At 42.0% G+C, this 144,179-nt stretch overlaps 1 protein-coding gene and 1 long non-coding RNA gene across 3 annotated transcripts; both read right to left on the bottom strand.

Moving 5' to 3' along the window:
* Positions 1 to 55,059: 55,059 nt before the first annotated feature.
* FOXO1 (forkhead box O1) lies at positions 55,060 to 119,968 on the bottom strand. Its single transcript, XM_027723161.2, has 3 exons — positions 119,095 to 119,968; positions 59,063 to 60,416; positions 55,060 to 58,675 (listed from the first exon to the last, which is right to left on the bottom strand). Exons 1-2 carry the CDS (start codon positions 119,692 to 119,694, stop codon positions 59,076 to 59,078), a joined length of 1,941 nt encoding a protein of 646 aa, XP_027578962.1. The 5' UTR covers positions 119,695 to 119,968; the 3' UTR covers positions 55,060 to 58,675; positions 59,063 to 59,075.
* Positions 119,969 to 125,320: 5,352 nt separating this feature from the next.
* Positions 125,321 to 131,346, bottom strand: LOC120324829. 2 transcript variants are annotated; one of them, XR_005566480.1, is made up of 3 exons: positions 129,859 to 131,346; positions 126,936 to 127,015; positions 125,321 to 125,367 (listed from the first exon to the last, which is right to left on the bottom strand). It is a non-coding gene; the product is annotated as an uncharacterized LOC120324829 (long non-coding RNA). The 2 variants fall into 2 exon arrangements; XR_005566479.1 differs by lacking the exon at positions 125,321 to 125,367 and adding an exon at positions 126,148 to 126,382.
* Positions 131,347 to 144,179: the final 12,833 nt, after the last annotated feature.

The following is a 144,179-nucleotide window of genomic DNA, read 5'->3' as shown; positions in this document are numbered from 1 at the left end:
TCTGCTTTCTAAAGCAAACAGTGGCTCACCTGGACTTCTATCAGACTCCTGAGAAACATCTTAACTCAGGCTGTGACTACAAATGAGCACTGTACCCAACATATCATCCGGTCAGAATGAGAGAGAAACCTTTTGCATGGCAAAAAATATTTTGCAACTGAACAGAAATATACCGGTATCATGACCATCTTTCATTAACCATGCAGATCCCCTCGATGAGCATGTGAAGACGTTTGAAAGAAGTTGGATTTTGCCTTTCTCTCCTCATGAAGTTTTGCCATCTTACTTCCCCAACCACAGACACAGAACTTCATCCCTATTCTGGTTTGCTTGGGTGCAGCCATCCTGACACCCAAACATCTCTTCAGCATCCTACTGCTGTGGCCTTCACACAAAACAAGCAACAGCAGCAGCTACTTAAAATAAAAAATGAACAAAATCTCCTCCTGAATGATGAAGACCATGTATTACACACACACCACAAACTGGTGTTTAGCAAATGACTGTCCTTCACTTTGTCTTCTCTTTACATCATTTACACCCATATGTTTCACCCTGCTGCTGGATCAGCCTGGGAAGACATACACAAATGAGGAGTCCCAGGGACAAAAGTATGGAGGCCTTGCTCAGGAATGGGAAGGCTGTCCTGAGAGTGTGCAACCTATTTCTAGCATCCTCGTCACATATGGATTTGTGCTTTGCATGGGGCAGAAGTCCTCCTGAGGTGAGTCAGGAAAAGAAGAGATGAGTGAGAAGAAGCAGGACAAAAACATTCTAGTCACAGCTAACAATTTTAGTCAGGCAAGAAACATAACCCTTTTTAACATGAGTTTTAAGTTTGGAAACCTTTTATTTAGAGGTTATAAAACATCCATTTACAGATGATGGAATGTAGCAAAAGTGAAAAATCCCTAAGCCAGGAAATGCTTTCTGCTTGTTCATGACGGAAAAGATCTGCACCTTCAAATTGCCTCAGTCTATTTTGGAGGTGCAACCTGCTCTGCAGGAGAGAAAGTGATGGGGATGGGCATACACCTGTGCCTTCTCCACCTTTGTACTGCCATACACTCACTCACGAGCACCCATACCATGCTGCCCCACTGGCAGGAGTTTGCGTGGCTCTGAGCTGGGTCAATTCTTGGGTTGCTCGGGACCCCCTTCCATTCAGGTGCTGCAGTTTCCATTGGGCACTGTTCAAAAGGCAGATGGCCACACTTAGGACCAAGTGCCCTAAGTGTTCCATGGCCCTCTGCTTGGGTGTCCTGCAGGAGTGTGGTGAGTTGACCATGGCCAGCTGTCAAATATCCCCAGCCACTCTGTCACTCCACTTCCACAATAGGATCAGAGGAGAAAATAAGATGAAAAGCTTGTGAGTCAAGTGATCAAGACAGGGAGATTACTTATCAATTACCATCATGCACAAAACAGACTTGACTTGAGGAAAATTAATTCAATTTATTGCCATGTTAAAATAGTCTTGGGTGAGGAGAAACAAAGGCAAACATGGGAAAAAGAAAAAAAGAAAGATAGAAAGAGATGGAAAGGGGAAAGGAAGGAAAGATGAAAGGGAAAGGGGAAAGAGAGAAACAAAAGAAAATGGAAAATAGAGACAAAAGGAAAAGAGAAAAAATAAAAGAAGGAGGGTAAGGGAAGAACAAGAGAAGAAGAAGAAAATTGTGAATCGGGACTAGCTATTGTTACCAAATACACTGCAGGTGGAGATAGGTCAGTCCAGGGAAGGACCAGGAGCTTAAGCTCATTTGGAGGTCTATTCCTCAGATAAGAGAAGAAAGCTAATTCACTCTAAAGATTGCCATGCATTTTTTCTATCATAAATGCATTAATCTGTGAAGATCTTCACCAATTAAACAACCAATATCAATTCTGGCTGTAGGATTAGTCCAGTGGTTGATGTTTATTACAAAAAACACTTTATGAATATAGCATCCTGGAAACATGTTCACCATATTCCTGAACAAGACTTTAAGCACACTGTCAAATACCTTAGACATGCATGTGGGACATACACACGGTCAGTCTGCACTCAAAGCTCTGCTGCAATGGGGCAAAGTTAAGAACCATCCCATGCCCTGGGACCTGGTGAGGAACATAGTCTATCACAAGGCCCCTGGTTTTCTGCGCAAGGTGAATTTTACCTCAACTGCCACATAAACAATCTCAGTTCTATATTTTAATATCACACTTTGGTGCCCTTGGGTTGTTAGAGCACCTTGGGATGCATTATAATGCTTTATTTCATTCACATTTTGAATAAAAGGCTCCTATAAAGGAAGCTGTGAAATAAATTTCTGTCTCCATCATGTTCTATCTTAAACCATGGGTCTAAGGCTCTGGAACATTTAGCCCTCTATGTCTGGAAGGTCTGGGTAAGAGGTGAAGGGCAGATATCCTTGTGTAGCCTAAATATACTTCAACAGACCATCTCAAAATACATTCTCCAAGTGCATATTTCTCCCTTAAGCCCTATAAATGAAATCCCTTAGCAGTAATTAGGCTTTCTCCAGTTGGTTTTCTGGCTTTTTTTTTTTCTGGAATGAGGATTCTCCACATTTGCACCTAACTTCCTAGGTCTGTATCTTTGTAGACATCTCTCAAATGATTCTTTTTTTTTCAAACAAAGTGTCATATACAAAGTGTGCTTTTTATTCTATTTTTACTTTTAATTCTTACACAAACAAAATATTTGTTCCGATTCCCTTGTAATTTCTTGTTGATTGGTTCATTGTTCAGCTATAAGCTCACAGATCAAAATATTCAGAGGAGAGGGCTTTCAGGAGGTCATCTAGTGGTGCCCAAAGGCAGAGTTGACTATACATCAGCTGTTCTTGGCAGCTGCTTGTCTAACCGGTTCTTAAAAACCTCTAGTGATGAAGATTTCATCATTTCCCTAGGCAACCTATGCCAGAGCATAACCATCCTTATCATTAGAAAGCTTTTCTTCCCAGAAAGTAGGATCATCTACTGGAAGACATATCGATCACTGAGAAATGCTTTGAGATAACGCTGCGGCTGTCATCCAAATCCACCAGGCACTTACTTAGGCTTAACGTTTGGTAAGGAGTATGCCATCCTTGAAAGATACAGAAATGTTTTTGAGCCACTCCCAAGACAACAACTGATAGCAACTGATTCAGATTCAATTAGCTATTGGATCCTTAGTGGCAATAAATATCTCACTGTCTGCTCCTGGATGACCTCCACACAATGAATGAGTGAACTGGGAACAACACTTCTCCAAAAAACTTAATTCTTAAAGAATAGCCATTAAGGGAAAAAAACATTGCCTGGATCAAATACGGAGAGCATCCAGCCCATGATGAGATCCAGATGGCATTGTAAAACAGATCAGATTAGGCTGGATTAAGCCAAATATATATTCCAAGTTGTTTTGCCAACGAGCAAAAAGAAGAAGCTTCCAAGGCCTACTGAGTTTGCAATTTAAACTGGCACTCCATGCAACATAATCAAACCACTTTAGTGAGAGGCAGCCTTGTGAATGTGTGGCTTATTTCATGTGTGGCTGTTCTAAAGAAAAAATAGAGCAGTTGTTTAAGGGCATTTTCAGTGGTGTTCTGGCTAGCAGCTTTTATTTGCTCTGCACATTTCAAGAAGGAAAATGGAGGCCAGGAGAAATCAATCCATTTTGGCTAATTCAATTTTCCATGCCTGGGATTTTTGACTTCAAAAAGAAAGAGACAGAGATGCATCTTATTTCTTTATTAACTTTTGTAAGAAAAATATTGAAGCTGTTCTCCAGCTCTATTGAAAAAGCTTTCCATGGAAACCAGATAATGAAGGTTAAAATAGAAAAAGAAATAGATAAAAAAACAAGCAGAAACTCCAAATCTCAATCACAAACCCTCCATTAAAATTTTATTCTATTCAGATCGTAACATTCATTTGGTCCCCACCCAAATGATACCTGAGAGATGCTGCTGAGTCACCTACTTTTTTCTTCCATTATCTGTCAAGAAAATCAGCAAGCTCTGTGCTAGTGTAGAGGCTCAAACACATGCAGAGAGGCTATGTATAAGGAAATCCTACAACCCCAAGAATGAACCAGGCGGCATATGAAACACTACAGGTGTGAAAGCAGATGAACATTACAGTGGTTTTCAGTGGTCCCATTCTGGATTTCCAGGGCGCTTGTGCTTGAATTCCCCCCCTCTAACTCAGGCATGTAATTGAAGTGCCTCTTCACCCTTGGTGACCTCATTAGTCAGTGGAGGGAGGTAGAGATTTCCAGCCCACCCAAGCCTTGTGTTACTCTCAGAGATCTTACTCTTACACTATTGCTGACAGTAGAACTTTGGAGCATCCAGTTCCTAAATTAGATGCTTCCTTTAAGAGGCAAAAATTAGATAAGAATGTAACCAGAGTTTACAGCACAGTGGAATGCAACAGGGCATCTTAGCTAGGCGATTTCATGTCTTTTGCAACGTATGGTGGAATCTGGGGGACGCATGAACCTACGAAAGAGTGGGGATGCCTGTAAGCTGTTCTAAGAAATAACCTCTAAGAAAGTTTAGAGCTTGACTCCAGAATGCAGAAAGGGCTTTTCACTCCTTTGAGATTCTCCAGGACATGGACAACACGACAATCCTGAGACTCAGTTGGAGAAAGGCAATGCAAGAAACCCCTGACCAGAGTACTCCCTGTTGACACCAGACAAGGAGTCCACGGCAAGCCCTCCTCCTGCCTGAGGGCATTTCAGATCACTTCTCCTACAAAACAGCTGTAATCACAAAGGCATGGAGCACCCAGAGGAGCTCCATTCGATTTTGGCCATATAGCCCCCATCTTGGCAGGCCAGGTGATCATTTCTGTAGCCGTGATTAGAATATGTCTACAAGGTAGGTCCTGGAGCAAAGCTGAAGCAATACCTAGCTGAGGGTCTACTTTCTGACCCTCTGTGGATTTGCACACATAGGCATGTCTACATTTCCCTGTGGATTCCTTACCAAGGACCTGAAAAGCTGAAGTTGAGACTGTCCCTAAATAATGTATCCTAGGTTTTAAATAAAACCTCTCATTTTCTGGCAGTAGGAACTTAGTCAGCATTCTGTTAGTGTTCGCACATTGCAGACATGATCATTAAAAAAGGCTTAGGGTTGTCTGCAGCCAAGACTCCCTGTTAGACCCCTTCATCTTGCAGTACTGAGGCTGTGTCCTGGAGAGACTGGCAGCATCCCCTAATCCTTTAAACTCAACCATTCCAGACCACCAAGGACAAAAAGGATTAGCTATGGTTCAGCCTGTGTTTTTTCAGTTGCATGTTAGATTACCTTGTTTTCACTGTCCTCAGCCCAAGACTGATATTTTAGGCTGCAGCAGCTCTGGTGTTTATCTTGCAGAGGGGGCTGCCAGAAGGGCAGCCACCATCTTGCCCTGGAGCAGTGTGGCCTAGGAGGAAACAGCAGAGCCACTCTCCCCTGCCTGTCTGGGGAGCAAGCACCTGACTGAGCCAAAGGCCTTTCACCCCTCAGGCACTGTGGTAGACCTGTTCCAGTAGGTCTGGGAGTACTTTACCTGTCATCTCCATCCTTCGTCCCAAACCATTCAACTCTTTGAAGCACAAAAAAGAATAGCAACTAGACATGAACGCAGGGAAAGCAGGGTGTCCTCACCTCTCCACAGATTTATTTTCCCCAAACCATTCAGTCTGTAAGAAGAAAAATCATAACAATTCCTTCATCTTAGTTTGGGCATGACTAGTAATGAAGATAAGTGTTTTATGACCAATCCGTACATTGTCACGAGATTCAGTTTCTCGGTGATGAACAGAACTAGAAATTATGCTTTGAAGAGATATTGAATTTTATTGATGAAAAATCTAACTAAATACAATATAACTAATATATAAGCCTATAGTTGTCAGTTGGCCTGTTTTCCATGTTTTGAACAACAAAATTGCCCTGGCACTAATGCCTGGGAAAAGAAGAAAAAGAAATTACTCACATTGTCTCTCTTTTTCCTTCCCACCACGAAGTCATCCAGAGCCAGTTCCTTATCCTAACATGGGCTAGTTAATAACTCATTTTGGAAAGAATAAGTATATACACTGTAATCTTGTGCCACGATTACTTGCTAATGATAAAAATAAATCTGATCAGGCAGGAACGTAGGAGAGTTTAGAGTGGCCAAAAAAGTCATAATGTCCTCAACTGAACTGACATTGAGTTATTTTCCTAAATCCTATGTGAAAACCAGCCAGCTGCAGGTCTGACACTTTGAGGTGGTCCAAGCTCTGTGGTCCACTATGAGTTAAGATACATCCAAATTATAAAAGGTACATCCAAAGGGAAGCCAGTCAAGTGGGAACTCAAAGATTAATTAATGGATCTGGTAAATCTTAGCCTCTAGATTCCTGTCCCGCAGATACGAAACCTGTACAAAGCAAAAATCCACCTCAGTATTTCATTCTCCCTTTGCTCCTCAATGAAGACAGTCCATATGACTGCTTTCTTGTTTGATGTTATTTCAGTGACACTGAATCAGGGATTCATATTCATATTCATATTCAACATTCATTGCCATGATGATCTTGACTCAGATCTGCAGGGGTAGTTTTTCTTTACAGCTCCAACTAAAAATTGAGGTGCCTTTATGAAAAGGATCTCTCAGCAATGAAATACAAACGTCATAAACTTTGATGAGTTGGGAACTTCCACCATTCTCTGCTCTGAAGTTTGAAAGGACAGTGGGTTTCTGACAAAAATATATTCAAGCAGATACAGTATTCAAGCTAAGATTGGCTTTCAGGAACTATAAAAAGTTTTATTCCTTGGCAATCAAACTGTTGTTGTGATTGGCTGGAATTTGTGTGTTTCCAAAATAAATGGCTGGCTACAGGGGATGCTCTAATGGGCAGAGGCTGGTATCCAATCATAACAGAGTATCCATTTTTACATAAAATTATATACTTGTAATTGCACTTTGGCTCTTATTCCCAATGGACCAAACCACAATAATTCTCAATAAGAAATTCAACTGTCAACTACTGAGCCTCCAAAACTTTGGACCTCCAACTAAATTTGCCCTGAAGGATTAAGCTCAGGAGATCACTTCTGCTAAGACACAATGCTATTAAAATGTTTCAAAATACAAACACTGGGACACATAAATTCAGCTTTGGGGCAATCTGACAAGCAGGCTTTACTTTCAAAGCCTCACTTCCACTTGCCAAGCCAGGGAGCGTCTGATTTGGTGTAGATGTTGCAGTTTATGCAACATCACCCAGCAGAAAACCAAAATGCACGTGTCCCACACTGACTCAGCAGAACAGGATTACAGGGATGTGGTCTGATGAGAAGGGATCATGCACAAGCTCAGGTCACTGGTTCCCCCTTCCTGGCCTTCCTCCTCCCAGGCAAACAGTCCGTGAGTTGGCAGCTACTCAGGGTGCCATGTAGGCTACAGACAGGGCAGCACAGCATATTTACGAGCATTCAGTCACTACTGACTCCAAAATACACGTATGGGTATGGGACCGACAGCCTAGACACCAGAGACCCTCTTTGTGAGCTCAGGGATGCTGATGCATGTGAATCGTATCATTCTCCTTCCCTCTCTCTGGGTTATTCTTTCCCTCTTCCAAAAACACTGTCCCTCTGCCTTCCCTCTGCACCCTGCTCCCACCAGACCTACAGCAGGAATGGAATTTCTTAATCCTTTCTCATAGCCCCACTTCCTGCACTCCAAGCTATGAGCTGTAATGTGTGAGTGCCAACTTTGACATTTCTAGTGTGTTTTGAATTCATACTCCTCTCTGCCTGAACTTGAGCTCAAAACTCAGCTGGTGGGGAAAATTGTCCTCTTTCTTTTTTCTTTTCAGTTACTTGTTGAGACACCATGCTTCAAGTCTGACTCACCACCTCATAGAAAGACCCAGAAGGAGTTAACTTCCTTGTCGCCCTGCTTTGAGGTTTCCTGCTTTGATACTGCAGAGACTCTTCATATCAAATGAATAAGAGAAGGCAGAGGGGGGTCACAATCTGCTTGCATGAATAAAAATTACACTCCTCTCTCCTGAGTGGAAGATAATCAGGACTATTTCCCTGCAACCACAATTAAATAAGCATACAGCCAGGCTGAGAGGGGAATGAGGAACTGCACATCAGTCAGTGTCTGGGGTCCAAGCTGCTATTGGCTTCAGCAGCTCTGCCTATATGCTGCAGTGGGGGGATGTACAGACCAGCCCACATTCACGATTCTTTGGGACTAACCCTTCGATGGCAGAGAGGCTATATCTGTATTATGTAGACATGGCCCTGGATCTCTGTCACTGTGGTCCCCTATAAGAGTATCAGACTCATAGAATCATAGAATTTCTTGAGCTGGTAAGGAACCATAAGGATCATCGAGTCCAACTCTTCCTCCTCACAGGACTACCTAAAGCTAAACCACATGACTAAAAGTGTCTTCCAGATGGTCCTTGAACTCTTGACAGGCTTGGTGCCATGATGCTCTCTCTGGGGAGCCTGCTCCAGTGATTATTATTATTTTTTATGCATTTCTTAACTGAAATTTTCTGAAGTAATGAGGACTTTGCTCCAGCCCAAGCATATAGTGTCATGGAACCAAGAGTCCATGTTGCACACTCTTGGGGTGACAAGAAGGTGCGCAGGCATGTTTGAGGACACAAAGCCCTCTGAGATAGCGCTGGATGACTGGGCAGGGCATGCACACCTGATGCCCTCCTGGTGGACAATGTGAGCTGTTCCAGGTAATCTACTGGGACAGTATCTTGGACTCAGCTCACTGAGAGAGTCAGAAAATGAGTTAAGCTGTAGAGTCAGCCATGACTTCAGCGCCCACAATTCTTTCTCTGACTTTTCTGTTTAACACTATGGACATACCTCATGTGGCTGAGGGTGTGGAGTGCCCATGCACAGACACACCTTTCTGGGAATGTCCACAATGGCATGCCTGCAAGGCATTTGTCACTGGGAAACTGGACCTAGCAAGGATATAGGATCCACTTAACTCAAATGAGCCAATCCATGTCAGTTGGGTATAAGTCTGCTGTCCGTAAATGCAAAGAGGGCCTGTTTAAACCACAGTAACAAGGGGTTAAGCTGGGTCAGATTTCATCCCATGTGCCGAAGAGTAGGAGCATGCACTCAGTTACTGCACCCCAGCTGCTAGTCAATGTATTTATTGTGCTACAATATGCTGATCATAAGTCTGAGCCTCAAGAAATGATTAACATTTCTGGTTTGATTAAGTGAAGGTCCCTTTTGAAGCTGCAAATGATGCCGCTACAATCTATCAAGCAAATATGTATTTATGAATATTTAAAAATGCTAGTTATGCAAATGTGCACTTAGGGAATTTAAAAATACATGTAATTAATCTCTTTGGGGTTGCTGTGATCTGTTGAGTGAATATATATCCAAGGAGAATAATCAAGTCAATAAGTCAACAATGACTACTGCAGAAGGATATTCAGTTGTACCTCCCTTCTCCACAGATGATGGTAACACACAGTGGTTCTGGAGTAGATAGTTATCTTATGTCTTCAATCATTTCTCTGCTAGGCTGATGAAACATTCCTTGCCACAGTCATACTTAATCAGGGCATTAAGACTCTCAACAAAATCACTGATGCAAAAAAGAAAAAGGGTATAAAGAATCTTTTCTAGGCTAAACGTTTGTGTTCACATCCTTCATTCCACCATTCATTTCAGACAAAGTCCTTGAAGTGTGCAATGCTTATTTTTGTGATATGTGACCCCACAACACCTCACTCTCTTGTGGTGAGGTGCACATCCCTAAGTGCACGCAATGCCCAAGGAGTGTGGATTGTCTAAAGGAAGAAATCCTGGAAAACCAGCCAGGTTGGGATTCACTTAAGCTAGCAAAGACATAAAGGAAAGAGATGGTGCTTAAAGTATATAAGGGTTGTTTCCCTTATCTAATAGCTTACTTTCCATGCTTACTCCTGCATCTTGGTCCTATCCTCCATCTGTATTACTTCACACCTAGGATCTCTTTTGTAGAAGTCAACAAGATAAAACACCAACACAGTAATAGCAGGGCAGACTTAGCCTAAGAGGCTGAATGTATAAGCAGCGCCTGTCTCTGATCACTTAGCATTCCCACACACTAGCTGCCCAGCTGCTCTTTTATGACTTGCACCTAAGCCTATGAGTCTGTCCTTGTGGAGCAAACAAACAGCTCTAGGAGCCACAGAGGGTCTCTGGGCTATACAGTGTAAAGGACCATTGGAGAAATCTGGTATCTTTGAGACTTCTTTCTGTTTGCTTAATTTGACTGAAATTAGATAAAGCATTTAAAATTTATCGGGAGCTGGGGCAGGGGGAAGAGCTAGCAAGAACATATGTGCAGAATGTATTCTCAGAAGACTTTTGTATCATTTTCTCAGAAGACAGCATTTTAAAAAGTATATTTGCACATTAGTCTCCTTGGTTACTTACCTGGTGAATAAATAAGAATCTGAGATTCTTCTACCTGAGTTGGACCGGACCAAACACATCTCCTCTTAACCTTTCAGACATCCTGGTGTGAGCTTCCAGCTAGATCTATTTCACTTCTTCCCTTATCCATGTCAATTGGTAATTGGCTTCATATTCTGTTCAATAAGGCTTTCATCTGAGGTACAAAAGATTGAGGATCAGATCCTTCTCATAAGCCATTTGTACAGTGTTCAACAGCCAAGATTAAGAAAGCCTCACACCATAATTCTCCACAGACAACAGTTCACCTTGTTATTTAGATCAAACAGAAGAATTTGAACCTGATAGAAGCTTTTGACTGTCCATGTTCCATTCTTTCTGCCTGCTGGACAAATAGCCTTCACTAAGATGTGGTCTGAGTGAACACTTTAGGTTTGACTGGAGACCATCTGCCCCAATGACTGGAGCCAGCACAGCACCCATCCTGTGTGCATGCTCGGCATTTGATTTTCCAGATTTGGTGGCCATAATTTTCAAGACACCAAGAGAACTTTGTTGAAATATCTTCAGATGAGGCAGTGCCTCATGCATAACTGCAGTAATGGTGGAAAAGTACTGTTCTCCTACCTCCATGGTTTTCATGCCATGCTTTGCCTGCTTATTCAGTGACAGAGCTTAAGTCCTTATAGGTCCTGTCCCTGGAATCGTCTCACATGGAAACATATCCTTTCCACAGCTTGCAGAGGATTCAGCGTGCAGCAGGCCAGTATTGAATACTGGGGGTCACTGGCATCTACTGCTGGCCTGTCCTTTAAGCCCATCAGCCTGTATTGCCCACATGCTTGAGCAGTTAGGCTCCAGGACCAGAATCCAAGAAACAGAACAACTATTTAGTCCTCACACTCAGAGGATAACACTAAGCCCCAAATATTACACACTGACAGCTCTGTATAAGCAGCATAGTTAATTTTTTATTTATTTCACATATCAAATAAGACAAGCAGTCAATTTCCACCTCCAGACTTGCCAGAATAAAACAGAAAGCATGAAAGAACCAGCTAAATTTTCAGTGACAAAAATGAGAATGCAGTAAAGGTATTTAAAAATAATTGCTTTGAAAACATGGGAGCTGGATCAATTCTTTCTGGAAGTGAAAGGTATATCAGGATCCTTCAAAAGGCATTGAACAGGCTACAGACCTGGGACACAGAGAGTAAGGGCAAAACTGATTCTCATGAAGATGTCTGCAGTAAATTTGGGCTGTACTGAAGCCCACAGTCCACACAGTCCTAAGTACTCTCCATCACACACATCATAACACAAACTCTCTGCACTTACGGTAGCCACCCCACACAGGAGCAGTGCTGGTCCCAGAGCAGGTTTAGGAAATGTAAGGGCAACTGGGTACCAATACGATGCAGCAGATGATACTGTGGATGGTTACACTGACTTAGCAATTCCTTTCCAAAAGCGTGTAAAGGCAGCACAGTCTTTCACAAAACTGGTGGTGAATCTAGACCTGGGGCCAGGCTTGTGCAGAGAGGTGAAGTTCAGCCTTTAGGGAACAGCATTAGTTTCATAGATACCTTTATTAGTTTCATCAGAATCCATCACTACCACACTCGTGACCAAAGGAGCAGCAAATGTACCTTTAAACCCTGCGTGGAAATCTGATCAGTGTGAAAGGGACCAGTGAACCTCAGCACAGTTCAGCAGACTGACTAAAGTTTAAGAATTGACAGCCTGTTTCTAGTTTCAGATGTCTGTGAGAAAAAGGCAAAATCAGGACCGTCATGTTCAGCAGTGCACAGACTGGCATTTTCATATGCTAAGTTTCAGTAACAAAACCACTTACCTCTAGTGGAAATATTGACACAAATAGAGTGACACCAAATACTGTGACACCAAATACTTTTAAAAAGGCATTTTATTTCTGAGCTTATGACTTACTGTTTCAAGCGGCCATGACTAGCAGATCTCTTAAGCAAATTAAGTCCAATTAGCTGAGGTCTAAATTAGAATCTTCTCCCTCCTCAGCTCCATTTGCAGCAATTTTTAGCACAAGAGCAATAACAGTTACACACACTTACCTAATTATAGATAATGATCTTTATAAAGAGTTGCTAGAATATGCTAAGCATCTTAGCATAAACATACTCATTCATTCCTACAGGAAGATTATGGTAAAGCCTAGTGATTGTGGCACATAGTATCCCCATGGAAGCTCAGTACAAAACATTGTGTTAGTTGAATGACCTATATCCTCCCTTTCTTACATCCCATCAGCTGCAGGTGATCATTCCCAGGTCAGAGAGAAGATCTCAGTCCTTCCCTCACACCAACAGTTTTGTGGAAAGCATCTTTTATTGCCTCTGATTTGTGACACTGTCTCTTACTGATGCCATGAGGCAGACCAGTTTGAAGATCCTATTTTGTCCCAGACCTCACACTGCTCACACTGTTAGACAAGAATTAATGGCCAAATTCTTCTACTAGGGCAGATTAAAGTCACCACTTGTCACAAAAGGGCCAAATTTCTACAGTATGATTGGGACAGTCAACATAATAGACCTCCATTTCTCTCCACTACTACTCCTTCCCTTCTTTAATCTTTGTAGTCTGATTCCCATGTCACATAAAAATAATGTATGAAGAAATCTTTTGGCACCAAATGATTGTGGATGAAACTATAGCTGCACTGTATCCCATACACAGAAATTTAACCTGCACATTATAGATTTTTCCTCACTGAAGGGTTCTTTCTATTAAGTACAGCTCAAAGAAAGAGATCTCCTATCTACTTGTAAAATAGAAGCCTAAGCCCAAATATAGCACTTGGGGACCTGTGGAAGGCTATGGTTACGTGAGGAAAAGCCCTACCTCCAAGCAGCTCTGTGTCCCAACAGTGCTCAAGGCACAGTCCTATATCCCTGTGATGTCCAGGACTCTCCAACCCACAGCAACCCTGCAGGTAAAGCAAAAGGCTCCCCAGCAACAGTAAACTTTCCAGATAACTTCAGGGAGCTGGAAAGGGAGAGGATAAATACATTATAAATACAGATTCCCCAACACCTTGGCAGTGGAGCAACATCAAGATCATGCCTTTGCCTCTCCTGACATTGCATCCTAGGAGCTTGGGAGCAAATGCTGCTGGTTGCTAAGATGGTCGGTGCCACACTTTCCAGCCCTCCCTGTATGACAAGACCAGTTTCATCTCACTGGAAAGACAGTATCTCCTTCTGCCACCATGAACTCCCATTGTCACGTCTCTGGAAAACAGATGTGCTGCTAACAGAGAGCTAAAAGGAACTGAAACACAGTCCCTGTGTGAGCAGGAGAAGCTGCTGAGGTCCTGGGATAGTCCTTTGTGTGGTTTTGGAGCACCCAGATCCTAACGTGCTGTCTGGAGTACACACACATTTTTATGTCTGAGGACACAACTGCAAGATCTAGGGAAGCAGGCAGAGCAGCAAGTGCATTTCCTCCCCTTGCTGCCAGCAGACCTGAAAAACCACAAACCATGGGGCTGGGAGGGACTGTGGGAGTAACCTCTTCACCAGAAAGTGGTCTAGCATCTACACCTGACACAAGAGCCTCCCAAGAAAGATTGTACTACTCAAAAAGTTTTACCAGAGTGGTCTGTGCTCTTGTAGCTTTGATAGCACTGGGCTCACCTCCTTAAGAAATTATTCCTGCTTTGTATCCCAATAAAATAACAAAAGAGAAGAAGCCTAGTGCAGATCTTGGTTCACAGTTCTGTGCTCCCATCCAACAAACTGCCAGCAGCTGCCTCAGGGTTTTATGCAATGAGGGTATGACAGCAGCCTGCAGTAGAAAATTTTGCTACCCTCATCATCTAGAAGAAACAGAAATTCCTGCACGAGGACATTGTGAGAAGCACCACATGGGACACTTAAAAAATGTGTTTCCATGAGTTGTTAAAAATATAAATAACCAACTTGTGTCAGGAGAAATACGCAAGGAAAGCACCTTTGCTGCTGTCAGGAACAAGAAGAGATGCAGCAGTAAGAGAAAATTAGTAAATGACCCCATTAAGGCCTCTGCTGTTCAATGCTGCTAGATTATAAGGTCAACTCCGAGAACAGCATGATGCTGAAACAAACTGCTTTGAGAGGCCAAACCCATGCTTGGGAGAAGCAGTAGAGATGAGGGTGTTACAAAAGAAGTATGTTTGGTGAAGGACCTGCTTCTATGTGTGATACTCTATCTGTGTGAATATCAGCTCCTGTGCCAACTCATATGACAAGTTACTATACAAAACCTTTCGTAACATAGAGGTGAGGTTGCAAGACTGCTAACCTCACCATCACAAACCCCAACACTGTAGGTAAACCCATCTTGTAGCTGTTCCTTGCAGCCTACAGCCAGACCCTCCCCACTGTCTCTGTACAGAGCAACCGTGCAATGTGTTTTTAGGAAACTCACACTAATAGTGTGCAGAACGGATGAGCGTGTAGCTGGTGTGCTGGGTTATGAAGATTTCCTGCCTCTTACCCAGGAAGGGCATGGTCTGCAGGTGTCATCTGGGGTGAAAAATAAAGTACGGTGACTTATTCCTAGTTATTGCTTTGACTTTCAAGGTTTGCATTACTGAGAGAAACCTTGTTGTATTTATATGGAAATATAAATGTCTAGAGTAGATGTGATAGTAGGGAAAAGAAGTACCATACTATTTTGGGCAGACAGAGTGCAATTGCAGCTGCGCATACACAAAACTCCACTCCTTGCAGTGATAGAAGAATGTACAGGCCTGTTTCCGGTGCTTGAATATGTGTCTGCAGTGCCTTTGCATGACTGATGAAAAAAATAGAGATCCCACAATTGAGGGAGACTTTCCATCTAAGCCATCTGCACCATAGCAGCTCTGTGAGAATCACCCAAAAACAGCCTCAGCTGGGTGGATTTAACTGTCAAGAAAACAGGCATTTCCTGCTGGTATGAGCAACAGCACTAACTCTTTCCTGTTCAGAAATTTTTTTGTCCCATTTTACATATTAAGAAATGAAGAAAAAGAAAAGGGCTGTGACTCACCTGGCCTAGAGTCAGGCCTAGGATTCATCTGCATTGGTGAAGAGATTGCACTATCTGTTCCTGGTTCAAGACTTTCTCTTCAAAGCAACACACCAGCAGAATCAATATTAATAGCATCAGCCCGGAGCTATTCTCTGGTGAGTGCACACAGATGCACATTTTTCAGTACCTGAAACTGCAGATTTTCTCTCAAATGAGCTCTGAAAAGTCATCTGAAATACTCAATCAAATACAATCTTGATTAAATGAAGCTTTCCATAAAATAGTTCCTTTGCATAACTAGGAAATGTGAAGAGCATGTTCTCTTCTGCGTACACAGGCCTCCTGCTGCACGGGTCCAATAGGCTTTAACAATCCTACTGTTGAAAACTACTTGCCATAGACCTAATCTTGAACAATAATTCTAGCAACTTCCTTGAATAGTTTCATCTCATTTATTACAAAGCTCATTCTTTACTTTCAATTGCTAATCTCTTTTTCAGCAGTTAGTCCTATACTTTGCAGAAAAGATGATGTGCCTAATTTATGTTATTACTGCAAGCATTTATTAAAATAGTGCTTTAAGGATATCAAGGCGCAGTGGGTCAGGTTTCCACCTCCAAGGCCAGGGCTGCAGAGCACAATAACGTCTGTTTTACTAAGCAAAATCTAAGCTAGCAAGATGACCTGGAAACATTGTGAATGGGCATGAGGCATTTTCTTTCTCTTATCCTGCCTTTTTCAAAAGAAAAGCAAACCCAGCATGCTCTTCTAACTAGCTGAAAGAATAAGGAAGTTGTTCTATAGTGGGACACATCAAGGGGCACTATATTTCACCCAGGGACAGCAGAGAATTTGACTTGGTTACAACATTATCATCGGACACGACAAAATCCTTTTATCTGCTTCTAAGCACAGTTTTCATCTCTCTTAGACAATGAATTAAAAGGAAGTAAAGAAGCAGAACCCACAGTGATTTACAGACTGATGATGATATCAAATGCCATTGTTCAGAGCAAGAAGGTCTCCCTGGCTGTGCTGAACTTTCCTGTTATGATGCACCCAGCACCCTTCAGGCCTCATTCCCTGGTGACCACCTATTTACCCAGACTCTGGAGATTCCTCAGACAGGCAGTGAGGAGCAAAATGAGCATTTCTTTTGCTCCACTAAGTGGGAAAGTTTTCAAGCACTGTTCTCTCATTTTATGCTCTCACATCATGTCTGCCCTCACACAGGCATGTCCACCAGAGAGATAGAGCCAAGAAAGACCACACAAAGCTGTGCAGCATACTGCACAGTGACGCATGAATATCTTGTAGCCCTGGAACTCCATGCCTTCAGGCCTAAGCAAAGTATCTTTAGCACAAGGAAAACAGGATCATGGCAGACCTGCATTTTGAATACTGTGTCATATTTTGGCCCTATCATTTCAAACAGTATATAGCAGAATTGAAAAGAGTAGAGTGAAGGACCGATACAAAGTCAAAAACTTGAAGCTACTTCTGTGTAATCAATAGTCAAGGATACAAAAACACTTCAGTTCAGAAATTATTTGGACTTGTGTGAAACAGGACATACTTGTCTCTAGACTGGAGAGACATGGATTTGACAGATCAACCACTTAGTGGATAAGGAATTGGCTAGATGGTTACGCTCTATAGTTGTGGTCAAAGGTGCAATATTCAGGCAGAGGCCAGTCATGAGTGGCATTTCTCTACAGTCAGTACCAGGACCAGCGCTGTTTAACGTATTTGTTGGCAACGTGGATAGTGGGATGGAGCGCACCCTCAGAAAGTTTGCAGGTGAAACTGAGCTGTGTGGTGTGGTGTGGTTGACGTGCTGGAGGGAAGGGATGCTACCCAGAGGGAGCTTGAGAGGTGGACCTATGTGAACCTCATGAAGTTCAATAAGGCCAAGTGCAAGGTCCTGCACCTGGGATGGGGCAATCCTAAGCACAAATACAGGCTGGGTGAAGAATGGATTGAGATCAGTCCTGAAGAGAATGACATGGGGTTGTTGGTTGGCGAGAAATTCAACATAAGCTGACAGTATGAACTTGCAGCCCATAAAACCAACCATACCCTGGGTTGCGTCAAAAGCACCATGGCCAAGGGGTCAAGGGAGGTGATTCTGCCCCTCTGCACTGTTCTCATGAGACCCCCACCTGGAGTACTGCAACCACATCTGGGGATCCCAACATAAAAACATGGACCTGTTGGAGGAAGTCCAGAAGAAGACCATGAAGATGATCAGAGGGATGGAACACCTCTCTTGTGAAGACAAGATGAAAGAGTTTGGGGTGTTCAGCCTAGAGAAGAGCAAGTTCCAAGGAGACCTTGGAGTAGGCCTCCAGCACCTGAAGAAGAGCTAGAAGGCTGGAGAGGGACTTTTTACAAGGGCATGCAGCGATAGAACAAGGGGTAATGGAACTGAGTGAGGCTAGGTTTAGAATTGATATTAGGAAGAAATTCTTTACTGTGAGGGTGGTGAGACACTAGCACAGGTTGCCCAGTGAAGGTGTGGATGCCCCATCCCTGGAAGTGTTCAAGGCTACATTAGATGAGACTGTGAGAACCTGGTGAAGTGGAAGGTGTCTCTGCCCATGGCAAGGGGGGGTTAGAACCAGATGACCTTTAAGGTCCCTTCCCAGCCAAGCCATCCTATGATTCTATGAAAAACAGGGACTGAGGGGGAATATGACATTACATATATATCAAATATGCATGTATCAAATGTGTACATGTATCAAATGTGTACATGTGTATCAAATACACGTATACAATACATACATGTATCAAATACACATGTATCAAACACAGGTATTAAATACACAAGTATCATATCTTGAGAGATATGGAGGAAACAGGGAACTTTTCTACATTTGTCTCCTCATATGCAAAGAATTAGGGAGCATTTTATAAAATTAGCAGATGGCAGATTCCAAACAAATGAAGACACACTTCACACAAAGTTCAGCTGTGCTCCTCACAACTGGCTACTGTGGATGTTAAACAGTTTTAAAAGCAATCCTACAAATTCACAAAATTTGTGAAAACTTTGAGAGCCTAAGAAAAAGAAATAATCTATTGACAGATATTTAGCACAAGGCAATACCCCTTCCTTCCAACTGAGGAAGTGCCTAGAAGGATAACTCTTGGAAGTCAGTAAAATTTCCCAGAAAAAGGTGTCCACTTTCCCTTTGTAGTCTCATCCTTAGGTACCCACTGAGGAGGGAAGGGGAGGAAAGGGGAGGGGAGGGGATAGCTCAAGCATGTTGACAGACTGCATCTGTTCCTAAAGTTTTCCATTTAATTCCTAATTGTCTTGATGTGTAAACCTTATGTATTACCTTACATGTAAGATTCAGTTTTGCACCTGCTTGCAAAGCTTGTTTCCATTAGATGTTGCTTCCCTCTGAGGTTCTGAGCTTCATCCTCTTTCATCCACTTAGGAGTTGAGCTGCGTTTCACAATGAGAATGAGCTGGAGGTGATGGCAACTGCATAAACATCAGGAAGCATGTATTTTCTCTCCAGCACAAATCACTTCACTTGACTGGGTCTGTGTCAGCCTCATTTATAGAGGTGAATATATTTACCCTCTTTGGAAATCTACAAACACAAAAACATGAGGTAAGTGTTAAGTATTAGCTGCAGGATGGTAACACTACAAAGAGACATTGCCACCAGCCGCAACTTCCTTTAGCAATAAGTAAAAGACATTGCTGTGAGTAGAGAAGGAAAATAAAATTCCTTCTTATTCACTTATCTAAAGTATAATTGTAAATCATCCTTGACCAGATGACATGAGAGGAAGAAATGCCGTTTCTAAACTTGCTTAGAAATCAGTGTCACTAGCACCAAGTGTTCCAAACAGGGACAGTAAAACTACAGTCCTTGCCATGTGCACTAGCAATGACAGATAATGTAACTAAACAGCTTCTATTCTGCAAATTAAATGCAAGTGTTCTCAAAGGGATGTGTTTGTATTCATTTGTATTCATTCAACGAACAGCCACAGGGCAAATGATTACTGAGTGTACACAGCAGAAAAATTCTCTTTCTTTGCAGGCAGGTGATTTAAACTATAGACCCTGCACTGCTACTAGAAGGTGCACATCCTAAGACCTATAGCATTCTGTCCATTTATGCCAATGGGAAGTTTATCCAATTACAATCAATGTGCATATCATTGTTCAAGTCTCTGTAAAACACACACACATACCACAGGTTGGAGGAAATCTCAAGTGAACCATTACAATGATTAAGTAACCGAGCAACCTCTTGAGAAGTTCCAAGTAATTTAGTTTTCCCTGGGGCCACGCTGCTGAGTCCATAGAGAGAGCAGTGCAGTAAGACAGTGAGGGGCTGGCTGGGAGGGCAGCCATCCTGCAGCTCTGCTTGTGCATGCAAACACTGTTTCTGGAACATTCGCCTCCTTAACCACTCATCCACCGAGTACACTTTTCAAAGCTACAACTATATTACATGCTTCTGCCAAAAACACAGCTGACACATGATGAAATTTTAAAGAATTTTATTTGCTGTCTGACTACAGTGCTTGACTGGCCCCACATCACTTCTCTTAGCAACTTCATGGAAAGACAATTTTTCTTTGGCCAGTTTCTGTAAATAAGGGCTGGGGGAGCGAGCACTTGGATGGCAGATCCTAGGTCTGCCAACTTTCTTCCTTTAGAACACTGATTTTCAAGAAACAGGGAACATTCTGCTGAAACAAAGAGAGACACTGACTTCATTATATTTAAAGTACTTATTAGTCCAGTCTGGGTGATTAAGAAATGAAATCTTAGAGATTGGTTGCAATTTAGCTAGGAGCAACTCCACAGGAGAGGCACATGGAAATGAGTATCCAGAAAAACCTGGCTTAGCATCTGGAAGTGCCTACACTGCTGTGGTCCTCTGAAACAAACCCATAAAGCGTGGGTGTGCAAGTGGCACTACTCCATGTACACAGAAATAACTGCACAGGACCTACACACAGATCTATTAGACAATTTCAAATGTCTCTTACAACACAGAGAAGTATCTAAAAGGCTGGAAGGAAGGAAATGGGTATCCATCACAGGACGTGTTCCCTGCTCAGTGAAATCAGGTCCCTGGAACCATCATCTCCAACACACAAGTGCATCTTCAGGTGCTAGATACTTCTGCAACTCCAATCCAAAACAAACTTCAGTCACTGGGGAATCTCCGCAAGTGCTGTCCTCATCTTCATCTGCAAAATAATCAGGTTCTGGTCACTCTTCTTTTGAGGGTCACATGTTCTCAAAAATATCTCTTAACTTGCCAGAATATAGCAATAGCCTTGTAATTTACCTCACATTACATGGAAAAATATCAATGAAATAGCAAAACCTTATGACTTTAACCACAGACTGCCAATTACTGTTCAGAAGCAAATGAAGTCTTAACCAAAGGTAATGTGTCACTGTGTCATTTTTCTAAATGAGACAGAAGCAAAAACCAAAATTTGAAACTAATACAGTTTTCCATCTTTTTCATGAAAGAAAACAAATATTTGGCTATGAAAGTAGATTTGCTCTTTCAAAAAAAGACCCTAATGGCATTTTTTTGTTATATTAATGCTAGTCCATCACCATCATCACTGAAGTCAAAGGCATGGGGACACAGCAGATGATTTTGGTATAGCTAGGTTCAACTAGTGTTACCTGTTTTTAAAGACCCAGACCCTGCCCAGAAGGTCCTCCACATGCACAGGTTGTGCAAAATCAGGGCTCAAATAACAGAACTTCAAGTGAGAAGGAAGTAGGTAAAGAAGAGACTGTAGTGAGTTTTGATGAAAGGGGAACTATCAGTCTGTAGAGAGGCTCCTAATAGAAATATTCAGAGAGCAGCCTTGGCTCCATTTTCTTTAATGTTTTTGCAAGTGAGCATGATATGCAAAGTGAGTGCACTGCTGGTATTTGCTCATAGCATAAAGGAGACAGGTCCCATTTTTGTAGGAGAGGTTTGCAAAGCCAAGAACTGGAGGAGCAAGGTGACTGGAGACAGAAAAATGGGATGAAATTCAAAGCTACTCAACAAAAGATCACGTATTTGTGGAGTAATAGTGAGAACTGCTACCATAAGCTCAGAGCTCATTAAATGGAGATGACTGAGGAGGAGAAGAAGCAGGGAGCATTAGGTAATTATAGGATGACTTAAGCTACCAGGTGATGCAACTATGAGAAAAAGCAAATGTGATCCTACGATATGTCAGCCAAGATATTTCCAGAGAAGACATACAGTGGTTGTCATGACATAAAGCAGTGGTGCAGCATGGAATGGTAATAACATAGAAATGGCTGTACTAATTCAAATCAAGAGTCCTCCTAGCCCACTACCATTTCTTCAGCTGTGGCCAGAGTAAGAACAGGAAGAATAAGAATAGGGCAAGCACATTTAAGACTTCCTTCTGATACTCTCACAGCCTTGAAACATTTTCAGCTCAGGGGATTTCCTTCGTTAGGAGGGTGGTTTGACTATTAAGCAACCCACAATGGTTTTCAATTCCAAATTATTTTCAATCTACTTGTGAGCCAATGTAAATTACTTGAATATACTGTGTCCTTCTGCAAGGACTTCCTCACATTTACTGCTTATCACATGGAGAATCACTCCCTTTCTTTTCCTTTTGACCTTAGTTCCAAAGTTTCATAATGTGCCCCCTAATTCTTGTTCAGGATGAAACAAGGAACAGTCAATCCCCATCAACCTTTTCCCAAATTTTTTAATCTTCTCTCATATGTTCCCAAGCGGGCTCTCTTCCAGGCCAAATAGGTCCCATGTCTTCAGTCACTCCATACTCCTGATCATCCCTGCTGCCCTACTCTCAGTTTAAATAGACCCTTTCTGAGCTAAAGAAAGCAGGACAGATTTTGACAGTGTCATAAAGATGTTGTATTCTCTTTCTGCTCCTAATAGTTCCTATATTTGATATGGATGAGGATTTTTCTTTTGCTTTCTGATGAGTATAAATCTAATGTTTGTATGTCTAGTCCACTCATCCATGCCCAAGAAATGTTAGCTTCACCTTGAAGAGGAACAGAAGTACAAAATCAAGGTAAGATAATGAGTGACATGAAGATTTCATCATATGTGTTGAGTTTAAAAGAAAAGTTATGACTCCTCTCTGTACATATCGCTGAAAGTACCAGGCAAGGAGCAGAGTTATTGGAAATGAAAGGCAGTGTTAGGACAAAGATGTAAACTGGGTTTAGATGTAAATGAAGCTTGGATATAGTCAGATTGGCGATTAGAACAAAGCCTGGAGACTGGGAGATTCTGGAACAGCCTCTCAACAGAAAAGGATGTAAAAAATGAAATTAGTTACAGGATGGGGCAGAGTCAGTTTGTGAAAGGATGGTTACCTACAGTACCAGGAGATTCATAACACAGGAAGGCCCCACCTAGGTATGCATTTAATAACATAGGAGGTACTTCACACCAGCTCTCTCTATGGCTGTGTTTAGGCCTTCCCAAGGACAATGCTGCTTGCTTGCCTTTAAGGACAGAGTACAATTCTTTGCACATTGATATCCAGAGATCTACTGAAAGCATTCACAAAGAAGTAAAGGTAGACAAAGGCTGTAGAGCTTGCTGCTGGTTAGGGTTACAAGCCATTACAAGATGAAGAATTAGCATGAGAAGATTCATGAGAGTAAGAAACCTACATTAATCCTACTGCAGAGCAATGTGGTGGGAGGAGCAGGCTACATAATCCCTAACCATTTAAATAATACAGTACTTATTAAACAGTTAAATCATTTAAGCAATTATTTATGGATTGACTAATCCCCTCATTTATTGTTCCTCGTGTAGACAATCTCGGAGTAACCATTACTTCAAATACCCGAGTTTATAATGGGTCAGGTAACAGGAGTGTGTAGCTAGGTATTGGATGGACTAAGAAACTGATTTGGTTTGGGATAAGGGGCTTTTTGGTAGGGTTTGGTTTTTTGGGGTTTTCTGTTGGTTGGTTGGGGTTTTTTTCACCAACCTCAGCATTTATAAAACCTCAGACTACTACCACATTAAAGAGAAAAAAAAAAAAAGACAGAGCTGCCAGATGTCTTCAGGATCACTGTTTTCCTTATCACTTGATATATGATTAAAACACTAGAGGATACATGCTGGAAAGATAACTAGTCGAAGGTGTTATTGTATACACTGGAATAACACAGGCACATTTCAGAGAACTGTAAAGCAACTTTAAGACATTTATTTCTCTTGCAAAGTCAGAAAACTTAGAGGATCATTTCTGTATGCTCAAAGAGATCCTGTCTCACAGGCAGGAAGATTAAAAGTCTTCCTTACTAAATTACCAGTAGAGATGGCAACCCTGATTCAAAAGGGTGAGATTAGTCCTGTAAAACTCTTTTTACCTCAGCTGTCAAACAACTGCTCTTTAATATCAGAAGATTCAGCCTAGTGACATTGGTTGTAATGGTCATAATGTTATGTTTCAGTGCCAAAGTCACCCAGGCAAAACCAGTGACTAGAAGGACAAAGATTTAGAGCTGGTAGATCTGGTTAAATAATCTTAAAACATGAAAATATGAAATGTGAAAAAATAATGTCACTTTTCTATAAGGTACTTGGAAAAAAAGCATGTAAAGGTTGTTGAAAATGATTTATTTCATTACTTGGTGTATATATAGGCAGTGCACAAATTATTCTTTTCTCAACAAAAATACATATTGCCTCTCCCAGAAACACACAAATGTGATTCTAACGATTGCCCTCTCTATTGTTCTTTAAAGAGTAGAGGAGGGGTGTATCACAAAGGCAGCTGCAGAATTTTGGAGGTAAATATTCACTTCACCCAGCTATTGACACCTCACAAAGAAGATCCAGCTTGCACATGCATAGAGATTTGCAGAGCACAATAAAACCTCTCTAAAACACAGTCCTAGTAAACCAAAATTCTTGAAATCTTGTTTGGAAAACAAACAAAACAAAAAAAAAAAAGGGGGGGGAACCAAACAAACAAAACAAAAACCCTCACAATTTCTGTTCTATTCCCACTGGGATTGTGTCATCTCATCATCAAGAATAACAATAAAATCAATTCATTATGTTCCATTGAAGGCAGCCTCAGGAGAGAGATCAAAGAATGACAGGAAATGAAAGATGACCGACTTTATCACCTTTGGAACCAGTCCCAAAGATCTCAAATTAATTTAGATTGGTGGGGCAGTGCATAAAAGCTGGCAAGCCCTTTACCACTGCAGAGTCTCTATACAAACCAGTGAAGTGCTGTTGTCTCTGGGGTCTTTCAGCAAGCAAAACCTTTTTGTGAGTGCTAAGTACTTTTTCCTTTGGTCATTTCAAGTTTATTACTGGATACGAGGGGAATACTTTCACGTTTTCCTCTCGAATTCTGCAGGGAGCCATCTCTCTCTCCTGAAAGACTCAGCTGTAACATTTCTGCGAGAAAACCCTTCCCCTGTGGGAGGCTGCCGGCCGTCGGACCTTTCTACTCCCGGCAGCAGCCCTGACTGGCCAGCGACCCTGGGAGAGCATCCCAAGCAGACAACGGCGCCCGCAGGAACTGGGGGCTGCCTGCAACGAGGCTTTCTCTCTGCTCGAGAGAGCAAAGCAACTCCCCAAAGCTGCAAGTCACAGGGAGCTTGCCAGGGTTGCTGCGGTGCAAAAACTCTCTGTGGGACACTGTGACCCGAGGGTGCTGCTCACATGGGGAGCGGGGATCCCCCCCTCCACCGACTACAGTAGGTAGCACAAAACCCCAACCTCCCTTCCCTCATTCACAACAGGTCCTGGAGATCCCTCACCCTGCTCTTTATTTTTGCCCCTTTCCTACAAATTTGATTTCAGATGCTTGAGAACAGCCCTCTGAGTACTAGTTTTCCCTCCGGACTTTCCTTCCAATGCCTTGTTGTGTTTCATTTTCAAACCAGGTCACTATTTCCTTTTTAGCCTTTGATTTATTACCCAGGCCTTAGACAACTAGACATGATACTGGCTCTGTGCAACTGCCCTGCCTTATCCCAGGCCAAATTTCACAGCATCTGTGGTACCACATGCCAGAGAGAGAGAGAGAGAGAGAGAGAGAGAGAGAAGATCCTGGCAGATACCTTCCCTTCCCTCTCCTCACTTCCTTGGCAAACAGCTGCTTCTTGGAAACACCCAGTTAGTCAGTGGATCCCATTAACCCCAGTGATTCAAAGCAGTGTCATCTGCAGCTGCAGACAGGCACTGCCTTTTTCCCCTCCACTGTCAGCAACTGCCAGCAACTCTCTGAATGGCATGAAACTATTAAGCATCTTTGACCTGATTTCTTAGCAGCCTGCTACATGGAGTCTGAGCCTACAACGCTGAAGCATCTCCCTCAAAATAAGATGTACTTGATACCTTAATACCTTCTACATGAGCTATAGGATGCTTTGAACTGCATGTTTCAGAGAGCCTTCCAGGTAGCTACGCATTCCTCACCATGTGATAGAGCCCCACCACTAAACTCAGGGCCCTATGAAAGGATTCTTTTTCATCTACTCACTGAACATTCAACAAAAGTTGAATTCCTTCATTCAGTCCCAGTTCTACTTTCAGAAGAGGTAAAACCTCATGAAAAAAATGTATTTTATGGAATAGTTCCTGAATTCCAACTTAACTTACCACCTGAGGACTCCCACAAGGAGCCCCACAGAGACTGTACAAAGTTTACACATCCTACTGCATCAGCCAATTTTGAAGGCTCAGCCATGAAAGAAAGCTGCTATGAAGAGTTAAGAAAAGATGTATTTATTGCCATCAAAAATCTCTACTCTTTACAACCAGCTTGAAAACCAACACTTTCTTTTGCTAGTCCCCTCACCATGTTACCTCACTGGAGAGCAGCTAATATTTGTGGAGGGTCTCCTTGCCTGTTATTCCCAAAGCATAGTGGAAATACATCATGAATAATCCTTGTCATGAGCTGTGTGCTCCCATAAGAGAAACTCTGTCTTGAGTCCATCTCTTGATCCACAGGCATTCAAATTTGTGTGCAAATAAAAAAAAAATATTTGAGACTTTTTTTTAAGTGTCTGACAGCTGTTCCTTGACTTGAATGCGAGGAGGAGTCACTTGTCTCAGAGTAGCTCCTGATGGATATATGCACATGATCAAAACCAATTCCAAAAGCAAAGGGTACTCAGGCTGCTGGTAAGCTCAGAGGACAGAAGGGAAGAGAGACAGAAGGACTTTTCAGCTGCTTTTCCTTGTGGTCAGCTGAGTGTCAAAGTACAGTGACAGTCTAAAGCAGAGATGCTGTCACTGACACTTGCCTGCCTTGCCTGTAAATAAATAAAAGGCATCATTTTCCTCTGCAATGAATCTGGCTCTTTTCACCAACACTTGATTTAAAACCTTCCAAAGGAAAAGCCTCAATGTTTAATTTCTCTGGCTAGCCTTAGATTCTTGGCCCTACTTTTATTTTCCGTAACATCCAGTTTATTTCTTTTGACATTTGTTATCCTTCAAAAATGCTATTGTAATTAGATCATGACACTCTACAACTATCTCCAAACTTAAATATTCCCTTTCAAGACACTTCATGTGTAAATTTCATGAGATTTTGAACAATGTTATCTTGAAAGTACACTGTGTTCAGAGCCAGGGCGAAAGGAAAATAAACTCATAGAAAATAAAAAGCAATTCTTTTGATCCTCCAGAATAATTTACTTGATTTTATTTATTTTCCCATTCTTCTTTGCTTCCTCTGTTCAGACTGGGAGGGAAACACTGAAATACGGCATGAAAAAAATTATTTTTTACTGTATTTTCAGCTCAGCAAGGACTGGAAAATTAAAGAGAAAGCAGTGTGACCTGAAAGTAATCTCCATTCATTCACCTCAGGAAAGTTGTCCGACTAAGGGCTGTTATGTAACAAATTATCTAAAATATGGATCTGTCCATTTCAAACCGGTGTGATTCCACAGACTCATCTAAGGTCAGTGGCTGGTACTGCCAAACTCATTCCTCCCCAAATTACTTTGAGTTCATCCTCACATACTTCAACATCAAATAGTTCTCTTTCTTCCAGAGTGGCTGTGGCCTAAAACCAGAAGACTGCTTTCTTTTCCCAATGAAATTAATCTGCTAAGGAAACCTCTTCAAAAGCAAGCAAACTAAATTGGCTGTTTTTGAAAGATGAAAGATTCATGGTCAGCCTCTGTTTGTCTCCAAGTGCACACGACTGCTTGGAAGTTTGGCTGGAACCTCTCTCTAACTGCTAGCTATCAGCCTTGAGGGCCCCTTTCCACACCACCATCCAGGGGTGCATCCATAAATTTCCCCTTGAGTTTATGTATGGGCCAGAAGCAGGTGCTGGCCTTGACTTGGCAAAGCTGCGTGACCAGTCACATAAATACACCCTCAAAACACTGAATATGAATGAATGGAGGGAGAAGAATCTCTGAGCTGCTCTCAGGCCAGGTGAAAGAAGGAAGAGGTAGAAAAGAAAAAAAAAAGCCTGCAATAAAAAATATTGGAACCAGGTCCAATAATGTTCCCACTGCCTTTGTATACTACTGGCACCAAATTTCTGCAAACTAGTGATCCACCAAAACAAAGAATGATGTTATGGGTAGGGTTATACAAAGATCCCAAAGCCTCAAGACAAGGAACAGAGTCCTAGAGGTGGTTCCTTTTACCACAGACACATTATGGGATCCAACCACAATAACCAACAGACTATCTGACCTACTTGATCCTGATGCTACACAGCAGCCCACTGTGCTGGACAGGACTCAGATTTTATGTTCATGCTCTGGGCATACAATCTTTACATAATCTGCTCAAACTGCCATTTAAATCACAGGCTTGCCGTGTAGGCTTGGTTTCCATGAAGTTTCTGACTACACTCAGGCTCCCAACTCTCCCACCCAACCCTTGGAAACAAATCCACTCCATGACACGGTATCTAGAAATTAGCATTTCTAGAGTCTGAAAGGTTTCAAAGCAGATGAAGATACCTTTCTGGCACATTTTGTATGTGAAAAGCATATTTCTTGGGCCTGCCTGTGAGGTCATCCTTCCCGTTCCAAAGCAGACTGCCTTTAACAGCTGGGCTTCGTTGCCCAGACCATGAGCTGTTCCTCTGAAATTGTTTCTTCTCCCTGTAAAACTTCTTAGAGTATATTAAAAAAAAAAAAAATCCTCAAGCATGTTAAGTAATCAGTTCAGAATCATTAGGATAAAGCTGTCACTGAAACCCACAGGCGTTTTGTCTCAAGGGTCAAAAGGAGTGACCATTACTAGGTTCTTCTGAAGGCTTCCCCTTTAAAACCTCTTTGTCATAGTCCAGTCTAGTCCCTAGGAGCAAACACATGGTAATAGCATTAATCCCCTTCTCTGCCAAACAGGTTTGTTTCCTTCCTTCACTGATATGCAGTACAACTCCCAACATCAATTCACCACTAAAAGGAAAGGTTGTGAATGAGTGGTAGCGTCAGAGGTTTCAGCTCCTCTCACCTTTCAGGGCACTGGGGTACTCTTCAAAACATAGTTCCACACCTCCCAGTTTGAGTGCCATCAGAGGGTATCCTACCTCCTCTCTTACTTCTCCTCTTCTGAAAAAAAAAAGCAGTTCATACTGGGAGGAAATTCATTCAGGCTTAACGCCCCCAGTATAAAACTTGATAACACTTTGGGTGTTCTACGAACAGATCAGAGGGACTAAAAGTGTACCTTGTACAATTCAACTAAGTGCAATTCAAATTTTAAAAATGTGTGAAAAAATAGAAGTGCAAGTTCCTGGGATAAAACTGGCCTCCTTCTTCTGCTGTTAAAGGAGTAAAATGGGCTGTTCTTTCCAATTAACAATGGTAATACACTCGGTGTGTCCTAGGGTCAAAATTCTCCTTCAGTTCCTGCAAGTACAAGATGGAAAGAATTTCATGAGACATTATCAGAAAGAATTCACAGTGAGATAAACACTTACTTCTTCCATTTGTTTTCATTCAGGCTTGACTTGTCACCAGTAATTATGACAGAGGATGTGATAAATGTCCGCTCAACATTCGTAAGAACAATATGCTTTACCCAAACAAGAGAACAGACAGGAAAAAAAGGCTAATCATAAGCTAATTATTTCTTTCACTAATTGTTACTGTTCTGAGTCACTGTTTCTACGAATTGCCTCACTTTTTTTTTCCTTCAGGAATGAAGCAAAGGAATATTTCAATCTTGTTGTGTTTCTTACCTTGCATCTTTTTCTTTTAATGATATGTATTTTATTTCTCCTTGTCAAGAGTTTGTTGATGTTCCAAAACCTACATTTGAGTTTTACAGCCTTCAAAAATCTATTTAATGGCCAAGAAAGGGGAAAATACCAAAATGCTGTGTTTTCTTTCATCCAAAATGTCACTCCTGGGAGCTACACTCTTTTCATGGACTTGGATGGAGCTTGAATGGCAATTTAGACCTTTAATTCAGATGCTTTACTCCTCTTTCACCTGCCACTTTTCCAGGGGATGGAAAAGCTCTTTTGACATAGAGATAAGACCTGTTCTTATTTTGGGCCTCTGCTTTGCATTCATACCTTAACAATAGGTGAAACATCTTGAGCAGGCCACTTTCTCACCATTTCTGAATGAAAAATAAATATGATACATTCAAAGTCTTGACACTTCCTGCTTCCAGGAGAATGAAAGTCATACCAACAGCCTTGGAGAGCAGGTGCCATAGGTAGGTGGTGAAGAAAATGACACAGGCTCTGTTGGAAGATTACATTTGTTGAACCAAATGCATTTAGGAAAGTTGACATTTCACTGAGTTGAATATTTCCTTCAGGAACTGTTGTGGTTCTTTCATCAAAGCAACTGTGTAAAATAGCAAAACTGAACAAACATTCTGGGGTCTTGTAATTGCCAAGAGAGTTTTACAGACACTGATACTTGCCCTTCTTCTAGGTTCATTCTGTGGAGCCTATGTGGACTCTCAAACCCACCATCACGCTGTCCAGAAATGGAACCAGGTATGCTGCTGGATATGCTGTTATATGTATGTAACCCTGTATGCTCCAGGGTTTTGTGCTGCTGAGCAGGTTTTCTACGTATCTTATTATTTCTTCTTAAATGACAAAGTCTAGATTCTGCAACTAACTGTATAGCTCCTGTGCTACTGAGTGCTCTCACCTTTTCTTGGCTTCCTAAGAAGTGCAGGATTCGCAGTGCTTTACGGTAGATTCTCAGCAACCCGCTGGATTTACTCCTCAATAAAAATTTAGGAAAGTCAGGTTTGTCGTTTACTTAATATTTGAGAGATGTGAGAAGTTCTGGATAGTCCACAATCTCCGGGGAAAAGAAAAAAACACCAACCACCAACAAATGAACTGGGGAAAAATTAACATATTGCTCTTTAGAAGCTGCACAGACTGACAATTACATAGCAATTTGGAGTTATTATCAACAACCCTATCACCTTGGAGACTGGCTGACGCTGCACAGAAATATTAGATGGGAAATTAAGGTTAACAAAGGGTTTCCTACTGTTGTTCCTAGTAATATAAGCACTTTACACAGCGGTTCTAATTCTGTTGAACTGAGAAAAAGGAAATGGGAGAAGACAATTTAAACAGAGACCACCGATTAAAATTAGAGGTACCCTGTCCTCAATAGACTCACTTTCCCAGCAGAAAATCACAGCTGCAGTCCTACTTTACCTTGGTTGACTTCTTCAGAGGCAGTCTTTTGATTGTAATTGCTTTAAAGTTCTGTGATTTTGCCATTAACCCAAGTTCAATAGCTGTTCTTCATCAAGGTCTTGATTCTGTACAGGTAGAAACATGATATGGCAATGCCCTTAAAGACAGGACAGATTGTTTATCCAAAAGCTATGTCAGGCCTGATGCTGAGAGGCAATGGCAAGCCTGACAAGCGGTGCCATTGATGCAATGCTGTCTCAGCACTGCTCATCACAGTGTACATCAAATGTTCCAACTGAATATGAACTCAAGTCTCTTGATAACAGCTGTGTTGTGTTTTGCTTTCCAGCAAGACTCTGGTGTGAATCAAGTGAAAGACAAAAATTCCCATTTCTCTTACGTATATGCATCAGCACTAATAAAAATATTTCGAGAGATCTAGGAATTCAGTTAGACTGTCTTTTCTGCTGTTTTCTCAAAGTACTGTAATGTTGCCATCTTGCACTGAGAAACCCTCAGGTGTTCAGAGATCATACTGCCAAATCCACATTAATATGAGTGGTTATGGTTCTCCATGTTCTCACATGCTTGGGAAAAGAAGTTGGTTATTTTGAAGTAGAAGTAGCACAGCATGCCTGCTTAGTGCATCTTTCATCAGGACCCTGAGATGGAGCAAACATTTCCCAGGTCAGAATCCTGTCCAAAGAGAAAAGCCTTTCAGCTTTCTCCTCATTACGTGGAGAAGAACACATCCAGCCTTGGACACTGAATGTTCCTAAGGCACCTGGGCCAAATGGACCTCAAACATCAAGTCTTACGTTCTGCTCTCACTCAAAGACTCATGCCCATCCTGAGAGTGCTGTTAGTTGCACTCTCAGGAATAAAGATGTTTGCAGAAAATCAGGACAGGGAAAAAACAAAACCATATTTGGCCTGTGAAACCTCTGTCATCCCTGGCTGCAGTCGCTGCTGACATGTAGTTTCCTGATCCTTTTTGTTGTATTAGCCTCTCACTTCATTTTACCTTTGGATTGAAAGAAATTTGGAGATGGATCCATCTATTTGTACAGTATAGCATATGCCGGGTAGAGAATCACACACAATAAACTTTCAGATAACATCATTATAATTTAGAATTCATGATACTGGAAGTCTGAAATTTTTTAGAACTTTTACTTCTTTTGAACAGTATAAACCTGCTTTAAAAGAACTGTGACAGAATGGAAATCATGAAGACTGGATAGCACAGAAATGATCTGCCAGTAGCAAGAGAGCTAATAAAATTTGGGCATTCTTGATACAGACCTACAGCAGGTTTGTATTCCTTACCCCTTTCTCAAGCTACATCATGTTCAGCTACCTAGTCCATGCCTCTGCAACCTAGTCTATATTCCAGACCTCCTCCCTCCACTTGACTCCAGTTTTCCTTGTTCAGTCAGTCCCAGCCTCCCCTTCTCTTCAGTCACATATCTGATTCTAGCTGCCTTCCCATCTACCTCCCTCTTTGCTAAATCCTTCATCCACTTAAACTGAATTTATCCCCATTTAACCTTTCAACACTGTTTCTCTTCCCTCTTACCACCTTTACCTGCTGAGGTCCTTATAAACCTCCCCATAATTGGATAAGACAGCTTTCTCCTCCATGCTACAGGGGCATCAGGAAAAGATCATGTGCAGAAGAGCTGTTCTCCATTTTGTTCTCACTTCCAGCAGCTGCCCACAGCAGTTCAAAACACAGTCACAGGAGTTGCTTTCCAGCCCACCAGAGACTCAGATGGGGGATGGAGCATGCACATGAAACAAGAGCATTAAAAAAAAAATCACTATAGGTATAATAAATTTTAATTTTTTTTTTATCTTGAATTCTTCTTTGGGGAAAAAAAAATTTAAAAAGCCTTTTTGGCATCATTTGCCTGTTATAGTTACCTTATGGCAATATACTGCTTTGAAAATTTCAACCTATGTGGCTGAGAACATGAGCAATAATTTAAAACAGAATATTGAGCTGCTAGGCATCACATGATAATGATAATATAAGGATAACCAAAGCAACCAGCCCCACCTGTAATCACATTTTTAAAAGAATAGAAATGAACCAGCCATTTCTAACATCTTTTTGTTCATTATTACTACACCTTTATTTTTTTTCCCGTCTGCCACTCATCTCCAGCTCCTCCCTCCCAACCTGAGTACGTTGTGAAAAGACCAGTCACAACCTGCAGGCTATGATTGTTTTCTAGGACATGTACACAAAAGATTTCACTACATCTGGCCATTTAATGCTACAGCACATTGAACAATAACATCATAATATTTTCAAGTAACTGTGTAATACTCTGTTCTTTCTGAATCAGTCAAGAGTTTCATTATCTAAATCCATGTGAGAACACAGGAAGCTGTGTTTCCCCACCTCCTGAAATATCTGCCGCAGGAAGGAAGGTATATTGTCTTTTTGATGCCCCTGTTTTGCCTGTGAGGTGGTTCTGTGTGCCTGTTTTGCAACAGTACTACAAAAGCAAACCAAATCAAATCTGCTATGGAAATGTCATGTTTGCTAGACACAGTTTGCATCCTTATATCTCAAGGGTGACTGGATCTTGAGCATATCTTTAATGTTATCAAAACCTCTATGATTTGGGGAGCTCCAAAGTGTGATCATTTGAACCGCAGTGGGAAATGAAAAATATGAAAATTATACCCTGCATTTCAATCACTGCTTGTTTTTGTTTTAAGAGAAGGAAACATACTTCCTGAAAGTCTTTTGCTAAGTCTAGGACAAAAAAAAATACTTTAATCTTTCCTTTTACTGTGTGAAAAATAATATCTGTGGCAAGGGATGATTTTTATGACCTCTGAAGGCATGAAAGCAGAGCTGAAATAATAATGATTATCCAGACTTCAGTCTTCCTCATTCTTTGCCTAAACAAATCCTACTTCAGGCACCAGGATTTTGATCTAACTAATAAAAAGTCATTCATGGCTAGGCTTCGCGAACGAAGATTTAGGAAGGCTCTATAGTGTTGTCTACTCTCTTGTATGGATCCGAATCATGGGTCATCTACCGCCACCACCTGCAACTCCTAGAACGCTTCCATCAACGCTGCCTCTGAACAATCCTAAACATCCACTGGTCAGACTATGTGACTAATACATCTGTTCTAGAACAAGCAGCAATCACAAGTATTGAGGCCATGTTACTGAGAACACAGCTGCGTTGGGCAGGGCACGTCTCCAGGATGAAGGACCACCGCCTCCCTAAGATCTTGCTTTATGGTGAACTTGCCACCGGCTGCCACATGAGAGGAGCCCCGAAGAAAAGATACAAGGACTCCCTGAAACAACATCTCAGCCTTGGCCATATTGATCCTCATCACTGGTCTACTCTGGCCTCAAATTGGAAGGCCTGGAGACACACCATCTATAACGCTGCTGCTTCCTTTGAGAACGCACACAGGATCACTCTCAAGGAGAAAAGACAACACAGAAAGAATTGTGTCTTGCTGAATATACCACCTAAGGAGTCTTTCTGCTGTGCCTTTTGCAATCGGATATGTCTATCTCGTATTGGCCTCATTAGCCACCAGCGTGCTTGTAACAAACGTGGAATAAAAAGTAAAGATATAGAGATTCAGCACAGCGAGGAAAGTAATACTAAGCAAGTGCAAGTCGCTGACATGATAAATCTCAATTCGCAAGTGCAAATCATCAAAATATCTCCGTGAAGTTTGATTTCTTGGACTTAAAAGAAGACTAGCTTTATAAGGCTTCAAAATAGTTTTTGAAAATTATCCTCTTTTTTCTACTCTCTGGTCTTCCCTCCCTATGAACAAGAGACATGATTCAGAGAAGCACTTACACATGCATGTACAATGAGACACCATCAAGTCCCACTATCAAGTCCCACTACTGGGAAATGAATTGGAATTTGCACAACTCTAAACTACCCCTTTGACTGTTTCTCTTGCAGCATTCTGTCCTTACTGACCATTCATGTCCACTCCTCAGGCCTTGACCTGCAGATGCTTCAGTTTAGCTGCAGGAATAAATGAAGAGAGAGAGAGAGAGAGAGAGAGAGAGAGAGACAGACAGACAGACAGACAGACAGACAGACGGATTTATTTCTGCAGCTAAACTGCAGTAGGGATGGATATAGGAAATATATAAAACAGAAGGCTCACAGGCTGCTATTGGCTGCAGAAGCTGTGGGTTTAGACCTGGGAAGACTACCACAAATGCAGGCAGAGACAAGCAAGCTTTGAGAGAGTTGTCATAAAAGGCTGGCAACTCCCCTTTTGGGTATCGCTTTGGTCACTAGGGAGTAGCAAGAAGAACAGACAAGTGCCCAAGAAATAGGACAGAGCAGGTAACTGAGTCCACCAAAGAGATATCTCCCATGACAAAGTGGAATGTGGTCAGAAAAAAGTCAATAGTCAGAAAGAATCTTTACACAAGGAAAAGGAGCACTGGAGATCCCTAGTCATACTGCAGCCTGCCATACAGATTGGCACTTATTCTTGTGATGAGAACACAAGACAGCTGTAAGCAACAGCTTAGCCGTGTGCTCACCAGTAATTCAGGAAATTTCATACCACATTTACTGTTCTCATATTTATTGGTTAGGAGAGCTGGCATGTTCTAGCAAGGCTGGTGGGAAAGCATAATGCCTGAAAAAAGGTGAAGAAGGGGGGGTTCTCCTTGGGCTAATAAAAGAATATTTTTAGAAAGGCAAGTTGTTACTTAAATTTACAGGATAACTTTTCCCTCCACTATTCATTAGATTGGATAAACATTTCACAGCAAGAAAATAAAGCCTAGAAATTGACCCAGTGGGCTCTGGTAGTCCACATCACTTGTTATTCTCTCTTGATTTTTTTTTCATTTCACATATCCATCTTCATATACAGTCAACATTGGTCTACTGGTATAAAATAGGGCAAAAAAAATCTGAAAGTTTAAAAACAGTGCTTTTGGGTCACGTATATTATTGACTCAGAAATCTTCCCCACAACAATCTACAGTAAGAAAGGAAGAACAAAAAAGAACACAAAAGGTTGCTGAATAAGATAAAACACTCATTCAGGACTCAATAATATATTCTCCCATGGATATAGTTGTACTTCATAATTCAGTTTCTCCACTGTCCAATTATCTACAGACAATTTAGTCTTGGGTGGATTATAATAGGTTCTGCTTCAGTTCAGCCAAGAGAGAATCATAGATGGTTGGTACAAGGCCAGCAGCAAAGTAGTAGAAGATTGCAGAAGTATTTTCAGGGTCACTTCTTATTCTGAGCTTCCTACAGTGTGTTCAAGCATATTGTAATATTAGCTTTTTATGTTCAGCACATATCCAGCTCTGAGGTAGAAGTTTTTACTTTCCTGCTTAATTCAAATGTCTTTGAGATGTGAATAATTACCAGCTCACCTCTTGTGCAGGGCCCAGGTACAGCATGCCTTCCCACTCTCTGTTCTTCTAACATCACTGTTTCTCTCATTTTTTCAAGATTGAATGCTAAATACAATGCTTTCTACTGACCAACATATCTGATGTACAATTAAGCATAAGAGCTTGGTTTTGATTATTTTGCTTCAACCTTTTTACTGAGGAGGACTGGAACTTGGGGAAAAATTCTCTTTAAGCACTTTTTAAAATTACAAGTCTACACTCCACAGTTCAACCAGTGTTATACTCTATGTGCCTCTGAATATATTGAAAGAGAGATAAACTGAATGCTATGACATCTCAGTTATTACACTGCATTAATACCACAGGCCTTAACTTCTCTGTAATTCTCACATGCAGCTTCCTGTAATGTCATAAAGTCTCTATTGTCTTGTACAGAACAGAGTCTGGTACTTTCCTCCTTCTTACAACATTGACATTTATAATATCATCAAAAGCTTTGAGGTTTTCTGACAAAAGCTCTCAAACCCTTGCTTCCTGTTCTGATCTACAGGCAGATGTAAAATTCACAACAGAGCAGTATGTGCACAAGCAAGCTCTTGGTTTCAGAAGTGTTTGTGTGTTTTAGGTTCGGGGGTTTTTTTCCATTTTGCCTCTCCCAACATGCATTATTGGCTGATACTCTATCTGAAAATCAGCATCAAGGTGGTCTTAAGCCCCTCTACGAGTGAAGGTAAGCTTTCAAAGTATTATCTGCCAGACATCAACACACACTTCAAAGCAGATTTTTGGAGGCCCTGTACGACCTTTCCATTGCCCGGTTTGCTTTTTCCATTATCTCTTCATCAGAGCTAGAATCTGCTTTGGGGTGTTGATGTGGCAATCAACACTCTACAATGTGAGCTGGAAGAGACCCAGGTGATACAAGTTCTTACCCCAAGCCCATAGGCTCTCCCTGCTAGCCCTCGATCTTTCTGCCAAACCATGGGAGCAGTCCACCTGATTCATGTACACAACACAAGTCCGACTTCAGTGGCTTCACTCTAGACTTGGAGTCCCCAGCTGGCAAGAACATCCTGCTGCGTAGGTGTTCGGGGTGACGAGCTTTAGATCCTGCCAGCAGAGACACGCCTGGATCCTCCCACAGAGAGCACCCAAGCTGTTCACAAATAACTATCCTGGAGAGCAAATGTTCCATTCCATCTACAGGTTTCTCAACATTTCTGAATTTCCCATTGTTCCCAGAGAAGCAACTCCTGGATTATAACCCTGTTTGGTGGAGTACCTCTCCCTAGAGGTAGGAATATGTTGATCACATGAATAATAGAAGTACCTTGGCAATAGCTTCCACAATTTCCTCCCACTAAACAACTCTATTTCCATCAAAAAATATCTTTAGAAGGATATTTTTCATTTAGATAGTTGTGCTGCCTCCAAGATCAATCAGTCAGACAGGTCTATAGGTTTATTCCTTTTTCTGAAAAATCTTTTTAACCTGATATATCCTTATAACCCAAAGGCAAAACTAAAAAGCCAATATCCACAACATCATTAAATCCTTTGCAAAAGATTTAAGTTCAAGACAATAAACTAATATAGTCAGTGGGCTAGCATAAGCTTGGTTGGTTTCACTATCTAGCTTCTGGCAGCAACTCTGCCAAATTTATTTGAACTGTTTACATTGTAGATGGCCTTTTAATTATGTCTCAAAAAATCTAGCAGCTCATCTTGGTCCACACCTTTTTTTTATAGCAAGCAGCAATGCCTTTCAATGCCCATGAGTGACTGTTCTGTAAAAACGAAGCCTGTTTTGCAGGAGAATCTGGGCTGCAAACAGCTAAGGAACCCTCAGCTCATTCCTCTCAAGAGCTCATCCCCAGGTTGGAGGACAACCCCCAAGCAGCTCTTCCACATACCTAGGTTCCTGGGCATTTTTTCCTGTGGAGTATTTCATAGCCATGAGGAGTGTAGCAGCAGATTCCATCATATCCAGTGGTCTGAGAAGTACGTCAGAGAAAAAATTACTGTGCTGTGATCCTTTGCACAAGGGGAGATTGTGGTCAAAGGGGCTGAAAAAGTAGGGCTACTCCCAGTGTGCACAGAAGTCAAGACATTCCATTGCAAGTGGCAAATCTGATGTGCTAGTGAAATACAAAGTGTTCTTACCATGGTCTTAGAGATCATTAAGATCCACAAACTGCAGCTTAAAAAACCACTAACTTTAATAATACAGACAGTCCAAATATGGCTTAAATTTTTGTCAAAACTATTCATCTTTACAGGTCTGCAGACAACTTTTCTTGCCATCATTACTCATGTTCTAAAGCCTGGTTTCCAATGTTCCCATCCAGCATTTTCAGGTTACCAAAGGAAGAAAACCCTTAATACTACAACTCTTAAGCAACAACAATATTTGTTGAGTAAGAAAATCGAGATACACCAAATGCTTATATTTCTGATTCCTTTGTACCACAATTTCTATGTGACTACACTCAGAATATTAGTGCTTTGCTAGGCAAAAGCTGAAGACAGCTGAAGACAGACATGCATCAGGACTTCAAAAACCCTCAGCATTCAAGGATGGAAGAAAACTGGAAAAGAGGAAGAGCATGGACAAATTGTAATGTCATATTAGGAGCCCAGGCTAATGGATAAATAAATAGGTCAACTCCATTCTATCACTATGACACTGAACCTAGTAAAATGATTGGCAAAAGGATTGAGAACTATGTAGAATTATATATAGAAAATTATAATCACCATATATTTATGGAAAATAAATCTTATCAAATTAAATTGATGTCCTAACATGACAGTTTTTCATACCAGTAATAGGTATGGTAGAACAGCTTAAATATATAAAAAGAATTTTGGTGGGCACTAACATTTGCACCAGAAAGATAGAAGATGAAGAACTCAATAAAATGTGCAATAAGTTTAATCAAAACTGTATTGACAAAATGTCAATGGCAATAGTCATCAAGCAACAGTCTTAAGGGATGCTCCATAGGCAGAGATTCCCCTCAGGCATCCATGACTCTGACCGATCATGGGTCATGATTTGATAGCAAACTTGCAGTGCTGAACTTTGACCAAAACACAAATGCAATCTTTGGATGTTTGAACAGATCTGTACTAAATCCATTGTGGGAATCATAGGAATAATTCTGTGTCAGTGTACCCATCTTTGATATCAAGGGGAACACTGGAAATCAGAGAGGAATTCAAAGAATGGCTGAAGAGTTTTAAAGATGTGCCTTATGAAGATTCCAACCAATCACTCTAATTTGTTCCTCAAAAAGATTAAGGGATAAAATTTTATCAGAGAGTAGAAATTCACCCACTCTATCAGAAAACATGAGGACAAGATTCACAGGCTGAAGGCAGAGGTTAGGCAACCAGCACAGCGTCTTCAACAGGGTTGGTTACTTTGGACTCCGTTTATAGTCAACAGAAAAAATAGGGTGTTATGGGGTGCAGTTCATCTACACCCATTTTAAATACCTAACTTCAGATGAGATACATCATACCCCAAAAGTGCCTATATGTCTTTGCTTACCAGAGAGAGAAACTGGAGTGAAACAAGTTTGAATACTCCTTCTGCAGAGCTCTGAAGCTGGGAGTTAGATAACCCACACAGCCTAAGAGATTCACTTTTGACAGCACTGGGACAACGTATCAGTAGTCAGAGTAGATTTCCTTCAGCAATGGCATCTAAGTCAGGGTCAAAAAGTGTATTGCTGTTATGACAAGTCCCCTGGCTTGCATTATGCAGGCGGTCAGGCAGTGCTATTGCAGTGTTTCCTTCTGGCCTTCCATCAATCTACACTTGGCTAATTGCTTGAGAGGTGGCTTGAATTCTTCACATGAGCAATTTCATTTATGTAAACCATCAGTCTTTTTTCACTGCATATTGCCAGGTAACAATGGCTATACTATGCAGGCTTAAATAAACATTATGTGTACGCTTGTGTACACCTACATAAATAGATAACACGTGTGTATGCATACAAACACAGAATTTTTACTTTTATGTCTGGATCTTGATCCAGCAATGAGCAAGCTAGAGATACCTGTTCACTACAGTATACTTGGATCTAGGCTGTTGGTGCCTTTCTGACATTTTCTTCGGTGACCAGCAGGTCAAGGGAGGTGATTCTCCCTCACTGCTCTTCTGTAGTGAGATCCCACCTGGAGTACTACAGCCAAGTCTGGGGCCCCCAACAAAAGAAGAACATGGACCTGCTGGAGCAAGTCCAGAGGAGGGCCATGAAGATGATCAGAGGGACAGAGCACCTCTCCTATGAAGACAGACTGAGATAGTTTTGATACCAAGACCCTCAAGATTTGAATAGTGGTTTGAGTCAAACTTTGCAATTTTTTTTAGTTGTTAGACAGTTATGATTAAGAAATTGCATTGTGGACATCATATGCTTGGCTAATCTTTTGTTTTAAGGCAAAGGGAAGACAATCCCAAGATGAATAAATAGGCTGTCTGGACAAGAGCCACCAGGAGTGAAGTCAGCAGGACTGAGCAGTGACTGGAGAAACTGGCTCATTCAGGCGATGGGAGATCGTGACCACCAACTCATTGACCAACTACTCAAAACAGACCCCAGACCCAAATGGAGGGAAGAACTGCACATGTGGGCTAATTAGCGTGAGAAGCGAGAGATACAACAACAAATAGGGGATTGAGTAATAATAATTAACAAGTTATGCAATATGTAACCAATGAATGCTGATACATTTGTTAAAATGTATAAATAGTGTAAAGTTTTGATGATTGGGGAGTCAGCCTTTTGTGGGTTATCACCAGCTCCCTACTTTGCAAAAACTAGGATAAAAAATTGAAATACCTTGCCTCGGTGTGTGAGTCAGCACTGTGCACCAGGTTATGAACCCATGTTCAGGACAACATTTTGGGCTGTTCAGCCTAGAAAACCTCAGAGGAGACCTTACAGCAGACCTTATAGTACCTAAAGGGGGGCTAGAAGAAGGTTGGATAAGGACTTCTGACAAGGGCATGTAGCAATAGAACAAGGGGGAATGCTTTAAACTGAAAGAGGCTATGTTTGGATTAGATATTAAGAAGAAATTTTTTACTTCTGAAGGTGGTGAGACACTGGTACATGTTGCCCAGAGAAGTTATGGATGCCCCATCACTAGAAGAATTCAAGGCCAGCCTGAATGGGGCTCTGGGCAACCCGGTACAGTGGAAGGTGTCTCTGCCCATGTCAGGGGGTTTGGAACTTTTATATCTTTAAGGTCCTTTCCAACCTAAACCATTCAATAATTCAATGATTCTATGATTCACTAAGCAGAATTCTGCTTTAGCACAGTAGAAGTTTCCATCTAGACACAGTGGTGAAGAGTCACCAGTTTGTCAACATACTGTATAAAAAAAAAATAGGCAAGGTTAGTTGATACTGTTGATACAGTTGATACTGATCTCCTGTGAAGCAGTGACCATTTTCCTCAGTCCAGAGGGAAATGAGCAACAGCAGAAACATATGAAAGAACACCATTTAAATTGTTTTGCTCAGTAACTAGACATAGTGTCTGCCGGCAGTTCTTCTTGGTTGGTCCATGCTACTGGTAAAAATGGAGATTTTTTAAGAAGATACCTAAAAATGCCATCCTAGCATCTCTACTAACAGCATTCACACCTCTCACTTGTTTTTCTGCTCTTCAAGTTCTGCCTTGGTGAGAAGCAGAGGCCAAATGAAAGGCAGGAGTTAGGTAGGCCAGTTCACATCTTGTGTTGCAACTTTGTGGGAAGGAACGCTTTCTCTCCCTATTGTAAATTAGGGAGAATAATTCCCTCATCTCTGTCTGGGGTGGAGCTGCCACAGAATTGCATACCTTTGCTTTCCGAAATCCAGCCAAGGGCTATTACAGTTCCACATGTGACCAGGAAGCAAACAATCAGCTTAACCTGTCCATGCTAGTTTGGGTCTGGGATTCTCCCTGTCCTGACAGCCCTAGGAACAATGATAATAAAGCAAGGGGAGAAGAAATAGAAAGTGACATGGCTATTTTCAAACTATCAAGTGAAATCTGTCCTTTAGTATAGCACATAGCTTAGTTTTGTCGGGTCACTGTTAAACCAAATAAGAACAGCTGCCTAACAAGAATCCAACCCACTGACAAATGGTCGAGCTAACACATGGACAGAGGATAGTGTTACTAAGAAAAGTTGCTCAGAGTAGAGGGCATCTGGTCACTTTCTGTAGTACCAGGTGACCAAAAAAGAAAAAAAAAGATTGCAAGATGAGTTTTTGAGGCACTTTTTAAACCATGTTTGTTCTGAGTCCAAAACTCCAAGTTAGCTCAAACACCTGCTGTTTGTGGAACTGTCAGCTCAGTTCCTCAGAAATATTAGGGGATGGCCAAAGGGCTCCTCCCATTTTCCTGTGCGAGTCTCTTGTACACACAGACTTTCTCTTTACAGCGTGCACAAAGGTAAAAGGGAAGCTCTAGCCTAAGTAAACAGCCTCTGTAGGAACAACATTTGGGTGTTCATATGTAATTTCATCTGAAGAACTCAAAATATTTATAAACTGTCATTAACTACCTTCCTAAAATCTCCTGTGAAATAGGTAGGTAGCCCCATGGGTTTGGGGACATGGTATAGAAGCTCTGGAGTAATTTTTTCTCTTATTTTTATTAAATTGTACCAGACCATTTCAGCTAAGTGAGATAGCTAGAAGCTAAACAAATACTGAAGCCAAAACCTTAAAACTGGAACACATTTTTGGATTCAGCAACTTAAATTTTCCAACAAATGCAGGGGGTTTTTTCCAACGCTGAACATCTCAGACATAAAGACATCAGGCTTAACCTATGCTTAAAGGTCCCTCAGCACCTGATAGACTTCACAGCTGCTGAGTTTTATTGCTAGAACCAGACAGTTCAAACTGGGGACATCAGCCAGTTTAATAAAAGCACAGCAAAATATCTCAACAATGACCTATTCCATGTATCATGTGTTATGGGCATGCTCATGCCTTATCACAAAGTCATGTTTGAACAGAACGTTGGACTGGAAGCAGCAGATTGCTACACCTGGTTGTGGAGCGCTTGTCAATTACAAGGAGAAGCTGAACTCCCTGGAAGTGAAATCCACTGTACACCAACCACAGGCTCCGAAGGAACTAACACCACCACATAGTCCAAGAAAAAAGGAAAGGAATAGGAGAAGGAAAAAGCCTGTCTCCTCCTCCAGACTTTTTTCTTCAAAATAATTATGAGATGAGAGTAAATTTGAGCATTGGAATATGTACATATAGTCTTTTTTTGCACAGATCCATCCATGTCTAAAAGTAAAGGACCTCCTGGAAATCCTTCTGTACTGCAAATTACGCATATGTCAGTTTCTGCTAGTTTCTCTAGGGGCTTAAACCACGAACGAGAGCCACCAGAGGGTGGGAGAGTGGATGGAGAAGACATGCCAATTGTTCTGAATTCTCTCATATAAGTGGGAATATGGTGGTTAGCACCATAAATGGGGCTAGACTTCTCAACCAGAATTGAAAAAAAGCAGCACTGGGGAATTTTCACACCAGAAGTAAGTTTAGACCCCAAGTCAGACAGACCTTTACTGCATTTGTTGGAAAATTTAAGTTGCTAAATCCACAACCGTATTCCAGCTTTAAGGTTTCTGTTTCAGCATTTGTTTATCTTCCAGCCAGCTCACTTTCAACTGAAATAGGTTTGTAACAGGATAAAAAGAAGAAATTATTCCAAAGTTCTAGGCCAGAAGCACTGTTTAGAGTTCTGTTAATCAAATGGACCTGGCTTTGCAGAGAAAAAAAATGTAGCTGGCGTGAACAAAATAATATTTAAAGCATGGTCCTTCAGGGCTTTCTCAAAAGTGAAAGCTTTCTTGCTTGACCAGTGCTGTCACTTGTGTTCACAAGCACAGTCAGTGGTGTAGGTCCCACACCTGCCTTTTAGGCTTGATAGTAATGTCTGGGTTTCCCTGGGCCTTGCTTTGGAGGAAATGCTGACCTAGCATAGTTCATAGTTCCATCTCTTAGCCACAGCTGCTAACTCCTTAATTTCCAAGACCTCTTTTCTGGCAAGTTATTTTTTGGCTGAATCAGCTCCCTGAGCCGGTTCCTTGAGCAGCCACCCTGCATGGTCAGCAAAAGGATCAGGACAAGTAGCCAGAGTCTCTGAGTCTCTGCAGTCACTAACATGTGGAGTTGCAAATGGTGTTGGGTTTGGCTGGAGCTGAAAGGTGTGTCTCAGCTGTTTGTTTTTGCAGGTGACTGCTGGTTTGCAGAGACAACTAATAGCCCCATCTCAAATCTCAGCACTAGATGAATCCCATTTCTGGTTTCCCTAAAGACGGGCAGAAAACCAGCCCTGCATATAGCCTTGGCAACAGGTGTGCATGCATCCCCCATTTTCTTGAAGCTGCCTGCCTAGACATCACAAATTCATCTGCTTCAGCCCAATCCTGTGACCAAATAGGTGATAGATTTAGAAGCTGATATAGTAACCAAAGATGTATTTAGCAAAAGCTGAGAACAGATTTGATGTCTTGGAAACGAAGCCCAAGGTATATCCCCACTTGTAGCCCTAGGGGTTCAGGCAACATTTTGTCTTTTGAAGATTCCTTTTGGTCCTGAAAAATCTCCATTTCCATTGCCATCTGCCTCATTTTGATTCCACTGCTACCAAGCTTGCACTGACAATGGCTCTATCTGGTGTCAGGCTCTCCCAGTGACTGACTGTGTTCATTTTATGGGTCACATTTGATCAGCCACACAAATTCCATTAACTACTCCTCCTGGAGCTGAAAGTCCATGGTTCCCAGCAGCCTGGTGGCCTAGTCTAGACCATATGTAGTGTAGACTATTATTTTTATACAGGACTTAAAATACATTCCATAATATTACATAGGTATTCATTCAGTTATCAATATCTCCACTAAGCTCATTGCTTTGACTTGCTTTATCAGCTTTGGCAGAAAGAGCATACACTGTCACACAGCACAAATTGGCCAAGAAGCTGCCTGGACATGTGACCAAGAACATGTTCCCCAGCAATGTTTGCTGGCTCTGCACCACAGTGACTCTTAAATCAGGTACATCCTGCCCAGCCGCTGGTTCAAATGACTGGTAACTCCTCCCCGTCTCTCTGCTCTGCACTGAGCAGCAACTGAGTCTTCTCTTTGCCATTTCTTTCTCCACCTGGCCCTCCCCTCTCCTCCCCAATCCCCTTTCATTTACCTCCCTTCCTTTTTGCAACTCCTGTCCTCTAGGTTTTCCTTCCCCTTACTTCTCTCTTGCGAAACCCATCAAAATCAAATATGAAAGATTTGGATCATAATACTGGTTGCCAGCATGCTATTCAATCCATTTTTTGTTTTCCCTTTTCCCACCCTGCTTCCCTTTTCACAACAAAGACCATAAAGGCTGCAAATCAGAGATGACTTCCTGGAGAAGGTTTTTCCAACACCCAGCCCAATAGGACCCCATTCTGCCATATACAATGCTGATAAATAGGAGTATAAATCTCTTCGAAGAGCGGAAGACCATATAAATGTAATAAAAAACAGCCCAGAAGCCTCTCCCCCCTCGATTTCCATCATCTGTCAAGGAGTATGTTTATCTCTGTGCTCCACATTATTGGATTTCTTTCGGACTGTGTCTTCTTGAAACCAAATCAGTTATTTCTCCACACAAACCTAGTAACTAAGATATGCCTTGTTCAAATGTATAGATGAAATGTGTTTCAGTATTGTCTATAACCTAAAAGAGCATGAAGGAATAGAGACTATTTTTTTATTTAAATTCACTGATCAGAGACATGCTTTTGTCTTGCCATTAAAAAAAAAAAAAAAGTCAAAATAAGTCATTAAACATGTTCCTATTGGTATATCAGAATCCTTTCTCAACTGAGCAATAAGTAGATAATTTTCCAATACAGTTAATATATCTTAACCTTAAAAAAGTAACACTTAGGAATTTTTAAAACAGTATTGCCCTAAAAAAAATGACAGTTCCCTAGAGAAGTGGGTCACCTTTTCAACGGATAGAAAGCACCCCAAGTAAGCACAGATGCTGTTTTCGTATGGTTTGCAGTGTCACTGAAGTTAGAGTCTGCTCTTGCAGCTGCTGAGCGCAATTTATTATGTCTGCACCACTAAAGCCTCTAGGAACCTGAACACACGGAATCAGAGATCACCCTCCCTACATCCTGCCTTTGATGAGTGTTTTCCAACTGGGTAAACCAAATCCTTAGAAAAACCCCAGAAAATCAGTGCCATTGTGAGCCCCACAAGGACCGCTCCCTTCATGTAGGGGGGGCTCAAGATTCTCAGTGGGCAGCCTAGAAGCACTTGCAATGCAGCAGTGAGTCACCTAAGCAGAGCAGCCTTCAGAGTTGGGGGCAGCCATGGGCTTGGCAATGGGCTAGGCAAGCCTTTCTTGGCCAGGGTTCACGTTCTCCCCTTGTGCCGTGGGTAGGAATCGCATTCCAGCAATTAGCACAGCGGCCCCAGGAACGCAGAGCGTGCAGGGCTGGCTGACTGAGACCCTGCGCCAGCAGATCTGCCAGCTGGATTTCATCCCCTTGGCTGCCAGAAACAGCTTTGTATCATCACTCAGTTAACTAATGCGCAAAAGGCAACTGTGATGTTGGTATGTAATTGCCTCTTAAATTATGGAATTATAAGGCCTTCCTCAGTCAGATTATGAGGATGCACAGTAACACAGTGAATAAAGGAGCTGTCAGGGTCACCTATGTTGTGTGTTCTCTTTACCCAGCCAAAGGTGCAACAAGTCATAACTTCTCCACAAAGCTGCAGTAACTGATTGTGTAAGTAACATCATTGCACATGAGGGGGGAAAAATAAATAAAAAGAAAAAGGGAAAAAAAGAAGTTAAAGAAAAAAAATGAAAAATTAATAAAAAACAGTTGATACAAATCACCTCCAAATTAAGTTTATTCAGAGGGAGTAGGCTTACATGTTTCACTTTGTATTTGTAACAGCTTCAGAGTGTCTGCGCAGCTTCTGGAATGGGTGGCAGAGAGCTTCCTGAAGTTCTCATAATGACCTTACCATATCTTAATGTTGCTAATGGCTAATGCAGTCAAAATAGGGTTCAGGACAAACTAGGAAACTTTGAGGAGAGACATGGAAGCCTTCAGAACTGGTCATACAAAACTATTGCTTACTACAAATTGTCAGTTGCAAGTTTTTTCAGAAAGAGCATTATTTTCATCATGTTTGGAAAGTGCTACACATCTTGAGAACACTCCTAATCAAAGCAGGCAAAAGAAAAGCTGCTAAATAATAGCAGATGCCAATATAAACAGGAAGGAACTCTGGATGCCCAGTTTTGGACATTGCACACGTGATTTGAGTGCCACTAAACAGTTGCCACATCTATCACCAACGAGAAGGTGGGTGAGAAAAGACAGGGAAGAGAGAATGGATCTGCTTGATAATAAAGCCTAACCAATGCTTTATAAAATGCATGGTTCTCTATTATCCAATTTAAAATATATTAAAACACCCAGGTTTCAGTCAGTTGAGGTACCAAACTAAGTTAATTTAAACACCTTACAGTTTGCATTTATGGAGGTTTAGATATTTCCATTTTCTTTTAATAGTGGAAATTTAGAGAAAATAACCATGCAGTTTTGAAGAGGAACATACAGAGGTGACAGCTTTCTTAAAAATTCTTTTTGAATGTTTTGAGAAGAGTCAGTGTTGATCAGACTTCACATTTCAAAGCTTCACAGAGGAAGCAGCTTTGGACACAGATCTAAGGAAAGAAAGTGATGTTTGCAATGCATACGGTAGTCCATTAGCATTATATTTTCAACACGTGAGTGAAGTCTGTGATTTCCTGCATGTTGACTGGTGAGCTACAGCATAAATTCACTCTCACATGGTATTTATAGCTGCTGGCATTCAAGACTCAGTTGCAATGTCTACTCAGTGTCTCTTCACATGAAGTCCTATAATGGGCTGACTTAAGCTCCAGGCAGGATGAAATTTACCTTTCCTTCACCTTTAGGTCAGCATCTCTTAATCAGTTACTGTGAGTTAACAAGCCTGGTGTCATTCTGTTAACATCCAAAGGAAAGAGCTCAAACTATCGATCTGGCAAGAAAATGCTGTTTTGTCCTCCACTGGAATTCCATTATACATCATTAAAATATTTAAAAAGCAATAAAACTGTATATTTGACACACATTTCTCTTCTGGTTGACCCTGGCTATCAGCACTGGAGAAGCTCCTACCACTGACACACCATTACTTCTGGACCAGTACTGCTAGGCTCACTCTCCAGTATCACTGGATATCTTTGAAAGGTTTTCACATGTCCACATGAATAACTTTAACCCCTTATGTAATGGTCTGGTTTCTAGGCCTTCCTTGGTGACCAGCTCGAAACCAAGGAAGTGCCTCTGTCTTGGTATTCCCTCCTATTTTTTATGTAAGTAAGGGTATAAATAAGAAAGAAAGGGGAGGTTCTCCCCTCTTATTTTCCGGTGGACTCGAGAACGGCAGGTCTCTGTGGCTGGTCTTGCTCATCTGCAGGGCCTGTTGTTTCTGCTGATCCAGGAGGTGGAGGGTGGCAGGGGCATTTGGCATGATTCTGTTTTCTCAAGGGGAGTATTAAGATTTTCTTTTGCTAGTTCTTTATTGATTGTGTATCCCTGTTTTGGTTTTTTTTTTGTTTTTGTCCCTTGTTCCCTTTCCCTTTGAGGGGTGTTTGGAGTTCTCTTTTTATATGTACATAGTATTGTAACTGTATATAACTGTGATATATGTAAATATATATATTTTGCTATAGTTCTGCTATTTCAGGTTTTTCATAGCTTTTTTCCTCTTGCTCTTTGCCGGAGAAGGGGCAGGGGGAAGGAGGCTTTTCGCTGGGTCCTGGGGACTTGGCGGGGAGCCAAACCAAAACTAAGACACCTTATCAGCCAACAAAATTAAAAAAAAAAGCAGTGCTTTAGTCATGGGTGTGGGAGGAGGCATGGGATTTCTAACACACTGTCTTATCCTTGCCCTGAGCACAGCTTCCATATAGCTGCTACAGAAGAGCTGCTTGGGATGAACAGAGATTTTGTTTCTCCATGCTCTGTCTTCCTCTGACGTATTTCTGTGCATTTTTTTCTGCCCTAAAAGCTTAAAAAAATCTAACCGGCAATTTTGCATTTGTTACATCGTAATTTATTATGGTGAGAACATAATTCCAGTTGATGCCTCCCAGTGAAAGGTATCCAGTAAGACTCCCAACACAATATCCATGATCACTTACAGAGAATTGGAAAGGGACACGTGGATGTTTGAACCTCTTCATGGATGGGTGTTAGGCAACTGTTTCTGATTGTACCTATTCCCAGCATAACTAAGACTCTGAAGACAACTCTTGTAAGATCAGATCAAAAGGTCCGCCTACAACAATGTCCAGTCACTGATAGTGGCCAGCAGAGGATGCATAGGAGAAAAGAGCACAAGGGACCGGCCACAAACTGAGTAATCCCTTCCCTGGTATATGCTCCAAGCTTCCAGACTTCCTGAGCTATGGGCCGCATTTGGACCACTGTATTTAATTGGATGGACATATCTTGTATTAATTTTTATAATTTTTTTTTAATCCATTTATACTTTTGGCCTTCACTACATCCCATGGCAACGAGTTCCAAATTTTAATTATGTACTATGTGAAGAAGCACTTCCTTTTGTTTGTTTTAAACCTGCTGCCTGATCATTTCATTGGGTGCCCCCAATTGTGTCACAAGAAATACTGATTAATCACTTCCTATTCACCTTCTCCACAGCATCCAGTTTTACAAACCCCTATCACTTTACTCATCTATACCTACCCTCCCTCATCCTTTCTCCTATTTAGTCTCTGCTATGAACTCTGCTAGTCCTACTATTATTTCTACTGTGGGTTTTTTTGTCCACAGCTAATTGTGAGCTGAGATCTAGAAGAAATACTTTCAATGACTCCAAGATCTTTCTCATGGTGGTAACACCTCATCCAGAGTTCACTCTTCCCTCCTCCCCTGTGCATTTTTCCACATTTTTCAACACTTAATCATATATGCTGGTTTATCAACGTATCACAAAACATGCTGAAACCCTTCCGCAGCTCTTGGCACATCCTGACATTTCACTGTTCTGCATAGCTGTGCCCTCAGTGATTTAGGTTATCAACTGCTTTTGCTGACTATTCAAACTCATTGAACAACACAGGTCCTTGAGGAAAGGCAAGGTTCCCTAGCATGGAAAAGCCAAGTATTACTCACATTTGGATGATCAACCCTTTAAATCAGGGTAGGCACTGAGGACTTCCATTATATCCCAGTTGTCTGAGGAACTTAAATGAGGAAAATTCTGAAGCAACTGAAAATCCAAACAGGTCACACTGATCACTCATGTTCCCATGCTTGCTGACTTAGGCACATTTGTGAAGCACAGCTTCCTCCAGCAGGAACATGGCTGCCATTTTCCCCCCGTCACTCCACACAGCTACTGAGTCTGTGTCACATGTTCTTTGAAGTTACCCCACTTGGAAGTCAAGCACAGTTCCTACGATTGTGCTAGTTCCCCTTTCGAAGACCATCATCACCATTTCTCTAACTTAATTTATCTGGTATGAAGTCCTATTTAAGTAACAGATCACCCAGTAGTTATGTTGGAGTCTAGCATATCCAATATCATTATATTATTATTCAATGTCATTTTTGGAGTAAATAGTAGCCCCATCTGCCTGGTGTTCCTCTCAGTCACCAGCAGGCTCTTGGCATTCTGTACCTACCACACCAGGACCACTGAGATGAGGACAACCAGCTGCTCAAAGAGTCCGTAGGCAAGAGGACCATACTTCCTATTTTTTGCTGAAAATAAACTTCCAGACAGATGTGCTTATACTAGCAGTGTTTGCCCGTGGCAGAACAGGACGTGGAAACCCTACTCAGAAAGCCCTCTTCAGAAAGCCTTGCTTTGAAGATCAACAAGGGTGTGAGAGTTAAAGGACACTGAGGCTGGGTGAGACAGGGTCAGTAGTGGAACAACTGAATGGCTCCAAGACAAGTCCCTTTCCCAGGGCCTGCCCTGTCATCCCAGGCTATTTTCAATTCAGAAGCCTCCCAGCAGAAGAGTCACAGCAGACAAAACTTCCCACCTCAAAGGGCTCCTGGTGTTATCCACTGAGTGAATCAACTTTGGCTTTGGGGCTCATTTGGGTGTTAAATTGAGAGATCTGTTGTATGGGCTGAGGAAGGAAGAGGCAAAGAACTCCCTAGCACAGCTCAGCCATTGGCATTGGAGATAAAAGGAGGGCACAGGGCCTTGCCTAGTCCAACTCTTCTGAGCAGAGTGGAAAGACATTTTAAAAAGAAAATACAAAACCCAAACAGGAACACTCCTCTCAAGTGCTGTAAATTGGTGGGGTGCAGGAAGAAGAGAGGGAGGAGCAGGAAGTGGTAACTTATTTGGACTCCTGAAATGAGATTCCAGTTCTCACAGGGTTTCACAGCTCATCGCTTGTTTTCACCTGGTCAAAAACACTCAAGCAACAATTCAGGCCAGGATTTTGTGGCATCTGTGGCTGTTACTGGACACTTCAAAATCCAACAGAAAGGAAGCTCTTTTATTTGCTGCTTTAGCCCTTACCCCCGAGAGGTTCTTCGGCCTTCGAAGCAACCACTTAATGTGCATTGTCATCCCAGAATCTCTCACACGTTCCCCCTTTCCAATGCATATACGTTTCTATAATGGGCTTTTCCATTAGCTCTTCTCACTTGATTGAAGTTGATTGAATATTTCAGAAACAATTTAGACATTCCTGCCAAACACAATTCTCTGAAAAAATTCTAAAACTCTTGCGCAAGGTCTGGGTAGTTGCCTGCTCAGGTAGTGTCCCTCTAGGGTACTGAGAAGGAAATGTAACCATAGAATCACAGACTAATTTAGGTTGGAAAAGACCTTTAAGACCATCAAGCCCAACCATTAACCCAGCATTGCAAAGTCCACCACTAAACTGTGTCCCTGAGTGACTCATCTACACAACTTTTAAATACTTCCCAGGATGATGACTCAACCACTTCCCTGGACAGCCTGTTCCAATGCTTGTCAACCCGTTTAGTGAAGAAATTTTTCCTAATAACCAATCTAAGCCTTCCCTGGGGCAACTTGAGGCCATTTCCTCTTTCTTCTTGTTACTTAGGAGAAGAGGTCAACATTCACTCATCTCGCATGGAAAGACCTCTTCATTTAAGGGTGGCATGAGCAACTGTAGAGGAGCAGAAAGGAAGGATGTAAAATGTTGAGGTTCCAAGTTATGAACAAACTCTTTGTCTGCTTCTTCACTCTACAGCCCTATTATACCCATCAGAAGCTTCCTCTAATGCTCCTCCAGTTGTACTGCCCGAAGCCCTCATCCATTTTCCCATCACCTCAGTGATAAACACCCACACAAAAAGTTTACTTGCAAAAAATACATGCAAAATTTCTGAATGCCCCAGGGTCCAACAGCAAGTAGAAAAATATAAAATAAGATGGGGCGCTGTCCCTGCCTCCTCATTTTAGCTATCATATTGGCACATGCCAGAACATTACCCAAAGCAAAACATCACCAGGTAACAAACAGAGATTTGCATGCAATCCAGCAGTGGGCATGACCCCAGCTCTGATCACAGCAAGTTATTCCTTCTAAGGATCTTCACAAACCACATCTTTGCACACCAGCTGCACAATAAATGGCTGCAAGATTTAATGTCATTTGTAGTTTTAATTGGATTATCAATTGGCATGACATAATAGTTGATGTTTCTGCACAAAAACATATTTATTACCATGACGTAGAACTCACTCAGAGCACAAGTATGCTTTGAGGTTTCCATGCTTGATCAGCAAAGTCAAATCCCTTGTTGCCAGATTGGCATAAATTGCTAGCCAGTCCCTTCCCAAGAGACAAGCTTTGACTATCTCTCCTGGCAGCAGTAACTAGTCATGTACCAATTAAATGTGCATCCTTTCCAACAACAGCTTCACGAACGCCCAAATAGAGTCTCTTTAGATGTTACAACCCTCTCATTCCAGAAGTCAGCCTTTTCAAAATGTCAGGAAAGATATCCTCAGCTTCCCCTAACATGAAAAAACACTTCCAAAATGTGCGTTGAAGAAAGAAGGGTGAAGCTAAAATAAAGATGGAACTGCAAAGTACAAGTAGAAATTATTTTTTTAGCTATCTTTAAAAATTTCTATTTTTATGTGCAATGCGTTCTTTCATGCTCTTTAGGTCTATCTCTGCTCACTTTAAGATCAAACTGGCTTTTTTTGCCAGCAATTCACTTAAAGCCTGCTTTCTGCCACCACTCTCCCTCCCCACCTGCAGGCAAGCAGGAATCTGGGCCTCACAAGACAACTGTGGCGTGGGTGTTATTGGCTGTCTGTTTTGGCAGCCTCTCATCCTTTCTTCCAGCTCTGTTTTGAAATACAATCTAAATTAAAAAAAAAAAAATAGAAAAATTAGACATTCCTGCTCTCTCTACTCACATCAGCAGTGCTCCCACTGCCACAGCATAAAGCATGGCTGCCAAAGGAGCGGCACCGTGCAAGTTGGCCTATGTATCGCAAATGTTTGACAAAGAAAACACATACTCTGAGAAAAGGTACATACTTCAGGAGGGGCAGAGGAAGGCAAGAGGTGAAAACCAGGGCAAAGAGGGTCAAGAGGGCTTTGTGGACTGCCTTGCTTTAACAGGGGGAGTAGAGGGAAGAGAAAAATCTCGCTCCAGAGCTGACTCTCTCCCGCATTTAATAGCATTAGGTTCTAACATATAATTTGCACTCAAAGCCTAATTCTTTCCTGTGGTTTGATGGATGTTAGCATCCCTTTTTTTTCTTCTTTAATAATGTATTACATAACATTCTGATACACTAATTACCATCTCATGTCATAGCAATTTTATTAAGAGCTTATACTTACAAATACCCATTCTGAAAGGATTTCAGGACTTTTTTGTAATTTTCTCTGAACTACGTTTGTTGAAGCATTGGTAATATGGTCTGATGCCACCTAATGCAGCTTCCAGTAACAAATGACACATCTCCACACAAAGATCTCAAGAGCCCTAGGAGTTAGGCATGGATTCTTCTTGCGTTTAGTCTCAAAGACTTGTAAACAAGTTACTTTTAGCACACTAGGTTGTGATAGAACACTGGTAACACAGCCCTGTTAGGTTCCTGTACCTGCTACGGTTCCAGTTCCAGAAGCAATGCCAAAAGAGAAAAATTCCTTTATACCAAGTAATGGAAAATTTGTTAACTATTCTGCAGTTAGTGTTTGCTCATTAATATGTTATCATCTCACCAGGCAAAACTTGGTACCATGAGGTATTTTTCTGTATAAAATTGCTAATGCCATCAGGATTGTCCAAATGGGATCATCATCATTAAAAAGATTACATGGTAAGGAAAGTGATTACAACAAAGTCTGAGTAGAAGGATTACTAATCACAAGTAGAATACTGGTACAAATCTCATTCTCTGTATACAAGAAAGGACACAAAACCTTTTAAACATAATTTATATACATTTATGGCTTTATACAACAAATTGTCAGGGATTGTTCTCATGTGTCTGTAGAAGTACATCAGGCACTTTTTCTGAAAATATCCACATATGAATTTTAATTTTGCAATGTGACTAAGTCAGAGCAGTGAAGCGTTGAAGAGCTGTCACACCACTCACAAATAGAACTAGCAGTATGTACATGCCAATCTTTCATAATATTGCTGGTTTGTGGAACACCTTCAAAAAAGAGGCCAGTTTTAATGTCGAATAATTTGCTTTTTGCTTGCATAAACCATGCTGCATCTTACATTATGATTACCATAATAATAATAATAATAATGAGAATACCTTATTTAAAATCAGTCATAAATTAAGAATTCTAGCAATTTCATAATGAAAATAGGAATTTCAAATCAGTAAAAAAATAAAAAAGTACTAACATACATCCAGTGGTTTAACAAGTGCAAATTTTATACTGTTTTATAATTGGTCCAATTTTAACTTCTCAGGGATGCTCTGTTGATTTAAGCCAATAATAAGCAATACGATTTTTGCTTATAAGTGTAGGCAAACTGTCAGTTTATCAAAGCAGAGCTTTCCAATTAATGCATCTACTACCTAAACATATATCATATAGCTATATTATGGAAACCATACATCTTTATATTTAAAATATCTGAACAGCTCTATAATACAATAAACTTTTAATAACAGTACAAACCAGAGAAAAGTCAAAAACAAGGCTGCATAGGTAAGATCATCTGCACAATTCACAAATCAATCATTTACAACAATTCTGACAATTACTCCAGAAACTTGGTAATTTTACTGAAAAAGGATTTATTACTAGAGGTCACATAATGTTTGTTTTCAAGGCAGACAACATGCTCCTTCACCAAACTTCACAGTATTCCAGAATTACAATTGCAAAATAATAGAATGGCACCACCAAAAAAAAAAAAAAAAATTGATCACACATCCAAACCTCTGATTACCTACAACTGTTTTCTCACAATAATTAAAAGGGCTTCCTACAGACTGTTGTAATTAAGGAACGGCTACATTTATGTTATTCATAGTTATAAAAGGAAATGAATAAAATATATGTTTACAGGAAGTTATACAGTAGCAGTTAATAATAAAAAGGAGGTATATTGTTAAATGTAGCATGTTCAGCTCCATCCCCATAGAGTACTGCTTGCTTTGCATGCAGATGTGAATTTTACGACTACTTTGGCCTATGTGTATCAGTGCCTATTTGGGAGCAAACATTTTTGCACACGCAGCAGAAAGAAGGATCTTCAGAAACCTATATGTGAGACTTTTACTTGCTCCACTGCCAGTACTTACTATCACATTTCAGAGATAATGAATTTGATAGCAAAGATCCTACTAGAGATATTTGCCTGTAAAAGCAGGTGGCTTCACTGAGGCTTTGGCACTAAGAACATTTGATTTTGCTCAAAGCAAGTTCAAAGACTGATTTCACGCTGGGGGAGATCCTGTATCACAAGACAGCTTAACATCAGCCTCTGGAACTGCTGACAACCATAACAGTATATCTAAAAAAGTAGGACCAGCTGTAATTAGTAGTGATTTAAGCCCAGCAGGGAGCTAAATGCTAGCACATCAATAAATACATTGCAGAGCCCTAGGAAACTCATAACAGGATCATTAAATATATAGCTTGTTACTAAACTTCATTTACTTGGCACATCCTGTTTCTTTCTGCACCATACACCATCACTACAGGGAAGATAAATTTCAATTAGAACGTTTTCCAGTTATGAGCCATTTAGACAAAAGAAAATTCAGTGTAAAAATACTTGATTCTCCCCTTCATAAAAGCCAGCCCTAGCACGAAAGCTGTTCATCCTGTCAGTGCATAAAAAAGCTCCAGGGATTTCTATAACACAAATGTTGTGTAGCAACCAGTGAAAAGACAGGTGAGGCCTGTTATCCACACATCCATAAAAACTGCATCGTGCAATTACAAAAAATCAGAAGTCATGTATTCCAAGACCCACTCCTGAAAATGCTCTGGTAGCTGTCAGTGTGTCTACTCCAACAAGAGCAAGTTTTTCCACAGAAACAAGATCTCTCTCATTAATGCTTTCCCCTACCCTAAAGTTCATGCATTTGTATAAATTTGCCACTTACTTTATCTTTCTTATTTAAAAAAAAAAAAAAAAAGACAACATAATGTTTTGTCTTGCAATAAGGTGTCACGGAAATTTTAGCCTCCCACTCAAAGGTAGCATTCTTTCCTCTTCAAATGTACTACTTTACAACAGAAACACTGATGAACCCCAAAACTAGTGCTAATTATGACAAATGACAATTTTTTTGTTTATTTTACTACAATTATGAATTTTCCACAAAAAGGTCCTGCTCTTGAGTGCACAAACATTATGAGACCTCCATGAAATAAATATAAATGTGAAGCATTGTACAAGCATCTTAACAATGAATACTTAACACTTTGTGGTAGTCAGAGTGAAAATGATAATAAAAGCAGATGACATTTCTAAAACTGCATATATAAAACTGATTAAATACTTTCTAAACATAAAGTTGTCTATATTTATACATCACACAACAAAAAAAAGGGATGTCAAAACAGAAATGTTTTGTATTCAAGATCCTTATTAAGCCTTTTCTTTATTAGCACTCCCAAGTGCTATGGAAATTTATAAAAACATGTACTTAATCCAGTTAAAATACTGTACAAAATTGAGAGGTTATGAATGCTGCCAGATCTCAGATTTATTTTTTTTTAAGTTGCCTATGTAACAAAAGTAGATTTTAATTATAAGAAAAATAGCTTGGAAAGTATTCCAAAAATTATCTTAAGCCCAACAATAAAGTCATTAGTCTGACAATGAAATATATTCTTGCATAAATTTACACGAATACAGATAACTTACCAAATGGCATTTAACCTACTGTTTGCCTTGAAAAGTCAATGAGTTTAGTAGGATCATATTTAACAGGCTATTCTATTCCCATATGAAATGTGTGGCAATTTTGAGTAAAATAATGTAGCTCATACTGCTGCAAGGCAAGTCCACAGTTATCTCAATTCATCCAAACACAGGTAACATCAACAAAGGTTAAACTCACTTAGGGCATGAGATCATCACAGTATTCTTACAAAAGTTTATAAATTTTTCTTGGACCAAAACAGATAGTCTTAGAAAACAATTCTTCTTCTATAGATCACACTGTACAAAACCGAAAGCACGACATGATGTAAGTAAGAGTCTTTGCTGTGATTATATGGTGTAGTGAATTTGGCACTTCAGAGTAATAAAATTTCCAATGGCACAGTTCTTATCTACAGCAGCACATAACCTGCAAACCTTGGGCAAACATCCTGTACAGGAAAACACTCTCTCTGCTGCCAACTCTGACGAAAGGAAGAAAAAAGAAAAAAAAAAGACCCCCCAAAAAAGTCAGTGCATGCGCACAGCTTTGTCAAGAAAATTAAAAAGAAAGGTGAAGGACATCTTTGTACTGCTTTTCTCAGTTCCTGCTGTCAGACAAGTCTGGAGAATTTAACCATAGCCTAGGAAGAAAGAAAAAACAACAAAAAGAACAAATTAACATTCACACTAGAAGATTAAATCTATTAAAATATGCTCAAACTATATTTAAGATACCTTAAACAGGGGAAAAAAAATTATTCATTACTGGCTAGTTACCAGCAAGTTTTTTGTCTAAAATATCAATGACAAAACGTAAGTGCTCCACAAGAAGTAACAGAAGTTGGTACACAACAATCATAACGCACCAGTGGAAACCTGATTTTCAAACTAACAAAGGACTGGAAAGTGACTGACTGTTATAGAGGCAGTTCACATGCCAACACAGAAGACCTCCTAGATTTTAAGCATTTTGACATCTTTTTTCCCTTTAGCCCTTTTGCAGATTTATCAGAAAAAGCACAGCTTACCTCCTACTACATCCTAGCCTGACACCCAACTGTGTGTGGTTGTCTTTACGCTGTGCTGAAAACTTTGGTTAGGCAATACACTGTCAAAGTTAAAATCTAATGTTTCTCCATCCATAAGGTCATTACGGATAATCGACTCCATGTCACAATCCAACCGTTCAATTAACATGTCATCTAAGTCACTGGGAAGCTTCTCCTGGTGGAGGGAAACAATTCCCACCCTTCCGTAGCCGTTGCAACTGTTAACGGGGGCATATGGATTCATAGCATTCATCTGCATTGGGTGACTCATAGGCACTTGTAACGAAGTCTTCACTGTTGACAAGCGATTTAGACCTGAAGTGTGTGACATGGTGTTCACTGTGTGTGACAAGGCACGGCCATTAACTGCAGGTGTTGGCTGGTTATGTCCTTGGTGAGGGCGGGCATTAGGGTTCATCATTTTGTTGTGGGGTGGTTGGCTGCCATAAGTTGGCATCACCGAGTTAGTGACCATCAGCACACTTTGGCCCAGCACCCTGCCACCAGCCTGGGAAACACCAGTGTCTACTGATGCCAAGATATCATTGTGCGGTGGAGAATCGGAAGTCAGTAACTCCTTCAAAAGTCCAGGATAGTTATATTGGCTCATCGATCCATAGCTTGATTTACTGTCTTGGAGAGTCTGCATAGGAATCTGGGACAAAGAGTTCATGCTAGCTTGAGCATAAGTAAATTTCCTGTAGTCTGGATTTGCTGAGCCTATACTTGTGGTTGAGGACGCAAACGAGTAACCTGGTGTTTGCTGCATCAGGGTAGCAGATGAAGACTGGGTTGACACAGTCATTGATGTATTAGGTGACAAGAGATTAAGATTATCCAAAAGATTTTCCATGTTCTCAGAATTACTCATCTCTGAAAGGCTGGGTAGAGTAGAAGTCATTTTGGTGGCTGATGATGGGTATACCACAGAGTGCACATCCCCATCTCCAAGATCATCTTGCTCTGGCAAAATAGGAGAAAGTCTTCCACTAATTGTACTAGCATTAGAGCTAGTTCTAGGTCGAAATGTACTCCAGTTATCAAAGTCATCATTACTGTGAGAGCTGGGACTTGCAGGCCACTTTGAGAATTGTGATCCAGGGCTGTCACCATTTCCCTCTTGACCAGACTGAAGGGCTGCTTTTTTCTTGGCAGCTCTGCCTCTGCTCTTGGCAAACTTGCTGTTGTTATCCATGGAGGCTGCTCGCCTCCTAGGAGATTTGCCACTCTTTCCTCCTTCAGGATTGAGCATCCACCAGGAACTCTTCCCTGTTCCCTCATTCTGCACTCTGATGAACTTGCTGTGCAGAGACAGGTTGTGACGGATTGAATTCTGAAAAACAGAATAACATGTAAGAAATAGAGAAAATATGCATCTTTTATGGCATACTAATATTTGCTTTTGTAAACATACTATCATTTTGTTAGAAACACAGGAGTACTCATAAAATAAGAAAACATGCCAGTATGGAAACATCTTTTATCAGCTCACCACCTTGAACTAGCTGAAACAAGCTTACAAAGAGTCATCATGTCAATTTGTGTCATCTGGCCCGATCACATCTGACATTATAAAAAGTCAAATAAAACACTGAAGGAACTTTTCTGAAATAAAAATTCCTCATAAAGGAGACAAAATAAACCAGAAGACCAAGAAGATGACTGAAGATCTCATTATCAGCTTCACCCTAGTGAATTGAACCTGACTCCATTTATGGATTTTTTTAATTATTATTTTACACTAAGTTCAGGAATGCTAAATCCCGTTCTATGGTCCTTATAACGGACTCTCATCCTGCACATCACTAAATCCTGCAAACCTGCAACATGCAAACTGTGACTGTTGCCAATGAGCATTAGTGAGTTTTATATTACCTGTGTTATATGAGAAAATACATATAGAAAACCAGTTGAGGCCTAAGTTCTAATTTTTATAAATAAACATCACAACTTGCCTAAGAAATCATAAGAGAGGAAGGAATGCAAAGAGCACAGACATGTAAACATGAAAACCTCAGTCTTCAGACCATCTTTTTCTTTAAAAATCAACATTTTAAATATGCAAAATTGACTCTTCTAATACCTGAGGGCATCAGATACCTGGTGCCAAGAACGACCAGTGGTACTGGAGCTTTTTGTTACCTCCTCAGTTATAAGTAATGTTCCACGTTTTGTTCTTAAATACAAAAAAAGAATAAAAAAATAAATAATCCAAAATGGAAACCCACAGGTTGACCTGTTAATAAGAGACTAATCTGTGCTTTACCAGGCTGTAGATGAACATATTTTTCCTCATATAATTTTCTGCTGAGCACATGTAAAAAACATTGTATCAGCAGAAAAGCTTTCCTATATCTTGACACTGTGGCTAAAAAGGCCACAAGTTCACAGAGTGCTGAAACAGGCAGCCATGGATATTGGTAGAAGGGTGGGACAGTAGCATGGTCTACATGGAGATCCACCTGGATGGTCTGTGCTAGGACAGTGATTTATGCAGAACAAGTACGAGGGAACCACAAAACAACACATGAAATGTATAAACAAGAAATTAGACCTCAATGGCAGAGAAATCAGTGATTCGCTACTCGCCTTCCATCTATAGTAATTTTTAGCAACTTGTCCAAAGAAACTTTTGGGAGAGCCAAAATGGAAAGACTGTGTCTAGAAAGCATTAGAGTAAGGTTGATCTTCACCAAAAACACAGTTGACCAATTTTGTCAAAACAAGTAAATCACTGCCAGACCTACAAACACCCTGTTCTGTATTTTCTGTTTTCCTATCTATCTATCAACTCCCATCTATCTTCTCCTAAGTTTTTAACCTGACACCCAACACCCACTACAGCACCAAACCATGAGGATGATAGAGCTCATGGACCTTTGTATGCCTTGTGAGGCAAATCAGAGGATGAGGGACACAGCCACTGCTCTGGTCTGTGCTGAATTTGTTGAATTTTCCAGCCCAGAGTGCTGCTTCTGACAGTGGTATCTTTAAAAATGTCTTCCTACCCTTTCACTTCTCTACATCTACTTTCTCAAAGATGCACATCTTTCCCCATACATCTCGCTGACAGAAGAAAGGAGCAAAGACCATAAGTAAGCATGCAAGATGAGAACAGTTATCTCATGGGCCCTGGCTCAAATCAGAGACAACAGGCTCAAATTCCCTGCAAGAGGCATGACATGTTTTGGACCACAGAAAACCAATCAGCCAAACCAGGACTGGCCACCTGCAGAGCTCAACAGCAGAGATTACTCTAGGGTCAAAGATGAAACCTTTAATAAGTGAGGGCAGCAAGGAGCTCTTACAGTCCTGCAACACCTCACAGGCACCAGTGTCTTGAGACTACCCTCCCGAAAAGTGCAGCTTCACCCCAAACAGGGACACAAGACATTCCCTGACAGCAGATGATGGCAGAGCATGGCCTCAAGGCTAGCTGTTCAACCAGCACAGCAACGAGTCAAATCATGTGCCTAGACTCAGAAGCATTTCCAACCTCTCCTCCAAAGAACCATCTTTAACAATTTATCCCAGTTAAACAAACACCAGAGACAAGTCCCCTTCCCTGGCAGTGTTCAAAGACAGGCTGGATGAGGCTTGGAGCAACCTGGTCTAGTGGAAAGCGTGCCTGCCTATGGCAGAAGAATTTGGAACTAGATGATCTTTAAGGTCACCCAAACCATTCTACAACTCCATGATGATTCTATGATTTCAGTGCTTCCTCATTCAATTTCAAAAGGAAGCCATTCTCCTACAAATTATCAAGTAGGACTGAATCTCTTCCCTGCAGGTAACTCTGCAATCAAAATATCATCCTCAATCTAGCAACAGGGTGTTAGGGAAGGCCTTGGAATTTTATTTGCACCAGGTGCAGCTAACACATGGAGAGGGTAAGCCTGAAAATCCATCTTTGGACTTGCCCACAGCCCCAGGGGCTGGCTGAGAAGCCTTGTGAGGCTGGCCTGGCTCAGCCTGTTGTTTTCACTCAAAGGGCCACAGCCAAATCCCTGGCTGACACAAGTCCAGCTCTAGAAATGTCGCAAGAAAGTTGTTCTGCACGGCTGTTGATTAAAAAACCTTCTGTGCCAGTTCATTTTTGTACTGTATTTTGTAAACATACCCAGTTGGCTAAGGATCACTGTTTACTATCAAAATAGGCATATCAAACACACGAAACATCAGGCAGGGAAAACACCATGATGAGGTTCAGCTCCCTTTGCTCTGCAACACAAGTGTTAAATATTTAAGATGCTGTTCCTTAGTCATCAAAAATGTTATAATCTGGTATTATTGTAACGAGGACATTTGAGGTCGCTCTTTGAGTAACAGAGCTGTCTCCTACCTCTGCCAGCAATGAAAAAAAAATTTTCCTAACAGGAAAAGGTTTGCGGCCCAGAGCTTGTTACATAAATTCCTGTTTTTCACGCAGCCAGCAGGACATTAGAGAAGCTATGATTTACTAACTTGGAAAAAGTGTTGAAGAGGTAAATCTTGTGAAAATATGCACTGCTGTTAATGATGTTGTGTCTACAAATCTTTGCCAGATGTAAACACAACCTGATAAAAAAGTATAGTTTCAGCAGTGGATCTTGGCCGCCAGAGGAACAGCGTGGCTGTCAGTGGCTGGGGCACACGGTGGCACCATCAGCCCCAGCACACTGCAAGATGCCCTCAACCATGACTTTCAGTTGGACTTTGAAGCAAAGCCTCCCAAAACCTGGCCTGAATGACTCCAAAAGCAACCATCTGCATTTTGAGGTGGGTCTCTGCGCAGCAGTGATGCATGACAGATCACACTGAGAATAACCATGCTGGAATTTTATCCAAATCTGGGTCAGGATGGCAGCAGGGCTGCTGCCACCTGTGGAGTGCTTCCTGGGATTGAGTTTCCGCCTCTGGGATAAAGTGAACCTACTGCATGCCATACTTCAGTATTCAGACCAGAAGTGTGGATATGCTTATTGTTACTCGCTGATTTAAGATTCCAAATATGCAAAACCAGTATCTGCTATGTGAAATGTGATGAGCCCATACCAGTTAATAAAACTTGTGAAGCCAAGAAAATTATTCCTTGAATCTACACATTTATATCATTCATCTCCATTTCCAACATTTCCAACAGCCCTACTGATATCTAATACTGCATTTAAACCCAATATTAATACTAAAACATGCAAATTAAGTTTAACTTAACTAATTGCTGAAAAAAATTATATTCCTATCACAATTGAAGTTAAGGTATTTAATTACTTTTTTAGTAAATTGTTTTGGGGTTTTACTAAACATCCAAAAGCTTTTTTACACTTGAAAACATTGTACTTACTGAAGCAAGACCATACAGTCACACTGGCCATCTTTCCTTCACACCAGCCCTTGGAGCACCCAAAGGAGAGGGAAGAAGAGCAATGTTCTGCTGCAGAGCTCCTCTTTAACCCCACTTTAACCCCTGACTCTCAAGCAGGATCTAACTGTGAGGATCTGTGGGTATCTGGGGAGCTGCAAGATCCGACATTTATTTGTAAAAGTACCTATAAGTGCTCATGGTCTCTCCCACCCTCTCTCACCCGTGGGCATAGGTAGCACCCATTCATCCACAGTGCCATGATAGCCATCAAAAGGGAGAGTGAAGAATGGATGCATCAGTCAATACACTTTAGAAAACAAGTGGATTTGCTATCAAGGTGCATATGCTGACAGCATTGCAATAAAGCATACCATGGCATCTCAGAAAGAGATCCATAGTAATTAGTAACAAAGGCAGGAGTTGGTCTCCGGAGGCAGATGTAGCCATAACAAACTGGGAGGCCATAGGAGCAACACTGCTTCCATAACACATAGGTCAAGGATTTCTATTAAAATTAAGTCTAATGACTGCCCACTAAGTTTTCATTTAGAAGACATCACAGAAGTCCACTGCTTTCTACACCCCATCCAAGGGGGTAGTCTACAGAAGTTGCCAGTCAGTTTATTTTACCATCAGCTGAAATGACTTCAAATACAGATTGGGTCACAAGACTTGACTGTAGTTCTCAGATCTCTTCAAACAATATCTGAAATAGATTTGGAGGTTGAAGAGAAACTTTCAGGGAACATGATACTCAAGACTGCTTCTGCAGAAGAGGAGAGGCTGCTTATTTATGTATTTTAACTGATAGCTGGAGGATACTGCAATAGGAACATGCTCAGGAAAGAAAGGGTTGAGGATGGGTAGGAGAGAAGGTCAGAGATCCACCAGCTAACACTATCAGTGTTGAGATGGGTCTGCTGTGATCAGTGGTGACTGGCACATGAACCAGCTGTCCTAATGCTGATGTCCTGATATTGACAGCTTACAGCAGGATTCTGAACCAGCAGAATCTCCCTGTGGAGATACCACCAAAGCAAAAGCTTTGCAGCAGAGAAGTGAAGACCTCAGGATTTCCATATGTTATTACAGAAAACAACAGACCTGTCTCTAGGTCTTTGTGTGGGGACTCTACAGCAGATCCAAATGCTAAAATCATCCTCCTCTTGGAGCCTCAGTGGCAAGCACCATTCCAAAAAAGAAGTCATTAAAACTTCTAGGAAAGTGTGCAAAGGACAAGAAGTTGTCTAGCACACTTTCTCTGGGTTTGTTCAGCATTAAAAGCCAGACAGCAGCAGCAGGGGCTAACCATGGCAAGTAGCACCATGTAGCATCTATCCAAGGCTAAGTTAGACTGTGCCTGGCAAAACAGGCAGGTCTGCCTGCACCCATTTTACTGTGGTTTCCAACTATTCTGGCAAGTTTGCAGGGGCTAGGTGAAGAGGCCAAGGAGGAAAGAGAACATTGGTAACTCCAGACCTATCAGAATTCCCTTTGGTATAAGAGTCTGATGTAAGGCAGTCCTGTTCGTCTTATCTAATGACAATGAAATACAAGAAGTTCAGATGTAGATGCTGCACATGAAGCTTTGATTTCCCTCAGAGCTGGTGTTGGACACTCAAAATTGATTCATCAACAGACAGCACATAACATATTCATAAATCAGCCTTAGTGACATTTTTCTTGAAGAAGGGCTCCTGATACTACAATGTTCACCAACACAACCACACGTTGGCTGCTGTGTCAGAGGCTTCAAACGCTAAGGAAGTAGCTAATTTTGCCACCCAGTTGTGGCATACTTTGATTACCACTCAGAAGCCTTCTCTGTTGTCCAATAAGAGCATGGACAGAAAGCATGATGCTTATCCTCAGGTCAAAGAGTTGTATTTAGAAAGATGCTGGAAATTTGCCACCTGCAGCTGCATGCAGGTGGAAGGGCAGGATTTCCTCCCAAACAGGTCATGCTTTTTTGGGTCCTTTGTTCTTGTGGAGATGCTTTTTTTTTTTTTTACTTCATTTTTTTTCTCCTGCACTGTTATATGGTAAAGAAGCATCAGCTGGAAATGTGAAGAAATACTTCTGTCTTACTAGAGGGACCTTGCACTGTTTCTATGTGTTTTCCATTACAGATGGTGGCATAGTGAGAGTCTTTCCCAGACCACCACCTATGAAACATCATCTCCAAATATAGACATACTTCCATAAACTGTTTCACATGATAAGATTTTGGCAATGCATCCCTTATTTCATGCATGAATGTACAAGAACAGGACAGACTGCATCTTATCACTATATGGTTTCTATACATATCTCCAGCACAGAGAGAGGCTTCCTATGACCAAATGTCAGTGGCATTAATATAAGTCCTGTACATTCTGCAATCAAGTCCACAAATTTATACTATCCCACATTTCCTTCTCATAGCTGCCAAAGACTAAAAAACTTTGAACACCGAAGGTGCTTGGCCATCCTCCAGGTTGCATCCTACTGCCACATATGGCACAAGGGACACAATTACTGGAGTTTTCTCCAATGGAGCATGGTATGTAGTAACAGAAAATACATACCCAGCTGCAGATGTTGATGTTTAAGAGACTTGGCTATGCATTCCTACATGTCAGAACTGGCAACCCTACTAACATGCATTTGAGTAATTTCCAATTTCTATCCCCAGATATCCTCCTCCTCATTCTAGGTAGACTCCTTGGAAGCACTTTTCCATAATGGCAGTTTGGACATAATGGCAGTTTGGACATTTCTACTGAGATGGTAACACCTGCCTACTTTCTCTACACAGGCATTTAGAAAGAATGAATGTAAAAACCATGAACAAGGTTCATAGTATGAGAAGTATGCACACAGGGTAAGCACACTCCTGAATAGTGTTCCACATATGATGACCCCAACCAAAACTTCTTATGATCACTCCTATGTTTTCTGTACCTCCAAAAGAGACAGAGCCACAACCAGGCTAACAATGTCCTATGTCAATGCCAATACTATGTTTTATAACTACATTTATATTTCTATGACCACAATATAGGTGTGGTATATCATCAACACAGTGTACATCAAATATATAAACATTTGCTAGAATTTCAAAGCCAAGGAAACTAAGTGACATTGACTAAGAAAAATAGCAGATAAAAATGCACACAAATATCTGAGTTTTGTTGGATGGACTTTCCTCCCTCTGGTAAAATCATTTGGGAAGCCAAGACAGCCAACAGGTTTGTCTAAAATCTATCCATTTTCAAGTGAAAGAAGGGAACAATAAGAAGGAAATATAGTGTTATTTAAAAAAAGGTAAATAGCAATCAGGATAAATGATAGCTTCATTTATCAACTTCATTTATCACAACTTTAAAAGTTGTGAAGTGTAAAATATTAGGAAAAAAATAAATATCAGATAAGAAAATTTAAATCTAGCAGGAATAACTGTATTTGGTGATCCAGAAAAATCCTAATGCTGCCATTACAAAAATGATGCTGCAACCTTTCTATTCCAACAGACGGAAAACAAGTGTTTGATAAATATAGGAGTTTCATATTTGTAAATAAACATTTCAGTTTTCCACAAATATAGAACATATATATATGCATATGTACATATATAGCTTATGACAAAGAAGCACTTCCCAAGTTCATTAGTGACACAGGGCCTCACTGAAGAGGAACGTTTCCAAGTCAAGATACCCTTATAACTGGGGCTTCTCCTCTCTCTTTAAGCACCCCCAGACCTCCGGCCTTCACAAGCAGCCATGCAATTACGTCAGTAATGCAAAAACAGCAAAGCAGGAGGACATATGCATAACCTGACTGACTGCAGTCCCAGGTCCTATCATAGAAAAGCTGGTAAAGGATTCAATTAATAAAACATCAGAGGTCAGGGAAATAATTAGTCTTTCAAAACAGTCCCATGGAATACAGGTCATTGCATGTACAAAAAACTATCTTTTGCTCAAGAAAGGTAAGCGAGGGAACACTTGCAGTTATGCCAATGTCACACTGAATGAATGACAGGGCAGGCAAGATTGGCACCATGCACCACTGCTAAGGTGTGCTCATCAAAGGAATTGAGAGCATTAGAAGTATCTATAGTGCAGTAAGCCATGAGGAAGGTTGCTGTAATTCATGACAGCCAGGTAGCCCTCTCACAATTATTCACCACGGGCTCTAACACTGCGACCAGGAATGCAACTCTAGAGGGATGCAGGCACCACAGCAGTCATAACAATTTGAGGCAAAGCTGTCCTGGAATGCAGAGCACAAGCAGGTTATTGCAAGGAAAACATTATTCACAATTATAAGTAAAGTTTACTAAAATTATTTGAAAAAAAATTTGGAGGAATAAAGTAGCAGTTCATCCATACAATGTCAGAATGACTAATAGATTAAAATTTTATTATGGGACTAAAGCAAAGAGAGACTAAGGAGTATTTTTTTTTTTCAGCCAGTGGGAATAATTATGATCAGTAGGACAAAAAATGTTAATCACTCATTTCCTGTTTAACAGAAAGCCTGTTTCACCTCTGCCACTCTTCACCGTTACACCCAATCCATCACAAAGACTACAGCACTGTTTATAGATAGCTTCAACCTCCACCCCCCTTTTTGTCTTTCTAAAGTTAAGCTGTCCTTTATTGACTTTCGTTAGCTCTAATGAAGAGGTACAAGTGTGTATACATGCTAAATATATCAATACTAATTAGACCAGCAGATCATCTTAAAACAAGCACTGGAAACACATTTTCACCAGTAAGAAGCAATAACTTGAGAAATAGGCCAAGGTCTCAGTGCAAATCACAGAGGTGAAAAACATCACAGGACTCATTTTTTGCATTGACCTTTGTGGACACACAGAGACCTTTCAAATGAAAAACAAACAAACAAACAAACAAACAAAAAAAACACCAAAAAGAATGGGGAAAAAAACCAAGACACCCAGATATGATTACTCCAAAAGCTTTAACAGGGGAAGTGAAATAACTAGAAAGATCCCTGCCTGAGAAGTCACATAAGCTTTACATGCTAAAAGCCCTGCATAATGACCAAAGCAGTCCTTTGCCACTTGTCTAGGTAAAGGCACAAGCAAACCTAGCCCTAAATGTTTGGTTCCAGTTGGATACTTTACTAGGGAGCCACACATCTCTTCATTTTCATGGATTAAGACTATTTGCTTTCACAACATCACTGATAACCTAAAGGGTTGGAGTGATTGTCATGAGCTGACAGATTTACAAACAATGTGCTACCCACAACAGCTGAAAATAAGTTAAAACTGAGGCAGGTAAAGCAAAGCAGGGATGTGCTGGAGACATGGGCTATGTCCATGACACTTGCCCATTCACTGTACAGCCTTATGGGCTAGCCACTATTGGAGAAGCTTGAGGACTTACTGACCTGCAACAATGCCTACTGCCTGACCATAGACCTCTCCTTAGAGACACGGTGAAGGAGCAGATGCCAGTTTGCAGTCACGGTTCTGCAGACAGAACCAAGGGTGCCTGCACTGCACCCACAGCTCCTATAACGCACACTCATCTGACAAGGGCAGCAGAGATATGTTTAGGAAAGGCATTAAGCCTGTCTGTATTTCTTACCTTGGGAAGTAATATACCAAGGGTGATGTACAGATCCAATGATATAAAAAGTTGTGTTGATTGAGCCTTTGCATAGATTGAAGAAAAAAAAAACAAGGAAATATATCTCCTTATTATCCTTATTACACCTGTATTGCCTTAGAAGAGGAAGTCTTTTCCTTTAGCAAACAAAGCACTAAAGCACTCAAATTCTCTGGACATGGATGCTACTGAATACTAGCTTTTCAAAAACAAAGAGTCAATGAAAGCAGCAAGCTTACTTTGCAGCAGGGTTAGCTGTGCCCCACAGGAAATCCCTGGCTTGAGGAAACTGCAAGTGTTGTAAAAATAAGGGCAAAGCCTTTCATTTAGAGGTTGAATGATATCTTACGTACATCTCACTATGCATTTGATCTTTATTTTGACTGCAGCAAGTGAAAGGGTAGACTACCAAAATTTTAGTGTAGTCCCCAAAACTACAAAAAGAATACTAAAACAGTTGAGTGGAACTTTTTGTTTGGTTTAGGGCATCTTTAGAAACTGTTTAGTGCATCTAGTGGTTAAGATGCTGAAGGTTTCACATTTGTAAGGGGATGGTGTCAGCTTAAAAATAAGAACCACCCTATGGATTTCACCTAATGTTGTAAATATCTGATATGGATGTAGTAACAAAGAGAAACTTAGGAAAGAAGAGATAGGCATTCCTATTTCCTTTAGTTTCTTTTGTATGTGAACACGGTCCAGTGTATAAGGCACTGTTTTACTATTTATTTTTTCCTCTAGTCAATTCACCCTTTATCTGTCTCATACATAAAAAGAAAATAAAATATAATTTTCTTGTTAACAAAATATTAGCATGAAAAAACAGATTTCTTAAGTTTTTATTAAAATAGCCCAAACAGGATCATACTTAAGTTCTCTTTAAACTCCTGCATATCTACCAATCTGTAGAGGATGCTGCCTTATGCAGTCAACATTTGTTCATTTTCTTTGTGTTCTATTCTTTTACTTGTTCTTTACTGCAGAGTTACATGAAGCCATTATATATTTTCAATTACTCCTCTTTGTACATCCCAAAGAGGCACCACATAGACTAAGTGTTGTGTTTTTTCTCACTTCTTTGAATGCAGTTTGCCTTGGTATTTTTCTCCCCCACCACAGAAGAAAGTCAGACCACCAGCGCAATCTCTTTGGGAGAGCACTTTTCAATTCAAGTCTGCTCCCACCGCCTAACAGATTTTACATAACATGATTTACTACTCCAATGCCAACAAAAAACCCTCATCCAAATTTCAATAAAGCCTTGGGCTATATTCTAGTGTGCATTGCCCCTCTCCACTGTCTGGCCAGTTGCAGCCACCCTCTTTCAAAAGGTGTGGTTTACTTAAAGGGATTTTAGTTGATTTTCTAAGGACTCCGAGGACTCGTGACAGGTGGTTGCACTGTTCATGCCAGAGTTTTCCTCTCGAATGCTGCTTTCTGTGACGTTCTTCAGGCTGCAGTCTCAAGAAATGCTGGCACTCATCACTGGTTTTTAAGACATCTGTTCAGTATTATAAAGCCAGAGTCATCCAATCTTGCAAAACATGTAGCACCAACTCTGAACAATGACCCCTGGACACAGTCACAACTTTCAGCAGCCTGTGGGAGGCAGAGTACTGTTTCTCAAAGCAAGATGGGCAAACAGAGAAGGGAAATCGAAAGAGCAATTTCTCCCCTCACACCCATTTTGGAAGCATTCCTATTCCCTCACTACTGGTAGGCTGTGTTCTGTACTTAACAGACCCTTATTAAATCAAAGGACTATTTACAATCTACATACTGGCAATTCTACATTCCCATAGAATGTCATCCGGCAAGAGTGACTTAAACCATCAGCTCTTTTTATTGCTTTCCTCCTTCCCAAGTAAGAAAAGCAAAACGGACAAGAAAAAGCTATGTTTTTAATGACATGAATGGAATTAAAAGAGTAAAGCCCAAGAGCTCTGTTGCACCAGCACTCATCACAATACCCAAACGTGAGGTTTTTTTAAGCAGTAAAATATTACAGTGAGGACAATGAAAAGGAAGATTAGCAACACCATTGTGGCTTGAGATCTTTTACATTCACACCTGCTGCTAAAGGTGCAGGACCATGCTGGACACAGAATAGGACAGCTTCCAGAGTGGGACACTGTTATGCAAAAATGAGCTTTTTCAGGCATTTGGGTCCTAGTTTTCTTGTGACAACTAGGTCTAATTGTTCTCCTCTCTTTACTGTTTCCCTCCATTTGATATATGCAAGGAAACTGGCCTCACCACAGCTGCCCAGAGACCAGACCTCATTCATTCATTCATTCTCCCATTCCCCTGAACAGAGACTGTTCAGACACAAGGAAACTCTGGGTTTAAGGTGCCCATTGCCAGGTACAACAGGAGATGTCCCATGAAGGACATTGCTATAACTCTCATCAGTTCAGAAAAGAAAACATTGCTTTTGAAAAGCCTCCCCTCCTCTTTCCTAATCCCTTGAACTCAAAAAGCTCTTATCAATTTCAGATTAGGCTCCCTCCTCCTGGAAATCACAGCCTTCACTTGATGCAAACTTTGCCGTCATTGTTCCCATCCCCCCATCAATGAAAATCCCACGTGTAACTGGACAGCCCGAGCCTGCTGGCCTACTTATTCAAATTTAAGAACTGCAACAGCCAACTTCACAATCACAAAGCCTGCCATAGGTCTCCCATCCCTCCCATTCTTTTGCCCAAAGATGAGGAAGGTGAAGGAGCTTCCCTCCAGTTTTCTCCAGATATGCATTAGACCGCTATGGCAAAAGCACAGCTGACACAGGGAGCTAAAATGCCCTAATTGATTCAAAGGGCTGCAACAAGGAAGTCTGAAGATACTCTACAGGGACTTGCTCGGTATTTGTCTCCTTCTGACAGCTTTTGCTTCTTTCAAGTACTGCATTTTAGTTTTCCCTCCTGCAGACATTCAGAGAGAGAAGCAACACAGCCCCCCGTGCAGCTCCAAAGACACACAAGCTTTTTTCTTGAGTGGGTCAGAATGGGGCACTGATTTCAAAAAACAGAAAATAAAAATTACGGGACATAAACTTACATCAGATTAAAAATAAGCAGGAATGTCAGCAGTAGGAGCTGTCATTTGTAATAGCTACCAAGACACAGGGAGTTATTTATTCTGTGGATCACATAAAGACCTCTTTAAAAACAAGGATGAAACAGAAAAAAAAAGCATGTTTACTGAAGCATGTTTTCTAATACTATTTATCTAGCCAATTTTGTTTATGAAGTTTTATAATAGTTTGTCATTGATACATCTATGAGTTTATGTCCACACATTTGTTAAACTGCTGGCAAACTCCAGCAGATACTGTAGCCCTTGCTAGTCTTGCTTAAATTTTTAACTATTTTCAATTTTGAAGATATTGCAGGGAATGTTTACACATTTTTGTTTGTTTTTAAAAAGAAATTAAAGTCTTCCCCCAGAAAGTCAGGTGTTTTCAAGTATTTTGTTTGGTGATTATTCATGTAGTCATAAATTATGCAGAATATTTGGCAGGTCATGTCTTTCTCTGCTAAAATATTTGTTTTTACTTTTTCAGTTATTGTTTAGATCCTGGTCATAACACGCTTCAGGTTGTTTTGAACAGCAAAGAGGAAATAAGCAATATTTTAACTTATATCACACTGTAACATTAAGTGCCTACGCAGCAATATGCTGCCTATTCAGTATTTTCAACTTTCTTCCTGTCCACTGCTGACTTACAACAGCAAGATAATTCACAATTTTACAGTTTTGCAACCTGTAAATACAGACTCGCAAGCATGCTCAGAACAAAACACAAATAAAAAGAAGCAAGAAATAGGACATCAAAAAAAGAGGCAGAACATAAAGTAAACATATTTGCTGAAGGTTGGTTTTGAAATCATACGAAAACCAACAAAGCTCTTCTGGAGTCAGCTCACATGCACCCAGGCATTGAAGGTAACAGAGTTGGACAAGGCAGAGCCCCAGCAAGGCACTGTTTGCCTACATTCACCCTGACACTATGGCAGAGAGTTAGAGAAGAGACTTTGAACTACATGCCATCCCCGCTGCTCATTAGGATCACAGTCTGCAGTGCATGTGGTTAATAAACCTGTCACAACTCCTAAGAATACACCCTATGGATTAGAAAAAAGAGACATCATTCCAAATGCCACACAATTCATACAAAACAGTCTCTGTGACAAAGTAGAAATTACAGAACTACATTTCAAAAATTTCTCAAGGATATTTTTTCTTTAGGTTTAAGTTGGACACTATATTTCAAGCATTCAATTCTCATGAAGAAGGATTTCCATCTCTCCTCTGTTAGAGAAGTCTTAGGAATTCCTCATTTACCTAGGAGGGAGAGGGAAGTGAAGAAAAGACCATAATTTCTTCCAAGACTGGCTTTGTAAAAAGTCAGTTTTGGATCAATGAGTGAAGGAATCTGGACTAGTACCTTGAGGATATCTAAGTACCAATTGCAATTTTAATAAAGTTAGACGCTCCTTTTAATGAAATTCCCAAGTCATCAGCTAAGTTCAGGACCTACCACCTAAAAACATATTCCTCAAATAATGGAAACTGGTAAAACAGCCATGGGCTCAATCCTCCTTTTTCCTCCTCAGTCAATTATTCAAGTACCCCTCATTCACTGATCCAATGCTGTCTACTTCTTTCAATGCCAGGCATTTCTGGGGCATCTGATAAGGAAGGCAGAGTTATCTTGCCCAAAGTTTGCCTAACAACAGCAGCCATCCCACACACACATATATATTCAATGTGTTTGACTGATTTTTCAAGGAGAGTAGTAGCTGACAAGAAAAAATACAAATCTCTGTGTTCTATAGCTCTTTTTAAAAAATAAATCATATTTTAAACTGAAAAGATTATTTTTTTGCAATTCTCACCTATTTCTGTCTGTCTTTGTGTTAAGTTTTTAAATGTGAAAACATTCAAGACTGAGCGTAATCAACCAAAACATTAAGATTCACATTCACCTCAAAGGAGAATTGAAGAGAAGCCTACGATCCGTACAAATCCTCCAGCTGCAGTGATTTCTGTGCAGTATGTTGGCAAACAAACACCCCAGAAACACGTTTAAAGCAGATTTAAAGGTCTATGAAAGAACTTGTCAGAGAGCAGCAGTGACAAGGAGCTCACTTTCTGGCACAGTTAAAGGTACACCATCAGCTTGCACGACTCCTCTTCACTGCCACAGAGGCTCCCCACTTCTCAAATACCCTTAACCATATAGATTTCTATTTTTTAATCGGGTCTATTGACAAATTCGCATGCTTTCTACTGTAGCTGTTCTCAGCCTGTAGTCCACATACTCTTAGGGGCTCCAAAATATTTGTAAAATCCTTCAGAAGGCAGCCAAGGGAGGTAGTGGCAGTCAAATGTCCCCTCTCTGTTTGCACTGGCTTTCCTGTAATCCTGGCTTAAACACACATGCACCACAGGAGGAAAATAGACAATTTTAAATTGCTGACTCTAGAAAAAGAGCAAGAACCATCTAAGATTAAATCTGGACCCCAGACTTTGTCAAAAGGCTGACTTAAAGGATAAGGCCAAAGAAGATTAACACAAGTACGATGTCAAAGTACACTCAAATAGCAACAGCTTCTTGACAAACACTGACAGGTTGTAAAAACCAGAACATTTAAGAGGAGAATTCAAAATCCTGCAGTCTGTGTCTGAAGGAAAGCTCCCCCAAACCAGGTTCTGGCACCTTGTAAACTCCAGCAAATAGTTTTGGTTGCAGTGATGCAGCACAACTCACCAAGCCCATAACCAGAAATGCAGACAACCCAGATGATTTCAGAGTAAAAAAATCCTTCAAGAGACACACTGTCCAATGGAGGAGGTGACATTCTCCTTTCAGCTGCCAGTAGTCGAAGAGAGATGTAGTAGTGAAGAAGTACACAGTTCAGCAGGGGACATCCGCAAACCCATCAGCAATGTTAGTAAAGCACAGGGAAAGAGATGGATTCTTTGGCTGCCTCCTCTCATTCCTGCTATGAGGGGCAAGAGGTTTTTGGATAACTCCTACGGAAAGACCTTTCGTCTCCTCACACACAGAGACCAAATAAGAGCAGGTCACAAGTTAAGAAACTGTACCGGTTTGTGGTTGTCCTCTCAAAAGAGTGAAAAGACATGATGGGAATAACCGCCACTAACAGCATTAACAGAGAAGGCTTTAAAGACCATGACCCGTATTGTACAGCAGTTTCATCATAACTGCTCAAGAAGCCACAGTAGACACCAGTCACTCAAGTGACAGTGAGGGAAGGAGTACTGACTCCTGAAACAGGGAATACTTCCCTGAACACTTTGGGTTGTTCAACTCCTCTGAGGCAGTCATAGGACTGCAGGGTGGCAGGAGCACCTTCCTCTGGTAGGGGATCTGTCACTCAAGTTGTTTCTACTTCAAATGAAATCAGGAACCTGCAACCTCAGCAGCAGTTTCAAAATAAGAAAGCTACTGCTTCAAATACACAACCAGAGAGCACCTCTACAAGAGCTTCAGCCAAACACAATACTGATTCCCAAGCACCACCCACTAAGAAAGAAGTTTCTTGTCAATGCAATGAGTTTCCCCATACAGAAGATACTTCTCCACAGCTCAGCTGCCATCCCCTGAATCTGCATGTTACTGAACCCAAGCCTGTCACTGACCAAACTTTTCTTTCTCGTCCTGCCCACACCAAATTTAGCTTATTTCTACTGGAATGATGACATCCCAGCATCAGGACTGAACACTGGCACTTTCCCCAGTAAAAGAACCAATACCCCCACACCAATTCTCAGTAGCAAAAGCTGCCAGTAAACAGGTCTCAGTGATTCAATATACAGACAAAACTTATCCTACTCCAGTCCACAGAAACTTACCATTTATTTCTCTGTGCCCAACACATTTTTCTATTGATGACATTAAAGTACTAAAACTAACATTGCTAGTTACAGAAGGCTCCAGGGTGGCCTCATTGCAGTCTTTCAGTACTTAAAGGGAGCTTATAAGAAAAGTGGAGAGTGGTACTTTACAAGGGCTGATAGTGGAAAGACAAGGGGGAACAGTTTTAAACTTAGAGGAGAGATTTAGATTAGATGTTAGGAGGAAATTCTTTACCCAGAGGGTAGTAAGGCTCTACAACAGGTTGCACAGAAAAATTGTGGATGTCCTATCCCTGGAAGTGTTCAAAGCCAGACTGCATGGTGCCCTGGGCAATCAGATCTAGCGGGTGGCATCCCTGCCTATGGCGGGGTGGTTGGACCTATATGATAGTTAAGGATGGTTGGAACTAGATGGTCATTGAGGTCCCTTTCAACTCAAGATATTCCACAATTCTATCATAGTTCTACCAGATGAAGATCTGCTCTGCTTTGGTGCTATTTTTCCTTTGTCTACATTATGTTCATTATGCTTAAATCTTGTTGTTTCCTTTTTTTTTTTTAATCCATTTATTATCCATTCCACGACCCTCAAGGTAGGAGAAAAGGCAGTAAAGGCAGTATAAAGAGTACCTGTGAAGATTAAAGACCATAATGACAATGACAAGTCACACACACAGAAGAGGCTGACACCCTCACTGGTATTCTGGTTGTTGACTCTCTTAATTGCCTTCCAAAAGTCTGACAGACCAATAACAAGCAGCCATGAAAAATAACTTCCCCTCCCAGATGCAGCTCTCCCCAATGGGTTGAGACACAAAAACCTGTGACACACAGTAAGCTGACCTCCCTTATCTACAGCACCACGGCAAAAAGGCACTCCTGCCAGCCTGGTGCCTGTTTGAGCGTGGAAAGGTGGAAGGAGAGGAGGAGGGAGACAAAATGGTGCCTGGCACCTTTGTCAGATGTTTTGGAAAATACCATTTTCTCTAGGGCAGAGAAGGAAGCAAACAGCAAGCACTGCAAGCACCATCCCTCAGCCATGGCAGCACGCACGCACATGCACACGCACTTCCTCCAGCTTCAGGAAAACAATGAAGTGTGGGGAGGCTGGCTCTTATATAAAGTACATGCTGGCTATATATAAAATAAGGAAAGCAGCTGCTTCAAAAGCTCAGTCACCCTTTTATCATCAACAAGGCTTTAATTAGTACCCATCTGCTTCCTGTTTTATACTACAGAACTGACTTTCACCTGTTTCAGCAAAACACCCCTTCCCCCAAATGGAAGTGTGTGTACACACACGAACACACATAAGATGTTAACAAACACCTTACGCTTAAGTAATTAACATCTGAAATCCTTATTCTGAGTGTGTGGGCTACATATTTGCTTATTTAAAAAAATTAAGCCTTGCACGATCTATCAAATGTCACAGCTCACACCTTTAAATCACACATTATATGCTTCACTACTAATATTAATTCATTGGCACTCAGGAACCCAAAGGAGACTGGAGCCCTGTTGTACTGGCACTGTACTACAGAGAGGCTGCCCAGAGTACTCACAATGGAAGTGTGGGTTTTTCCTGAGGTCTGTCACACACATGAAAGGATTTAAATAAACAATGGCAAGGCTGATAGTTTGAATCCATTCTTAACTCACCCCATTGTTTGAAGAGAAGAAACAACACGTAGAAGAAAAATATTACTGAGGGAGGAAATAGCTTCACCTTTGAATTTCCTGACATTTTTCCTCCCACGCTTTTCCCCTTCACACGTCAATTATTTATTTATTTTGCAGGGAGAAGACAAGTGAAAGTCAAGTACACCAGCAAAGCTACGTGCTGTCAGACCTGCCCACCTCTCCTGCAAGAAGGAGCTACCAGCACTTGAAAGTTTGCCAGGCACAAGGTAAACAGAGAGCAAAACAAGAGGAAGCGAAGCACTAGGAAAAAGAACTGCTTGGCAATGACTGAGCAAGTAGCACCACTTGCCCGCTCCTAGGCCCAGCTGTAGAAATGGGAAGAGGGGCAAGTGTCAAAAGAAGCAGTACTCATAAGGGCTCTATATAAATTTTGTGAGTATGCAAAGCCTTCTCAAACTTAAAGTCACTCATCATGGAAAGGAGCTTTTCTTAGCACACCTTTAGCATCAGCCACCACCTACAATGCCTATTCTGCCAAAATAAACCTGGCAACCACTCCACTCTAGCTCCAGTTTTGGAGTAGGAGGAGATCTTTCTCTCTTTACATTTAGAAACCTCATCTGCAACAGCTTTCCCAGATGCACAAAGCTGACCCAACTCAAATAAGAGTTTTCTTCCATAGCATCTTGGAACTGCTTCCCAAGATTTTGGATCTGCCTGTCGGCAAGGTTCATTAGATTCACATGCAGAAGGATATTTCAGAAAACTGAGATTCTTCTTTTTGTTTTCCATTCATTTGAAATCTTAAATAATTTGCTAGGTTGGGTATTTAACTTTTAAGAGATTGCCAACAAAGCAAGAGAGCCATGAGAACAGTTAAATATATACACTCCAGAATCAACCATGGCAAGTATATTTATTCCTCTTTCTTTCCCCTACAGTAACAAAACCCCAATTCTCCTGACGTCTTCCTTACTAGGGAACTTTTCCATTTCATTTTATGGGGTTGGAAGAAAAAGAGAGGGATAATTCAAACATCCAAAGACTGAAAAAGAAGGAAAAAAATAGTCATTCCAGTAAACAGAAGCACAGCAGTTACCCCTTTGATGTGGCTACTCATGGTGCTAGCATGAGTAACCAGCATACAATATCCTCCTGTGCCCCCTACACGATCAGCCGAGGGGAGATCACATTGTTGGCAACACCAGAAGGGTCAACACTAACAACACAACATTGTTGGTTGTAAGACTCATTTTTCAAGGAAGCCTACAGGAAAGATGGAGAGACACTAAGGGCAAGTAGTGGCAGGACAAGGGAGAATGGCTTCAAACTGAATGAAAGTAGGTTTTGATTAGATATTAGAAAACGATTCTTTACTGTGAGGGTGGTGATGCACTGGAACAGGTTGCCCAGAGAAGTTGTGGATGCCCCATCCCTGGAAGTGTTTAAGGCCAGGCTGGACGGAGCTCTGAGCAACCTCATCGAGTGAAAGGTATCCTTGCCAGTGGTGGCAGGGGGGTTGGAACTGGATGATCTTTAGAGTCCCTTCCGACCCAAACCATCCTATGAGTCTATGATTCAGACTAGGAACCCTACAAAATTTATTCGTAGCATACTGCCATTTGTTATTAAAGCAGCACATCAAAGTACCATCTACCTCTGTATACACAGAGAGACTTGTGCAGTATCGCACAAATCTCATACAGATTAATAATTGTCATTCCAAAGTAAAGATCGAACCTTGCTTTTAAATCTCCAACTTCTGAAAGTTCTCATCAACTCTTCTGCTACATCACTGTCTAGCAAAGGCAGAATTTTGTATGCACACTAAGGGAGGTACTAGTAAAGAGAATGAGCTCTGTTGCTAGAGCTAAAAAAAAATCAAATGAAAAACAAACAGGCTTTCAGGCACAATGAATGCTCTGAGCATGTGAAATAGGTGACAAAGGCTGAAGCAAAATGAGCACCACAAGTGAGAACTCCAAATATTTCTTGGAAAAGAAAAGGTGGCTCACTTCTAACTCAATTGCTTCAGAGACAGAAAAAATAGGTGCACTAGTCTCTTGGTGTTTGTTTTGTTTGTGTTTTTTTTTTTAATGTATGGATTTTATTCACTGGTAAAATTGAATAACTAATTTTTTCCTAAAAAAAAAGAAAAATATTTCTAACCTTGTGTTTTCACCTAGAAGATTACACCACTACTTAGATATTTTTCCGTGATATCTCAAGCAACATATTACAAAACTTCATCCAGGACTGAAACAACAGATTGTCTCAAGAGCAAACGACAAAATATTTGTATCAGAAATCCTGGCAATGTTGCATGCAGATGGGTTTCTGAAAAATGGGGTTCCAAGAATAAGTCACCCATGATTCCAAAAATAAGAGTTAAATTCAAACAAAAACTGGATGTTCACTTTGCACGGTACTGTAGTCCCTCCCCAAGGTCCCACCCTCACCACACTTGAGACACTTGCTAACCACAAGCCTCTGAAGTCTGAGCTTCAGCTAAACACACAAGACTGGGGAAATGCAACTAAATCCAACATCCTGGCTGTGTAAACCAGAAAATGGCACACTATGGGGTGGTCAGCCATTTCACTGCCAATAGACTCAAAACTGAGTAACGGGGCAGTCCCAAAATTCATGGCCACCATCTATAGGGGTCTGAGCTACAGCCAGCGTGGGATCATCCTATCAAGCAGAGCCAGGAACATTTCTGCCTGCAGCTGTGGGCATGCTGGTCAGGTCTCTCAGCCTGCCACAGCACAGCTCAGACAATCTCCACAACACTCACCCTCCCCAAAGCACTGGGGCAGGCACCCTGTGAACTGAGGCACAGAGACATGTCATGCTTTGGTGCGGGGAGCAGTGGAGCATGACTGCACCACAGCAGAAACAGATGTCTGACACTACGCTTATAAACAGGGGTGGAGAAATTTAAAACGTGTAGGTTACTTCTCCACCTCCCCTTTTAAAAGGGGAATGAGCAGCAAAGTTCATTGGACAATACTGACCTTTTTTAAATTATTTCTGGGGTTTGGGATGCACTGCATTCAAAGCTCTGTTTGGTTTTGAGAACCTTACTCAGCCAAACAACCATGTTTACTGTATTTTTTTGTTGTTTTTACTGTCAATAGCTACTGACTTGATAGGGAATTCCAGCATATTTTGAAACAAGAGTAAGAAAAAGGATCCTTGATTTAAAAGACATATTTAGTCAATATGTTTCTGATCCCTATAATCTAGAGCCTTCAACAAACTTTACACCACTAGCTTGTCTTCCTTAGCAATGGCCAACTTCATATATATAAATACTGTTCATAAAGGCTATGCAAAGCTAGTGATGTTTGGCAGGAGATAGACACACACTATCAGTTCCAGCCTGATACGAAGAAGCTAATACAAATTTTATGAAATTCGGCACTCATTCGAGACCAAACTTTTCCGTTAAGATGACTAAACAACTGGCTTGATGTATTTTGCATAAAAGACTTAAAAAATGTAATATGGATATGGGGGAAGGAGAAGTGAAACAAGAACGGGATAATGACATTTCAAGATAACAGAGAGCATTACAGTCTGGTGCACATAAACAGTGTCCTCCCTTTCCTTTCTTCCCCTCCACATTTCTTTCTATATATGAAATTAATGGAACTTTTTCAGCATAAAAATCAGAGCTTTAACTAAAAGTTTCATTGTACTCAAGAGAGTCCAAAGGAATGTGATAAGAGGAATACAAAAAAATTCAGCATCTCCTAACATCAGCAGATACAGTACACATCTATATTTTTGGTTATAATCATTACAAAGCCACACGCTGAATTTTATTCATTCATATGACATAGCATAAATTTTCAACTTAAAATCCTGAATTTTCAAAAAAAATCAAAGCTGTTGGTGTTACCACAGCAGCCATGTAGGTTATACACAATTCTCAACATATAATTAGTTCAAATGGCAATTAGACCCAAACTTACTTTCTGAACCCCAAAAAGTCAACAATAATCCATCAAGCTGATGACTTTAGAGATTCAACCACTTTCCAACATTTAACTGGCTCTCCATCATATTTGTCTTACTTTGAACAAATACATTTACTCACATTGGATTGTCACGTGCTGTGATTGTTGCTTCAACACATTTAAGACTTAAGTAAGTCACATTGCAAATTTATCTTAAAAAAAGACACACATAAAGGCTTGAATTAATGTTCATAAATTATATATAAATTCATTTTGAGCAGGTCAAATCAGAGGGCAGATCCTGCAGATGACCATGGAGACTACTGCTACCAAGAGATATGCCTGAATTAAGGCCTATCAGAGCAAGGCACTCTGTCACAAATACTGTGTTTAAACAAGTGTTCATTGGATCTATTAAACAACCTGCTTACTTGGGACAAGCAGTATTACATGCCAATTCAAAGTTTTGGCAAACAAAAGTAGTCAAAACTTTCTATCACAGTTAATTTTATTGTCTTTAAAGATATTCTCTTTTATTTCTTAAAAACTTAGGTTAATGAGAAAAACAAAACATGCAGCACTGCAGAGTTCAAATAAGGAGTAAGAGAACTACCTACATGAGCACAAGAAAACTTGCTGGGACTCAAAGACCAGTGATAAACAAACAACACAACTCCACCTGATATTTTTTTCTTTAGAAGAGAAGCATGGGAAGGGCCATTCAGTGACAAAACACAATCAAATGACAAGTCTGCAGTCCAGCTGGACCCCACAGAAATGCAAACTCTGCTTCAGCAGCTCTGGATTTCAAGGGAAGTGGGAAAAAGGTTCCCTGGTAAAGAGCAGAGATGGCAACATGATCAAGTCAGACCTCATTCCATACTGCTCCTTTCATATCACACCTGGGGCCAAAGTTCAGCAAAACTGGATGAGGTTAAAAACTGGCAAACCTAAGATGATTTCCTTTGGTACAAGGAAAGGCAGAAGACAGACCCCTGAAGCCTGCATGTGAATGCAAATAGCAGCTGTAGGACACCAAGAGTTTCACACTCCTCCTGAAACCTAATGTCCATACAGTGGCAGAAGACAAGCAAGTGAAGTCCTATATGCTTGGTTTCTAATAGGAAAAAAATCACTCTCTACCACCTTTTTTAATTTTGCGTCTGGGCATTGCAGTAAGAACAAAAAAATAACAAGAACAAAGAAATTCTTAGAAATTCCTGCCTTCTAAAAATACTAAGTAAATTAAAACTAGCATTTCAGAGCCAGTGTAACATTCAGTAATCTGAATGATAAAGCACTACTAACCCTCAGTCCAGTTATTCCATCATGGAGAGTAACCCTTAAAAAAGACCTCAGGTATTCAGAGGCCAACATTTAACTGTCACTGTGTCCCTGTGACTACTAATGTATCCTGCAGTTTGATTTACTGCTAGTAAAATCCTAAGCACAGCTGTGATGAGACATCTTTCTGCATCCAACTATAAAAATCACATTCTTTTTAAATTGCTTCATTTAACTTCAGTGTCAGTTACTTCTGTAGTATCTCAATTATGGCAAGAACATGTTACTGCTTTAAGCCACAGATAGATGACACATTATAAGAAGGAAGAGGGAAAAATTAATTTTCTATATTAATGCAACAAGACCTCTCACTTTTTTAATATAGTGATGTTACCTATTTAACACCTCTCAAAAGGGGGAAAAAGCATCTTCTAGAAACTATTACAGCAGTCACTGTACTCATAGACACCTCATCTTGCCAACTGGTGATTGCTTTACAAACACAACCACAGACAATATGGTGCCCAAATTCAGCTGGTCATGTCACCAAAGCCAACAGGACCACAAAAACCCATCAGCAGCTACATTACTTCTCCCTGCCTCCAACCCAACCACTGACAGCTTCTTGCCACCACAAATGCAAGGATGATTTGGGTAGTGTATTGCCCAAAAGCCAGAGATGGAGTATGCTGAAGTAGAAACACAAGGAGTTATGTCAAAATTCCCAGCAACCAAACCCACTCTATTTTATTTTTTGTGGGCTTCATCTGGCTGATCTTCCTCGATAACCTCAATAACCCTGCCTAAACTGATGTTGAGCAGCTTTGCAAAAAATAAATCACCCCATAACTGTTCCCCTCCCACCCAAACCAAGGCCAGGTTGTTTAAAGAGTTCAGACCTCTTCATCTAACAGAGGACAACCTACAAGATTACTTAAGATGTTTCTGTTGTCCTTTTTTATATGTTGTCACTTTAGTACTTAAACCTGACGGTACTCTTTGGACCATGAGAGTCCCTGTACAAAGGAGATGTTCATCCAAGTTCACCTAACAAATCAGATCTCTACATCATAGATCCACCATAATTTTCTTTGTTGTGGATTATTCTATCAACACAGGTATTGCATCACATTCTACCAGTCCTTCTGCAGAGGAGGAAAAACAGTAGCCTCTCAGTCAGGATGGTACAACCTGAGACAGGAGAATACAGCCACAGACAACCAGTGATATGGGAGAAGTGTAACGTTGAACCCATGAAGAAACACGCATCTGGCAAGGGAACAGCATGAGCAGACAAGCAGCCCAGCCTGTCACCAAGGTCTTTAAAACACTACAAATAGTTAAATAGACTTTTGAATAAGAATAATGAAGGAGTTTTGTAGAAAGCTTCTCTCCAACAAGAGACCACCAAAATTTAGGTTTTGTACTGGTGCATCCAGAAGGCAATGGAGACAGATACTGTAGGCAAACTAGAGGCTGGTGTGAACACCACAGGAGTGAGTAAAAGTGGAAGAGAAAACAACAATAAGTTTAATGGGGACCTAAAAGTTAAGAGGAGACACTCAGATCAGATGCGACAGACGCAAGGGAGGAGGAGGTGGTTAGTTTGGCAGGATGCAGCATGGCCTAGTTAGGAATGTGGGGTGTTGACTTTGCAACCACACTGGGAATGGACACAAGTACGGTGCTTTTCTCACAGCTAGAAGCACAGTGCAAACACAGAGCAGCTTCTCACTTCTCAACAGTGATCTCCAATTTGTTTGAAATGTGCTTCAGAGCCTTTAGCAAAATAGAAAGCAGTCATCTGCTTTCATAACAGCACTGCATCTGGCACTATCTCCCCTTTTCCCTAGGGGATCGCCATTTCCCTGTAAAAGGGAAAAAAAACACCTTTACTCTGATGGTAGTCAAACAGTGGTAAAAGTTGCTCAGAGAGGCTGTGGAGTCTCTACCCTTGGAGATACTAAAAATCTAGCTGGAGCACAGCCCTAGCAGATCCAGCTGTGGGCAAGGGGCTGAACTAGACAATCTCCCAGAGGTACATTCCTGCCTCAACTGCCCTCTAATTCTGTGGTCTCTCCCTCATTCTGTCTCCACTGATGGTCTTCTTAGAGCCTGGAAACTCTACACTGCATGGGAGGGATGGCCACATACACTGTCTTAAACAGCACTTTAATCCATGCTGCCTCTCTGCTCTTTTGACAACTTGGCTCAGAGCAATTCCAAAGGAATTGCACTCTCTGCATTTTATGAAAAGCATAAAAGACTTTCAAATATTTAAATGACAGATTACAAGGGGCCTCACGTTCCCAAACTATCTTGGACACTGACTCACCACTGTCCGAGCTTTCCAAAACCATGTCACTGCTGCTCCAATGTACTCTGTCTACCCCTTGAAACAGAGCTGGCCCAGCACGGCTTTGATTTACACTGCTTTGGAGCAGGTTTGGGTGAGACAAAGGAATTTCCCTGCAGAATATAGTCATCAAACAATGACTTCTCCCTAAAACACAGGATGGATTGAAGAGCAGATGGGTTAAGGAGATATTACTGTTTCTGTTCTTTGGAAAACAGTGTTCAGATGCAGTCACTGCTGTATTTCAGCTACTGTACGGATAAAGTTTAAACTACCCTTAATAGGCCCAGACAGCCACAAGTGTGCATCTGAGGAGCTCTGCTCAGAACAGCAGAAAGCCTCTCCTCACTCCCTCTATGCCCCAAAGGATGTCTCAGCTACAAGGCTGCTCTTAGAGGATCTAGGGTGCATTGTCAATGGGGCTGTCCAGCTCTTTTAGCTTCAACCTGCAAGGAAGGTGTTAGGAGGCATCTGGCAGCTGGGTAACATTGTTTGTGATACTTTGGAGATGCAGGACAGCTTTATGGTCAGAGGCTCTCGTTCTGGCAAAAGAAAGACTGCAGAGAAAATAATACACAAGTCAAAAAGACAAGTCATTAGCAAAGCAACTAGTGCTTTAAGTAAAAGAAGGTAACCTAAAATTGTATCAAAGATTGCAAGTATTAATGTTATTGATGTTTATACTTTTAAACTTTTTTTTGCATGTGAATTTCTCCCTCCTGAAGAAATTACAAAGGCAGAAAACACAGAATGATTACAAAGTAATATCCTTCAAGGAAGACAGCCCAGCAACTTTCTTCAAATTAATTTGCATTAAGCACTCTGAAAGCATTTCTTTTTCTGAAGAAAATGTTCAGTGTAAATTCTAATTCATTTTCAGCTCATTACCTCCCGATACATTCAAGTGTCATCAACAAATAAAGACGAGAGAAGAAATATCATCTCCCTCTTCTCTCATTCATCATTATGGAAGCTTGGTACAAAGTCTGTCCTTAAAAAAAAAAAAAAAGGAGGGGGGAAGAAGGAAGGGAAATCCAATACCACAAGCTATAGCAGTCCCCCAGATCATAATACAATTCTTAATGAAAAGAATGCAAATAGCTGTCATAGTGGACAGCTTTCACAATGGACTAATTACCTTATTTTTAAAACAAGGTCATAGGATAGAAAAAGAAAATTCAACACTGAAATCAATCTATATATCATTTTGATGAACCATAACTAAGACTGTGTAGTATTACTACAAATTTCTGAAAGAAAATTCCAAACGTTCACAAAAATCAGACTATTTTGATTTTTTGCCAGACAGGCTACCTTCCAAGAATAAAAGTGTGGGAAAAAATGCTAGTACAGTGACAGAACAACATCCTTACTTCTCACTACTAAAAAAGAGACAAACTGAAGATAAAATGAAAAGGTTGACAACTACTGGTGGATCTTAAAGCTCACATCTTCCAAGAACCAAAGTGTGATCATAAGTGATGTCATCTGGAGAAAGGGGATGAAAAGATGAAAAAGAGTGTCTAAAAAAGCACTAGGATTTTCCTGAGTGTTTATCAATGGCAAATACTAAAGGTAATGAAATTTATTGATAAAGGTATTTTTCTATTAATTACTAGGGATTTTTTTTTTTTTTAATTTTTTGGGGGGATGTGGGGGGAGGGTCTGATTAATTAACTTCTCCCATTTCTTTTTCATGGACAATGAAGAGACATCTTTAATATGCAGACTATGTAGGTTCCACCAACCTGCACTAAATGTTTTAAGTGTAATCAAATTAACATGGTCTCAAGCATATTAAGTCCATAAATTTTTAATACACTATAAAGCAGGAGGCACTTAATGCAACTTTCTGTTTGTAAGGAACCGGGCAGTACTCGATGGTGTAAACACGGCCACCTGTCTCTCTCTAGTCTTCACGTACTGCACAAGAGCCGGCTTGAACATTTGTTTGCCTAAAACGCTCGGCATATGGTTGAACTGACAATTTAATAATATCTCGATAAGGATGCTGCCAGATTTTTGGCGGGAGATAAGCATGTTTTATCATTAAATATTTGTACTGCAGTAGCACCCAGAGACCTTGAGAAGAAAGGGTCTCACTGTGCCAGAAGCAGAGGGTAACCGAGTCAGTGACCCACAGAACTGACAGCCCAGGACAACCAGGCTACAAGACTGAGCAGAGTATGTACTACACGTACAACACTGGAAAAAAGTCTTCCTCCCAAATTCACCTTCACTTACGTGTTAAGGTTTCTCCCACCAGTCATAATTGACCTGGAGACAGAAATTGGAAGGATCTACTCCACACCAACTTCCTACCATGCTGAGGAACCACAGTGACATTCATGGGGGAGAGGACTTGTTTATCTTTGAAAACTATACTTCAGAGGCAAAATCAACATGTACATTTGTTTTCTGGACCTAACAGCTAGAGTCTTCATTAACAGCACCACACACTGAAGCTTTGCCTCCTACATAGTTTCCTTTAAAGAGCTGCACGTGAACATTGCTCAGTTATTGAAGATCATTCTATCTGCAAAATTTATAGCATACTCTTATTCATGTTCCAGCAGAAATATCTCTTCCTACCTCGATTTCCATAAATACTTTTTTTTGTTATCAGAATATCTTCTATCCTTAACAACCAAGTGCAAAGTGAATAGAGGAAATGGATTATGCATGAAATCAGGCCTTGGGATACCTTCGCTCCATTCACATTGCTAAAGCTGACTTCGTGACGTAGACATTACTAGAAGAAGTTTTCCCAGGCTGGGCATTAAATCTAGTGGCAACCCTGTAAGAACAGAAAACAATCCCCTGTATACCACAGCTGTAGAAGTCTTATCCTTCAAACAATATTTCCTACACAGTTACTTCCTACAAAAATGGGCTTCATTAAACCATGTGCCAAGAGATTCAAAATAACTATGACCCGTGGTACAGAGAAAATGAGAGAAACAGAAGTTTCTATTTAAAAAGAAATGGTGTATGTGGAAACTTAGCAGTAAGAGTATAACAATGAAAGACCTCATTAACAGTAGAAATGTCTCACATCTGATTCACCTTAATCTTTAAACAATGGTACAACACATTTGCTCCACCTTTAAAACCACGACATGAAAGTAACTGCTGCAGAAACAGGATTTGAGCACATAAATGATGCATGTCTCACAAAAGTTCTGTGCAATTAAAGCATCTGCCTTTGCAGCAGCACCAATATTCGTGTATTGGCCATTCTACACAGTTCTGGTTTTTTAAATATACACACATCATACACAAATTAGCAACAGAAACACTACTTTTTAAATATATAAGTTTTATACATAGGTATGTACTATATATATGTGTGTGTGCACGTGTATTTCCTTATATGTGCGTGTATATATATCTAATCCTTAGATGTTAAGATGAGACAACTCGCAGTCTTACATTTCACTACAGCTGGTAACACCTCCTTTTCCCGGGCTTCACTCCCAAAGGAATAAGCAGAAACAGACTCAGATAATTTACTTTCATCCAAGGCTCATTCCAACACACGTATTCTTGAATACTTTTGCCTGGCATGTGTTTTTAATTGCTTTTTCTGTATTACATTTGCTCTGACTTCATATTTAACCAAAGGTTTAACTTAAGTGACCCATAGTACTTTAATGTGCCTTTACAAGCCCCGTTCACAGCTGACGAGTGAACTCTGTCCTTATTGCTATTTGCAGACATGTCTGCACGTGCCTCATTCTGCCTTCTTGCTCCTAGGACTTGGGGCAGCATGCAGAAGATATAATTTCTAAGAAAGTAGTAATGGTTTTAGTGGAAGTTATTCTAAAAGATCACAGAACCTCATTGCATTTTTTTTAAGGTAGCTGAGGGGATTCACAGTTTTATTTCATATTTTTGTGATTTCTTCCTCTTAACAAGAAATGTGACTGAAAGCTTCAACAGTATCAAGAATCTTCATCAAGAAGATTCTCAGTTTGCAAAATTTAACAAGTATTTTATGCACATAAATAACAGTAATAGTACATCATATTTTAGGAGCCCAATGCAACACCATCAGCATTTCTTATTCACTTAATCTAATATGATAAATTAAAAAAAAATGAAAATGTGATATTTATGAAGATACATGTGTAACTTGAAAATTCAGTGTGCTCCAGTTATCCATTTACTTTAAGTTATAAGTACATGCTTTCAACGAAATACATTCAAAGCCCTTGCTTGAACATGATGGTGTTTCACTGGATAGATGCATTCCTTGATCTTGAACTCTAAATACAATAAATCCTGGGCAGAGAAAAGACTGGAGCAGAAGGATCTTAGGCCTAGTTCCCTAAAGGCCATTTTTATATTCTGAAATTCACTTTTAAAACACCATTTGACTGCGATCAAGTAGTGAACAGAGCCTGCGGGCAGTGATAAGTGCATTCAGACTAACTGGGTTTAATCCTGGCATTAGGCCTGATAGATCAAGTATCTCCTGTTTTCCCCAGCTCCATCTCAGGGATCCCATGCCATGGGGTACCACCTGCCTCCTCCCTGTACATCATTCCTTCCCCCAGCAGGTTAGAAAGCCAGGCACAGCTTTCCCTGGACAGACAGCAGTAGTAAGGGGGGAGAAATCCTTTTACAACTGGACCTCCTCCCCACTCGTTCCTCCCTGCATTTGCTATCATTGTGCTGTAAAACAAACTGGAAGGGAGATGTCAGGATAACAATCACAGGAAGAGAGTTTGTGACAGCCTGGCCTCAGAATTATGGTGCCCCAAGACAGGAGGGCAAAGGTTCATGCAGGAAACGATGCTGAGACCAGGACCCTGCCCTGGCTGGCAAAAGGCCTCTCAGGGCTACAGGGTTTGGGAGGAGGAAATGTATTTTGCTCTTTACCATTTTAAAGAGCCACTGTACAGTACAGGATGCAGGATGTTTGCATTTACAAAAGATCTCAAGGATTTGCAGTTAGAAAAGCTCACTGCGCATGGCTCTACGTGGCGACACAGCTCACACCATGCTCTGCTCCTCACCATCTGAGCACCACGCAAAAAATCCAAGCATCTCTCTCACTTGAGTTGTGAAAAATTTCAACATCTCCTCCCATAGAGGAAGGACTTCTCTGGCTCCCAAGATGACTTCCAACAGTGGCAACAAGTTAGACCATTAAAGAAAAGCATCTGCCAAACCAAAACACAGACTTGTGGTTTCCACGGGACTAGGGTGCATTTGAAAGCTGCTGCAGTTTCCAACACCGTTAAACACTGACTATAACAGAAATCATGCAATAAGGAATGCACAAAAAAGTATCTTTGAAAAATAAATACATTTATTTTAGATGACTCAGAGTACTGTGTGCTCTAAGTTAAAAAACTCCTTGTGAGAGGATTTCAGATTACATTAAACCAAGGCATACTAGCTTCTTTCTAGTGGCTCTCCCTTCACCTTCTGCTGGAGGAGAAACAACAACATCACATGCTGCGCTGCAGGTCTGGGGTGGGATAGATGTTCATAAACACTCAGTCATGTGTCTCTCCTGTTTTCCACATTTGTAACTTCATGCCATTTATTTATATGTTTTGAAATTCCAATATAAACTTAAGTTTAGGATCCTCTAAAAGCTGCCCTTTCTGGCAATAACAAAGTTTCTAATTTGTTTCCATATATATATATATATATATATATAGGAATAAAAATGCAACTTTCATTCATGTTTCTCTACCCCATTTCAGTCAATACTCCCATGTGGCCATTCACAGCAGAAACACTGGGCTTTGGCTGTGCATACTCTCATACTTCTGGTAACAGCTTCCCTTATATTTCACCGTCCCACTAGTGTGTTACTGCAGCCAGTGACTTCAAGGGTGTTCTTTGAACTCAGCCTGCCCACATAAATGCCTCTTTGAGAAGCTCTACCCTGGCACCACTTTCATGCTGATGCACGTGATAGAGGCTAGAGTCTCAAAGCTATAAAACCCAGTTAGTTCAATCACCCACAGGAGCAGGAGGCACAGCATTCTGCCCACACACTGCTGTGGAAAAAAAGCATACCCAGACGTCCTGATCCGATTAGCAATTCTGGCATCAAATCCTCACCCAGACGAAATATGTGTGTCTGATACTTGCCTAGGACCAGTTCAAGATTTCTCAACAGTGTAGACAAAATTGAATCTGGTGGCATTACCAGGTTCATAGGTGGGAAGTTGAGAACAGCCTCAAAAAAGTGTTTTCCACTCCCTACAGCGTGACCTCCTCCATCCACCTACTTCATATGCATTCATAGGCAGCAGGCCTATCCTCTATCTTCTGAAACCTAGATTCAACTAACCACATCTGTCCAAGTCTCATTCCTTCTACAAAAGCTATTAATCCTCCACCTTGTCCAGCTGCAATCCTTATTCATAGGCAATTTTCAGGCTGCTGCGGCAGGGAAGGAAGCACCAGCCAGGGGGTTTCTTTGCCTTGGGGAAAGGAGGCAGTGGGATTGGGCAAAACCACACGGACTGAGAGTTGGACATTTTTCTTTTACCACAGTCCTACAAGCTGCAGTGATGACTGATGCTGCTGAAGAGGGCTTCTCTCCCACAAATATGTGGGCTGCTCCTCCCAGTGCAGCAGAGGGTGGTGTGAAAGAGAAGTCAAATAAGCCATCTGGGCACCAGTTCCGTCCTCGCAGGCTCTGGTTCAAGCAACACTGGCAGCCATCGCCCTGCCAGCTTCACACATGCCATAGTATGTTCCGACATGCTCCCATGGCACGCACAAGGGCTGCTGTTCAAGGACGCAGGGACATGTCTTCACCCTATGTAGAAACCATCATTAGAAGGTCCATTCCTGATCAGTGTAAAGAAAAAGACACTAGATGCAATGCAGAACCTCTCTCTGAGAGCAGCTTTTTCAGGGTGCTTATTTTATAACTGAGGGATGGTAAAAGGAATACTCTAACAAGGAAGAACAAGCCAGTATAAAATTTAAAAAACAAAGGGTATAGGACCTTGTTGTACAAAGCAGTGGAGATGAAGAAAAGCTCTGTGTGCAGGTAATACACTTAAAAAAAAAGGGATTGTTTCCATCTCCCAGAAAGGAAGAAGACTCAAAACCACACCTAAATACTTCCTACAATGCAACAGCTTAAAACCTCTTTGCTGCCTTCTCTGGTTTTCCATGGTTATCACCTTGGGAGGCAGAGGCTTCTTGGCTGCATATTTAGTGGTTGGTTCACAGAGCAAGCAATGGCTTAGAGAAAGGAGATGACCAAAGACCCAGAGGCAATAAGGATCACACTATGGTTTATGACATGCTATGGTATGGGTTTTCTTTGCAACATGAGCTCACCATAATCTTTTTAATTAAATAACATGCTTCCTAGAAAGACCCTTCCTATTAAATATTTGGGATAACTACCACAAATAGGGTCTAGCAAAATACTTCTCACAGAATTTGTTCAGTGTTTATGTAGAACAAATTCAGAAGTGGTCCAATAATAAATACTTGTTCTTAGAGGAAAAATTCAAATTTTTACTATGAGTGTTCCCAAGTTTTCCTCAGAAATATACAGTAAAATATACACAACACATATATCCAGCTAGAGTTTCTCAACAAAAATTCTTATCGTAAAGCAAATGATGATGGAGGCACACATACTTGAGCTTACTACAAACCCAGCTCAATAAATTGATGGTAATTCATTCTTAGCTTTAAAGTAGTCTTTGATAGTAAGTGTGAAGCTAATAATACTAAATAACTGTAGTAGAAAGATGGTTGGCATATGTAAAGTAGAGTTAATCACCTATACATTCCTGTTTTATGATTACAAAGATGCTAATCATTCAGCACTGTGCATCTAAGGGGAGATGAAACCACTGTATGTTTCTTTACTAACCTGGATTTAAGTACTTAGAATTTAGTCCTGCAACTCTCATTTTTATTTCATCACTTTTTCTCCCAAAACATGTGCTATAACATCTTTGTTATTTCATAAATAATTATTTGCATGAGTTTTTTGAAGTTTAAAGGAAAGTATCAAGCAGAAAACTCTCTCAGCTTGATACAGTTTGCTTAGAAAAAGCCTTGTGGTAACAAACACCTAATGCAGTGCCACATCCAGACCAAGTAACAACAGCAGAGTATGTATTTTGACAACACAGTGATCTTACTTTAAAAACCCACCTTGTAACTCCCAAGGAACAGCTACTTATACTTTCTTTGTTGATACACATACAAAGGTAATTTCTTATTCTAAATTATCAGGCAGCTCTTCCTACTTACAGTCGCATGACCCCAGTGAAAGCACCTACCAACTACAATTCTATCTCCAAATACTCGTTAATCCTGTTCTGGGAGAAGCTCTTTAGTTCTGCAAACAGCATAATCAAACTCTGTTCAAAACCTATGTTTTCCAGCTTTCCTTTCAACACAAGTTCAGGCCAAATTAAAAAAAATATATATATATAATTGTTAAAGTAAATGACATTACCAACATAGTCCATATGATAAATAAAGGGTTAACAATACAAATTTTCTCTTGAATCTACATCACTTTTGTTTACTTTGTACAACATTTTCCCATACTGTGACTTTTCAGATTATATATGCCAGTATTTTAGCCTAGAATCTAGTATTTCCTCTCCATCTTGGAAAATCTGTGCAGACCCGTGGCATTGGTAGCTGATAAGCCTACAGAAAACAGGTACAGTTTTGGATCCTTGGACAATTTAAGGAGAACTACACCAGTTATATACTTCAGTTTCTCCTACATGCAAATATGGAAAGATTATTCTTACACACACTGGAGCTTCAGCATAGGTAATGAAAATTCCTGGGCTCCTATGATGAACTGTTATACCTCCGATTTTGCCATTGCCAAGGAGCCTGAAGCTATCAGACTCTCTCTGCTAAATTTTAAACCATGTGCTTTCTTGCATCCTGATTTTGGTAACACATTAAGTACCACATACTCCATAAAGATGATTTTAAAACAAAACACACAGTGAAATTTGCTATGGAAACATATCAAGCAGTTTTTGTGATCCCTTACTCAAATCACTGCACAGCTAAGTGGGCAACCTGCATTGGTTAAGCAATAAATTATTGTTGCTTATTGTTGTTGCAACCAATAAATATCAGATTTTGCATATATCCAATATTGCAAGACAGAAATGCTGCAACACTGGTGTACTTTCTGAGCAACCAGGGAGAAAAGAGACAAAACAGTAAAATATGTATTGAATAGAGGATTTAATGGTTAACTACAGAATTCTGTTAAGAAGCAGTCTTCAAGAAGACAATGATGAGTAGTTGTCTCATGAAGAGAAGGTGGAAATATGCAAATAAAGGGTAGTTTAAGAGTGGGTCATGCAAAACCTAACTTCTTCAGGAGAATAAACAGCAAAAATTTAGCTTTTATATGCACAGGAAAACTCATTGAATCTTGATTTAGTATTTGTACTCAAACCTGTACTCAGTATCTGACAACCAAAAGATTATACAATCTCTGCAAGATGAACTCAACAGCAAACCTCAGCATAAGCTGAACTTTGAGGTTAACTTCTCCATCTTCCTCATAAAAAAGCAATTCAAACTCTTATGCACATAAGACTCCACATAAAATCAAGGGGCTAGGATCTTCAGCCATTCTACCTGCAGTTTGTCTTTTGCAAGTAACTTTTGCGTGTGCTAAATGTGGAAGGGCACATCTGAATCACACTCCATTTGTTACTCACTGACAAAAACCAAGTCAGTACGAGAGTGTCTCAGCTCTGCAGCTCAGGGAATATATAGCCAGATATCAGATTAAACCAAATGACCAGCAAAAACCAACCTATAGAATCACCAGTCACTTCCTCTCTCAGAAGCACCAGACCTCAAGCCTCTGCTGTTAGAGGAAAAAGTAACGAAATATTGGCAGAGCTCCTGTATGTGGAAGGAGTTACAGTACCCACTTGCATTCAGGACTGGTCCCTCTCACTGAGCAAACCTTCCTTCCTACCAATGCCCAGAGCAGGGCACTGGCTACAGTCTTATTTTTGAAGACACTCTCAAAGTAGACATGATTTTCTGACCTACATTTCTACTTCTCTCATCTACTCTGTATGTCTGTGATTAAGTAGAGACATCCAGCCACAGGTTGTCCACTGTGACACTTATCAAAGAGCAAGAGACAACCTAATGTGCTTAAATAGCTACATGGGAGGAGTCTTAGCTCATCCACTAATGAAGATCTCTATTCCTTTCCCAGTCATCTTTCAACATTTAGCTATCACAGGGACGTGAATTTCACAGATGCCCTAGTTATCAGTAAATGTGATAAATAGGCTGATACTGAAGAAGTAGAGGACAAGATGATGTCACACACATCATAGGAAAAGGAGCATTTTAGGAGTTGGCTTGGCCAGTCAAACACTTGAATTCTGGTTACTTTTATTCCCAGGCCATATAGTTTGAAGTTATTTACACAAGCATCAAACACAATGGGATAGATACTTTTACAAAAGAATGAAAAGCCAGGGCTTAGCATCCACAAATGCACCCAAGCATTTCTCAGGCTACACACAAATGCAAGAATAAAGCCACTCACCCGATGGCAAAATACAGTTACCTCTAAGGTGCGATAAAGCAGCGGCTCCGCTTCAACACTGCAGGATTGTTTACAAGAAGGGAAATGAAGCTCAACTTCTCCAGCTGAAGCTGCAGAGGAATTCAAGGCAGGCAGAAAGTAATTATTCAGCTGGAGTTTGGCCAGGACAGTGGAGTTAGCACTGCTGTTCTCACAAACTGTGTTGGGGGACTATGCAATGACCACCAGCACCGTCTACTGAGTCATCAGTGCCACTTCCCGCAGAACCCAGGTTCTCCTTGGAAATCTCCCACTTCTGGATTGAGCAAGCCTATCCCTGGTCAGTTTGAGAACAACACTGGACAAGGAGAAAGGGCGAGAAGTATAACTATTAGTGTCACTTTCAAGAGCAGTAAATTTTACATGGATTAAAAGGATGAAATCTTTATATATAGTAAAAAAGATAATTACAATGAAGGCATCTGTCTAGCTGGCACCACCTACAGCAAGACCTGCAAGCAGTAATTGTACAATAACAACGTGGTGTTTAGTGTGAGGTTTAGGACATTCTGCCAGAAAACCTAAAGTATCCAGGTTGTAAAACACTGTAATAAGTAGGTAATCCCCAGCCTGGCGTTCAAGTTACTGCCCTAACCTGTTCCTTATGATTATAAAATGTCTCAGTGTCAGCAGGTTCACTGTGAGTCAGAGCTGAAATAATAAATGGCTTATTCTCCATCCTGATGGAGGAAATACATCACGGCTCATTGTGGCTCACTTACTGAGGCTTTTTTTTTAAACAGGAAAATGTAAAAATAACCAAGTCATTCCGCCTTATTGCACTTATTTTTGATTAACAAAGCCCGTATTACAATCAAATTAGAAAAGAAAAAACAGCATGTTTTCAATAAGGTCTGCAAAAACAATATCTTAGGAAAAAATACAGAAGAAAAAATACTGCACAAACAGCCAAAGAATATGAAATTTGTGACAAATAGCCTCTTTGCCAAAGTGATTCCACCACTTGGCTCCTGTAAACAACAGGTTGCCTGATCTGAGGTAAAGGTCTAGACTCTAACCTTGATGGCACTTTTTCTCCCTAAAAGCTGTCTTTAATCATGTCCCAGCGTTCACAACACGCTCACAACTCAAGTCATGCGCTTGCACACTCAGGTCTTCAAACTGTAAACTCCAGAGGAAAACTGCTATCTCTTGCTTCCTGCAAGCAAACAGTACCCTACTTCTCTCAGGTCTGCCCCCTTGCTAGCAAGCAAACAGTACCCTACTTCTCTCAGGTCTGCCCCAACACTACACACAAACCATACAAAATGTACCCTTGAAAGCTATCAAGAGACCCATGAAACACCAGCACCCCAAAAATACTCATGCTTTACCTAACACAGAAATATATAATAGCAGGAGTACTGTAAGCAAGTTCTGCAATCAGCCCTTAAATCTTTTGTAAACTAAAAGAACAGTAACAAGTAGAAGAAAATAAGCATCATTATTTTATGGACTTAGCCAAAAAGTACAGACAGCTTAAGATGACTATTTCAAGCTCAAATTTGGAGCACATGTATTTTTATACACATACAGAGTGGCCTACATACATAGAACACTTAAAACAACAGAATAGTATAGAAAAAACAGATCAATATAGAAAAATATATGAGCAAGTTATATATAAAAGTCTTAAACAACATCCATTTTCAAAAAAGAAATAAAAATACCTAAAATAGTAGAAAATACAAATAGACAGTATTTGCACAAATTATAAACGAAAAAATCTGGGGTGAATATCATGAAGACAGCCCTAGCTGTTTCCAGGGAAATATCTGTTTGAAAGGATTGCAAGTTCCGTGACTGCATATTCAAAAGACACAATAATTGACATTAGACATACAAAGAATACAAAATTCTTTGAATTACAATAACATGCACTAAGACTACAAATTTTCTCCAATATTTCATGGTAGGAAAAAAAATCCTGACATCTTTTTGCATTATATGTAGAAAAACAAGTTATAAACCAATAATTTAGACTGGAGTATGAAAACCAAATGTTAATTCCCAGACTACTACTGCTAATAAACTGGTAATCAATAACTACTAAGTTATTTATGACCAATACTGTACAGTATTGGTTATTTATGACCAATACTGTACCAAAGTACGAAGTCACTTTTAAAGCACTGTGTCTTGACTGCAAGTTTTTGAAATGTACAGTTTAAATGAATAAATTAACAATTTCCTTCTCTTGCATATCCCTTTCTGCAACTTCTTATACATGCCTTAGTAACTCAAATTTATCATGACCTTTAAAACCTCAAGATCCTGTGGGTAACAGCGGCCAGGACTCAGAGCTACAGGACAGGCATTTTCATCCTATGCATGTTTGGCCATGCCAGAGTCTGCCTGTGAGACACACTGTAGTGTTGGTTTCCACCCCATGCTGTTTTATAGCTGAAAACCCTGAATAATTTGAGTTCTGTTCTGGTGCTATCCATCAACCCTAATTCTTGGCAGCTACTTAAAAGGACTAATGGTCTTGCAATGGAGTCATGGGACTTTGACTCATGGTCCCAGATTCAGCTCCTGGTTCCACCACCAGCCCCCACGCTGCTCCAGCCCTCTCCTCTGCCCTGTGCTCCTCCTCAGCTGCCCCACCACTACCAGTGAGGATGCCAAACCTCCTCTCCTCTTGGGCCTCTTCCTAGGCTTTAGATGATGTTTTGAAGGTTCTTGATACGTTCAAGGTTGCCTTTGCTTGCAGTTGCTCCTCTCAGTTGCCTTTGATAGAAATGCATGTCAAAATATGTGAAAATACTGTTGTGTGAAAGGTTGATACACTAAATCTATGCAAGCACAACAAACCATGTCATAGTTTCCTGCAGATATACCCACATCACACCCCACACCACCATGTCCCCCACAGCTTCCCATGGGCATAACCTCAACCCCACAATCTGCACCCCTCTTCCAACTTCGTTACTTTCACTCCTTTATCTTTAGCAACCCCCAAATACTGCAAGCCTCCAGTGAAAGGCCCCCAAACTCCACAGTATCCTTAAGCCCCTCCTAAACAACACCCCTTGGCGGGGTCCACCATGTCCAGAGTTTGGACTAGCCAGCAAGTTGCTATCCACCAGGAGGAAAACAGGAGATCCCAAGCATGGTTACTTAACTCTTGAACTGAACCTTTTTTTTTTTTAATTATGTTTTATGACATTCATAATAATGAATATTCCAATGATGAGCACAGAAGCTGGATTCATTACTGCCTTGTGACTCATTAAAGGTTTTTTCTAAACTGAGTAAAGTTTCCATATTTTTTGGGCCACATCTCATATAAGAGCTACACTTGAAAAAAGTGTTACAAATCAAACAACTTCAATGACAACACTACAAAGAAGAACAAAACACCCAGCATTTGGAATGGCAAGAAATTAGGATTTATAAATATCCCCCAGATACATTTAGAATTTTTAATGCCTTTCACACTTTGGACTTCAACCCTTAAACATACAGGAAGAATGTTTCATTTTAAGCTTCTGGACTTTTATTTCCGTTTTTGGCTTGTGATGTGAACAGATCTGTTCAGTGACATTACACAGCACTGCTTCTGAAAGCAAAAGTCTGCTCTTTTCTATCCTACACCAGTAAGAGAAAAAAACCTCTTCCTTCTGACCCAAAGATCACAGAAAAGAATACATGTATCTAAAGACAAGACTTGCAGACAGTTGTCATAGCTTGTATTGAACAACAGAGTCGGAAAAAGCACACAAGTCTTGAATTACAGAAGCTTCTCCTTTAACTCTTTTCATTATTTTAATTTATTAATGGGAATATTTATTTTCTTAAATACCATTCATAACAAGTTATCTTCCTTATTAATTGTTTGTAACACTCATTTAATACTGTATCTTTTTCTTTTATTCTTATCTGCATTTACCATGTTAGTGAAGAATTGATGCTTCCAGGTAAAGATTGCGGTTTTGAACTGATAGGAAATCCTATAAGGTCTTACGGTCTTGTAGTTTTTCTCCATAACAAACCCTCCATTACGTAGCAGATTACCTACCTTTAAGATATTCCTTTTCTTTGTGACACACATTGTCTTCTCTTTAGAAAATAAAACTTTCCTAACTAAGCCTCAGCAAGAGAAAGCAGGATTTTACAAAGCAAAAAACCAGAAAAACACAACTCATGGCACTTACGGTTTAACTCACATTTCAAAGAGTTCTCATTTCCTCTCTTGCCTTTTCTTATAAACACCACAACCAAAACACATTTGTTTGCTTTGGTTTTCAAAACTCTTTTACTCCAAAATATGAGAAAATTTCTCTGCAACCCACTGAGCTTACTGGCAAGTTATAGCTTTTGTTCCATATCAAGATCTTTCAGCCTTTACAGACTTTCTAGACAGTACAAAACTTGCAGTTCAGATACACCTTACATCTGTCCTGGGAGTTGGTAAGCCCAAGGTTGATGGATGTCATGACAATCTCTGGCTCAAAGAACATATTTCACCACGCAGAACTGGGACACATGGCATACTGCTGTGTATCCCTGGTCTTGCTTTCAAAATGGAAAAGGGTGACTACCTTCTTGGGCTCCATAGGCATGGAAGTTATGCTATTTATTCGAAAAATCCCACACCTATGCTGTGTGTGAATTGTGTGGTTGTGCTCAGCCTTTAAGAGCCCAGACTTCCCAGTGCTGGCAAGCAGGGAGTTAGGTGTGGGTTAAACCCCATGTATGACCGTCGCCTTTCTACCTCCTTGGAAGAGTAGACTGTTGCAACCACAAGTGAAACTCATGATTTCTCTAGTGACTAGAAGATAGTTGCTTTTTAATCCTTCTTATAGAACCTTCTTCCCAGTCCTTTAGTGGCCACTGTGGTATGAACAAGATGTCCAGAGCTTGGTTGCCAAATCAGTTTGTCAAACTATAGCCTGTACAGAGAGAAACCCAGACGTTTCAATGTCTGCACAACATGGCAAACTGGGCCAGTCCCCTATGGAGTCAAAATGCAAAGTCCTGAGATACCATCTTAGTCCCATGTACTCAGGACTATACTTAAACTCATGGTGTCTCCTAATTTGAGTCTAAAAGGAACTCTAGGGATGTGCAAAAGGGTTGTCTCCTTTCTTGGCAGTTATTCACTGTGCCTGATGAAGTTTCTCCTTGTGAACATTTAGAACAGGAACCTATTCTTGTTCACTGACTACCAATCTCAAATAGACCAGTCTCCTAAGCTAAAAGCAGACTACGTAACCCTCTTCATATCCACCTATCTTCTTCCCCTTTTACAGTTACCCAAGGGCTTTTCTTGCACGACCAACAGGTACACTTTGAATCACAAAAGTCAACAAATGGATAGGAACCACGAGACATAAATAAAGGCAACTATTAATCCTACAGTTAGGAAGGAACCTGCAGGCAACCTCACCTGTTGTTCAGAAGAGGACTCTGGTGTCCACACCAGCTATTCAGTCAGGGGCAAAGGAGAAACCTCTATTTCCTACTTTAAAGCTTCAATGCTGCAGAGGAACCTCAGAACCTTATTGGACTCTCGCACAACTGGTTTCCATAGCAGTTACACACATGATCTTTAGGTTGCCAGTACAAAATGAAAGGTCAAATCTTAAACAGTAAGCAAGATCTGTTTTTCTTATTGGTGCAAACTATGTGAACATTAACACAAGATTTACATGGAAGGGGAAAACAGGGGTTAATGGGGAGAGAAAATATTCAGTACAGATGTGTTTTGCTACTCTATTTCTATTCCTCATGTAATAAAATCCACTGTAAGTGGCACTTAAGCAGATCAGCAGCACTAGCAATGAACTTGGTCAGAAGTTTCTGACAATAAAAGCATATTCTAGCCTCTGGGGTTTTTTCCTTAAATTTGGAAGGAAGTTTAACATTTCAGTGTAACTCAGTCCATGTTACAGACATTTCTATGAAAAGGCACATGTCCTACAGCAAAGCTCATTTAACAGTCACTTCCCAGTAACAAACTTAAAGTCTTTGTTGGCAATTTCAATTTCTGCTCTGCATGATTCATTTATCCCTGGGATAGGCCTGAGCAAGGGATTCTCCCAGCAAAAGACAGACTAATCAAATTATTTCAACTCAGTCAGGTATTCACTTTATGCCATCCAGCCCTGATGGCAAAATTACTTGTAATAGCAGATCTCCCAACGTTAGAGGAAAAAAAATTATCTTCACAGGCTAAACACTGGCTTAATCATAGTCAAGAGGCAAAGCTCCTACAGTCAGAAAGACGTAAATGTTACCTCTTTCTCATTCTCATTCCTAATCTTTTACGCTGCTGGAAAGTGGCTTATATGCATATACACAAAGGTCTTTTCCAACCTAAACAATTCCATGTTTCTACGACATGCACCCTCATTTCAGACATGCACTAGACAGAACACAAAATTACCCCACATGCAAGGCAGCATTGCTACATTGCATTCCAGTGGCTGGCATAGAGAGGACAGATTTTTATAAGATGCTGAAAGGTCCCAGCACAGTGGCCAGGACTGAGCAAAAAACCTGAAAAGGCTTGAAGCTTTCCACCCCTCTTTCTGAGTAAATGGGCCATCCACGTGTATCCAAACATAGGTACTACAGAAGAGCAAAATTCTCCTTTCCATTTTCCTTGGCCTCCAGGAGGGAAGGGAGGTAGAACTCAAGTTGGTCACCCCAAAATTTTATAGAGGACAGCACAGTAAGGTCTCTCATGCCCATGTCCCCTGCCTTGTGTGCTACCATTAGGCAGGGACACCAGCCACTGGGCCACCACAGGGATGCTGACTCAAGAGCCGGCTCACAAAAACAAAGCACCGCCCTGGGCCACAGCTGCGAGTTCAGATGGTGTGTTACTAAACCCTGTTGTTCAGGAGAACAACTGGAACAGTTTGGAAACTTCTACCTCAGAAGAAATCTCCACAGCCACAGCACTGCCTTGGCTACCAGGTAGGTTAATGCAAAAGGCCTGAAGACCCTGGTGTAGTTGTATTTCATATCTCCATCATTTGTTGCTACTTTTATATATCATGCCTCACTAAAGGCACCTAACCTGGTGATTTTTTGTGTCAATTATCTCTTACCTCTGTCTCACCCTAAAAGATAATCTGAAAATTAAGAGGTTAAATGTACTTTCCCTTTAGCCTGGTTACTGAAGGACAAGCTGCAGCATTAGTTCATCTGCTGAGCACCTGCACAGCACGGCATGGCGGCTGGCTAGCAATGAAAAGTAAAGGAAAAACCAGCTCTTGCCCCAGGAGTAGACAGGAAACAGGGGTAAAAGATCAAGCAATGGTGCCAATAACTGTGGTGGGTTATCCTCTTCCTCCACTCCCACCAACCCCTCTAAGCACCAACAGCTTTCATCTGTCTCCCTGAGGAGAGCCATTCAGGCCTCCACCTCCCCTGGTGCCCCTTCTCTACATCTGCCAACAATGTTCTTGCTCTCATCATCTTTGAAAATGGAAATATTTCTTCTCATCTATACAGTTTTTGATGTTGACAGCTTTTATTTCACACATGAAGAACCTCCTGCATGCCCGAAATCTTGCCAGCCTTTTCCCATGGTTCCCTTAGCCCTAAGAAAAGGCACTGCCTCCTATAAGAGCATCATGACGCCACCATCACCACTATTTCCTATGTTCTCAAATCCAATGCAGAAGGCAGTCACATGCTCCTGTTTATACATCCCATAATACAAGGCCGCTATTTATCAATAAATGCCTTGAGGTGCAGAGCAAAGCTCAAGCTAATAAAAATCTGCTGGGATAATCTGCTAGTGTTTCACATCAGCAACAGCAGTGGACAGGGAAAACCGAAGGGAAATTGTGGATGTAGCAGAGAGTGTCCAAAAAGTAAAGAGCAAAAGAAAGGGCTGCTGCAGGTATTTGAAGAGTTGGGGAACGCTATAGCAGGGGCACCGATTATTAGTGGGACTAATCAGTTGCCAAATCCTCCAATTATAATTGGTATAACTATAAAAAAGATTATTACAAAAGCATGAGCGGTAATGATCATGTTGTAGATTTGGTCACCTCCTAAGAGAGTTCCTGATTGTCCGAGTTCTGCTCGAATGAGAAGGCTGAGGGTGGTACCAATCATGCCAGCTGGAGGAAAAGGCAGCAGAAGTAGAGGCCCAACTTTTTTTTCCCTTTTTTTTTTAAACTCAAATCCAAGGCATTAAAGAATGACTTAAAAAATACACAGGCAAACAGATATACGCTATATTTTGCTCAGTAAATAACTAACCATTGGAACCCATGGCTGCAGGATAACTGCTGGAAAAATGACTTGCAGTGATTAAAAAAGGATTAAATGGGTTTTATAAGCAACAGTATCTGTTGTTAAACATGCTAAAATAAAATTACAGGAGTTAATAATCCGTTTGCTTCAGGGCATAAACTAATCCTCATCTAAGGGTAGCAGAGATCTGCTTGTATGTCAGCTCGATATCTGGTGCAACAACTCCCTTCCACAGGCAAGCAATCCTTGATTTTAATTCCTGGCATTTAAAAATTGTCTTTCTTGCCTCAAAAAGAGAGCACGCTATTGCTCAGGCCTTCAACTGACCTCGCATGATTAAGTGGCGTTTACTAGATACACCATTTCCTTGAGGGGCAGGGGTGAAATGCATGAAAAGGGAGGAAAACAGTTTAATCGCTCCACATTTCAATATTCTGCTCTCAGTTGCTTTAAATACAGTTGTCAGGGCACTAAAACCAAGCACAAGAGCTAAAATTATTGTAAAAAGCTTAAAAACATGAACAAAGCATTAGTACTTTCTATCAGAACTTTTCAGTGCAAACAGTTCATCAGCCAAATCATTTTGTGAGAAAATTAGATGTTTGAGACAGGCAGCAAGGGAAGATTTTAATGTCTTAGAACAGAAGAATTTACTCTGCCTGGTAATAATTAAAGCATTATCTAATATCATAGCTTGGTTCTCAAAGATGGAATAGGATTGACGTACAAAGTCCTTGAGATTATGATTCCAGCCCTCTCCAAACCCAAATCTAAATTCATGAACCTTACTAACAGATTGGCTAGTCTCCCAGATAATTGCTTCTGGACAAAACACAAGATGGGACATGACGCGCCCAATGCTCCAGTGTGGTTATGAATTTTTGGTTTCAAACACCAGTTTGCACTTTCCCACAGGTAGGACGGCTGCATGCTGGGGACACTCCTCCCCTAGCTCAGGACAGCTCCTAGTAAAACAAGTCTTGAACATCAGCCCCACCAAACTCATTCCACAACTGACCTTTCCCTCTACACTGTCAGGCTACACCCACCAGTTTTATCTCTCTGCAAATGTTTTATTATCATCTTTGATTGTTAGGGGGGTTGCAAATTATAGCCGGTTTGGTTTGATAACCCAAAAGATCAACATTTGAACTGTGATTTCAAAAAAGGACTTTGCAATTAATCACTTCAAGTCACTAGCAAGTCAGATCAAGTATGTCCAGTGTGCTTCTGCAAAGTTTGGCACTGATCACCCAAGAGAGCAGTATCAGTACTAGAGCCCCATGTTAAACTGATAACTAATGCAAGAAATATAAAATGCCTGGGGGGGGGAACTAAAAACAAACAAACAAACAACAAAAAAACCAAAAACAAAACTAAAAAAACTCTCTGAAACTTAAAGTAGTTTTACAAAGAATGCAAACATACCATTTCATACCACTGTATGTATATATTCCCTCTCCTCCCCTACTGCTGAAGCAGCAAAGCATGCATGGCAGATGGCATGATTCATCTGAAAATTACTCTAGCAGCACTCTATTAGCCTCTAAGGAGTAAACTAGGATAAAAATATTCTGAATGTTAACTGAAAGTAAGCAGTTGTCATGAGGAGTCGTCAGGTCAGTCTTCTTGCTTAGTTTGCAGAATTTTCCTTTCAATCAGCAGTAAGCACTACACATGAAGATAACATCACTTATTTGTTCTACCTATCAGGAATTAATACAGAAGCAAGAGAAGCAACTGCAGGACAAAAAGGTTTGTTTTCCCACACATAAGTAAAAATGTACCAGCCACAGTCAGGCCAAGAGCCACAGAACATAACGCTAACCATGGCCCCAGCCATTTCTGGGGTGAGATGGGATAGATTCGGTTTCTAGAGACTGCAGATCTTAGCTAGGGGAGCAACTTTCCACATGCCCAGTAGCTGAATGCAAATCTGCTCAGTTGAAAACATGGAAGGGACCTCTGGAAGTCTGTCCCTGCCCAAAGACATCAACAATTATGCCCACCACCCCATATGACACACAGAGTAACTTGCCACGGAAGTGACAAAAGGCCTGCATCACATTCAGTGTCAAGGCAGTCTTACCAAGCAGCCTGTCTTAAAAATTCAGTTAGAGCACTATAGTATCAGTCCCCCTGCTTCACACAAAAGACAGGAGTCAGCCGTACTGCATGTCTTCTCCCAGAGGAATTAAAAACCATAGGAAGTAAGGAATTGGGTTTCCAGATGCAAGGAATACTGAGCACTCACTGACTGACCTGCTGGACTAGCACAGGTTGCCTCCAACTGAAACAATATCACTCATTTGAAAAAGAGAAAGAAAAAACACACTTAGGTGGTTCAGATTATGCTGACAATAAAAAACTCATTACAGTGCAGGGTACTGCCCCAGGACTGACCACTGTAATTGCCTGGACTCTGGGCCCCAAGCTAAAAATCTCCTTCCCATATAAACAGTCCAAAAGAACTGATTTATTTTTCTGCTCCATCAACAATAATCCTCAGTCAACAGAAGCTGAGTATTTGGTGGGTTTTAATATGCAGGTTAACCAACCAGGGGGTGAAGCCAGTAACAGTTGCCCTCATCTTTGGAGAGAAGGTGGTGAAACTGTGCTTAATGTCATCTCTTCAAAAAGGTGTTTTCTACATATGTATACGCTACCACGTCAGCCTTGTTGCATAACCAACTTGTGCAATCATTGCAAATTCATTTACATCTTCATTTTTGTTCCAGAGCTCCAGAAAGGGGAAGGAGGGATCTCTGTCAAGGGATGGTGTGGACTTTGCAGAAGTCCTTGGCCACAGGAGGATAGTCTGAAGAGGGGTAGATAGTCAGAGGCAGTGGGAGGGCACCGGGACACCTTCACTAATGCCTCTACTGCTCACCCAGAGCAGATGTTTGGAACAGAGTTTTAGTTAGAAACCTCAAAGCAAAGAATGACTTCATAGCATCAGGGGATGACTAGCGTTGGCTTGGGCTGCAAGCAGAGAAGATTATGGTTTCTCCTTTTAATGCTTATTACATGTCATTGCCACAGAATTGTAAAGAAGAAAATGGCAAGAGTGCAGTATCAAGTTTTCATAGACTGAACAAACTGGATTATTCAAGAGTGACTCAAGTTTCCTAACGAGCACAGAAAAGTCGGCATTAAGATAGTATCTCTTGATTTTCCCAAAATCAATTGCAACAGGCTGCACTTTTAAATTCTGCTTTAAACTCCTATCCTTGTTTGTATTTCAAGAGGGTATTTACTGGATTTACTACATTTGTATATAAGGAGGAGACAACACATCAAAAGTACCAGAGACCAGACCCTAGATCAGCACTAAAACTCCATCAGCTAGAATATATACTCACACAATGTTGAGTTTACCTTGTACTAAAGGTAAACCCTCAGCCATAAAGATCTGACACCACAGTTTTACTTGGAGGCTGTGTATATTCATCAAGGAAAAAGGAGAAATAAGGCAAAAAAATTAATCCCCCAACTTGACCCAAAAGTGAAAGCTCCTGGTTCAACCCTATCCATCCAACTCAGAGGTTTACAGATATCGTGCCACCTGCATTTAAAATGCTGAACTGCCTTCCAGCTCTGCCTTAATTTCCAACTGAATGATGGCAGGGACAAGATACTATAACAGTTGTGAGAAAGTAAAGCTGCTCTGAGTTACACTCTGGGTTTTCACATCTAACAAAAAAAAGTATACTTTTTTGGTATTGCTTCCTTCACTATAGATTTCTCAATATTAATCAAGATCTAAATATATCTAGCTAGATAAAAATATATAGTGCATTTTTATTTATGTCTAAATTATATAACACAATTTGATCAGATCACATATGAGGCTGCATCCTCATCCTGAATTTCAAATACCTTCTGGTTTGAGCTGCAGACCTGTCTGCCGAGCAGAGCTCAGCTCAAAGAGTCTGAGCTGAAGCAGGACAAGCGTAGCAGTGTCAACAGGCAAACAGCAACTGCAAATACCTTAGGAGCCTCACCTGGCTCTGGCAACTGAACCTTCCTAAAGGTCACTACAAAGTTCATTCAAAAAAAAATAACAGTAATAATAATGAATCTAAAAAAACCTAGTAATAATAATTAATCTAATCAATAAACATTTACCTGGGAACAACATTTCATAGAATCATGGAATCATAGAATGGTTTGGGTTGGAAGAGACCTTAAAGACCATCAAGCTCCAACTCCACTGCCACAGGCAGGGACATCTTCCACTAGACTGGGCTGCTCAAAGTCCCATCCAACCAGGCCTTGAACACTGCCAGTGATGGGTCATCCACAACTTCTCTGGGCAACCTGTGCCAGTTTCTCATCACCATCGCAGTAAAGAATTTCTTCCTAATATCTAATATAAACCTACTCTCTTCCAGTTTAAATCTTTCACTTTAGCACAGGCATTGGTTTCCTCACCTGAACCTCCAGAGACATTGAAAGACATTACTGAGGAATAAAGCACAGTATCCTCCAGAGAGGCCAAGGGATATACCTTAACTGATTTAAGTAGTGAGGTATCTATTTAGTGAATCACTACAAACTTCTCCAGTAACTGCAAAAAGGAAATGCGATTCCTTTCCTGACCTCCTCTTCACACCTGAGCAGCAAGCAGAAAAGTACCCACAAATGCACCTGAAAGACAGAAGCATTTCAGCAGGCTTGGCTCCTGCACGAGGCAGCTGCCAGGTCACAACTCACTGAAATCCGCACAGCAGCACCCTGCCAGCATCGAGGCAAAACCCAGGCTCTCAGCTTTCCCAAAAAGCCTCCTGCTCACACCTCCCCACACCTCCCAGTGCTCGCACATGAGAGGACGGCTGCTAGGGGCAGTTGGGAGCAGCCCTCAGCCCCACAGTCCTTGGATGCTGGAGCTTCATAGGGCAGTCCTGCAGGGGAAGGGTGCGAAGCGACAAGGAAAGAAGAGAGGGACTAGCCAAACAGTTACAAGTTACACCTGCTTAATTACACTTTTCCAGGCATAGACAACAACAGCAGGTATAATTCCTCTTCCCTCAGAGCACCACCAGGATGCCTTCAGAGAGCCAGGTTTTCTGGAAGAAGGGACTTGGGGGGTGGCAAATAATTATATTTAATTTGAAGGTTCACATTTGAAGAGAATATTTTTGGAAAGAGAAATCAACACATTAACAGTGAGCAGGAACACAGAGCACATAATCCTTTCACATCGTGACAGGAGAGAACTGCGGAGGCCTGCTATGAAGCATGTCTGAATAACAGCATCTTCATTTTTTGAATATCTAATTAGGAGTTTCTATATATTGCAAAGCATTGCTATAAGATATAATTTAGTTGGCAAACATTAAAGATCTCTTAGTCTGTAAGTATGCTTTTGGCAATCAAAATTCAAATCTGGATATATATCCAAGATATGTATGGCACTGGTACCTTTTTTTTTTTAATTCTAACAATTACAATCAAATTAGCAGATTAGTTCAAATCAGTTTTAAGCATATACAAGCTACAAGCAAATGAGCCTACACCACCGCCACAACAGTATATTTTTGGATTATTAGTATCCTTACTCCTGTTAGCAGCTCCAAATACATTTAACACATATTAAAGGGCAGTAAAAATCTAAGAAGGCTACAGATGCCAGAACTTAGCACCAACTTGAAACTCACATATGCCAAAAAAACGTTTGCAATTGCACTAATTCCCACTGTGGGAACCGAAAGGCAGATTCATATAACACAATGGGCAACAAATCCATTCCTTTAATTTCAGTCGCCAAATTTTAATTAATTTCCATCCAGGCAAACATTTCTGCTGATCTTGCAGGATGTAAGCTCATTTGCACAATAAATGCGGTCTAACAAGTCACCACATTTATAGCAAGTTGCTTCAGTCTTATCTAACTGCATAGTTTGAAAAGTCAGTGATGGGTAAGTGAAACCCCACCCACGTCACAGTTTCTGGAGTTAAGCACAAGAAAACTGAAGAAGTTACTACCTTCCCATTGCTAGTGAGACCGCCAACAGTATATTGAAAATTAGAGTCCATATTCTGAATTATGTGTATACTCCTTATTCAGGAAGGGAAAAAAACATGCACTTTGATTTTCTCCTACAAAATTAATGTCCATATTCCAATGCCCCAGAGCTCCCTTTTCAATAAATCAATCAAAATCAAAGACCCTCTGCTGTATAAACTTAAATAGGTCAGCATATAAGCAAAATGGCCACAAGTTCTGCCTGTGTCAGGAGGCACATATCACTACAGCACTAAAGCAGACACCACCAGGAGGTGGATCTGCCAGCAGAATGGGTAAGTGGGGCAGCTCAGGACACAGCCTGTGCATAGCAGCTGCTGCCCATCCACACGTGGCCAGCTCCAACACGGAAACTTACGGCCAGGTCCAGGCAACCAGGAGTGGTGTAGGGCCCTCCCTCACTTGCTACCCTCCTCCTCTGCAGCATCAACAGTGGAACAAGAGACCAGTGCCAATAGTGCACGGCTACCAAGCTGCAGGTCAGCCTCACCAGCAAGCGGCTGCTCTCTGCATCTCCTGTCCTTATGAACCTTCAACTTTGCCCAAAACTACAGTTTCCATGGAGAGCACAAAGGCTGCTCACACATATCACTCCATATATACACACCATTCATTTCATTACAAAAGGTTTTAATTTCCTGATTTCCATGCATGATGAACATTTCATTCTGGTAGTAGCTAAATTACAGGAGGGGTGTCTCTAACATTTTCAGAGGGAGACACCAACATGCAAGAAGCAGAGAGCAGCCCACTTCAACATTTCACATCCTGGCACAGAAGCACGGAGGTCTGGCACTAAGCAGCCTCTAAACAATAATTATTTAAAAAAAAATTAAGATGTTAATTAAATGAGAAAACATATATTAAAAAGCACAGCAGGAAGATGTAATTTAGTCAGCAAATACTACGGGTTAAAGGCATCTCTGCTTGCAAGCACTTTTTTGGTAATCAGTCCAAATTTAAATCTGAATATGTACTATTTCAGAGACCATATCCCCAGTAGGTTCTCTCAAGTACGCATGTGCCAGGCCTCAGAACCTACACCTCTCAGACCTCTGTAACAACAGCCTTGACAAAATTAAAAAGGAGCCCCTCATGCTCACACCAACACAAGCCTAGATTGCACACACCAGTAAAGCACTTGGAGAAACACAGGCTATTTAGAAATGCAATCACAGCCATCCCTGGCATCCTGTCTTGAAGCAACAGGACTGAATGCAATTCCAGCTGCATGGATTCCTAGCATTCCCAAAAACTAGATTTCTAAGATTAGAACAAGAGAAGACTTGTACCTTTAAGTTTAATTAACTCTAGAATAAGATGTCTTTTCAAACAGAACTATAACATCATTGATACTATGCAGTGATGCAAGATGCCTGTAACAAAAGTAAGTTGCCTAAGCAAACCTAGTGTTGCCCTCCGCTACTCCAGCGATTCCTAATCTCTGTCTGACACGGCAGCTGTCAGAGTCCCAGGAGGTTTTAAGTGACTACATTTTTAAAGCTAGAGCCACTTCTGGTCCCAGGTACCACAAACCAAAGCATTGCTAAACCTTTACCATTCGTTACAGAAGTGCTTCAAAACTTAACACATTTGCCTCCTTAGATATCACTTTAAGCAATCTAGTAAAGACCAGTATCCACTACTGAAATCTAGAACAAGCATGAGGCCAAATGAAGTTCTTAAAAGATAATCATCAACCCAGTAAAAGCAGCTGACTTAGTTCTTTTTATTCCTTCACCTTCTACGTTAAGAATGAAGACCTACCAAGAAACCTCATGATACAGCTGCTGCACTGCTCACTTAAGACATCTGCATATTACAAACTACACAACAGGAATAAAGCACCTTTGTGGGATGAACACAAGTGATTAATGTTTACTAAGTATATTTAGAAATAATAGTTAAATGTGAATAGCACGTGTCCTCATAGATCAATTCAATTCATGCTGAAGCTCTCTACAGAACAGCAGAGATGCTGTTCTTCTAAATGTGAGTCTTCCCAGTGCCCTTTATTTCTGAAGTACAACCTGTCATCATGAAGAGCAGTGTTTCCCCAATATTTAAAACCCATTTTGGCAACCAGACTTACAAATAAAATGCTAAAAAATTCATTAAAATATTAGTATGCACTACCATATGCTTAACTATGACTAGCTGCAGCCAGCATTCGTGAATTTGAAGTTCCTTCCTCACAGGAGTTGACAATAAAGTAAATATATCCATCTTCTACATATTTCTGAAAGAGGAAAACAGTAAACTATTTATCAGGTTATCTTCACTATGTCTTACTTTATTATTCATTACTCAAGGTTATAAAATCATTTCCATTAGGAATCCTTGTTTCATATATGAACTTTCTCCCAAAACAGAAGGGGCTGAGGGTTGAATCTCTGTAGCCACAGCCTTACATATTTCACAAATCTGTGGCTGCAAAACGTATCTGCATTTTTACTCCTAAAGCCAAGCACTCGTTTTACAATATATTCACCAGTTGAGTAAACAGAGATGAACATATTTAGATAGCATTATGCTTTGAAACTGAAAAAAGCCTGAGTAGACATCTCAAGACTACATAATTTCAGGAGCCTTATTAAAAAACCCAAAATATTGCCTATTTTATTGTTGATCACTGTATTAAAAAAAAATAAATAAACAAAAAATAAACCACCTCACATACCTCACCTAAACGTTTTGTATCTTGTACCACACCACTTCCCCTTTCCATCCCAGGCAACAAAAGCCCCAGTTCCTGAAACCACCAACTTCACCAATAACTTGTAAAACCATGTAAGTGAAGCAAAAATAATGTTAATAAGGAAACAGCTGACTGTGCCACAAAGAATACATGGCAAAGAGAGCAGTTACCCCATTTTTGTATTGAAGTTCTTTAAAGTCAGGCACTTCAAGAAAATTTAGTTCATTATGTCAGTATACGAAGCCACTCGCATGTTTTGTTTTGTTTTGGTGTTTAGTCTTACTTATAATCTTACAAGTAAATGAACAGATATCACAGCAAATAGAAAATGGGCAAAGAAAATTAAAAGACAATTAACACATAATTCAAGGCCCTGATGGGAAGCTCAAAACCACTGATGAATGCTGGGGCACATTGGACTAGATGGCAAAGCCACTGGCAATGGGCGTATCTTCAGCATCCCAGCTGCTGAGAGGTGGCTCAGTCTGTCCTGGCCTCGGTCTGCCTGCAGGACAGGGCCAGGGAAGCCCACCCCCTGCCCCAAAAACAGGGCAGCATCATACAGGTTTGAGGCCAGAACAGACTTTTTCCTTCAAGCAAGAGCTGAGGTCAAAAAGACAAACGTAACAGAAGAAACAAAATTTAAGTTTAAAAGGAACAGTTTGTTTCGATAAACGTTGTGATATAGCTTCGCCATGAGTTACTCAGGCACAAGCAAGGAGATCACCTTGCACCTGCAAAGACTAAGTTGAACTTTCATATCTGAAACTAAGCAAAGTGCAAGCTGGTGACTCACAGACAACGTAGGCTGCTACAAGAGACATTTTGTTGGCAGCAAGCAGGTATGCAGGACACGAAATAGTTTTCTCCCAACAGGGTCGGCAGAGGTTGGAACTGGTGTGGCCATTTCTCTGAGCATGCCCCAGCTGAGGCCAGGTGTCATGGCAGAGCAAACTCAACTACAGCTTCCAGCTGTCGAGGCTAATACTAGCGCCACATGTAAAAAGGTATGACTGTAATAGCATTTACCTTGACAGAATCCATAAACAGAAAACCAAACATACACACTTGTATCTGCATATGCATGTGTGTGTGCTGCATGTATGTATAATACGATGCATGGCGTTCACCTAGGGGAACATCTAAAGGGACAGAGGTAAATGACTACAGGTATGCAACCAGTACTGAGGGAATACACAGCAATTAAATGCAAACTTCAATTCAGTTGAGCACAATTCAATTGTGTTATTTCCACCTAAAAAAAAAAAAAGCATAATAAAAACCTCACAAAGATGATAGTTAAGGTCCCTTCTAATCCAAACTACTCTATGACTCTGTGATTCTATATAGTCACTTTAAATAAATCATACAAATTTTCACAATTTAAATTGTTCATTATCTAAATTCAAAAGCTTCAAACAGCTTCATCGAAGATTATTCTTGATTTCTCAGCCTTTCTAACATTTTTTACTACATGTGGCTTTCAAATCAAATACACCGCAACCCAAAATTCATTTTGCATAGAGACCAATCCACTATAGAATAGAGTGCTGACCACCAAGTACTCCTATGGTAAGGCCATGTCCCATGCCTGTTTTGTCCTCAGGCTCTGAAGCTTACATACACTCATCCTTCTGCAGCTAGATATCTATTCTCATTCCTTCAGTAATGGCAACAAATGCATTTAGGTGATCAAGTTTCCTTGGGACTAGAAGTCGAGGAGGTATACATGCTCATGTGACCTTAGCACCTGCCACTGTGAAAAATCAACAACACATCCACCAACAGATGAGTGACATCAAAACTCCATGTTTTCTGTTTAAGAAAGTTACAGGTTTTTATTTGAACCCATTTTCAAAAGCAGGCTAAAAGGATAAGACCATTCAAGGAAGCTTAACTGTGACAACACCTTTACAATAAATCTCCACACCTGCCATAAAGCAAAGACATCATGAAATATGCACATCACAGAGATGTTTTATGTATGATGATTAGCCAAAAAGCTACCAGATTTAGAAGAGTTATCTACAGCTGCATTGAAGTTCTTCTCTCTTGTGTCTTAAGCCCTGTGTCTCCCACTATCACAGGGAAGGGAAAATGTTGCTTTCACTTGACTACTACTAGGAGAAAAGTTTCATTCTTCTGTGCAACTTTCACAACAATTTCTTTGTTATCTCTGAAACACATCTTGTTCTTGGCTTCTGCTTTCTCTGAGCAACACCAGTCACTATCGGCACTCATTCACAACCAACAACGAAGCAGGTCTGGCAGAGCACATCTCAAGTGCTTCATTCAAGGCAGCTACACCATGGGAGTTCATGGGGACTTTGCTCCCTTAGAGTTCATAAAGCAGAGTTTGTGACAAGAAAGTCTGGAATAAACTACTTTGTATGTATAAATGAGAACAATTTTACCTACTTAAATAAGCTACTAATAATTTTTTGTTAATACCTTTAGCTTATACTCTTATTTTAAAAGTCATTTTTTAATGTTTTTATTTGGAATAAATTGGATGCTATTTCAAGCTCCTAACAGATAATGTTGACACTTTTGAACTTCTTTATTCAGTAAAAAATGAAAAAGTAGCTCAACATCAGGTATTAAATCAGGACAGTACATACAAGCATTTAGCCCTCATCTTCTAGGTGAAAGAAACACAGCCTTGCCACTATGCAGAAAGTGTACATTCTTTTTAAGTTCTTGTGTGTTCCATATATTTTTTGTATAATTAGAAAGGTGCCTTATTGCACTCATAAATATGCAAACCCCAACAAGACCAAGTATCTCGAAGTTTTACTTCAGGGGAAAAAAAATACCGCCTCTTTCTCAGACTGCGTCACACCAGTGCACAGTGTACTCCCAGCCCTAAGTCAGTGCCAGGCTCTAACGCGAACCCGCGCTCCCTCTGTCAGCAGAAAAGTCGGTTGCTAATCTGTGCTCATCTGCCGAGCGATGTTCCTCCTCTGCGGGGCCCTCCGCTGACTCAGGCTTTGCTCCCAGCCCTACGCCTGCACCTACACCAGGTCCCCAGACCACGAGCAAACCAACAGCTCCCAAACTGCAAAAAATAAAAATAGTCGTTTCTCAAGATGAGCCGTGGAGAAGCGGTGATAAACAAGGCAAACGGGCTGCACGCCTCAACCAGATCGGTTATAGCATTGACACCCAGTGGCAGCTGGTAACTAAACCTGAAAGTGTGTTTCAGAAATGCCACGCTTACTTAGCTTAAGTGGTAAAATCTGCAAGTATGTAACTTTCAGGGCAGCCTGGCAGTGATGCAGCCAAAGGAAGGGATGAGAGCAACATGAATCCGATGCATAAAACAGTGACTGTTTAATTATAGAAGGAGAGTACATTTGTATTTACCTGCCAGCAGTGGCAGGGTACGTACTGCACTGTACCAGAGGGTACTACAGCCAAAAAACATACCAGTAACAGCTCTCCCTGTCATAGCAGAGGTATGTGAGCATAGGAAGAGCTCTATCAGAGGGAGGTGTGCAAGACTTCTTCCTTTCTGAAGCACCACAGGACGAGCAGTAATAAAAATAGGAAGAGCCTAACAAATTATACAGCTATCAGTGTTTCTTATTTGCTCGCTTGAATTTGGGAGTTCTTTTATTTTGGTTTGTTTGGCTTTTAGTTCTCTTCTACTCCTTCTGAAAAAGCACTTAAGGAGACTAAAATACCACTGGAAAAAAACCCCAGCATTTCCAAGTGACAAGTTACCTTATTTAAAAGTTGTCAGCTATCAATCACTTCACTCCTATTAAAGTTTTTCATGACAGATGTCTTCAGACAATTATCCTTAAAATTTTTTTAGTCAAACACATCGATAGAAACTAACAAACGACTTTTACGAGCCTTAAAAGCCTTCAGCTAAAATGAGTTACAGATCAATCTGCATTGCCTTAGCACGATGTTGTTTACATCTAAAGAAAACCCAGGAATTTACAAAAATCGGATGTAAGAGACATTCCTAGCGATGCAATTAAAACACATAAATACAAGATTTGAGTTGACGTTTTCTTTTTTTTAAAAAAGGCAAATAATACAAATACTTCAAAGCGAAGCAAAGAGTTCGGCTGGCCCTAACTGGAACTAAGGAACACAGCAGAACGCGCCGATGCCGTGCTGGGTGCGTGCACCTCACGCATTTACTGCCATCATTTAATCCCTCGCAGGGCGGAGGAGGCTCTGCCTGTACGCAGACGGCAAAAACTCGCTCTGATACTCTCATGCAACAGTGTCACGAAACCCGGCATGCTTCTGCCGCACATAGGGGCATGGGTGGGTGACACGTTCTCGACAGAGGCCTCGGAGGAAGAGGATTCGTTCACAGCAGCGTTAAGACTTTATCACCCATTGGGAATACAAAGCTGGAGGGTACCCCGGGCCTGGCACTGCCACATAGCCCCACTGGAAGCTTCGCCTGGCTCGCCCTCCAACCGTATGGGGGGCAGCCGGTGCCCACGGGGCCACTAGGGATCTGGCAGACGGGTCCCTCGGGAGCCGGGGGTGGCAGCGCCGCAGCCGGCCCCACCGCCTGGCTCTGGGCAGCACCGGCCGCTCGGCTCCGGCCGGCGCGGGACTGAGCACAAATCCCGGCCGCCAACAGGTTGCTCCCACTGGTCTGCTGCGACGGCAGGAACTGCGCTGCGGGAGGGAGGGAGAAGCTCCGTCTCACCACGTAACACGAGAAAGACGCACCCCCACAATCCAAGTTTAACAAAGCCATCACGACAAATATTGCGGCTTACTCATTAAACACACGGTATTTCTGCAACCCTTGTCCTGCCTCCGCTCTTTCCCCATCCCTGTTTGCCTCTGTCCCGCTCCGCCGCCCGACGGCAAACCCCTGCCGCGCCGGCACGGACTGGGGCCGGGCAGCCCCAGGGGCCGCGGCGGTGCTCCCACGGCCACCCCCAGCACACGGGTGTTGAACCCCGGCCCTGCCGGCCGCCCCAGGGGAGCAGGAGGCGGCGGCGCTCCCGCCGGGTTTGCCCGGGGACTGCGCCGTGACACCGCGTGAACTTTTGCTTTCGGCGGGGCAGGGCTGGCGGGGGGAGGAGGGCGGAGAGCGGGGGGGCGGCTCCGGCCCCTCCAGCGCCCCACCGGCGGGAGGGCTAGGACGCTTTTTTTCCTTTAGGAGTTTTCCTTCTGGGAAGGTGGAAAAAGAAGTAAAAATTTAAGGTTAAAAGCAAAGCGTGGAGCCGGACCACTGCAGGCTGCGCGGCGGGCAGCTTGCAGCCGGGCAGAGCGGCGTGCCCGGCCGCCTGCAGCGCTGCGGCTCCTGCCTGCGCGGCAGCGGAGCCTCCCGGGACCCCCCTCCGACGGGGCGTCCTCCACCACCCGCCTCTCACCTTCCAGCCGGCCGAGCTGTTGCTGTCGCCCTTATCCTTGAAGTAGGGGACGCTCTTGACCATCCACTCGTAGATCTGGGAGAGGGTGAGCCGCTTCTCGGGGGAGCTCTCGATGGCCTTGGTGATGAGGTCCGCGTAGGACAGGTTGCCCCAGGCGTTGCGACGCGACGAGCTGCTCTTGCGGGGCTGCCCGGCCACGGGGCCCGGTGACAGACCGGCCACGGGCGGCGGCACCGGCGGCACCGGCGGCGGTCCCGGCGGGTGGAGGCGGCAGCCGGCCTCGGGCGCCGGGAAGTCCCCGCAGCGGCAGGCGGCCGCCTCCGGGGGGGCAGTGGCGGGGGGCAGCGACGCGAAGTCCTCGCTCTCCTCTAGCAGGCTGAGGTTGCTGATGAAGTCGGCGCTCAGCGCTCCAGAGGCGGCGGCCCCGGCCGCGGCCCCGGCCGCCCCCTCGGGCTGCCCGCCGCACGACGGCGCCGGGCTGGAAGTGGCCGAGCTGGGCGGGTTGAACTCCGGCCGCGGCAGAGGCCAGGTGCAGGAGCGGGGCCGCGGCAGCGGCTCGAAGTCGGGGTCGATGTCCACCAGCTGCGGTGCTTCGGCCATGGCGGGGCCGGGGCGGGAGCGCGGCAGCAGCAGCGGCAGTGGGGTGGCTGGGGCTCAGCGTCGCCGCCCCATGCAGGCTCCGGGCGTGGATCGGCGCGGCCCCGACGGCGCGGCCGCCAACTCTCCTGGCCCCGCCGCCCTAAACCTCCGGCCTGACCTCCTGGCCCTGCCGCTCTAAGCGTTGCCCCTGCCCGGTTCCCGGATCCCTGCCCTCCGCGGCAACTGCAAACAGAAGCGACCCGGCCGCCCGGCGCACACCGACTGGAGCGACCGCCCCGCGCGGGCCCGCCTCCAGCCTTCCTCCTCCTCCTCCTCCTCCTCCTTCTCCCGGCAGGGAGGGACGGCCCGCGCCGCGCCAATGGCAGCGCCGCACCGCCCGCCCGCCTCCCGCCGCGGGGCCGGTTTGGCAGGAGGGTGTCGGTGCCCCCGTGCTGTGCCTGGGTGGTTTTTGTTTTCCGGCGGCGGAGGGGGGTGAGAAGCGGCGGGCGGCGGTGCCCCCCGCGGCCGGGGCTGCCCGAAGGCAGTAACTGCCTGCACGGCGAACCGCGGGGGATTGCCACGGAAAATGCACCCGCAAGTGTTTCTACCTCAGCCGCTGCCGGCGGGGTCCTGCCGCCCGCATCGACGGGCCCGGTGCCTGACGCCTCCGGGGATCAGCGGGGCCGGGGAGCATCCCTCGGATGCAGCGGGGCGGCTGGAGCAGTGCGCGGAAGCGGGGAGGGGATGTTCCCACCAGCATCCCGGCAGCGCTGGCTCCGAGCGGAGCGCTCCTACTCCCCGTCCCCCGCCCGCCCGCCCGCCCCGCGGGGGCCCTGGCAGCCCCCGCGCACGGGACCGGGGGCTGAGACGGCTGTCCTGGCTCCCTCCTTCGCTCCCTCCCTCCTTCCCAGGCGGGCTCCTCGCCAGAAAGTGTCTGCGCCTCACGAAGTGATAAACCTCCCCTTCGTCTTAGCGTGTTTTCATACCGTGAGTTGGTGTTTTATTCCATGCGCAGCCGCGGGAGCGCGGGATAATTTCATTTTAAGTCAACTATTAAACATACTTTATATTTTTCCCGGCAAACCCCAAGGGCACACAATTTATTAAAGCTTGTATTCCTCCCTTTCAAAAAGGCAGAAGTTACAGGACACATCACCTCCCCAGCCCATCGACATACAAAGATAAATAGAGAAATATATATATAGATACATACATACATACATACGTTCGAGGCAACTCAGAGGTGTTACTCTGTTTAAACTTAAAAAGAAGACATTTGCTTGAGCTAGGGAAATGATCCCAGGGATGAGGCACGACTCAACACCTTGTTAGAATTGGCAAACCCTACTTTTCAGAAAATCTGTTTTGTTCTCAATAGGAGGAGTGCTTTTAAAAAACATATTTCAGACATGGTTTAGTAAGTGACAAAATTCACAACCAGCCACAGCATTTGATGTTGCTTGTCAAAGAACCACCGGAGCTGGGTAACTGTCAAAGCTGAGCCAGAAAACCTGTTACTCTTCTTCCCGCCTCTATGCATCAAGGCAGAGAGTGTTAATGTTATTTAAATGCAGTTCATTGTTCATATAAAAATATTTTCTGAAAATGAGTAACAATAATGAAGGGGAGAGAGTACAAGACTGGATTTAGGCCCACAGCACGTAATTTAGTGGCAGATCATACATCTAGATACACACGCTGTCTATTATGAAAACACTCTTTAAGACATACACAATTGACACCCAACTATATAGTTTGTGCAAAATATGCATGAGTGCATATTAACTGCTCACATTTTAAAGCACTGTTTTTGTCATGTTTATTTTACCAAATGCCAAAGGTGATTATACCTTATTATAGGTTGGCTGCTTGTCAGATTTCAGAGTTGCTTTGCCTCTAAGTCACTTCTATGTTTTGTAAATCCTTTAAAGGATTCAACCCACAAGTTTACATTGTTTAGCCCACAGATTTTAGAAAACACCTAAACAGCTTTTTTTTTTCCAGGTTTTTTTTCAGTTAAAAAAAAAAAAAGCAAGCAAAATAGTCACAGTTCAAGCTAATAACTTGCATGCCATGTTCAACTTGGAACAGCTTTATGTGGCAGTGTTACACAACTCGGCTGCAGTAGTTGCCCTGCAATAGGGGAGAGCACCCTGCCTAGGAGAAGCAGAGGTTATATAATGGTGAGAAGCAGCCAGGGACGTGCAGCGAATGGATGTGTTTAAATGGGAGCCAAAACAAAAGAAGTGCTCAAGAACACAGAGCACTTTTTCTTTCCTGGGTTCCTGAAAAAAAGAGATCTAAGAGCCAGACTGGCACCCATCCTGCTAAAGGAAATGGATTTATTACCCAGGCTTTCTTCTAAGGACTTTTTTTTAGTCTTGTAGTCCTTGCTCTTTTATTTTGTCAAAAGTAGAGATGTTATTCCCTGAACTCAATTAGTATACATAGATGTTGAAAAAAAAAACTTTCATTTTTCAGATGCCAACTGTGAAAACTGGGAAGAAAGCTACTGCTGGGGGATTTTTAGGAAGCCCTGGTGTGTCCCTGGTTCAGCCCAACTCATTCTGCAGGACAGTGGTTATACTCCCCCTTTCTTGGCCCTACATGACATTGCTGTTGCTCACCTCACCTTCTTGGTGGGGCTCTGCCACATTTGTGCCTGATATCACTGATGTTCTTGCAGCTCAAAAGTTAGCAGTGTATACAGTGAGTACAGACAGCAGTTTGCAGTGAAGGGCGAAGGGCATGGAGGTAGAGAGGGTAAAACCAGAATCTTCCAAGTGCTGCATTTGCTCAGCAAGTGGGTCCCCATGACTCTCAACACAACAGGCAGGGCTGAGCTCTGCTGCAGGGATTTTGACTAGTGCTTGCTAATGGCTGGGACCAGGTCTGCTGAGGTTTGGAGGAAGGATGAAGGCCGATGAGACCTTTCCTGGGATGAGTAATGCTGGCAGTTTACTCTGGCAGAACTGCCCAGGTGAGTGAGTTCTTCTTTAAGGCCCCAATCCATGCATGCATGATTCTCCACTTTTCTTTTAGGATTTCTTCTCTCCATCAAGTATTTGGGGATCAAATTAACAGATTTTAGAGTCAAAGCAACAAAGTGACACGCATGCAATGCACAATACAAATGTCTAACCCTGTCTACACTGCTCTCCCAGTGCACTCCAACACTGTTGACCACACTTAGGAGACGCCACAGTGAACAAACCCACCCATTCTGCTGCTGAAGGGGAGCTTCCAGCTCCTAAAACAGCTCAGCACAGTCATGGCTCAGTACAAGAAATTTTCCTGCATCTACAAATGACAGCATTAGGTTTATCTCATCTCCCACAATGTTGAAATGCTGATGGATGCACCACAATTCATTTTCTACTCCCACCCTCCTCCTCCTACACTCCACCTTTTCATTTCTCTACTCCTACTCCTGCTCCTGTTTTCCACTCCTCTACAATACGTCTCCTATCAACCTTAGCATCAACTTGTATTTTTTTTTCAAATTTAAGACCTGAAGATTGCCTTTTATCATCACTGGAATAAAGTAGAGCCTTCTATTCATATTCTGGGTCTGAGGAAGCCAAAATAAAGGATCAGTGCTGTCTTTTTACTACTGTCTGTATAATTCACTTCCTGAGGTTTTGATCAAATTCAGCAGGAGATTACATAAAGTTGAAAGCACTCATACTCTATGTACAGCTCTTTTTTTCTACATGAGTGTGCGTGGTGAGAGAGTACAAATGTTTTAACAGAATAAAAAGCAACAATGAAATACCAATTTTTGTGTGGTATCATAAGAGCTGGGAGAAAGCTCATTTTCTGAGGAAGGATGGGGAAGTTCAGCCCCTCCGGTTTCCTCCCATGTCTCTCAAGAAGGGACTGACTTTGATTGGAAATGCATGTTTCCAAGGAGTCTAGGTTATTGGAAGGGTGCTGCGGGACCTCAGTCACATCTGCTCCCAGCCCAGGGTAGCTGAGTGCTGCCCCATACAGGAGGGTTTGGACATGTCCTGGTTGAATAAGGCATTTACGTTGCCCTGCTAAGAGAGTTCAAAGTGTTTGAAGCTCTCCCAACCCATCTGAGGCTTCTTACTGAGCCACTGGAGAAAGGCAGTCCCTCTGCACAGCATTTCAGAGCAGGAGCTTCACTGCTGTGAGTTTCCTCCTGGCACTACTCATCTCTCCGCACCAACCAAACGAACCGCAAATGGAATTTAAAGATCTGCTAAACCCTCACCACAATTTGGTAATGCTGAGCTCCCACTCCCTTTCCACCCGCCCTCTGCCTCCTGTCTCACACAGCAGCACCCACAGGCAGGGCAGGGTCCATCTGGGACAGGTGGAGGTCACATTTAGGATCACTCTGTGGTCAATGGAGAGAAACACATTCTCCCTGTGAGTGATTCACCACCCCAGATAGTGGAGATGACTGGCCATTGAGAAGCCAGGCACTTACTCCCAGTGGTTGCCACTCACTTTTAGCTAGCTGCCTTCAGGCCAGCAAATCCCACTCGTCCCACTTTATAGTGCACAGAAAACACATAATCTCTGATCCCTCTGTCATTGCATCAACAGTAAGAAAAAGGCTATGCCACACAAAGTCGGGCTTACGGGCTAACTGGGCACTGCAGAGAGACAGCAAAAGAACGGCGAGATGACTAGTCCTGCTTTTCAGGGGGAAATGTGGCCACCACGAACACTTATAATGTGCAGAGGGCCTCAGAGAGGCTGCATGGGCAGAGACCAACTTGGAAGCCAGGTCTACCAAGACCCAGTCCTTAGGTTTAAAAAAATTCATGTCACCAAAGAGTTGTCAGGTACTTGCTGGTGAGGGTTTTGAAATTACCTTGTTTTAGGTCCATCTCTGCCTACACACAGGCAAAAATCTTGAACACTCCCCATAGAGGCAGCAAGGCCCTTCTGGATTTACATCTGTATGGTTAGAACTGGGGCCATGTGCTGACTGCACTGGTTGCCCACCTCACTGGACATATTTCAGACTTGAGAACTGACAGATCTTCAGTGTGGTGCAACTCCAGCCTCCAAAAAGCCTTCAAGGAGCCCACTTCTTCTTCTCAGAGGAGATGGGGAACTGTGGCTGGTGATGGGAGAGCTGCCCAAACAACCAAATACTATCTCCTTCACCTCCTCACAGCCTGCTGCAGGGAGCTGGACTGCTGTGACGGAGGTTTGCACAGCAGCTGCTGCATCCTTCTCCTTCTCTCCAATCTCCTACTCCTCCTTCTCCCCCTCCTCCTCTTCTTCACCACCAGCAATTGACAACAAGCCTTCAAACCAGACAGCAGCAACCCAAGCCAGCCCCTTCCTCCTTCACCAATTTCTCTGTAGCAGCTTTAGTGGTAGAGAGCAGTCAGAGGGCTTGGCAGGCACTTCTGCCAGGAGGAAGGGTGAAAGGGAGTTGTCAAGAGGGACAAAGGTGGGGTCATGCTTCCCAGACTGGGAGATGGAGCTGCTGGATGTTGGGCTACCAAAATCTTGGTGCAGACCTAATGGCTGATGATGTTGGACCACCCTGGCTTAAAAGAAGTGCCGCAATAAATATTTAGTTACAAAAGTTAAAAAATAATTTAGTATTAAAAATATTTTTTACTAAAAATAGATAGCAAAAATATTTACTATGTGTTTTGGGACAGTTTCCTTTGATGTTGCTCATACTTCATTTTTTCTCAGCATCTGCAAAAATGTAAACAGTTAAGATTTGAGGGCAGGATTTCATGGAACCATTTCTAAGTTGCACTATTATAAGGAATCAGAATTTAATTTTACATTTTCTTGTGCAAAAGCTCATGCTAGAAGCACTTGTATGTTTTTTCAATCAAAGAAAAGAAATAATAGTAAGACAACTTTACCGGTTGGTGTGATTTATGCAGCTCAAATTCCTGTTAAGCATGGCTCTTAACATTTGGACAAAACCATATTCACTGAATGAGCTCAAATGAGGCATAAGTTACTGGGAACCAGAATCTGCTGCCACAGTTTGTAAACAGAAGCTAAACAGAAGAAAATATTTGACACAAACTCCGCTCTCAATTCTGTCACAACCTAGGCTCAAGACCTCCCATTTAAACACGTGTCCTCTTGCACCCACACGCGTAAGTGAAAGATTGAGGTACAGTATGACCAAGAAATGGTCCTTACCAGGATAATACAATAAATAAATACCAAAGGTAGTGTCAGCATAGCGGTATCTGGTTTTAATGTGTCATGTGCAATCACTGGCTGTGATGTAAAAACAGAAGGCAAGAGTTTATCAGGCTTCAGATTCAGCTGAATCACCTGGCCCACCCCTATGCAAAGGCCAATGTGCCTGGAAGTAAACACAGTTCAAGTGCTGTGTGTGTTTTCCAGGGTGTTGAGTTTCTGTTTTGTTGTAAATATGATCTATTACAATATTCTCCCACATCCTACTGTCAATGTTTAAACATTTTCAGGTGCATTTCTCATTTCTTGGTTTCCTTTATATATCACTGAAGGAAAAATTGACTGGCTTCGCATGATAGCTTTTGTATATTAAATAATTTTATTGTGTTTGAGCAACAAGCTAAAAACAGGACACTTGACAGTTATGATATAATTCAGTGATTTCCCTTCAGTCCTTAGAAAGGAAAATTCATGGCACAGTACAATGCAATGCTTGACAACTATTTCATCTTCTTTTCCCTTGTTTCCCTGGAAAACTGATAGCTACCTGTTATCAAGGAGAAAAATAATTTATAGCCAGAATCAGCAGGAAGGCTGGTAAAACAAATATTTTTTCCATTGTTGAATTTGTGCTTGAAAAGCATATTTATATATGTATATAACTGGATTTGCATACAAAGAGGTCATTATGTATATGCCACACAAATACATATGCATGATAACATTATATGCATTTTTTGCTAGATTTATATAGATGCAAATATGCTCAGACAATAATAGTAAAACAGTATTTTGGCATATATGCATATATTCCTATGCTGCTGGTGACTAACACACTACAGAAGGCAATGTTTGGGCAGGACACTCAGTAGGTAAAGTCTGTAGTTAAAAAATATCATCCATAGGGTAAATGTCCACAGTAGAAGGACAGCAACCCTAGGCAACCCTAGCAGAAGGACAGCAACCCTACACTCTTTTATCTCTCTGCAAAATGGGTATAATAATGTCTACCCATTACAAACCTGATGTTTGCAATGTTAACTGGTAACTGTTGTAAGTGCTTTGAGATCTGGCGCTGCAAATGCAAACCTTGCTCATACCTGGGCTGTGAGGAGAATATACTGATGAAACTGAAACCAGCACGGTTCTACCTGAAGGCAGAGGCACACCACGTACCAGCCTGGAAACAGATAAGAGCAGCAACCAGTAGTTTCAATTTTACAATTGCATCTGCCAAGCCCCAAATAGTGAACCTCAACCACGATCAGACAAGTTTGTGCCATGTGATCAGTAGTGGGAAGACACATGGTGGGCAGCAGTTTGGTGGCTTCTCTTTTTATGAAAAAAGGAGATGGGGATCACCAATGAGATTTAGGAGGGGGACAAAGGCATGGGCTGCAAAGGGGTAAATGTTGGGGCTATTCAGATCCATCCACCCACACATTAGAGAAATGCTGCTGCAGCTGCACAGAACTCAGCAGTGGCTCCCTGAGAGACACCCACTTTCACTCTTTGCTGCTGTTGTGGCTGATAAAGCAGCTTGCAACAACAACAAAAAAATCCAAAACCTCAAAAAAGACCCAAGCAAACAAAAACTGAATCTGACAGCAACTGGACTCTCTGGTATCTCTTTGCTGTGGTGCGGACCTGTTCATTGAGGCATAAACCCACAGGAGATATTCTGTCCTCTCCAACAGGTGCCAAAGCCACTGGAGGATGGGAAATACAATGAAGGGGAAGAGGGGAAAGAGTGAGAACAAAGGAAAAAATTAGAAGAAAGAAAGGATGGGGGGAGATAAGGGAATCACAAAAAGAAGTCACAATGAGGGAAAGACCCTAAAGAAAGGAAAGGAAAAAAACAGAAAGGAGGAAAAGAAACATGGAACAAAGAGAGGAATTACCAGTGTATGAAGAAAAAGGATGTGTATCAGAGCACCCCAAATTGAAAATTTTGCAAAACAAAGAACCCTCAAAGATACTTAAAAGACACTGAAGGACTGTCATTCCAGAGCTGTGCCTCCAAGGGTCAGTGGGCAACCTCCACAGGTGTCCAGAGCAGGTCTGCATGGGTTACTCCTAGAGAGCTCACCCAGGCCACATTAACATCCCCACCACAATGTGAATTGTGGAGATTTAATGGGCAAATGGATCCAGAGTTTCTGCCCTTGGTGCAGTTAGAAGTAATATTGCTTTTCAAAACTCTGCACTGTGGTGAAGTTCACACGGTCGAGTGTGTGCTGGAAAGCTGGACCTGCACCTTGGTTTCTGCCATGCATGAACCAGTCAGCATTTCCTTTCCCTGTGATCCTGGGGCATGGCTGACGTTGCCCTGCAGCACTCACAAGTCTAGAGTAACTACCCCAGGCTACAATTCCCTGTGATGTTTCCAGCAAAATCAGGCAGTGCTGCAAAAAGATAGAACATCTGGAGTTGACAAAGGAGTCCTTGTCCAGTGGTGCTCCATCCTGAGCAGTTGGGCACAGCGCATTGACTGACAGGCTTGGGGATGCCAGGGACTGACAGCTCCTCATGAAGTGGTATATCAGGCAGCCAGCTGCTCTCACACCTTGACCCACCTGAATAAACAGCAAGGCACCCTCAACAATTCTTGCAAGCCATCTACCCAGGAGGACCCAGCAGTGATAGCCACTGGGTGTTTGGATACACACTTGAAGAAGCACTCAAGAGTCAAAATAAAATGGACAAGGGATAAAACTGAATTTTAAAGAATTCCTTAACATATATGGGTTTGTAAAAAACTTGAACATTTCATAGTTTTGTTGTAAAACTGCATTTTTACATTACAGGAAATTCAGTTCAGAAAAGCAGGAATCCTTGTTTATTTTCCAGATCTGTCAGATGTATTTTCCTTTCAGTTGATATCTTCTTGTAATTTTTTTTTTTAATGAAACCTTTTCCTTTTATTTACACACCTCATCCTACTCTCTGTAAAATATCTGCCGTGCGGTCACTTTGCAAACAAGCAAGAAGCACCCTGTTCTCACAAGACTCAAAAAGCACTACTATCCCTAAACATGAAACTTCCTGCAAAATAAGACTTCTTTAATGAAAAACAAGTAATGCAATTCTAGATGCTGAAAGTGTTAAGGCTTTAACACAGTCAGGCAGAGTTGCCTTCTCTGTTGTTCCTGAACAAGCCTTTCCAACCACTCGTGATGTCAGGAGGCGCCATTCGGACAAATAGCAGCAACCCACATCTCTGTGGATTTTCCTCAGCCTCCATAAATAGACACTTTCTTTGCTGCTCCATCATGTGAATCTAATGAGTGAGGTTTTTTAAACACTGAAACTAAATCAGCAGTGCAGATACAGGCACCAGTCTGAGCCTGTCTAGATCCTTTCTCCTCAAGGCCCTGTTAGCAGAGGGGCACCCAGGTTGTGAAGCAGATGTACAGCCTCCTCCAGAGCAACATCCAAAATCCTGCACAGCAGTATGTAACCATTCAAAGTCAGTTCCCCAAACCAATAAAACTCCATGCCTCACACTTCTGAAAAGCACAGAGGCAAGGAAAGGACTTTCTCCAGAGCCACAAGGCTGTGGAGAAGGAAACTACAGAGGCAGAAGCCCAAGGCCAGGAGATGACTTGGTTTGTCACCAGCAGTCTCTAGGTTTGTCACTGACCAATGGACAATAACTGTGTTTTACACCTCTTGTCTTATGGGGTTGGCACCTACATAATTCAGACCCCTCCAGGGCAGCAACTTCAACCAATGATGAACATCTGGAAGCTTGAAGAGAGGTAGAAAGGGTGAAGAAGGTGGTATTCAGTCATCTGTGGTCTCTGTGAAGAGTGGGAAGGATAAGAAAAGGAGAAGACAAGAAAGAGAGAGAACAAAGAAGTCCAAAATGATGTCATCATATTCCTAAAAAGCTATCAAAATCTGGTAGCTGAGAGAGGAAATTGTAAAACTCACTGCTGAGTACATAGAATTTCTCAGCAACTGGCTGGTTATCAAGGGTCGTAGTTTGCAGATAGTGATGCCCAAGTATTTCTGACTCACCAGAACAGCTCTCAGTTTTATTTTCTTTTCTGACAGATCTTCAGGAATATGTCTTGTCCTCCTGCAGTTTTTGAGCATTACAGGTTGGCATTATAACCTTTCACTTCAATTCCTGTTTCTCCAGGGACAAGACAGTACTTTGTGGCCCAACACAGCCTAGAAGAAAGTCCTTACAGAAACAGTAACCCAGATCACTTTTAGCCCCTCTTTGGTCTTCGGCTTGATCCAGCTGCAGGTGAGAGAGGAGACTCAGTGGTTGCTGGTGATATGACAGCAGCAGCCAGAGTAGCTTAGAGGCCAGATGGGTGGTTAGCAAAACATCAGCTGTGGATCATTGACACATCAGTTACACAACTCTTCATACCAAGCACCACTGTTACACCATGGGTAACACTCCTCCTCCATGATCAAACCCAAGATTTTCTTACAGTGGTCAGAAAAAAACATCCATTTGAGCAACATCTTGGAAGTCGTGCAAACGACTACGAAAACACCTACATCAATAGATTCTTTCTTTGATAATTTAATCAAATTCATGTGCCAATGTCAGATGAAATCAGCATATCTCTTCCTCAGTGGGGTTACGGTCTAGCTGACAGATTGCTGTGTGTGCAGCACTGTTTTAGCCAGCCAACGGGATCTGCAGATGAGCGAGGAAGTGGGTAAGTGCCACGGAGGTAAACACAAGGTCAAGAAGATGGCTAGAGAGAGAGTGCAAAGTGCTAAGCAGAGCAGTGACAGGCATCCAGAAGGGATTTTTCACAAGCATGCTGGCATGCTCTGTTGCACAGCTTGCTCTGCTCCGTAGGTTTCAAGCAAAAGCAGACTGTGACAAATATTTAGAGAGTGCTTCACAGGAATCGAAGTTGAAAGATGTTGAATCTGCACTGGCAGAGCCAAGCAAAAAAAGTGGCAAGTGAACTTTTTCCTACACAGATTGCACAGCAGAATAAGTTCTCTGATTTCCAAAGACTTTTTTTCGCTTCTTGTCATAGGCAACCCTGCTGTGAAAAAGTTTCTGGAAGCCTCTTTTGCAAAACCATAGTGGCATATCTTGTTGAATCAACTGGGATGAAAAAAAGGCCAAAAATTTTTGAAAGTCCTATTAACGACCCACAAAAGCTGTTGAATGCTCATGTTGGGCATCATCTTGCAGCAGACGAGGAGAGCAGCCTGGCAGCTGCTACACTCAGCACGGTAGCGGCGTTGTGTTGTTCCCTTGTGGATGATTCACAAGGACTTTGGTGGGGGAAGCAGACAAATCGTGAAGGGGATTTCTTATGATGCAGTGAGTTTAGTTAGAAACCAAAAGAGCAACCCGGGCCGTTGGAAACAATTCAGAAATACGATTTTCCTTTTCAGAAGACAACAGCTTTTGTTAGCCATATCACTGTGGGCACAGCAAGAATGGGGGAGAAAAGCCCTGTTTCACAATATAGCATGTTTCACATGTAAGCATGTGGCTTACATAAAACCTTTGCTCAGCTAAGTTGGGGGAAAATAGAGTTAATACTTGTTATGGTGGTAAAAAGGGCCTCTGCTCCCTTCTAACAATATCTTCAGGCAAAGGGGAAAGTACCTGCAATATTCCCAGTCATAAGGTAAAAGAGCAGCTTTCAAGTCCTTTTTCTCCTGTCCAAGGCTTCTGGGGAGATGGGCGTTTAAGAATCTGTGTGTGGCTTCATTTAGTAGTTCAACATGTGTGTAAGATTCACCTGCCATGACTCAGACATCTTGGTCCGTGCCAATCACCTTTACCTCCATTTGTAGTTGAGGAAGAAAAACAGGCAGAGAAAATTCACTTATCCAAAACCTGGCCTGAGAGACAGAAGAGCTGAGCAATTCTCTGTTTTGACTTCATAGAATCATGGAATGGTCTGGGTTGGAAGGGACCTTAGAGATCATCTTGTTCCAATCCCCCTGCCAGGCGTAGGGACACCTTCCAACTGACCAGGGTGCTCTAAACCCCATCTAACCTTGGTCTTGAACACTGCCTGTGATGGGGCATCCACAGCTTCTCTAGGCAACCTGTTCCAGTACCTCACCACCCTCATAAAAAAAGAATTTCTTCCTGGTATCTAATCCAAATTTACCTTCTTTCATTTTAAAACCATTATGTCTTGTCCTACCACTACATGCCCTCTCCAGCTCTGTTGTAGCCCCCTTTAGGTTATGGAAGGCAGCTATAAGGTCTTCCTTCTCCAGGCTGAATAACTCTCACACTCTCTCAGCTTGTAGGCAAGGTGCTCCTGCTCTGATCTTCTTCATGGTCATCCTCTGGACTCTTACCAAAAGATCTACATTGGACTTGTACTGAGGACCCCAGATCTGGACACAGTACTCCAGATAGGGTCTCATGAGAGGGGAGTAGAAGGGCAGAATCACCTCCCTGGACCTGTAATAAAAGTCTAATAATAGTATCTTATTAATACCATTATTACTATTACTACACAGTACTATCAAGCATACAAATTTATATTCAGCTGTGAGTCTAAGAGATCTTTAAGGTCCCTTCCAACCCAAACCATTCTATGAATCTATTATTTAAAACCGTCTTTATGCTTCACTTTGATTAAAGCTACATAAATTAGTAATCTGTGAGTGTTGTTCAATTTCTGCTACTAAATTTACTTTAAAATGCCATGCCGGTGTTGTAGACTTAATAGCAATTTAAAAATGAGTATGTTGACTGAAAATGGGTTGGTGTCAGACAACAGGGAGAGAAGATTGATAACAACTTTAAATTCTGCATGGACTATAATCAGAATTACCAATGGCCTTTAGAATACCAGAATATACTTGTTTGGAAGAACCACAGATGGAGTCAGCTGTTATTGGTACTATGGGGTAAGGTAGATTTCCCCCCTCTCAGATTGCTCCCTTCACCTGTTAACCTGTTATTATAACAAAGACTTGTTTTCATCAGCTGGTCTTCTGCAGGGCTCACCTTATCTACCAGCAGAGAATGCTGGTTTCATATCAGAAGTGGGGGCAGGGCAAAGAGCGATGGTGAGGCAGGGCAACGAGTGGAGAGGGAACCTTGTGGCAGCAACCAGGGATTCCAGGGTGTTGATGTATCTTGGGAATGCAAGGGATTTTTTTATCTTTTCATGAAGGTAGGAAAAACTACTTTAAAGCAAACTGATACAGAATGAGGGCCCATGGAGACACTGGCAAGAAGCACCGAGGATGAACTTACAGAAAATGGCATGGAAGTCTGTCATGGAAAGAAGTACATACTATCAGTGTCTTTTTCACTTAAAATAAACAAAACTTTCTAGTACTTACTGAGAAGCAAAGCATGCACAACCTGCACAGTAAAATAGAGAAAGATCACAGAGGAGCAGGAGAGACCTTTCAGAAGACAGTATGTCCAGTGCCAGAAACATCATCTTCACTATAGATAGGACTCTTCACCATTGAAGTGAGACACTGATTCACAAAGCAACAGCGTACTAAGAAGCAGCATGAAAGGTTTTGAAGAGCAGACCTGTGTTTGCTGAACACGGCATCTCATGGTCTGCTGAGAGGTAAAGGATTTAATTTCATTTCAGCAGTGACTATTTGATAGAAAAGCAGAACACAGCCTCAGACATGCAAACCATAGAAACGTTCACAGGAATGGAGAAGCAGTGCTAGGGTCAGGTGCCAGGTTTTATCCCTAAATGATGGGACAAGATGAAGGTAAGAATGAACCTGAAAGCTCTCAGGCAGCCATCCAGGTAACCTCAGATGAAAGTCAAGGGTGAATATGCTCTGAAGTACATACCTTTAGCTTAGTAAGTAACAGCTAAGGGTAAAAATAGGGAAATCTTACAAAGACTGTGAAAAAAAATGGAGCAGAAAACGCTCTGTGATACCCCATGAGCTGTAGCTCTGGCACACACAGAACCATGTGCACATTTGTAGGGATGGATGTAGGCTTACGGAAGCATTAAGTGCTTGTGGAGGCACTCCTGAGTCCTTTAGGGAGAGTGTTAAATCAAAGCAGACCTACCAGGGAGATAACCTTTCAACTTTTACAATAGGAGGAAGATGATTGGCCTCCATGACCAGCTGACCCCGTTGCCCTGTTAAAATGTGCTGGTTTGAATCAGCTGCAGCTCACATCAGCCTGTTAGCCAAGCACAAGTATCCTGACACCATGAGAAATCACCATGTTTTAAGCCCAACTGAAACTAGGAGAGAAATACAGATTCTTTTTCTCCCCTCATTATTTTCTTCCTCCTCAAATGTTTGCGTAGCTATTGTTCTGCAGAAGATACAAGTATCAGTCCACCTCATCACCTCCTTCACCAACACCAGCACCACTAGCAAGGAGATATTTCACGTGACTTTTGGCCAGAGCCAGACGGGTGGTCCTGCAGTGCCTGGGGCCACTGGCCATGTGGAGGAGGAGGGTGAACCCACCCACAGCACTGACCTACAGCAGAGCAATCTTACCACATAGGGACTCCTGATGAAGCTAAAGCCACTCTTCATTAAAACACACCTACCTCATTCCTGTCACTAAGAAGCAATTGCATCAAGAAGTGCCACTTTGCAGCAACACCCTTTGGGGAGATGTGATGCACCAGATCTGGGTCACCTCCTCTTGCCTTTGAGGTACATCTGTGCTGTGTTGGGATATGGGAACATCCTAAAGCAACTGTTGACATCTCTTCCCAGCAGTGCCTCTTTCAGCAGCTGCAAACCCTACCAGAGCTGATGCTGCTCTCAGTGCTGCTGACAGTGTGAACACCCTTTATTGCAGCACAGTGGCTGGAGGAGATGACCTCAAAAAGACACTTAGTAGAAGAGCAGTCTGGAGGACATCTCCTATGGCGCACAGGTTTCCTCCTTATATTGGGTATCCTCACCGTCACCTCTGCCACATGAAGGAGAGCCACACAAAACTATCTTGCTACAGAGGTGTTTATGGGCTGAGAGAATCTCTCCTCTAAACAGGGAAAAAAGCACATAAAGTAGGTGTACATGGGGAAGGAGTCCAGAACATGACAAACTGGTATTCACCACTCAGCAATTACACTGCTGATCTGCCAGGTGCCCACACTGGTGTGTGTAGACACATCTGCCTCCCTCCTAGACCAGGTGGCAGACATTCACATCTGTCTCATGAGGGCCATGGGCAAGTGAGTGATTGGTCATCTGGGACTTTTTTTTTGTTTGCTTTGGCTGGTTTGGATGAGGATAAAACACAGGGACATTATAAAAGGCTTCTATTGTGCAGGCCAAGTTCACACCAGTGCAGTAGGCATGGAAGGGGTTGTGTTCTGTCTTTGAAGGGCTCAAATTCTCTCACATCCCATCAACTACATGAGCCTTTCTGGGCTCATGGAGATGGATTAAGGATTACATTTTACAGGGCCTTCCTCAGATGCTGTCAGCATCATATGTCAGCAACATACTTAGGGTCATTCATCACCCTTTGATCCCAGAAAGCACTGGTGACAGTGGGCTTCTGGCACAGCCACATATTGCCACCTCACTCTGCAGTCCCAGAAGAGCAGTCTCCACCCTCTATCTGGAAAGCATCCTCTGGGGTGTAATTCCTCATCTTCTCACAGCTAAGAGAGCAAGTAACCTCTGGAAATTATGCATTTCAGTGCCATGGTGTTATGACCTTATAATCAGCATGAAGCAAACACTGAGTTAATGAACAAGCAAAATATCATGGATGAGGAAGAAGAATTATCCTTTGTGAGCATTTTCACAGGAGGTTATTGAAACACCGAATAAACATAGTCCAAGAGGCTTTTTAAGCTTCAAAACATTTCTGTGATGTATGTAAAAAAAAAAGATAAATATATGCTGGAGATCCCTGTTCACATCTGGGGTGGGAAATTGTAGCTTCTTTGCCGTGTACAGCAACCATAGCCCCAGCAGTTAAGCACAGGAAGTTAAGAAGAATACCACAGACATTTCTCATGTGAAGAGGTAAGTTAGCTAGTCTGAAAATATTTTAACTGAGTAAGGGTGTGACTAGTCTATAGGGCTTAAATTCTTTTTAGGGTGTAACAAACTACAGTGTTCCTTCTTTCTCTGGGATAAAGGTCTTCGGTCCTCTCCTGGAAATTTCATCCAAGATGGAAAAGCCATTTTTCAGGACATCATCTCAAGGGAAAACCTTCCAACACATTGGGTGAGAGGGGTGATGAGACATAACATTTGGCTGGGACTAAGAACTGCAGTGCCATTTGCATGCAATTTCACATTTATTAATGCAACTTCAGGAGAGATTTCAGAGCTTTAATCACTCCGATTGATTGTGATTAGTAATGATTTGTTGCGGTGATTTGCAGTGTATTTCCTTATAATGCAGTTTAAGTATAAATCTGCCTTGACTGGTTCTGGATAATTCAGATAGTCTGTAAGAATTGTTCCTCTGGGAGCAAAAGCCTGGATGTTATAACACCAATTTCCATCATAAGATGCTTTTTAAATAAATCAAAACAATTGTTTTCACTCAGGTCCTTGCACTAAAGTGACAAATGTTTCTTGCCCAGCTGCTACAAACTCTGAACCCATTTTTAGAAAGCCTATTGTGACAATAAAATTGATACATAAGCTTTAAAGGAATGAGTGTTGACCAGCTTGTCATACCACAACATTCATAACACCTTCAGGGAGCAGAACAAACGGTTAAAAGGAAAGTTAGCTGACTCATTTCGTGAGTAGCCGGTGTTACTCGCAGTAGCTTGGAAGTTAACAGATAAAAATGTTATCACAGCCAGCAGCAATATAGCCCTAACGACAACAGACAGACTGATGTATAAAATAAGTCCAATTAACTGTCTTAAGCATGGGTGCAACTTGGATTTTTGTATTAATATTCCAGTATACTGGAGACAACTGACTGCTGTAGTATGCTTTAGATGAAAAGTCTTGCATTTCTGCATCTTCCGCTGGAGAATAACTTCATTTAAAGACATATAGAGACTTCAAAGTGCTGCTCCTTTCGGGTAACTAGGCCAAATTTTTTATTCAGTTACACTGATATAACTTCAGTTTACAGTAACTCCATTGACTTCATCAGCACAATTAACCACTGCAACAATTTACTCAGTGATGCTGTGGGCTCCCTGTTGCTGGAAATCATTAAGTCACAAATTTTTGGCTCATTTGTTTGTTTTTTTCTGAAAGAAGGGGAAAAAATGCTCTAGTTGAAATTAATAAGTCACACGGCTTGCACTGCACATTATATCAGATTAGAGGGTTGTGTTGCCTCACTTTGACTTCACGATACATGAACAAGACTCCCAGGTCTTGTTCACCTGGGAGATTCAGGAGTTCTAGGATGGCATGGATAGCCATACATGGGATGGCATGGATAGCCTTACCCCAAAGCAAGCATCACAGCTATCTCCATTTAGGACCATTTTGATGGGGAGGGACGCACGTTGATCCCAGAGACAAACCCTTTTAAGGGACCTTTGAACTGACTTAGCCCTGAATGTCCTGGATTCAAATCTTTATCTCCATTCCTGCAAAAAGCCGGACCATGCACCCTGATACTCACAGCTCATTTTTCACCATCAAAAACCCAGCATGAGAGTGTCTTCCTGTAAGTTTCTAGGCAATTAATCACCTACGTCACTTGGATTATCAGATACCACGAGTTATTTGTTGATTTGTTACATTGGCTTCTGTGCAGTAAAGTCATGTGTCACTGTTAGTGGAGGTGAGCAGGTCTAGCAAATGGTTCAGAAAAGGGCAATGTCTTTCCATAGCCCAATTAAAATCAGAGAGTGCTGCTAAAAAGACTGTCAGAGGGGAGCCACAGAAACTACTCAAATTAGCAGCTGCTCTATCTGGCCTAATTATGAGAATCAGAGTGGGGAGAGGTGTGTTAACAGCAACAATAATTTTTTTATTGCATTTACTTGACAGCCACCACAGTCATTTACTCCTGGGCAGGGTCACACTGCCAAGGCAGAGGAGGCACTGTTCATCCCACAACGCAGTTACTGTTCATCCCCAGACCACAGGGAAGTAAGGAGTTTATGATCTAAATAGGGTAGGTTTAGAGCCCACATCCCAAGGCGAATGCTTGTGGAAGGCCCCAAGCCTCTCAACTTCTTCTTTTTAAGTATGGGGAGAGCAAAAAATGTAGGGGAAACTTGCCACAGGATTTTAACTTCTTCCCATTTTATGCCTGAATTTGCATCCTTTTGCAGCAGTAACAACTCCTTCCAGCTTGAGTACATGAGGCTGACAACCTCAGGCCACACAGCAGTTGGACACACATGGGGTGCTCTTTCAGTGCCGGTGACTGTTCCCATACACCACAGAGGCAAGCCACAGCCATAACCCTAGAGCTGCCCCCATACCTGCTGCCACGAGTGACCCCCTCCAGGATCAGCATATCCTGTTTAGTGTCCAGACCCATCCTGTCTGGATGGAAGGGTTGTTTTTCCTTCTCCAAAAGGCTCTCACTTCGCACCAGGGATCCCACAGAAACAGGTAGGGGCAGCAGGGGGCTGCGCTCCCTTTGCCAGCTTCCCTTTGCCTGCTCCCTCCTGCAGTCCCAGCACCCACAACTGTGGCACATACCTCTGGTGCTTGTTACCAAGAAATTTTTTTAATATTTCTTTTTTTTATTTGCCAAACATTAACACAGACTCACCTCCATATCTCTGTGTCACTCCACCCTTCCTTGTCTTTTTAAATGTCATGCTTAACTGTCATTCAGGTGAGGTGCGTAGGAAATCTCAGTGATCAGCAAAGTGAGAATGCCAGAATAATTAAAAAAAAAAGAAAACAAACAAAAATAAACCCATAAGAGTTTAGCTCTGTTTTACCCGTTTAAGATCATGTTCTTTCCTGAGCAATGGCTTGAGTGACCTTCTCTGTCTGGGAAGAATTGGGACAAGTAAAAATAATAATTAAATGCTATAAATAACATCCAGCAACACCCCTGACACAACCGCAGATGGGACAGATTTTTCTCTGGGTCGCCTTCCCAGTTTGCCCTGCACTGTTACTGTATGACTCAGTAAATGCTTTGTCTACAAGTGGGGGTGCCACACTGTAGACTGCCCACCTTGTGTGCCCATTTCAGGTTTCAGCAGACCCCAGTGTGGTCACTGATGGGCATCTCCACACCCCAAGACTCTCCTTTCTCCCTTTCCAAATTCTCTTTTCTCCTCCTCCTTCCAGCTACGAGGCAGTGGAAAGTAAATACAACTTCTCTTTCCCATTGTGGCCAGGAGAGGAAGGATGGAAGTTTTTCCTTCCCCATTTTCCCCTGGTGAGAGGAGAGAGAAAATCTGATTAGCAAGTCTCAGGGCTTTTCCCAGCACTCATCCCTCTGCTCTGGATGATGGCCAGAGAGGTGATGATGCTGAGTCTCAAGGCACTGGGTATCCTGGAGAAGAGCAGGGACATCCTCTGTACCCTCCTGATCAGGCACTAGCTCCATCTTTGGCCTCCTTGGCCATGCCCAAGTCTGCTCCTGTCACCAACACAGTGCTTTGGCAACTGAAGGAGACATAAAATGACTCAGGGAGGGATGCAGTGAACCCTCCCCTGCACTGCAGTGTGGTTGAAACACTTCAGTGCTGGTGATAAGATGGGTGAAATCTGTCTACTTCTGTCTACTTCCTACCTTGGATTCTGATTAAACACCCATTTGGAGGATGTGCTGCAGAAGAAGAGACAAAGAATAAGTTAATGCCAATGTCCACGGTGAATTGGGAATAATCCTTGCGCAGTCTCAGTCAAACTCTAATGTTACTGCTGGGACAGAAACCCAGGTTTCTTTTAAAATTCTGGGAAATTTGGGGCTCAAGGACCTGCAGGAGCTACAGCCCTGAGCCAGTGGAAGTGCAGCTGGGTACACCAGTGCTCAGGGACTAGGGGCCTGCAGGCTAAGCATCAGCTAACCCAAGCCCACTTCCCTTGCTCTCTGCTGCCAAACTAAAATGTGTCCCTTCAAAAGCACAAGGCCTGCTCCCCTCCCCTCTTAGCCATCACTTTTCTGTGAAGAAAATGACCCACCATGCAGCACAGCACAGAGTGAGGCTTTGGAAAGCCAGCCGTTCCCAGCCTCTTAGTTCACAGAGGCAAAATGTCAGGGTTGGGTGTTTTAGCTACAGTTCTGGTGAGTCCTATTATCATCATGTTGCAGAAAAACTGCCTCGGGTGTGTCGGTTAGGTTCACACCAAACCTACATATTATATGGTACGCACGTACCCAGGGATTCGATGCCTCCTGGAAGAAGGTGCATCCCCTCCAACATTTCTCCTTGTCAGATGAACAGCCCCAAAGTCTCCTCCAGTAGGGACCTGACCACAGGGGGGCCCCAGCCTGACTTTCCAAACAAGGCTACGTGTCTTATCTCGCATGGGAATTGACACTGGAAGCAATAGCACTAACAGCAAAACTGCCGTGGAAGCCAACACACAGGGTCAGGCCTCCATGGCTTCTGTGAGTAAGCGACAAAAGGCAGCTCTGGACAAGCAGAAGAGGCATGGCAGGCACCTGGAAAGACAGCCAAGCTTGTTTCACCAAATTTTTAGAATTATTAGATAGGGAAATGAGCCTTAGCTTCATTTTTCATATTTGCAAACACCCATCAGATTAGGATCTTTTCTCTATGGACGGGGAGGATAGAAGCTGGGCAGCCCCCACAGCACGGAAGCTTAACAGTCACTTTTAAAACATCTGCAGAAGGCACTTACCAAGGAGCAGGAGATGTTTCAAGTTTGGGAGAAAGGGAAGTGGATGATTGTCCTCTGCAGAGCACTGAGGAATTCCTCTTCTCCCTGCTGCATCCTGGCAGTGGGGATGCAGCCATGGTGGTGCCCTGAGTGGCTTTAGGCAACCTTCATCCCTCTCTGCCACTCTGGTTAGTAAATCACACAGCCTGCAATGACAGAGGAACCAGTTTGACTGCAGTTCTGAATTCAGGCAAGCAACCTTTCATGTGCCTGGCAGCTGCTCCTGATTTTGAAGCAATCGGAAACTCGGATTTACACCCTCATGATACCGGCACAATCTGTGTCTGGATATTGCTGCTCAGTATCGCTGCCAATCTGATATAGCACTGCCACACTGAGGTCTGTATATCTTGTGACTGTCCTAAAACAACCCTTTTTAAAAAACAGCAATGTTAAGTTGCTTTCAGAAGAGAGGGGGGAAAATAACTTTTTATAATTTCATTAGAACAATGTTTGCCAGAGTATGAAACAGGGCCTTTTGAGCTGATCACATTGAGACCAAGACTGCAGAAATGTTCATTTTCATCTTAAAATTAGGCTAAATTTGAAGTATGCCTTATGTTTTATTTTCAACCTTTTCCTTTTATTTCCCCACTTTTTGTCTTACAACTTGTGGGGTTTTAAATCCACCTTTTAAAATAATCTACATCCATTTTAAAATAATTTTGCACTTGATGCTATCATATCTTACATATATACATATATATATAAATATACAGAATATAATAAACCCTGGTCTAAGAAACCGGGAGGTTTTCAGGAGCAGCTGTCGGTATGTGCCTTCGGTTCGGGTTTTCCCCTTGGAAACCACTAAGCAAACATCTCCTCACCAGGTAAGCTTAGGTTTAGTTCACAGTAAAATCTTGGATTCAAAATGGCAACTTGCTTGAGCAATCCCATTGATTTTAGGAGGTAATCACTAACATAAGGAACAAGATCACAGCTTTGCCCTTAAATCTCGGTGGCTGCTTTGTTCACACCTTTTCCCTTATCCAGTGTGGTCGTGGTGTGCTGAGCAACAGGATCCACTCTATTTAAAAATTGTCTTCAAAGATAAGATTATCCGATCTTCGAAAACTGCCCAGCTTTGCAGAGCACCCTGGGCAGCCCAGGAGCACATCCCAGCCTCTGGCCCATTCCAGGGGCAAGCTGCGGGCAGAGTCCAGCCCTTGAACAGGCAAAATCCCTTCACTAGCAAGAAAATAAGAATCATTCTCCAATATGGTCACCAGTCAAGTGGAGTCCAGCAGCTGCTGTGGCATAGAGAGCAGGAAAACATGAGTGCCTTCTTAGGGAATTTCCCTTTACCCCAGAAAGTCATCTCAGCTGTCTGCAGGGTGAGCTCACACGACACAGCAAGGGGAGAGGGAGTTTGTATCCCACTCTCTACCTGATCTGCGCAATGCAGATGCTAGGAGTGGTTCGGATACCCTCAAATTTAGGTGGGCAAATGCTTGCCCATAAGGAAAATAGGGCACTGCTTTCCCCCCACACACCTGGCTACGAGGCAGTCTGAGAACGGGGCTGAGCATCACACTGGTCTTGATCTCCCTCTCTGCCTCCCCACCTCCCCAGTGAAATCTGAAACGTGGCTATTTCTGCCAGCGCTGACAAATACCGTCACCTTTCGCTCCCTCCCTCCCTCCTCCCTCGCGGGTGGTAGGGTGCAGCGCCCGGGACCACAAATGAATCATCGGTCCCGCGGCTCCCGAGCACAGCGATGGGAACGGGGCCACCCACGCCACGCCAGCGCCGTCGGGCCGCAGCCCCAGCTGCAAGGAGAGGCGCCGGGGTCTGCATTGCATTTGGCTTTTATTGGGAAAATGGGAATAAATACCAGGGGCTGCAGGGGAAAAAAGAGGAAAGCTGGCTCTGAAACATCCCTCTGGCTGCTGGCCATGCTGCCTCTTTTCCTTGCCGTGGTCGCAGCAGCTGGGAGTTGGCAGCCTGGGGGAACCTTAGCTGTCCCAACAGTGCCCAGGGTAGGGTAGTCCCAGGAAAGGCTGGGCAGTGCAGGGGTATGGAGCGGCAGAAGCTCAGCCGGGCTGGAGAAGCTCCCTCCCACATGTGGCCATAGCCAGGCTTTGGTCATCATCTCCACCAAAACGGCCCACTGCCAGCACATCAGGGGATTTTCTGCCATGAAAAAACTCCTCTTTTGTTGACATCCATCTCAGTTCACCTCTACAGGCATTAAAAAGTCTCTCTGATAGGCAGGGACTGCTATGCAAAAGAGCTAAAAGATGAAGGGGAACTCCCTTGGGCTAGATATTATGTCCCAGTTTCTTTGCAGGATCACAGCTCATTGGACATTGCAAGACTATTTTTCTATGTAAAAAAAACAAGCAACCTTTGGGTACCACATGCCAGCTTCCCCAATACATGACTTGATCCAACCACCTTCACATCCTTCCTGCCACCCAGGCTGGCCCTTCTAGTTTTAATTCAGGCTTACCAGCTTTTCTTTGAGCAAATTGTAGAGACCTTTATCACACAAGTGCATATGCAGCTTGTCCCCAAGGGAATAAGGGCACCCTGATATGAGCAAAGCATTGCATGTTTTAGCCAGGAGCTGTGCTCCCATTTCAGGGTGTCACTCGCTCTCCTCCCTGGATGCCAACCCTCGCCACCTCGCTCCTCCATGGGCAACACATTCCAGAGCACAATCAAACCTATTGTGCAGCTCTAAAACAGTTTTTGCTTTAATCTGCTGGAGGGAACAGCACAAGGATTTTTATATCTAATCCAATAAATCTACACTGACATCTTGTGGAGATCATGAGATGAAAATGCCACAGCCACTGGGCAGGGTTGGATTTACACCCTCACCATGTCGTGCTGGACACCACTGCAGTGGCGGCCTGACTTCCCAAAGCACCTATAACTGTGTCTGTGGTGAAAACCTGGCAGAGGGGCTAAAATGAATGGAGTGGATACAGAGGAAAATCTTGCCTTTGTCCCAAACTTCAGGCTCCTCGTCATCTAGAAATACATGGTTTAAGCAAAAACTGCCTGCATTTTAGCCCTTCCGCCAGGTCCAAAGAGTTAAATTAAGCCACTGCCATCTTTCTTCCAGTGCTCAGATAAGTGTTTCTACAAGCCTCCAGCTAGGCACAAGCCACAGCAATGCTGCAGCATAATTGCTTTCTAGGGGTTAACACCCTGAAATCTCAGCACGGATAATCTCTCACTCCAACCATACAATCAGTCCTCCAGTTTCTTAATACCTCACTGGGGAGCAAATGCTCTGTCTCCTCCAAGATGACCAGAGACCCTCTGGAACCGCTGTGGTAGCACTAGACAGGTGGAAAATAGAGATTACCCAGATGTAATAGAAAGTGAGGGAAATGGAACTTGTACTTCTTCATAGTATAGCAGCCAAGCTGGGAAGCCGTGACCATCATTCACAGCACTAACAACAGCTACCACTGTCTCCAACAGCAAGTCTCTAAGCCTTTGCATGCAACTTTGCAGTAGTTTAGCCACCTCCACTCAACATGAAATTCTCCTTTTGCTACTTACCCACTGTAGTCACCTCAGAGGAAAAACTGTCACCTGAAAGTCGCACATGGACAACATTCCCTGCAATTATGGCTCTG

This window comes from Pipra filicauda, unplaced genomic scaffold (genome assembly GCF_003945595.2).
Source record: "Pipra filicauda isolate LSUMZ 115617 unplaced genomic scaffold, ASM394559v2 scaffold124_size2119055_pilon, whole genome shotgun sequence".
Taxonomy (NCBI): Eukaryota; Metazoa; Chordata; class Aves; order Passeriformes; family Pipridae; genus Pipra; species Pipra filicauda.
Note: the sequence above shows the minus strand (reverse complement) of the source record. Positions and strands in the feature narration are given on the sequence as shown.

Coding starts and splice junctions, on each gene's coding strand:
- FOXO1 (XM_027723161.2), bottom strand. CDS start 119,694: ATGGCCGAAGCACCGCAGCTGGTGGACATCGACCCCGACTTCGAGCCG. Junction 60,417..119,094: donor ACAGCTCGGCCGGCTGGAAG/GTGAGAGGCGGG, acceptor TCTGTTTTTCAG/AATTCAATCCGTCACAACCT.